General features: G+C 45.2%; 5 protein-coding genes and 1 pseudogene across 9 annotated transcripts; all 6 read left to right on the forward strand.

The window, feature by feature from the left end:
• Nucleotides 1-9,497: 9,497 nt before the first annotated feature.
• On the forward strand, nt 9,498-19,058 carry LOC119652881 (probable cytochrome P450 9f2). Of its 3 annotated transcripts, none has more exons than XM_038057245.1 (4): nt 9,498-9,845; nt 17,489-17,987; nt 18,053-18,770; nt 18,829-19,058. In XM_038057245.1, the coding sequence occupies exons 1-4, from the start codon at nt 9,616-9,618 to the stop codon at nt 18,993-18,995; spliced, it is 1,614 nt and encodes a 537-aa protein (XP_037913173.1). In that variant the 5' UTR covers nt 9,498-9,615; the 3' UTR covers nt 18,996-19,058. The 3 variants fall into 3 exon arrangements, with proteins under 3 accessions (XP_037913173.1, XP_037913174.1, XP_037913175.1); XM_038057247.1 differs by having other exon boundaries at nt 9,740-9,845; nt 17,469-17,987; XM_038057246.1 differs by lacking the exon at nt 18,829-19,058 and having other exon boundaries at nt 18,053-18,778.
• A 3,596-nt stretch (nt 19,059-22,654) lies between these two features.
• On the forward strand, nt 22,655-35,973 carry LOC119652883 (probable cytochrome P450 9f2). Of its 3 annotated transcripts, none has more exons than XM_038057248.1 (4): nt 22,661-23,176; nt 34,381-34,879; nt 34,955-35,672; nt 35,731-35,972. In XM_038057248.1, exons 1-4 carry the CDS (start codon nt 22,947-22,949, stop codon nt 35,895-35,897), a joined length of 1,614 nt encoding a protein of 537 aa, XP_037913176.1. In that variant the 5' UTR covers nt 22,661-22,946; the 3' UTR covers nt 35,898-35,972. The 3 variants fall into 3 exon arrangements, with proteins under 3 accessions (XP_037913177.1, XP_037913176.1, XP_037913178.1); XM_038057250.1 differs by having other exon boundaries at nt 23,066-23,176; nt 34,361-34,879; nt 35,731-35,973; XM_038057249.1 differs by lacking the exon at nt 35,731-35,972 and having other exon boundaries at nt 22,655-23,176; nt 34,955-35,680.
• Nucleotides 35,974-39,042: 3,069 nt separating this feature from the next.
• Nucleotides 39,043-48,699, forward strand: LOC119652880 (probable cytochrome P450 9f2). Its single transcript, XM_038057244.1, has 4 exons — nt 39,043-39,378; nt 47,122-47,620; nt 47,686-48,403; nt 48,477-48,699. The coding sequence occupies exons 1-4, from the start codon at nt 39,149-39,151 to the stop codon at nt 48,641-48,643; spliced, it is 1,614 nt and encodes a 537-aa protein (XP_037913172.1). The 5' UTR covers nt 39,043-39,148; the 3' UTR covers nt 48,644-48,699.
• Nucleotides 48,700-61,392: 12,693 nt separating this feature from the next.
• On the forward strand, nt 61,393-80,097 carry LOC119652525 (probable cytochrome P450 9f2). Its single transcript, XM_038056724.1, has 4 exons — nt 61,393-61,674; nt 78,493-78,991; nt 79,064-79,781; nt 79,851-80,097. Exons 1-4 carry the CDS (start codon nt 61,445-61,447, stop codon nt 80,018-80,020), a joined length of 1,617 nt encoding a protein of 538 aa, XP_037912652.1. The 5' UTR covers nt 61,393-61,444; the 3' UTR covers nt 80,021-80,097.
• Nucleotides 80,098-86,123: 6,026 nt separating this feature from the next.
• LOC119652662 lies at nt 86,124-105,486 on the forward strand (annotated as a pseudogene).
• Nucleotides 105,487-112,887: 7,401 nt separating this feature from the next.
• On the forward strand, nt 112,888-120,209 carry LOC119651704 (probable cytochrome P450 9f2). Its single transcript, XM_038055417.1, has 4 exons — nt 112,888-113,240; nt 118,637-119,135; nt 119,198-119,915; nt 120,012-120,209. The coding sequence occupies exons 1-4, from the start codon at nt 113,011-113,013 to the stop codon at nt 120,179-120,181; spliced, it is 1,617 nt and encodes a 538-aa protein (XP_037911345.1). The 5' UTR covers nt 112,888-113,010; the 3' UTR covers nt 120,182-120,209.
• Nucleotides 120,210-121,743: the final 1,534 nt, after the last annotated feature.

The raw sequence follows: 121,743 nt of genomic DNA on the forward strand, positions 1-121,743 counted from the left end.
GGTGACTTTAATCTTCCTATGCTCTCCTGGCCCATTACTTCCCGCCTTCCCTCCCTAATAACTCGATCCACCCTTCCTTTCCTCTATCCACTTTCATGGACACCTGTGGTGCCCTCCAGTTTAACCTTTCTAGAAACCACTTAGATCGCACTCTTGACTTTGTCCTCCCTAACCTTCCTGTACGTTATCTTTCCCAATCCCCCCATGCTCCGTCTTACGTTGCCCCTGACGCCCATCATCCTGCTCTCGAGTTCGATGTTCAGATATCCCGACTCCACTCTACTCTCGCTCGCAAGCCTACCAAGCTCAACTTTCGCAAGGCGAACTTCGAAGGTCTGAACTCAGCCCTGGCGTCAATTAACTGGGTCCCCTTCCTGTCTCCATTTACGTGTGACCAAGCACTCAACACTTTCTATACCATTTTATCTTATCTTCTTCCTTGTTACGTTCCCTCCTCTCCTAAGTGCTTACGCTCTTACCCCGTCTGGTTCACCACTGAAATTCACAAAAACCTACGTCAAAAAGAGACTGCGAGGAAGAAGTTCCTGTCTTCTAGAAACGTTGCTGACTTAGTTTTTTTCAAATCCCTTCGTTCCTCGGTCAAATCCTTGCGTCCAGAGACGAATATTTGTCCAGACTCATTAAAGCGCGGAAACCTGAAACCTTTCTGGTCCCACATTCGCAACTCCCGCGGCCCTGCCCAGTTATCCCCTCCGTGCATTAAATTCTCTGACTCCCCCAACTATCTTGTGATTTACTCTGCCGCTACTTCTCATCAGTCTTTGTTCCCCCTCCTTCCTCCGAATCCCTCCCGATAGTGAATGTAGCCTACCCCGCATCGCCTACCATTCTCCTTTGTACCCCTATCCTTGTCGAATACCTCATTGGCAACTTGATGCCAATGTCGGACCTGGCTACCATGGTCTTCCAAACCTCTTTTTACTCAAAACTGGTAAGTCCATCTCCCTTCCCCTATCTCTTATTTTCAACAAAAGCCTCGAAGAGAATCATTTTCCCAGCTTGTGGAAAGAGGCTCTCATTATCCCCATTCACAAAGGTGGCGATCGTTCGCTTGCCGAGAATTACTGTCCCATTTCCCTCCTCTCCTCCTGTTCCACAATCGTTAAACGTAGGTCCATTGCCTCCAACCTGCTTGACTTTACCAACTTTGTCGCTAAATGTTTAAATTCACGGCAAGAAGTGCATACCATTTACACTGACACGATACTTCTATCCAAACTCTCGTCTCTAAACGTTCCCATACCACTTGTTTTATGGCTTGCCTCTTACCTTTCCAACCGATCCTACCGCGTCTCTTTTGACGGCTGCACTTCCCGCTCCTTGTCCCCTTCTTCTGGTGTCCCACAAGGGTCTATTCTGGGTCCTTTGCTATTTTACTGTCCCTGTTTGCTCTATGCAGACGATCTTAAGCTGTTTTCCACTATATCGTCACCTATGGACTGTGTTTCCCTTCAGTCTAACCTGAACACTCTGGTTCGTTGGTGCTCGACTAATGGTTTAGCGCTAAACGTCAGAAAGTGTCACTCTATGTGCTACTCCCTAAAATCATCACCCAATTCTTTCTCCTACTCTCTTAACGGACATTCCTTATCCTGCTTAAATTCCACTCAAGACCTCGGAGTCACTTTCAACAATAAGCTCCGTTTTGACACCCATTGACTCGAAGTTACCAAACGAGCAGCCAAATTGTCAGGCTTTATACTTCGCTCCTCCTCTGATTTTGACTCCATCCAACCCTTCTCAGCTCGCTTCAACTCCCTCGTGAGGAATACCCTCGAGTATTGCTCCGTGATCTGGTCACCCTCCCGCAACTGTGATTGTCGTACCCTTAAAAATGTGCAACGTAAATTGACCCGTTCCCTCTTCTTTAAGAAAGACTTCCCTCGTGTGGATTACCCCTCCCGCCTCCGCTTTCTGGACCTTCCCTTCCTACAGCAGCGTAGATCCTATCTGGATCTATGCTCATTCTTTCAACTTTCCTCGGGTCTGATGGACTGCTCCGCCGCTGACGAGATCACCTGCCGTCCTGCGTCTTATAACACACGTAGCGCAGACATTTTCAACGTGCCCTTCGCAGAGCTCCAAGTCTACTTTCATTCCCCGTTTCCCAAGCTTTGCCGAAATCATAATGCGAAACAGCTTGGTCCTTTTAACTTCCCTACTTTAAGTAGTTTTAAACATAGGATAAATTTTTTGCTTTCTCCTCCTCCTGAGGACAATAATTAATTGGAATTTTCTCTGTTTGTTGTCCCTAAATTAAATAAATAAATATAGATTGACAACTGGACCTTGACGGAGAATTCGGCAAGACCATCATGAGATTGGTAGGCGAGAAAGGGTCGTGGATCCATTTGAGCAGGGTTTTCCTATTAGAGTTAGTGGCTGTGTCGCCCCAGTGAGTGTGCCTGAAGTTGAAGTCGCCTCCAAAGAAAAGGTAATTAGATTTCAACTGGAGATCGCTCAACACTTTTAAGTCGTGGCCCAGTTCCTCATTTCTAGATTGACACCTAATATAAACGGAGACAATGAGAATCCGTTTATTGCCAGCCGTTTTAATGAAAGCCGTCGCAGCGGAACAGGTTAGCAGGTTGTCTATGGCGACTTCCTCGAATTCATAATCTTTTTTGATTAATAGGGCAGAGTCGGTGTTTTTATCGTCCCGGATGGTACTATATCCGGTGAAGTTCACGTTATGCCTGCTTTTAAGATGGGTCTCCGAAACGCAATAAATGTCTGCTTTCAGAGAGTCGATCAATACCTGGGCAGTGGCATGTTTGGCGTGAGATACAAGGGACGCGGAGTTAAAAGTAAGGATACTTAACTCCAGAAATTAAGAATAAGTTTAATGGCAGCGAATTGCCATTGTTCATTCTTGCTGGCTGAGGTAAGGGCTCCAACCAATTCACGGAATGCAGCCGGCTGGTTTGGGAGAGACTTTGTTGGAGGTGGAGGTGCAGGAGCCACCCGGGGCAGTAATTGTTTCATGGCTTGGGCGTAAGATATGTCTGGTTTGGCCAAACTTTGCGACAGTTGTGCTACTGCATGCTTGGTCTGCTGTGCTTCTTTAGAACTGCGGGCTTTGGCAGCTTCGTTTCGGGTCAGCATATTTTTATATGCTGGGCAACCGCGGAAGCTGGCGGGATGTTCGACTTTGCCGCAGTTGTAGCATTGCGGCACCTCCGTTGAGGGGCGTGGGCAGTCGCCGCGCAGATGTTTTGTGGTGCACTTAAAACACCGATGTACAATTGTACAATTTTGAGCAACGTGCCCAAAATTTTGACAATTGAAACATTGAATCTGTCCCAACGGCCTTATTTTTTCTAAGGTAACCTTCTGGTGTAGAATGTATTTCACCTTGAAGGGGTCGTTGAGCTCTTGAGAGGGCTCGAAAGTCACTATAAAAAGTCCCGATTGAGACTTCATTGGGAGAGAAGGATTCCCCTTATGCAGAGCCTTGTCCTGAATTGTCAGCAAATTGGCTACAGACCGGATTTTAAGCTGCGGATGCTCAGCTTTGAGCTCCGCAGAATTTCTACAGCATCGGTTTCCCGATGTAGTCCTCGAATAATGAGGGACTGCGTCCTCAAGGATTGAGGGGTGCTCGTTGTGGCGTTTAAGCGTTGCTCTTTGATGAGAGCGAAGATTTTGCCGTGATCCTCGATGGATTCGGCGAAAATGAGGGTCTTATCCGCCCTCGTGTTCTTGAAAGTTGCCTTTATCCATTTTGCCTTAAGGGACATTTAATGAATATCCGGTAATTACCGGTATCTTTTGCTTCTTTGGTTTCTGAGCAGGGGGTTGGAGTAATATTTGCCTGGGGAGTCCTTTCACTAATTTTAACACCTTTGGCACTAGCCTTACTCCTTTTTGGCCTACGTCTTGTGACGAAGTTGAATGGGTCTTCGTCGTCCGATGTTGTCTTTTCTGAGCCCCGCGATCTCCTCCATCAGCATCTTGATTATTTCGAGCAGATTTGCTCGACTCTCATCTCTGGGGCTCGGGCCCTCCTCTTCTTCGCTGTTGCCATCTGCTTATGGATTTCTCTCTTTGGGCTTTTTTCACCTGCGATAAGGGAGAGACGGACCTGGTGTTGTAAATGTTCATCATTTCGGTTGCCAGGATGTCAATCGGCATCATTCCCGAGATGATGAACGCTGCATCGTCTGAGACGGTCCTGAAGGCGGAACACACCCTTAAGGCTGTTCTTCTGTAAACCGTACTCAGTTTATATGTATTGCCTAAAACCTGCAGCGCGTTTCCCCAAACTGGGACTGCATACAGCATGATAGAACTCACCACCCTGGCTATGAGCAGCCTGCAAGTATGCCGCGGTACTCTTACGTTCGGCATCATCCTTGCGAGAGCCATATTCGTGGTGGAAGCTTTTCTGCAAGTATGCTCTATGTGCTGCTTAAAATTGAGTTTTCCGTCTATCATCACCCCCAAGTATTTGATGGCCGGCTTGGAAGTGATGATACGATTTCCGATTCTAATGCAGGCGTAATTTCTTTTGCGGCGCTTAGTGATGAGGACCGCTTCCGTCTTTTCATCCGCGAGTACCAGTCCAGCACGCTCTAGCCAAGCCTTAACAACACTGATTGCTTCGCTTGCGTACAACTCAGCATCCTCGAGATGCTTTGCGACCACAACCAGTGTTATGTCATCGGCGTATCTCACCACCATGGCCTCCTCCGGAACCGGAAGGTTAAGCACATCATTATACATGATGTTCCACAGTAGTGGGCCCAGTACAAAGCTCTGTGGGACACCCGCGGAGACAACGTACTCCTTGGGTCCATCATCGGTATTATACCAGAGTGTTCGCTCACGCAAATAGCTATCTATAATACCGGCGAAGTAGGTGGGAACACCAATCGTCGCCAGAGACTTTTGTATAAGGTTCCAATAGGCCGAGTTGAATGCATTCCTCACATCCAGGGTCACCACCACACAATATTTGCTGGTACAACCCCTTCCGTGAATTGCATTTTCGGCCAAGCCAGTAACCATTTTGATGGCATCAATGGTTGATCTGACTTTGCGAAACCCATACTGCCTATCTGAAAGGCCGCCTTGTCTCTCGACGACTGGGAGTAGTCTATTATAAATAAGCCGCTCCAACATTTTCCCCATAGTGTCTAGAAGACATATGAGTCTATAAGAGGACGGTTCCCCTGGCGGTTTGCCAGCCTTAGGCAGCAGCACCAGCTTCTGCCGCTTCCACGGTGCTGAAAGATACCCTCGGACATGCACGTTTCGAACAGCTCCGCGAACATATCATGTCTACATTTGACGGGAAGTTTGAGGACCTTATTCGGTATGCCGTCCAGACCCGGGGTTTTGCTGTCGCCTATTCGACTACAGATTTCCAGCAGTTCGTCCCTGGTGACTGGTGGAATCGGCGTCACATTCAGGGCAGGAAATAACCCCTGCATTATTTTCAACAAGAGTGTAGGGCACGTGATCTGCGGAGATGATCGGCCTCTGAATCGTCCTGTCACGATTTTATAGGCGCTACCCCACGGATTTATGTCCGCTTCCAAACAGAGCTTCTTAAAACATTCCCTCTTACTCCGCTGGATGGCGAGCTTGAGGTTCTTGCGGGCTTCCCTATCGGCATGCTCCTTTTGCCATTGATCAATCCTACCTATTGCCCTCTGAGCCGTTCGTCTGGCTCTGTGGCAAATCGATCGAAGGCTGGCAAGTTCACTATTCCACCAATAATTGGGTCTTCTAGTGGCGAGAACATCTCCTAGGCATCGACGCGTCAAATGCCTTAGAGATGCTTTGAGTAACATGAAGAGCTCTATCCGTGGAGGTGCCTGCTTTGCTAGGCAGGTCTAGCCACACTTCCATGAATGTTTCCTCATCCATCGCTTTTGCAGACCATCCTGGTGTTCTTTTGGATTTCGGCTTCCTGCCTTGTGGCTCGGTCCTTAGTTCAAAGGTGATAGCCTGGTGGTCGCTGTACGTGAAGTCCTCGCTAACTTGCCAGGACATGTCACGTGCCAGTGCAGGACTGACAAAAGTCAGATCTACAATTGAACCAGTTCCCCCTTTCCGATGAGTGTTTAACCACCACCCCCTTGCGTTAGTCTCTTTGCGCCCCACTCGATAGCCCACGCATTAAAGTCACCGGCTATCACCTTCGGACCTCGTCCCCTTGCGTCGTGAACAAGATCGTCTAACATGTTAGATATCGCCTTCAGTTTGTAGTTAAGTCCAAAATTAATAGACCATTAGCTTAATCCCAACTACAATTTTATTTTATTATGTATATATATATTTCGGGAGCAACTTACTCCCTTCATCAGTACAAAGCTAATGAAAACAATTACGATTCTATGGTTCTATTTATACTAAAAACACTAATTACCTAAATTACTTTTACCAAGAAAGAAAATAGAAAAAAGAAAAGATAACGAAATTAAATTGTTAAACAACGGGCTTGCGTTCGCGGTACCACCAACCAAGGTTGTCGACGAAACCGTGGTAAATATTGAGGCGGGTATAAAATTCTTGGATAACGAAACCAAGGATGAAATTCGTTCGGGTCTGACAAAAATCATTCGGAATAACGCGCCGTTAAAGATTTGTAAACGCGAATTAAAAACAATACGTGAACTTCGTGAGAAGCCGCTATACTTTCTCAAGGCGGACAAGGGGAACAACGTCGTTGTCATGGAAAAAACGAAGTATGACCAGGCTGTTTTTCGAAAATTGGAGAGTGGAAATTTCTTCGAACTAAGGAACAATCCACTGCCCGAATCCATCAAAAGGGTTGATCGAGCATTGAAGGAAGCTAGTGCGGTGTTCCCGAATATTCTTCTTCAGTATCTCCGCATACGTTAGATGTCCCCTGCTGGAGATTACAATTGCCTCCGGACGAATTCGCATCTTTGGCTTCTTGTCTCTTTTCTTGTTCACGACCTTAGTTCAACCACCGCTCTTGTTTTCTTTCGGTTTCGCTTCGCTAGCCGACGTTCCTACTTTAGGCACTTTAGGCCCTTTGGAACTTTTGGTTCCATTTGTTGGACTGGTTGAGACTCCTTTTTCCTTTTTGGGGTCTGTTGATTCCCCAAAGCTTCGCCCTCTTTGTCTCGCACTCGCTTACCTGATTGAAGATCGATGATCTTGTGCTTTGGTGTCACTTGGGTCGCCTGTGACACTGTTGGGGCTTGGATGTCGGGCTTTCCTTAGGCTTTCTTACTTCTTCCGGGGATCTATTGTAAAGCAACCTGATGGCCCTCACCATGTTCTTAATGGCTTCGTGCACGTTGTGCTTATCCTTGATGAATTTGGACAGCTCAACTATTTTAGTCCCAAGCTGCATAAAAGCTAGTTTTTCTGGGTCAGGGCTCAGTTCTCGGTGAGTCTTGGCCAGATTACTCCTTTTACTGACTCCTTCGCCTTTTTTAATTACTGAGCTCCGTTGTACTTTCTCTTTTCTTTTGCCAGCTTTGGTATTGGAGGTGATCTTAAAATTGATGAGTTTCTCCTGAATGGATCTATTTGCTGCTGCTGGAGTACCTCTTGATCAAATCGGATGGGTGTCGAAATCGCCTTTTTTGACCAGCTATCTCCTTTTACGCCATCATTCTTTACCTTTGCAATTGGTGTTCTTGGCAGAGTTGTGCTTCGTTTGGACACCTCCTTCTCCAAATCCAAAACACTTGTAGTATTAGATCCAACGGTGGCCAAGTTGTCCACCACCGAGGCACTGCGGTCGAGGGATATCGACGGCCGGGAGCCCGCTTGCTCACTCCCAAAAGCCGCCGGTACTGGGGTTCCGAACCCCTGCACCGTAACTTTACTCCTTCTCAATTCGTCCTTGTTGGTTTTATTTTCTGGGTGTCCTTCCCATAGTCATTTTGGTCCATGCACCAGAGATGAGCAAACACTAGTCCATGCACAGTCAGAAAAGAAAAGTGCATGAACACATATTTACACATCAATAGGTATGCCCCAATCCGCCAGCTAGGGTCGCGTCTAATAGGAGATCTGGCCACTCCTCACAGGTCTGTCTGTCTGTCTGTCAGATATATTCGTATAATTGTCCTGCTGTTGTGAATCATGCCGCTGGCAATCTTTCGGTGAGCTGAATTTCATTTTCCGTGTATCAAAGTGCTTGATGAGGAGCGCCTTGACCTCTGACCAGGATTCTATGATGTGAGTATGCAAAACCTCTATTGCTCTTCCAACGATGCGTCCTAACAACATCTGATGAAGGATGGCTTTGAAAGGGCTGTTGTTCACTTGATGTATCACTGCATCCACTGCATCTATAAAGTGGAATAGATCCAGCTGCGTTCCATCGAAATTCGAAAGGGCTCCAATATTGCCCGACAAACTTTTGAAATCCATTGTCATGTTGAGCGTGAGTAAAGAAAAATCTTTGATGAGATTCTCCAGGTTCTTTTATTTGTGAATGATAGATAGTTTTTAAACACTCGCAGACCGACTGCGACAATTATGATCACGAGTTTCCGACCGTGATCCGCTTTTGCAAAACAAATAATTTCAAATGTAACTCTACACTTTAATGTCTTGGATAAGAGTGCACCCTTTGCTTGCAGTTACATGTCCTTTTAAAGGGTCACAATGCAAGCAATAAAATACAAATCCTTTCCTTATTCTTACTTCCTAACAATTATGTATTTACTTAGGTCTAGTGCAATAAAACTAACTTACTTGCTAGCGATTATTTGTTTAGGCATCGTTCTTTGGCGATGCCGACATGTGTAGGCGGATGGATGAGGATGACGTAACTACACTAGCTTGTGACCGACACGCAAGCTTCCCGTTCCGCCACAAGACATAGACTGTGGGAGCTCCTTTCCTTCGTGAATGCTAAGGGCTGGCTCTGAAGATCTGAGCCGGCTGGAATCTGCCTTCTTGCTCTTAAAACAGCAGTCATGGTTCTAGGAGTTTGCGGCATCAAAACGGCACCTCACAGCACTAATTCGGCTCTTCGGAGCGGTCACAGATACCTACCCTCTGAATTCTCTTGATGCTTTCACTTTGGCTTTTGACATTTTCCACTCGCGAATTAGGGTGGGAGAAATATTCAGATTTGTTCTCTAACGTGTTACATGTTCTATTCTATATAGTACATGTGGCTTCACCGACAATATTTCCAGCTGAAATTTTTCTTACAACGAGTCATGGAGATTCTGAAGATTGATGTCCTGTGGAGAATCCCGCATTAGATAATATAATAAATATTCACACTAGATCTGAGACCGTGAGATCGCTAATCTGTTGTATCTATAAACATTGCGGCCCCAAAGCTCCAAATCTAATTTCAATATGTTTGGATAGTATTGCATGAGTGAATGGTCTCCTACTCTTTGGAACTAAGATATCAAAATATGAGCTCAAAATCACTCCCTCTCTCTTCGGAGATAACAAAATCAAATTCAACCCCGATATAAAAGCTCAACCTCAATCATTATTTGGACAGATCTTAAAAATGTGTAGTGCGTCGTGGTACCTACTTGCGCCTTAGGAAATTAAGTTATCGCAATTATTAATCAAGTAGTCTATCTATATTAGGGGTCTATTTTACCTAGTGATTCACCTCAATCAGTTGCGATGATCGGGACAGTGTTATCAGTTTTGTGGACCAAGTGGACGCTGTTTTTGTGTATTTTACTATTTGTTGCCTATAAATGGCTAACATCCACCTATGACTTCTTCGAGAAGAAAAATGTGAAGCATGAAAAGCCAAAACTCTTCTTTGGGAATTACAGAGGATTAATACTACGCCAAGAGTCACTATTTGATTTGGTCAAGCGGTTTTATCTGAAATTCAAAGATTACAAGTGAGTTAAGATTCTTTGCCAAAAGATACTCAATTTGAAAATTTTAGGTTGGAATTCATCTACAAATATTCATTGAACCTTGTTTTCGTAGTGATTTTAGAGTAGATAAGATTACAAACTAATTCTAGTATAGGTATCGCTATTGAGATAGATAGGGCGGTTTGTGTTCGATGGATTTGAAAAATACTTCTCAACTTGACCGATTCTCTAGATAGTATTCACCACGAAGTTCACAGTAAGAAAGATTAGTAAATGAAGGGGTTAGTAAGCAATAGGAGGTATACGCATATGATCAGATTCTGGAATTTCGAAGAGCTAACATTTTGCTACAATCGAGTGTGGGCCTAACGCTTTTCTCCGTGCTTCTCAAGGCTTGGCCTTCAGGATGTCCTGATGGTGTGCTAACTTATAAATCCGGGCAGAAATGCGCTGTCTTCGTCAACAGAATCTGCCCAGCACTTTCAGTCTTCGTCTTTCTGCTCTCTTTTCCAATACCTCCCTTTTAGGTATCGGAGTGATCTGATTCACCATTAGTCGCCCTCTTTTTTAGCTCTTATTATTCTCCCCAGGTCTCTGCTGCCGAAGGTATTGACCAAGCTTTTGGAAGCTCGTGTTAAGGTGGATGTTTCACTTCGGTAGCATAGCGCAGGTCTTATTATCGTTTTGTGTACTCCGAGCTTTGCTTTACTATCTGTCTGTCTGTCTGTCCGTCTTGTTTTTTTTCATCGTTGGAAGGTGGAAAGGTTCAAAACCTACTGCTGGCACCTGCCATGCAGTTATGTGACACTCCTACTCACTAAAACCACCTCCTTCTTCTACTACTCTCCCCACGGGACTACTATGAGCATTGCATCGCGGGGCTGGATCAGTTCTTAACTGCGGCGCATTATTGTTCGCTCCCTTTCTTGCTTTCTTCGCAGTTCTTCATGCCTTACCTGTTGACGAATCATTTTTAGCTCAATTACCACTTGATTCCAAGCCTCCGTTGATTCCAACATAAACTCCACTATATTTCCAGGTGTTAAGCGATCGCCTCCAGCCTAGTTTGGTGTACTGTAAACCTTCATCATCTTCAACGGCGCAACAACCGGTATCCGGTCTAATCCTGCCTTAATAACGAACTCCAGACATCCCAGTTTTGCGCCGAGGTCCACCAATTCGATATCCCTAAAAGCTGTCTGGCCATGGCTCCATCTTAGGCAGGGTCTGCCTCGTCTTCTCTTTCTACCATAGATGTTGCCCTTATAAACTTTCCGGGATCATCCTCATCCATACGGATTAAGTGACACGCCCACCGTAACCTATTGAGTCGGATTTTATCCATAACCTGACGGTCACGGTATCGCTCATAGATTTTGTCGTCATGTAGTCTACGGAATCGCCCATCCTCATGTAGGGTGCCAAAAATTCTTCGGAGGATTCTTCTCTCGAACGCGGCCAGGAGTTCGCAATTCTTCTTCCTAAGGACTCAAGTCTCCGAGGAATATATGGGGACCAGCAAATCATTTTCTTGTATAGTAAGGGCTTCGACCCTATGGTGAGACGTTTCGAGCGGAACAGTCTTTGTAAGCTGAAATAGGCTCTGTTGGCTGACAACAACTCAAAGTTGTATTCTCCTATTCTTATTCTTCTCCGTGTTTGACCAGTGCGGTTTGATGTTGTTGGTTGATTCGTCTTCGGTGCTGACGTTGCCACTATATATTTTGTCTTGCCTTCATTGATGTCCAGCCCAAGATCTCGCACCAATCGCCGCTTGCTCGATCTGGATGACGGCAGTTTGTACGTCTCGGGTGGTTCTTCCCTTTGTCGTAGACCGTTGTTGATGTCGAATGGTCTTGAGGGTGATCCCGCTGCTTTTATCTGGCCCCGCACATTGTTCAGGGTCAGCCTAGTCAGTCTCATTAGTTTCGTCGGGATACCGAATTCTCTCATGGCGGTGTACAGTTTTACCCTGGCTATGCTATCATAGGCGGCTTTAAAATCGATGAATAGATGGTGCAACTGTTGTCCATATTCCAATAGTTTTTCTATCGCTTGCCGCAGAGGGAAAATCTGATCTGTTGCTGATTTGCCTGGAGTGAAGCCTCTTTGGTATGGGCCAATGATGTTCTGGACGTATGGGGCTATCCGGCCTAGCAAGATAGAGGAGAATATCTTCTAGATGGTACTCAGCAACGTAACTCCGGGTAACCTCTATAATTGCTGCACTGTGTGATATCTCCCTTTTTATAAGACAGATAATGCCTCGTTGCCAATCGTCAGGCATTGATTCGCTGTCCCATACCCTGAGCACAAGCTGATGAACCACTTGATGTAACTGGTCGCCTCCATATTTAATTAATTCGGCTGTAATTCCATCGGTTCCTGGCGACTTATGATTTTTTAGGCGATGAATTGCACGGACTGTTTCTCCTATACTTGGTGGTGGCAGTATTTGTCCGTCGTCTTCAGTTGGCGGGACCTCCAACTCGCCGATGTTCTGGTTGTTCAGTAGCTCATCAAAGTACTCAACCCATCGCTCCAATATGCCCATTCTGTCGGAAATCAGATTTCCCTCTTTGTCTCGGCAGGATGAGCATCGTGGTGTAAGGCTTCATCCTCCTGACTTGTTGGTAAAACTTCCGCGCCTGGTGCGATTGCTCCCGGTACTTTTCGAGTTCACAGACTTGTTGGTTCTTCCAGGCTTCCTTTTTCCGTCTGTGAAGTCGCTTCTCCGCTCGACAGAATTCGTGATAAGTCTCTGCGCGTGCCCGTGTTCTTTGAAAATGCAACATTACTCGGTATGCGGCATTCTTCCGTTCCGCTGCTAGCCCGCATTCCTTGTCAAACCAGCCGTTCCGACTTTTTTTGGGGCTGGGGCCAAGTATCTTTGTGGCCATATCCATGATAACGTTCTTCAGGTGGTTGTGAAGGTCATTTGTTGATGCTTCATCTCCAGGACCTCTGTTGACTGCGGTTATTGCGGCATCCATTTCCCTCTTATAGGTGTCGCAGAGGGTTGTGTTGTGGATGGCTTCAGTGTTCACTCTCACCTGATTGTCAGAGGGGATTGTAGGTGGTGTCGTAATTCGAGCTCGGAGCACCATGCCAACGAGAAAGTGGTCCGAGTCTATATTGGCCCCCCTATATATTCGGACATTCATCAAGGCTGAGAGGTGGCGGCGCTCAGTCAGCACGTGGTCAATTTGGTTGAAAGTGGTCCCGTCTGGAGAGGCCCACGTATGTTTGTGAACCGCTTTCCACGCAAACCAGGTACTTCCAACAACCATTTCGTGTGATGCTGCTAACTGGATAATGGGCAATCTGTAATTATTGGTATCCCTATATAAGCTATGGGAGCCAACGTATCGCCTGAATACTGGTTCCATCCCTACTTGACTGTTGACATTATGACAGGCTTCGAAGGTCCGCTCAACTGCCTCGTAGAAGGTTTCTCTCTCTCTCAGCCTCCTCTGTAGGGGCGTGAACGTTTATGAGGCTTATATTTCTAAACTTGCCTCGCAAACGCAGAGTGCACAGTCTTTCGCTTATATTTTCAAAGCCAATAACAACAGGTTTCATTTTTCAGCTGACTAAGAAACCTACTCCGAGCACATGGTTTACTGGATGACCGCTATAATATATGGTGTAGCGGCTCTTCTCCAGGAAACCGGTCCCTGTCCATCGCATCTCTTGTAACGCTGTTATATCAGCCCTATATTGGGACAGGGTATCGGCTAGCTGCTCAGCAGCATTCGGTCTGTACAGGGAGCGTACGTTCCATGATAAAATGCGCAAATCGTTAATCCGTTGTCCTTGCCGGGTTCGTCGTTGTAAGATCCACCTTGGGCATTCAAATATAACATGCTCCGCATTCTCAGCCACGTTACCACATCTTGGGCAGCATGGTGACTCGTCGTGTCGAAATCGGTATAGATAAGCCCAATAACCTCCATGTCCACTTAAAAACTGTGTTAGCTCGTAGCTTAGTTCCCCGTGGCCCCTTTCAATCCATCTTCGAATGTGTGGAATGATACGATAGGTCCAACGGCCAGTTTGTGCCTCGTTCCATCTCTTTTGCCATTTTGCGGCGTGCTAGTTGCCGTCGAAGTGCAATAGACTCCCCGTTTGCATACATTTTGTCGTAGAGACGCCGACCTTCATCCGCCAAAATGTCTATGAGGATTGTCCTTGCCAGTACATATGCTGTTTCTCCTCATGTCGTTCGATAAGCACTGCATACCCGGAGTGCACTTCGTCGACACGCCATTCCTAGTTTTCCGCAGTTTGATTTGTTTTCCAGAACGGTTGCCCAAACTGGAGCTGCGTAGAATAGCACGGAACTAACTACCATTGAAATAAGACGACGTCGCCTTTGTCTTGGTCCACCAATGTTCGGTAGTATCCTCGAGATCGTTACAGCGATGGAAGATGCTTTAGTTGCAGCGCACTCAATGTGGTTTTGTGTGAAACAAAACCTTATTAGAATCGAGTCGGTGTCTTTTTTTTGTGAGGAGGTGGAAATCTTCATCTTGGGCGGAGTCAGCTCACTCTAGCTTAATCCCATTTCTTCTATACGCGGCGCACGTGACCGCGCTATTCTCCTTTCCTCTGCCTTTCGCAATTTATCTTGAATAGATGCGATCATGGAGTTGACCGCATCCTAGTTTTCTTGATGTGCTAGCATTTTCGGCACCAGATTTTCTGGTACCAGCACCTCTCCTAGAGTGTCCTCTAGTTTCCTCCTTTCTTCCACAAATCTCGGACAGTGGAAGAATACATGCTCTGGGTCCTCTGGGACTCCATCGCAATTTGGACAGTCGGGTGAGGTCTCCAATTTAAACCTGTGCCGGTATTGGCGATATCCTCCATGTCCCGTGAGAAAGTGGGTGAGATTATAGTTAATCTCACCGTGTCGTCTCTGCAACCACTTCTTGATGGCAGGAATAAGCCTGTGAGCCCACCGACCCTTTCCCGAGCGTTCCCACCGCTCTTGCTATCTATTTATAGATCGATCTCTCTCAGCGTTCTTCGTCTGTAATAAGGAAGAGATTGGCTTCGCATTGTATATATTCGCCATCTCAACTGCCAAGATGTCAATCGGCATCATTCTAGAGATGACAAATGCTGCATCATCTGAGACAGTCCTGAAGGCAGAGCACACCCTCAAGGCTGTCCTCCTGTATACTGCACAAAGGTACTCATTCACAGCTGAGTCGACTGGTATCCGACGTCAAATCACGATACAAATTCCACTGTCACCAGTGAGATTTGAGCCCCAACCTTCCGTACGGCAGCCTTGCGCTCTAACCACTCAGTTATCCGGACACCGTTCACCTTGATGCCAGCTATGTCGTGACTATGTTTCTCTTTGCATATTCGGTAGACCGGGGTCTTCACTACGCTCAGCAACGAATCGCCTCCAGTCTGCTTCTTTAGACTACCTCAACAGATCTTTATAAGACGAGATACCCACTAAGTTGGTCAACATCAACATCAGGATTGACAACACTTAGACGGCGCTTTGGAATCTTTTCCTCTGGCGACGGACTTCCCTCCGCTTAATATGAATAGCATTCGTCCACCACGTGACGTGCTTCCGAGTCTTTCGTTCGGCTCAGAGAACTCAGAGAAGGGAGATCGCCCATCTAACTCCTCCATCCGAGAAATATATTCCACCTACCCGTATTCCAACGCATCGGCATAAGTGGGAGTCTGCATTGGCATTCACACCCCTATTGACCAGCACAACCTCAATAGGAATGAGGTCACTGGCATGGCATCCATACAATAATCTCCATGACTGGACAGACGCCTTTGCTGCACACGCGTAACATCAATATCACTGACGCCTCTGAAGCGCTCAAGAGTTGAAACATTGAAGCATTGACCCCAGCCATACTTGCGACATAAATCGGGGGAAGTATTGACCGTAGCATATGCCTGACCGGAAATACCCGAAGCGCACGGTTCTGGCAGTGAACCTCGTTATTGCAAGAGGAGGCCATATGGCTACTCTGCGACCAACGAGCGCAGATATGGTCCTTCGCACGGAAGTTAGCCACGCAGTGATCAAACCCAAGACACCTAAAACACGCAGGGAGCATGTCATGTGTCCTGACCCTATAACTAAACCATTTTACATACACTCTTTCGGTGGACGTCAACTTATCTATCACTGCTGGCGTGCCCTCAATCACAGCATTGCTGACTGCTTCAGGATCCCGTGTTCGTAGAACTTCGGTTTCTCCACAACCTTTCTCCACTCCTTTTCAGGAGGCACTCGAAAGGGTCCTTATCTAGAAATTTCCGTTGGTGCGTAACGCTACACATTTGACCACCAGGTCACGAAAGTCTGCCTTTTCCAAGCTATCAGCGTCATTCAAACCTATTTGAGTCCTTTTGGGGTTGATTCACTTACTATCCAAGGCACTAATGCTTCACTAATATGATAGTTTCAGAATTTGCAGGTTGCAGGACGGAAAGGCGTACTCGCTAGAGTCCTACCACCTCACTTCACTCCAGATTATCCATTTGATATGGCCGAAATGATTGATCAAGTTGGGGAAAGTGAGCATTCTAAGGGCCCTCGATACCGGTATAGAGGATCGTGTGCACATTCCAGAAACCAATCGAAAACTGTTTTCAAAAACCAAAGATATTAGTCGTGAGATCAACCAATATTCGAGGTTTTGCTCACGTTTCGATGGCAAGATAGTTTCCAAAGTTTCAAATTGGTATCTCATGAATTTCTGTCCCTTTTAGTCCTGGTGGTTTTACGTGAATGCCCGCGGTTTCGACCTAACCCCACTGTTCCCCTCGGACACAGATGAATTTGGAGACCATAATCAGAGCCCCACTGTGACTGGGACAACGATACCGGTTCATACTGAGTGCAGTCAATGCATTAACACTAGTGTATGCAAGGTCTCCTTAAAGCCTCTTCCATGATTAAGGGGTACGGTGCCCGAGTAGCATAGCTTAACTCCACGCTTGTGCTCACATGGAGCTTTGCAAATAATGTCGGCATAACTATAGCCATCATGCACCTCAACAAGAGAGAACACCTACCCCAGGGTTTATTAAAAAAGTTGACTGACGGTTTCGTCCAAAGGAAAGGCAACTCATCAGACGCTGCCCCACCTCTGCCTGGGAGCAGCATTTCGGTCACGTAGCGATATGTGGTAATCGCTACATTTATATGTAATCGCAGGCACGACATGAGTACGAATTATATTGGAGTGAAATCCGTCGTAAGTTTAGACCTAACCCAACCCAAAGTGAATTTTTTGTTGAGGAGGCTAGCGGTCCTGATATACCCCAGGAATTCTCCTGAGAAATATGAACTCAGAGGGCCATCGTGGTTTCTATGGTACCAGATCATCTCCGATGAGGCTTTGTGGCTGGAGTCACGTCAAGTGAGTCCCGTGCAGACTCCGGCCTGTTCACCCTAATTAGGCCTCGGAGCATTCGCCTACTGGAGGTTCTCCATGGCCACTTGGTAATCATGTATTCGTTGATGAATTCCCCTAAGTTAGTGTGCTTCATTCAACTAAAAATCCCAAGAAGCTGCCTCTCATTGTAGGGAATAGATATACATTCATATATCAAATAACTGGTGACAGATTCCTAATTATTTTCTAGGCCACATTTACATATTTCAGATATTATGGAACGTACGAAGTGCGCAATCCAGTTCTCGTTATATCCAGCCCCGAAATTATCAAGCAAATTGCTATCAGGGACTTCGAATGCTTTCTAAATCATCCCGTTTTCTTGGACGCTGAAGATGAGCCGCTCATCGGCAATACTCTATTTTTCTTGGAGGATCAACTGTGGAAAGACATGCGAGGCACCCTCAGTCACGCTTTCACAGGGAGTAAAATGCGTCAAATGTTTCAATTGGTGGAGGAGTGTAGTCATAATGCCAGTAAATTTTTAAAGTCCGAAGCCAAAGGGAAAGGACTGATAGAAATGGAATTGAAAGACCTTTTCACACGCTTCACCTACGACGTGACAGCAACATGCGCTTTCGGAATCCAAGTAAATTCGTTATTGGAAAAGAATAATCAGTTTTATCATATGTCGAGAAAGGCTACGAACCTCTCCGGGTTTATAGCTATCAAGTTCTTCTTGTTTGCGAATTTTCGTAAAATAATGAAGGTAAGCCTTTCCATCCTCATTTTAATGAACCCAGATTGGTCATAGGTAATCCTTCTTTATTGCAGTTTTTCAAAGTGAAGTTGTTCGATCAGAAATTCTCAAGATATTTCTACAGTCTCGTATTGGAAACGATGCAAGAAAGAGCCACGAAAGGGATCATTCGTCCAGACATGATCCACCTTCTCATGGAAGCTCGTAGAGGAGCTCTGCAAGCATATGACATTGGAAAATCCGACATTGATGAAGGTTTTGCCATAGTTCAAGAATCGGGTGTGGGTCGAAACATAGTGAACCATATTTGGACCGAGAACGAGTTGGTCGCCCAGTGCTTTGGATTCTTCATCGCAGGTTTCGAAATGTCATCCGCTTTAATGTGTTTCTGCGCTTACGAACTAATGGAGAACCCCGACATTCAGCAAAAACTGATTGAAGAAATCGATCAAGTTCGGGAAAGATTGGGCCATAGACCTTTGACATACGAAATACTTCAAGGAATGCAGTACATGGACATGGTTATATCAGAAACACTGAGAAAATGGCCACCGACACCAGCTACGGACCGGGTTTGCAACAAGCCTTATGTTATAAGTGATGAAGCAGGCGGAACTGTAAAATTGCATCCAGGAGATGTCGTTTCAATACCTATCGCTGGTCTTCACCATGATCCAGACTACTTTCCTAACCCAGATAAATTCGACCCCGAGCGATTTGGTCCGGAAAACAAAACCCAAATAGACCCATTCACATATCTACCGTTTGGAGTTGGCCCAAGGGGCTGCCTTGGTAATTAATCTGGGACCATTAATTAAAAATTTCAAATTCAAACCATCCTTCATTTCAGGTTCCAGACTTGCATTGATGGAAACCAAAGCAATTATTTTCCATCTGCTATCAGAGTTTACTTTTGAAGCCTCTCCACGATCCCGTATTCCAGTAGCGTTGAAACAAGGGAGCTTTCAACTCCATGCGAAGTGCGGATTTTGGATAAATTTTAAACCTAGAAAATAGATTTACTCATTTATTGTCACGTATTGTGCTCGTAGAAATAAAGTAATGTAATATGCCAAAAAATTAAATGTGAATAGTAATTTACATCTACCACCTTCAATTTTATCTCAATAATACCAAACTGCCTTCATCCAGATCGAACAGGCGGCACGAGACCTTGGGCTGCACATCAATGAAGGCAAGACAAAATATATGGTGGCAACGTCAGCATCGAAAACCCACCAACCAACAACATCAAACCGCACTGGTCAAACAGGAAGAATAAGGATAGGAGACTACAACTTTGAGACCGTTGACAATTTCTCCTATCTAGGGTCGAAAATCACAACCGATAACAGCTACGATTATGAAATCCGCGCACGGTTGTTATCAGCCAACAGAGCCTATTTCAGCTTACAAAAACTATTCCGCTCAAAACGTCTCACCATAGGGTCAAAGTTCTTACTGTACAAGACTATGATCTTCCCAGTCCTTATGTATTCCTCGGGGACTTCTTCTTAGCAAAAAACATTGCGAACTCGTTTGAAGGATTCCGTAGCCTACACAATGACGAAATCTATGAGCGATACCATGACCGTCCGGTTGTGGATAAAATCCGGCTCAATAGGTTACGGTGGGCGGGTCACCTAATCCGTATCGATGTGGATGATCCCACCCGGAAGGTCTGTAAGAGCATTATCCATGGTAGAAAAAGAAGACGTGGCAGACCCTGCCTAAGATGGAGCGATGGCGTAGGCCAGGACGCCAGACAGCTTTTGTGGATATCGAATTGGTGAAACTCGGGGCAAAACCGGGGTGTCAAGATTTCATTACTAAGGTGGACCTAGACCAGATACCGGTTGTTGCGCCGTTGAAGATGAAAAGAAATTTTATGGAGACGATAGGTAAATTTTCAATGACAAAATTGGTAATCTCGTCAGGTCGCTTTTGCAATTGAGAAGACGAGGAAAGTTGGAGTTCAACTACAAAGCGATCGGACATTCTCAGTGATGTTTTACAGGATTTCACTTGGAAACTTTGTTTGGTTTCGTCAGAGAGCGAGAGGTAGTCGAGAAATACTGGCTACTCGGTCTTGTCGGTGTATCTGGTAAAACCATTTGAATATTGGTCAGCGAAAAAGGGTTGTGGATCCTTTTTAGCAGGGTTCCCCTATTTATATTAACTGCCTTGTCGCCCCAGGAAGGTGTGCTTTGAGTTGAAATCGTCCCGTGGAGTGGAGATTGCTGAAGACTAGTAAGTCATGGCCAAATTACCCACAATCCGTCTACCATTATTATTATTATTCTGTTAAGGGAAAGTCGCACCGCGTCCTTGAAGAACTATTGTGCCCTTTTTACTGGTTATAGTGTACCTTTTGATCATAGTATCTGAACCATGGCCTATAACCGTTAGGAACTTTAGTACGCTCCCTACTTCCAGATCTTTTAGCTTTGCATCTGGTATTAAGTGTTCTCCCAGTTGCCTCGACCTACTTTGCACAAGTGCCGGACACTTTCCCAGGACGTGTATAGAGGTTTCGTCATCCTTCTCACAAAACCTGCAAGCAGTGTCCGTAGATATCCCTAGCTTCCCTAGGTGATAGTCCAGCCGACAATGAACAGTGAGAATTCCCACTATGATTCGGAGTTTGTTTTTGGTGAGATTTAAGTAATCCTTCCTACATATGGGTTCGTATCCCCAAATACGCACCCTGGAGTACTCCATCCCTGGTAGGTCCACCCAGTATAGTTCCCTCAACCGTTCCTCTTCATTTCTTAGATTCTTAGCCATGAAACCGTTTTCGATTCCACAGAAGGATTCTGGCCCGTGTCAAGACGTTCCTGCTCCCTTCTTGGCTAGTTCGTCCGCTGCCTCGTTGTCTTCCAACCTAGCATGGCCTGGAACCCAAAGTATCCAGACCTTTTTGGACGAGCCGAGTGTATTCAGTCTCTCAAGGCATTCCCATACCAGTTTAGAGTTCACCTGGTTGGACCTAAGTGCCTTGATCGCTGCTTGGCTATTGGTGAGAATAGCTATGTTCTGCCCCCTATAATTCCTTTGCGTCTACGATCGATAGTTTTAACTATTGCCGCCCCAGCTGAAGAAGTTTGCAGGGTCTCGATGGGGGTTTCTCAAAAAAATTTTGCTTGACTGAAGATTTTCCAGTTGCCTTCGGGGTTTTGGCAGTTGTAACACTGCACTTCCTCCACTGGTTTCACCTTTTCGAAGGATATTTTTGATGAAGGATGTACTTCACCTTGAAAACTTCACTTAGCTCTTGGGACGGTTCAGAGTTGGCTATAAATCTGGTCTATTGAGATTTTATAGGGAGCGAGGGATTATCCTTGTTTAGTCACAAAATTTGCAACCGAGCCAAGTGAGTTCGGCCTTAATTTCTTCAGGGTCAGTTCCTCTGTGGAGAGCGCGGATGATTACGGACTGGGTTCTAAGGAATAGAGGAGTTCTTGTGATGGCACTAAGCCCTTTCTCTTTAATGGGCGAAACAATTTGGCATGGTCCCCTTTGGACTCTGCAAAAGAGAGGGTTCTATTACCCCTCGTGTTTTTAGGATTCCCTTTAGGCTTTTTTCCTTAAAGGATTTCAGTAGCTGCGGGACATTAATATTATATGGCGTTTTTCGAGAAATTTTCCCCTTTTTGGGCTTTAAGGCATTAGCAGAGGAGGCACTGATACTTGGCACTTGGCGAGCACTTACACTCTTAACACTCAACTGTTAGTTTTATAGGCTTCTTTCGTCGACAGACAAAGTTGAAAGGGTCTTCTTGTTGCTCCTCTTCGATGACCTCAAGGCACATCTTTTCTCCTTCGGGTGCCACTTTTGGCTCACTTGCCGGGTTCTCCCGCGTTGGACGGAATGACGAAGTCGCTGCTTGACTTGGCTCGCGCAGTGGAGGATATTCAGCTGGTACTTCCGTTGGCTTGGTCAGGGCAGCAGCGTGCTATCCCAGGTTCATAGCGGGGAAAACTGTCGCCAGCATAGATTGCAGGGGTTTCACCCTTTCCCTAAGTTTACTGATCGTTTTCGTCAGCAGCTTGATTTGAGTACTTAGCTCGCATTTCATCAAGCGCTGGCCTATCTAAGCATTTGTTGCTGTTTTTCGAAGTCATTGTCATCGGATGGCATGGGTAACTCCGCCCCACGTCATCCTCGGAAACGTCGTTATTATGCTGCTCCTAAAAACTGACAGTTGATAGCGGCGTGAAAATTTTCCCTGGGTAGGTACGAATGCCCGTTGATGGCAGTCCACTTTCTGTGAGTTTGAAAAAGCAGCAGTTAGATGCAGAGGGACCGCGACCGACATGCAAGTTGTTCGTTCGGAACAAATCTGCAGGCTGGGGGAGCCACTTTCCTTCGTGAATTCTGCGGACTGGCTCTGGGTCAGGGTTCTAAGAGTTTGGGGCATCAAAAGCACTAATTCGGCTCCTCAGTGCGACCATAGATATATACCTACCTCGCTCCCCCCGAATTCTCTTGATGCTTTCACTTTGGCTTTCGACACTCTCCACTCGCGAATTGGGGTGGGGGAATAGTCAGATTTATCCCCTAACGTGTTACATGTTCTATTCTCTATACATATGGCTTCACACTAGATCTGATAGTGGTGATTTAGCTGCAAAAGTCGACCGTGGGTCCGCTAAACCGTTGTATCTATAACCATTGCGGCGCCAAAGATTCAAATCTAATTTCAATTTGTTTGGATAGTGTTGTATGAGTGAGTCGTCTCTTACTCTTTGGAACTAGCATATCAAAATTTCAACTCAAAATCTCTCTCTCTCTTCGGAGATAACATAATCAAATTCGACCCTGATTTAAAAGCTCAACCTTGCGCCTAGTTCTTAAAAATATGTAGTGCGTCGTGGTACCTATGTGCGCGCCTTAGGAAATTAAGTTATACCAATTATTAATCGAGTACCAGTAGTGACGGGGTCCATTCTATTCAATTGGTTGCAATGATCAGGACAGTGCTATCAGTTCTGTGGCCCAAATGGGCACTGTTTTTGTGTATTTTACTATTTGTTGCCTATAAATGGCTAACATCCACCTATGACTTCTTCGAGAAGAAAAATGTGAAGCATGAAAAGCCAAAACTCTTCTTCGGGAATTACAGAGGATTAATATTACGACAAGAGTCACTATTTGATTTGGTCAAGCGGTTTTACCTGAAATTCAAAGATTACAAGTGAGTTAAGATTCTTTGCCAAAAGATACTCAATTTGAAAATTTTAGGTTGGAATTCATCTACAAATATTCATTGAACCTTGTTTTCGTAGTGGCATTAGAGTAGATAAGATTACAAGCTAATTGTAGTATAGTTATCGCCATTGAAATAGATAGTGCGGTTTGTGTTTGATGGATTTGAAAAATACTTCCCAACTTGACCGATTCAACTTCCCCATATTCCATAGTGTAGATAGTATTCACCTTGAAAAGCTTACAGTAAGAAAGAGGTGATAAATGAAGGGGTTAGTAAATACTAGTAGGTATACACATATGAGCAGATTCTAGTATTGCTACAATCGAGTGTGGGCCTAACGCTTTTCTCACTTCTCCGTGTTCCTTAAGGCGTGGCCTTCAGGATGTCCTTCCTCCAACAATCTTGATCCATCAATGGTACGCCAACTTACAAATCCGAGCAGTGATGCGCTGTCTTCGTTAACAGAATCTGCCTAGCACTTTCAGTGTTCGTCCTTCTGCCCTCCCTTCCAATACCCTTTTAGGTATCGGAGTGTGGTCCATACATTGAACGTAGGCATCCAGTACAACTTTCGAAGTTTTATTAATTTAGACCACTTCAGGGTCGTCAAATACTTGGTACAACTCCTGGTGGCATCCGATTCACCATTGGTCGCCCTCTTACTTAACTCTTATTATTCTCTTCAGGTCTCTCCAGCCGAAGGTATTGGGCATAGCACAGGTCTTATTATCGTTTCGTATACTTGGAGCTTTGCTTTCCTAGCTAGCTAGCACAAGGCTCTGATTGCAGGCTGAATTTGGCGTTTTATTTTATCCAGTTCATTCCCATTTCGTCATATATGTCAAGATGTACTCGTCCATCGTTATATGGTATCTAGTGGGTGTCATTTTCCTCTTTTTAAGGTTTTGTGTAAAACAAAACCTTATTAAAATCGATTCAATGTCTGTCTGTCTGTCTGTCTGTCTGTCTGTCTGTCACACGCATTTTTCTCCAAAACGGCTGAACCCATCCGAACGAAATTTGGTGGACAGATGGGAACTATGAAATCCCACGCATACAGTGAGTGGCATAAATTTAGGTGGAGTATAAAGGGGGGCTCCCCATACATGCAAAGGGGGGATTCAAAAATTTTTTTCACCGGATATAGTTGTGTAGGGTATCAAATGAAAGGTCTCGATTTGTACTTTCCGAAACTGATATTAGTTTTGGCATAAATTGCAAAGTGCGTAAGTAATGAGTCAAAATGTACGCACTTGAAGTGAGACAGGACTCATTTTCGGAAACTACCCAACCTAAAATTCCGAGAAAAATCAGAGTGGTGCGTCTAGATGAAATCTAGGCCTCAAAATATGTCCCATTCCGATATCTGCTCAAATAAACTTACTAATAATATATTACTACTTTTTAGAAATTTACTGGAAAACCCCCTTAAATACATCCTAGGACTTCCGAATTTTGTGCCAGCATAGTGGACAATATTTCGAATGTATTTGTTAAATTTCATCGAAATCAGGCAATTAACGCCAAAGTTATAGCAGTTCAAACTTAGCAATTTCGCACGAGTTTACTGCTTCCAAAGCCATGCAAATCAGATGCTGACGTCATAATTACCCGGAATAATTGACATTCGCGTGGAATATTAAAGTCGCATTTATGAAGAATCTATTTATCTGCCGCCCTTTTTAAGGTTTTTTGTAAAACACTTATGTGAAATCTAATCTTCGAGAGATGTCCCATTCCGGTATCTGCTGAAAAAATTTACTAATAGTATATTATCAACTTTTAGAAATAGACTAAAAAACTCTCCTTAGGTTCATCCTAAGTGTACTAAATTTTGCACCGACATAAAGGACAGCCTTGTGCATACACATGCCAGGTTTCATGAAAATCCAACTATTAGTGGGAAAGTTATGGCAGTTCAAACTTATCAATTTCGTGCTAATTAACAGCATTCTAAGCCATATATAATAATAAGATGCTGGCGTCATAATTAACGAGAATAATTGAAATTCGAGTGAAATACTAAAATTCCATTCAAGAAGAATCTAATTCTCCCTAGCCCTTTTTAAGGTTTTGTGTAAACACAAAACCTTATTAAAATCGGTTTACTGTCTGTCTGTCTGTCTGTCTGTCTGTCTGTCTGTCCGTCTGTCTGTCTGTCTGTCTGTCTGTCTGTCTGTCTGTCTGTCTGTCTGTCTGTCCGTCACACGCATTTTTCTCGGAGACGGCTATAGCGGTTGGCACCAAATTTGGTAGAAAGGTGGGAACTGTGAACGCTCACGCATACCGTGAGTTACATCCTTTTACGTCGAATTTAAGGGGGGGTCCCCATACATGCAAAAGGGGAGTGTAAATTTTTTTTTCATCAAATATAGTCATGTAGGGTATCAAATTAAAGGTCTCGGTTAGTACTTTTCGAAGCTGGTCTTAGTTTTCACATTTGTTGGAAAGGTGGGGAGTGCGGGTGGTTGAAAGTGACCATTCCTTTACGGGGGCCATTCTCAGAAACTACTCAACCGAAAAATCTGAAAAAAATCAAGAGGCTGCCACTATATAGTGCCTGGGCTCCGAAATACCTTCTACACTGATATCTGCATAAATAAAGTTAATAATAGTATATTACTATAATTTTTAGTAATTCGCTGCAGAACCCCCCTTAAATTCATGCTAGGACCACGAAATTTCGCAACAATATAGGGTATAATATAGAGCATAATCCTACCAAGTTTGGTGGAAATCGCACTATTACTAACAAAGTTATAATACGTCAAAATTGTCGCTTCTTTGCAAATTCAACACTATGAATATCAATATCATCCGAAAGTGGATATTCCCACATAATATATGCATATATTACGTGCTACGTACTAAGAAATACACAAAACCTTTCGTACCTGAAGCGTCCAGCTTCCGGTTTCCCGACTTGTTTTTTTTTTCCCGATGGAAGGTGGAAAGCTTCAAAAGCTACCGCAGGCTCCTGCCACACGGTTATGTGGGACTCTTACCCACTAAAACCACCTCCTTCTCCTTCCACTCTCCCCGCGGGACTCCCATTTGGTATTACGTCGCGGGGCTGGATCAGAATTTATTCTGCGCTCATGTCAACATTCGTGTTCCTCTCGCGTTCATTCTTTCGGATGACTTCCTCCTGCCTAAGCTTCTTTCCGATGGCTGTAATCACTTTTTCAACTTCGGTCCATATCCCCTTGGCTTTCACCATAAGCTCCATGATATCTTCGGGTGTAAAGTGCTCCCCGGTTGTAGCTTCTAATGTAGCCCTTTGGGTTTCGAATCTGGGGCAGTGAAAAAAGACGTGTTCTGCGTCCTCTGGAATGTTTGCACACTGTGAGCAATATGGCCAATCATCGCGCCCAAATCGGTACAGATATGCTCGATAGCCTCCGTGTCCGCTCAAGAATTGAGTTAGGTCGAAACCTACTTCGCCGTGAGGTCGCTCGATCCATTTCCGGATGTCCCATATGATTTTGTGAGTCCAACGGTCTTTTTCTGACTCGTCCCACTTCTCTTGCCATTCCGCGACAGTTTCAGCTCGTGCGAACTGTCGCCGACGGGCAGGAGATTCTCCGGTGAGGTACGTTCGATCGTAAAGTCGTTGTATTTCTTTCGCCAGAATCTCAATCGGGATCATTCCTGCTGTCTGTCTGTCTGTCTGTCTGTCTGCCTGTCCGTCTGTCTGTCTGTCTGTCTGTCTGTCTGTCCGTCACACGCATTTTTCTCGGAGACGGTTATAGCGATTGACACCAAATTTGGTAGAAAGGTGGGAACTATGAACGCTCACGCATACAGTGAATAACATCCTTTTACGTCGAATTTAAGGGGGGTCCCCATACATGCAAAAGGGGGGTGTAAAATTTTTTTTCATCAAATATAGTCATGTGGGGTATCAAATTAAATGTCCCGATTAGTACTTTTCAAGGCCGATCTTAGTTTTGACATTCGTTGGAAGGGTGCGGAGCGCGGGGGGTTGAAAGTCATCACTTCTTTAAGGGGGCCATTCTCAGAAACTACCAAACCGAAAAATCTGAAAAAAAATCAGGAGGCTGCCACTATATGGTGCCTGGGCTCCGAAATACCTTCCATGCCGATATCTGCTTAAATAAAGTTAATAATAGTATATTGCTACAATTTTTTGTAATTAGTTAGAAACCCCCCTTAAGTTCATCCTAGTACCATGAAATTTTGCAGTAATATAGGCTATAGTATAGAGCATAATCCTACCAAGTTTGGTGGAAATCCCACTATTACTAACAAAGTTATAATACCTCAAATTCGTTGCTTCTTTGAAAATTGAAGACTATGAATGTCAATATCACCCGAAAGTGGATACTCTCACATAATATATGCATATATTACGTGCTACGTACTAAGAAATACACAAAACCTTTCGTACCTGAAGCGTCCAGCTTCCGGTTTCCCGACTTGTTTATATTTGATGTTGGTTAAATTGTTTTCATTCGCTAATAATATTAACCTGAGGGCGTGAAGCGTATGAGGTTGACCGTTATCAACACAGGGCTTTCCATCAAGTGATTTATTTAAATCGCTTTCTAGAAAATTGAGGGCAATGGAGTTTTTAGCTATATTACACGGAGCTGTCGTGCACTCGTCGCTCCTCACATCTTTTTCTTATTCTTCAGCCTTCAGTTCACAAACGGGGTCGGTTCGTGGTGATCGGTTTCGTCATTTTATTTTATCAAATGCCTGATCAGGATGTAATCGCGAGACCTTTAAATCCCCATCCAGCGTATCAAGCCACTATTGTTTTGGCCGGCTTTTTGGTTGCTTACCATTGCTTTCGATGTTCTGATCAATACTGGTTGTTGAATTCTCGTTAGCGTGAATTACGTGACCACACCATCGAAAACGCCTCTCTTGCAGTTTTTCCACGATCAATGCAAACCCATATCGATCGCGGATATTCTCATTTCAGGCGTAATCAAAACGTGTCACGCCACCAGTGCAATGCAACATCTTCGTCCCCATTACCGCAAGACGGCGTTCATTGTCCTTTATAGTCGGCCAACACTTAGAACTATAGAGAGTGGTAGACGGATGACATTGCAGTAAATTTTAGATTTGGGACGTGCGCTGATACGTCGATCACAAAGAACACCAGTTGGGGAATGCCACTTCATCCAGGTTGCATTAATGCGTGAAACAATTTCATTACGCAGTTCTCCATTAGCTGATAGCGTTGACTCGAGATTTTTAAATCGCTGAGTTCTGACAATAGCAGTAACCTGCCTTCGAGATACTTAAATCGCTCAATTCTGGCAATGGCAGTAACCTGCCCAGAACTGAACGATTTCAATATCTCGGGTCAATGCTATAAGCCAATGGAGAACTACGTTATGCTCCTCACATTGGGAAACACAAAACCTTTTATACCTGAAGCGTCAAGCTTCCGGTTTCCCGACTTGTTTTGTCATAATTTTCGTCTTGTTTTCTTTAATTGGTAGACCAACTTCGTTTCCAATTTTATCGAGGTCATCCGGATATGGGACAATTGTGGAAGATATACAGAACAGCGTCCCTGTTACGGCCACAGGCAACTTTCGTATAACCTACTGCAATGCCAGATTCAGCAGTAGAGATCCCAGCCAATCTCCTTGTTTTATGCCGCTGTTTGTCTGTAGTATATTTGTCAGGCTCACCTAGGGCGCTCGCAGGCCTTAGCGTATCTGAGAACATTCTCCAGAGGCAGAGAGTGTGCTGATTCTTCATTAAAAAAAACCTTACCACTTACTTACTTCGTCTGACACCTGAGGAGGCCGGGCAGCTGTATAAAAAAGTGCAGGGCCGTCTACTCTTCATCCTCACAATGGCTGCACATTGCCGAAACAACGACCCCAATATTTCACAAATGGTAGTTTAAGGAGGAGTGTCCCGTTAAAAGCCCTACTATGGTTTTCATACCCCCTTCTTAAGGGTCTACAAAAATGCCGCTAGTGTCCCCAGGTATTTTCACAAAGACTTTTGCCTGTCGGCAAGAGTTCAAACTTCACCACACAGCCGCGTGAATCCTTACAATTTCACCGTTTAGAGTAGACTTGACAGTGGATGGCCGGATTCCAAAAGCTGGTTCTGGCCCCACCATTGTGGATCCAGACCCTCGGCGAGCCAGTCTGTCAGACTCCTCACTAACAGTAATGTTTGAGTGTCCCAGCACCCACATCAAAATGTTTCGTTCAGTCGGCCGAGTTTCAGCAGCACCTGATGACAACTCCACACCAAATAGCTTGATATGTCGTTCCTGTTCAGTACTGATAATGCTGCCCGACTGTCGGAACTGATTCGAATGATGCGACCCCTCCACACGCCTGGAATATGATCGTCAAATTTCCGAGGAGACAGACCAGTTCTATAATCGGATTCTCCGAGAACACCCCTGCACCCGATTCATCTTCCATGATTGACCCGTCGGGGAAGATTCCTAAGTTTGTAATCTGAAAAGACCCGTGACCATCTATAGACCATTCTTCTCTTTTGGTCATTACGACAGTGTATATCTTTTCAAAGGCGAATCTGGAAACCATTTGATCGCCAGCGTCAGAGTTACCGGATCTTTGTCAAGGAATTTCCAGATAGACGCATGATCAATGATTGGCCGTCTTTCCACGCTTCAATGGTATCGAGTCTATATGTGTCGTTGGTTGCTTGCCACTTCACCTCTAAATGAATGGTGGGTAGATTTAGGATAACTTCAAGTGCCGCAGTCGGCGTAGTACTCATTGCTGCAGTACAACCAAGCTTCTGAACCTACGTTAGCAGGTTCCTACTACTAACAAGGTTCAGTCTCAGCCCCTAGACGATGCATGCATACATCAAAATGGGTTTTATTATGAATGTATACATCCAATGTATCCATTTTGGTGAAAGTCCCCTGGTCTTACCTATCGCATTCCTACAGCACCAGAGCAATCTGCAGGATTTCTGATACTCCTTCTGGTATAGTGCTTCTACGTTCACTTAGAGTCAAAATGTACTCCTAAATACTTGACTGTTTGCGCCAGCTGGATTTCCGCCACTGCTAAGGTTGGTAGCGTATAGTTGCCTCGTCTGACTTTCCTAGTGAACATAACTAGTCCACTATTCCCCGCGTTCACCGTGAGTCCATTGCGGAAGCACCAACTGTGGATTTCGTGCAGAGTTGCATTCAAGCGGTCACATACTGTGTCTGCAAACGGCTAGGTTATCCGCAAATGCTGCGCGAAGACTTGCCTTCAAGGAGCCATAGCAGAGTATCCATTATCAGGAGCCATAACAGAGGAGGGGTAACAGGGGAAGGGCCCTTACGGGCAGCCCTAAGACGGATTTTTCTTAAATTCTAGCATGTGAAGGATCCAACTGATCAAAAGCGGGTCGATTCCATGCTGTCTTGCCGCATCACAAATTGCCGTGAATATGGCATAATGTAAGGCACCTTCGATCGACATTACCTTTTCAGTTTTTGCCGTGAGCTCATGGAATGCTGTCTCCGTGGATTTGCCTTTCTGGTAGGCGTGTTGCCTATGGTTAAGTGGCCTCTTACGAATGTATGTATCCCTTACGAACCGATCTAACTAGTATTTCTTGTACTCTCAGTGGAAAGGACGTTCGACTAATCGTTAAACTTTTTTGCGTCCGTGTAGATGGCTTCCCCTGGTTTGAGAATAAGTATCACCTTCACATAACACCAGTTAATTGGAATATAAGCGTGTGCTAGGCATGCACGATATATATTCCAAATAGGTAGACCCAGGTTAGCTATTTCCTCTATTACTATCGCAGGAATGATGCCATTCTGGCCTGCAGACTTGTACCTATGGAACGAGTTAAATGCACATTTTACTCGCTCCAGTGATACTACTTTACATACCACATTCCAGTCTCTCGGTTGAGGGCTGTTTAGAGATATGAGCCACCGCTGTATGCATCTGTCTGCCTTGTGATGAGATTTTGGATGCTGCCTGGAAAGTGCACTTCAAGCAACGTAAATAACCCAGCTTCTGGCTACGCTCTTCAACAAGGATCCGCTTCAGCTTTGAGGTTACTTCGAGAGAGTTAATCTTTGGTTAATCCCTTGCGAGGATGCAGTGTTCGCACTGCTCAGTCTCGTTACCGGATGAATTACAGTCATCATACAAGACCCATTCGTCGGCTTCGATAACTTTGGCTGCAAATGAAGGCCTAACCGTTGCTGGCCAAGCCCTCTTTTCTGCCTTTTATGTCGAAGAGTTGGGATTGTCCGTTTCCCCTTAGCCGCAGGTGCCCCGAATGATCCTTTTCCCTCAACCTTGGCACAGCCCGTGAATTGTGATTTGCACGGAGGTGGTTTGCCAAGAGGCGGTTTGTCCGAAGACTATTTGGTGTCCGTGTACGGGTGCTTACCCATGGGCAAGGCTTTTTCCTGAGCAAGTGGCGCCGATTGGAACCCAGGGTCAGGAGCGCTGACAGAAGGGGCCTGCTTCGTCTCTTCTGTTAAGGACTGGGTGCCAGCTAGACTGGTTCACACCTGAATAAATGGACAATCTGGGTCTAGGCTCGCCCGTTTACTCAGGGTTGAATCGTCACGATCGAGATGTCATTTTGCTTTTCTAATGGGTTTTTGTTCTTTTTGTTCCTCATAATTGGCTGCCATAGCCTCAGTTTTATCGGGGAAGGTAAGTCAATCTCCGTAGAGCACCTATTTATCGAGAAGAGGCTAGCTGAAACTGGGGTCGCCTGGTACCCAGAATTCACCGTTTACGGCCACATCTTAACCCCTGTAACCAATGAGCCCCCGCGCGGTGGTTACACCTTGGCTTTGGGTTTTGATTACCGCTCAAGGACGGATACGCATTTGGACTAGCTTACTTACACCCTGCCACCGCCCATGCATTAAAAACACTTGCCCATTTCTCGACAGGGCCGGGGACCTTCCTGCCATGCCGGGATCTGTTACCAAAAGAGATCAGGTAGGATTTACGATAGTGGAATCACTCCAACTATAGTTTATTTATCTCTTTCCCTGATTTGAGCATTTTATTTTTGTTTTGTTAAGGATAGTACAAAATACGTTGCCTCAAACCCTCCTCCTCTACCTGGGCTTGGGACGATCATACTATGTTAATAGGGGGATTATCATAAATCGACATTTATTTGCGGCATTGGAGCAACTTCCACTTCCCTTACCAACCCAATCTTGGAATTTCTTTCGTCACAGTGTACACTATGCTGTGCCTCCCACACTCTGTTACGGTAAAGAATCTCTAGTGCGTTGCGCTCTCTATCGCTCGCAGCAAATCAACTGAGTATTCATCCCCTTACGTTCACCAATCCGCGTTCACATTTTTGTAGCCAGCCAGGCGCAAACTCCTTTTGGGTTATGGTAAATAACTTTATCCGTGCCAGAAATACAGATATTTTCTTATGGAGGCTTAGCTGTCATCATTGCTGGACGAAAGCCGATTGGTGAAAGCAACTGTATTGAAATTGGGGACCGACGCATTGCTCTGTTTCTCTGTAAACAGACACAGTAGGGATAGGCAAATGAAGGTAAGCGACCATCAGCTGGTCCTTTTCGAGGCCCATGCCGGTACCCCTTTTGTTACGCATATTTGCATTTCTGAATCTACTGTAAATCGCTATGATTGGTTGAAACTTCACTGACAAGGGAAGGAAGGCTATGTGCTCGAATAATGTGCCGCTAGTGACGGCGGAATGAAAATTACGTTATTTACAGATTTTGCACCATTGTTTTTATGGCCACTAAGACCATAGCTTACCATGTCACCTTTGGTAGGACTCTTCTGGACTGCGTACAACCACTTATAGAAAGCGACTTTATCTAGACATTTACGTTGGTGCGTGACGCTGCACACTTGACCATTAGGTCACGAAGGTCTGCCTTTTCCGAGCTATCAGCGTCATTCGAACCTATTTGAGTCCTCTTTGGGTTGAGTCACTTACTATCCAAGGCATAATTGACGCTTCACTAGTACGATAGTTTCAAAGTTTGCAGGTTGTTCGCGCCCAGGCGGAAAGGCGTACTCTCTAGAGCCCTACCACCTCACTTCAGTTAAGTCCTGATTATCCATTTGATATAGCCAAAGTGATTGCTCAAGTTGAGGAAAGGGAGTATTCTAAGACCCCCCGATACCATCGTAGGGGAACGTCTGCACATTCCAGAAACCGATCGAAAACCGTTTTCAAAAACCAAAGATCTTAGTCGTGAGGTCAACCAATATTCGAGGTGTTGATGACGTTTCAATGGCAAGATAGTTTCCAAAGTTTCAAATTGGTATCTCATGAATTTCTGTCCCTTTTAGTCCTGGTGGTTTTACGTGAATTCCCGCGGTGTCGACCTAACCCCACTGTCCTCTTCGGACACAAATTGATTTGGAGACCACAATCAGAGCCCTACTGTGACTGGTACAGCGGTACTGGTTTATTCTAAGTGCAGGCACAGCATTCATACTGGTGTATGCAAGGTCTCTCTTGCATTGCCTATGACGTGGGCACAACCATAGCCACTATACACCTCAACAAGAGAGAACACATACACCAGGATTTATTAAAAAAGTTGACTGACGGTTTCGTCTAAGGCAGAGGCAACTCATCTGAGAGCAGCGTGACAGAAAGTAGGGACAAGGGGTAATCGCTCCACCTATATATAACCGCAAACACGACATGAGTGCGAATTATATTGAAGTGAAATCCGTCGTAAGTTTAACCCTAAACCAGGCCGAGGTGAATTTTTTGTTGAAGATGTGGGGGTCCTGACATACCCCAGGAATTCTCCTGAGAAATATGAACTCAGAAGACCATCGTGGTTTCTATGGTACCAGATCATCTCCGATGAGGCTTCGTGGCAAGTGAGTCCCGTGCAGACTCCGGTCTGTTTACCATAATTAGGCCTCGGGGTATTCGCCTACTGCATCACGACCAAGAAGTCAATGGGAATACAGCGTTTGCCGGTGTTACACTTGGAGGTTCTTCGTGACCACTTGGTGATCATGATAAATTAGGAAAGCCTTCCTCCTCCACAAATATATATTTGTTGATGAATTCCCCTAAGTTAGTGTACTTCATTCAAGCAAGAATCCCTAGAATATGCCTTTCATTATAGGGAATAGATATGCATTCATATACCAAATATCTGGTGACATATTCCTAATTATTTTCTAGGTCACATTTACATCTTTCAGATATTATGGAACGTACGAAGTGCGCAATCCAGTTCTCGTTATATCCAGCCCCGAAATTATCAAGCAAATTGGTATCAGGGACTTCGAATACTTTCTAAATCATCGCGTTATCTTAGACGCTGAAGATGAGCCGCTCATCGGCAACTCTCTAATTTCTTTGAAGGATCAACTGTGGAAAGACATGCGAGGCACCCTCAGTCACGCTTTCACAGGGAGTAAAATGCGCCAAATGTTTCAATTGGTGGACGAATGCAGTCATAATGCCAGTAAATTTTTAAAATCTGAAGCCAAAGGGAAAGGACTGATAGAAATGGAATTGAAAGACCTTTTTACACGCTTCACCTACGACGCCATAGCAACATGCGCTTTCGGAATCCAAGTGAATTCGTTATTGGAAAAGAATAATCAATTTTATCATATGTCGAGAAAGGCTACGAACCTCTCCGGGTTTACAGCTATCAAGTTCTTCTTGTTTACGAATTTTCGTAAAATAATGAAGGTAAGCCTTTCCATCCTCATTTTACCTCATTTTAATGAACCCAGATTGGTCATAGGTAATCCTTCTTTATTGCAGTTTTTCAAAGTCAAGTTGTTCGATAAAAAATTCTCAAAATACTTCTATAGTCTCGTGTTGGATACGATGCAAGAAAGAGCCGCGAAAGGGATCATTCGTCCAGACATGATCCACCTTCTCATGGAAGCTCGTAGAGGAGCTCTGCAAGCATATGACATCGGCAAATCCGACATTGATGAAGGTTTTGCCATACTTCAAGAATCAGGTGTGGGTCAAAACATAGTGAAGCATATTTGGACCGAGGGCGAGTTGGTCGCCCAGTGCTTCGGATTCTTCATCGGAGGTTTCGAAATGTCCTCCGTTTTAATGTGTTTCTGTGCTCACGAGCTAATGGAGAACCCCGACATTCAACAAAAACTAATTGAGGAAATCGATCAAGTCCGCGAAGGATTGGGGCACAGATCTTTGACATACGAAATACTTCAACGAATGCAGTACATGGACATGGTTATATCAGAAACGCTGAGAAAATGGCCCCCAGCTGCAGCTACGGACCGGGTTTGCAACAAGCCTTATGTTATAAGTGATGAAGCAGGCAAAACTGTAAAATTGTATCCAGGAGATGTCATTTCAATACCTATCGCTGGTCTTCACCATGATCCAGACTACTTTCCTAACCCAGATATATTCGACCCCGAACGATTTAGTCCGGAAAACAAAAACCAAATAAATCCATTCACATATCTACCGTTTGGAGTTGGCCCAAGGGGCTGCCTTGGTAATTAATCTAGAACCGTTAATTAAAAATTTCAAATTCAAACCATCCTTCATTTCAGGTTCCAGACTTGCATTGATGGAAACCAAAGCAATTATTTTCCATCTGCTATCAGAGTTTACTTTTGAAGCCTCTCCACGATCCCGTATTCCAGTAGCGTTGAAACGAGGGAGCTTCCAACTCAGGGCGAAGTGCGGATTTTGGATAAATTTTAAACCTAGAAAATAGATTTACTCATTTACTGTCACTTATTGTACTCATAGAAATAAATTAATATGATAAGCCAAAAAATTAAATATAAGTAGTGATTTGCATCTAACACCTTAAATTTTATCTTCAACACGCTCGACGTTGTCTCTGTCAATAATACAAAACAGTTTGTTTGCTAGTATTCCAACTAAGATGACCCTTGCTCATATTCTACCTTCACCCAGAGTCTTCTTTTATCTCCGCTAAATGTAACCCTTGGCGGTCAAAAGTTAGTATAGGTCCCAGGGCGCCTGCTGAACCAACACCAACATCTCTACTACCTAACCAACCACCACCACGGAGTGATTGCTAGGAGTTCTTTCTTCATAAAAAGCTGCAAACGGAGAAGGATGAACAGCAGCAGCCCGGCGACAATCCTTCTGCACTGGAAAACGTGCTAAGTGTCGCAAAACAACGTGTTCTGGTCACCGACATCCACTGGTTCCACTTTCAGCGATGTTGAATTGTCAGCACTTATCTGTTGGAGCTATTGGTCCTTTTCCTGTCCCGTTATCAACTCTTATTTTTCTTCAACCTTTGTCGCGTTCACAAGCGGGGTCGGCTCGTCGTATCGAACGTTCGCTTCTCCCTTGACGTGAACGATGTTGGTTAAAAATTCAGCTATGTACCTGACGAGGTGAAGCTTTATCCACCTTTTGCCTGAACACGTAGATCAACGACTTATAATCAATCTTAATAACAAACTGCACGCCCTCCCAAAATGGCGAAAGTGCCGAACGGTACAGTAGATGGCCAACAGCTGAGGTTGAAAGCTTCCTGTGGAAGAATGCTATTGGAAGCCAGCTGTCACAGTGTTGTTGTTTCAAGACGGCACTTACGGACACGTCCGATGCTTCGGTTACCCATGCAATTGGTGCGTTCGGTTAGAAGTGCACCAGCAATGTTGTGTTCGCTAGGCTCTTTGTACAAGCACTGAAGGCCTGGTCTGCCTGTGTTGTCCACGTAATCCCCTTTTTCCCGTTCCTCACTAGGTCATTCAATGGTGCTCGAAGCGTAGCGGCGTTAGGAACAAAACGTCTGTAAAAATTAAGGACTCCTCGAAATCGTCTGGTTTCTTTGGCAGTGGTTGGACATTTGTACTTCTAGATTGTCTCAACACGGGACCATAGTGGTAAAATTCCACGTTCGTCAATCGTGTGGCCCAAAACTCGATTTCGTTGGTTCCGAATACACACTTCGACATGTTCACCACGAGACCGTAGTCAGTAGACGCTGAACTCGTAAAGGCCAAATGTCGTTGTCACGGCGGTTTTGGGGATATCCGCCTCGTCGATTGGTATTTGGTGGAATGCTCTGTAAAAGTCAATCTTGGAGAAAACGCGGTTTTTCTTTTAGTTCAGCGACGATATCCTGAATGTGCCGCATTGGATATCGATCCGGGGCTGTTACCGCGTTTAATCTCCGGAAATCCCTACATGGTCTCCAAATTCCGTCCTTTTCGAGGTCGAATGCAAGGGACTGGACTGTTCAACGGGCGGCAATAACCCATGTTGACCATGTACTCAAATTCCTTTCTCGATATCTCCAGCCGATCGGACTTCAGACATCGAGGCCTCTCTGCAACGGGCGGTTCTCTGGTAACAATGTAGTGTTGGACTCCATGTTGGCAATTGGTTTCAATCGAGGGGTTCGTTATGTGGGGAAACTTTTTAAGTAGCTGATGGTACGTTGAGTTGCCTGACACTGTAAAAACGGATCGATACTCCATTGCAAGCGCTGTAACTAGTTTTCTGATGACTCGCCCTGGGAATCCAAGAATAAGGTTTTTGGCACTCCCGTGCGTATTCTCGGAACTTTCGGTGGAAATAGCACAAGGAGCTGGAATATGATGTCTGACGTTTTTGAAACCCGCGCGTTTATATCGACTGATATCGCGACGGCTTAGAAATCGGTTTGCATGGATTCGATCGAGGCCATTTCCGACAACCCTGACACGTCCGTAGCTTCAGAAATGCTGAAGATGGCCTGGACGCTAGCTCGTAAGTGTTGTAGCCATAATGATTTGAGGACGACATCGGTAATTTGTTGCCGTGACGGCTTCAGATTTTCAAGTTTCAGATCCGTAAGCAACTCATGCAGTTCAACCACCTGCGGCACTGAATAAGCAGTAATAATCCTGTTTTTGATTGTTCGATATCTGTCAGTGAGTGGCGGTGACTGAATGATGTCGGCCACTTATCCAAGAACGGATCCAATTCGCTCATTAGTTTGTCGAACTTGGACTCGTCCTTTGTCACCCGGTGTGTATGGAATTGTGCTGGCCGTGCCTTCCAAAACGGAGGCAATAGAAAGGCAGTCACTCTCCTGCTGGTCACTTGGAGAGCTGCGGGCGTCATCGAATTTCTCCTCCGTCATGTTGAATTGCGCCGTGGGCATGCAGAGCCGTACACGGAGAATCCGCATCGAATACAATAAAGTATGCAATAACGACGCCAACCAGTTGGCTGCTCCAATTCGACTGCCATTTTGCTAAACGAATAAGCGCCCCTGGTGGTGAGAGTTTTTTAGCACCTGAAGTGAGGTGCGCTTGAATCGCTACGTATACATATACACTATGGGCTACGTACAAATGGGATAGTCCTGCACTCAAATATACCTACATAAGAAACAAACAAAACCCTTCATACCTAAAGCGCCAAACTTCCGATTTCTGGCTGGTTGGATTTTAGAGTTCCGGGAAATTTAAAAGATAAAAGGATTTTGTCACTAAAATTTTGATAGAAAATTAAAATGACCATTTATTCATTAGTATCTAAAATACTTTAATGCTTATGGTGTAATAGGATGTGCAAATGGGAAGTAGGAATTTGGAAGAAGGATAGGTGCTGGATATACTGAATTAAATTTTGATTAACAATAGGCAATATTCACATTGACATTGGAAATAATTAATGTTCAGCCACAAGTATAGCATCCGCAAGCTTCAAATTTCATCTTTTTTGGGATATGATCGATTTCTCCAGCACTAACACTGTGGGAGTATTAGCAACTCAAAGTTTATAAACAAAATTCTCTCTGTTTGGAGCTAATAAATTAAATTCAACCCCACTCCGGTATAAAAGCTTGAGCTCGTGCCTATAATTTGCTCAGTTCTTTAAAATAGTTCTTGGTGGTACCTGTGGCCTGTGGCGAATTAGCAAACGCGAAAAGATATCAACGGAGTTATTTTTGATAAATTCGTTATTAGCGTTTCAGTTCAATCAGTCGTGATGATTGGGGCCGTGTTATCAGTTCTGTGGTCCCAATGGACTTTGTTTTTGGCTATTTTACTTTTCGTTGCCTATAAATGGCTAACGTCCACCTACGATTTTTTCGAGAAAAAAAATGTGCAATATGAAAAACCGACAATCTTTTTCGGGAATTTTAGAGGACTGCTACTCAGACAAGAGTCGGTTTTTGATATGTTCAAACGGATTTACATGAAATTTAAAGATTACAAGTAAGTTGAGATATTTCACGGGATTATTATCTGGTTGAATTGTTTTTCTATCTAAATTCAATTCGTATCTAAATAATCGGCTTGAGTATCTCACCTATAGACGAAGAGGGAGTACCAATTTGTAACTCAGCTCTAGACTAGAGTATGTGTTACTTACATGATTGAGGTCATATATGCAATGCTCACTATTCAACGTAATTAAGTATTCTGATATTTATAATTTGGATATATCTTGGTGATTCACTCGAGAAATCAATGAAGGAAGATGAACCGTATTCATGGCGTTAAATAGTCATTATTACGTAATTTCCATCATACTTTAAACCCGCAATCATTAATTCTCTGGGAAAAAAAGATGCTCTTCTATGAGGCTGGACTATTTTTGTATCCAAATGTAAAACGCAACTAAATAATTGCTAAAATTGAAGCGAATGGTCAAACCCTAGGAAACAATACAAAAGATACAAATTTTGAGGCAAAATCTAAACTCTGTTGGGTAACATTTACATACGTGGTGGGTGCCTTCCGTGCAATACTCATAATCCAATGAAATTGATCATGTTTTAGTTTAGATTTCGCTTTCATATTCTCACGGGTAGCGATCCATCCAAAAAAGATACTCAATCAAATGAATGCTGATGAACAATTCACTTACCACGATCATTGCTTTGAATCGTTGTTATTTCCTTCTTATCACCTACCATACAAACCATATGTTCTTAAAAAAAATGCCACCAATATAATAATAATCTCCTCTGAAAAAAAATAATAGCGATAATGATTAGATACGATATTTAGTGCTATTAGAAAAGATAAACCGGTTTCCGTTTGATTAATTCATTCAATTTAACTAATACCAGAAAAAAATTCGCCGATTAGTTTGTCTTCTCAATAATTTATAGTGTAGTCGGGTGAGAAAAAGTAGAGGTCATATTTTCCCAGTTTTCCAAGCACTTACCTGGTTATCTACATGTCACTTGCCTGTCGCACAACCTGTCATAGTCATATAGTTGCCATAGACTTCTATGTAAGGTATAGCGCGCCAATCACACCTACATGCCATTGATATCGATTCCTGGCAATGCGCTTTAGTTCTCCGCATGATTTTCCCAGAAGCTTGCACTGTTCCTCAAATGCTTGGTGCAACGCAGTTCTAGGGTCATTCACTCACCAACCCTCTTAAAGCAGTAAGCTCCAACCATGACCGCAATGGAAATATCGAACTTATAAAAAATAAATAATAAATTACGTATCTCAAAGTTGGCTCAACCTATTTTGCACAAGTGCGGGACTTTGTCCCCCCTACTCTCCACACCGGAACCTGCAAACAGTATCTGTGGATATTCTTGCTTCCCGAGGTGATAGTTTCAACCTCAGTGACCTGTAAGTGTTCCCACTATAATCCGAAGTTCCTTGTGAGATTTAACCAATCCATTGAGTGCTTGTGTTCGCATCCCCTCCTGAACATCCGTTTCTTATTCTACTGAAAGGTCCTGGTCCGTGTAGAAGTGTCGCTGCTCCCTTCCTGGCCAGTTCGTCCGCTGTCGGTTAAAAGAGCATTGTTATGCCCAGCCCCTCTGCTATGAGGTATTCGTCAGTTTACCTGGTAATCACCTGCTGATTTAAGTCATATGTCACAGCCACGCTCTCCCAGTTTGCCCTGTCATTCCAACGTGCTTCAAACTTCCTATCGAAACAATTGGGTTGGGTTGGGTTGGGGTTGGGGGTTGGGGGTTTGTCTAAACTACCATACTCCACATGAGCGGTGCCAGTACCCCAGCCTGCGGAGACTATTTCTATTTGCCTACTCTCTAAGATTCTGCTCATTCAGAAAACGATAGTCTTTCCCACACTCTTGCGGATTAGGTCATTTCGTAACTCAGTGTACCATGTGTTATCGAACGCTGCTTCGATGTCTAAAAACGCACAAAGTGCTATTTCTCCTATTTCACTGCTGCGACAGGTTATAGCAGTATGTTGGATTCTCACCTAGTAAAACCACCCCCACTTTTCCGCCCATATCCCGGCGGGACCACCATGAAGTATTACTTCGCGAGGAGGGCTCTGGTTTATACCAGCAAAACTTAGTTCCATAAGGAACTATGTTAGGTGGTAATTCAGTTCCATTAATACACAGGATCAGATCCAAGGGAATCATCCCCGCGATGCACACACTCAGATCTTGTCCTATATGCACTGCACACCCCCAGCGCGATTGGCCGTTATGCCGAACTTACTCTTCCCTAGTTCACCGCATTATCCAGTGGGCACGCCCAGACAGGAGCCGCGTATAGCAGGATTTATTTCACCAAACCCGCGAAAAGCGACCGAGAGTAGATTTTGGCTCTCCAATGTTAGCCACCATCCTTACAAGAGATGAGCTAGCCTTTGCTGCCTTTTCGTGCGCATAGTCCAGATGCCCCTTGAAGCTCAACTTGGTCCAATTTCACTATTTGAAGCCATGCTTTGATGGCATGAATGATTTCATGTGCATACAGTTCCACGTCCTGGTGGTGTTTCGCAACTACTACCACTGCCAGGTCGTCTGCAAAACAGAATAACGATGCCTCCTTTAGCACACGAAGGCCGAGCACTCGGTCATATATCATGTCCCACAGCAAACCCCGTACGGAGCCTTTGAGAACACCTTCAGTCATAACATATTCCTTCGGCCCGTTGTCCATCTCGTACCAAAGAAGTCCCTCCGAGAGGTAACTCTCGATTATCTAAACTAAGTAACGAGAGACGCCAAGTTTAGCCAGGGTGCCCTTAATACAACACTGGTTGACTGAGTTAAAGGCATTCCTGACATCCAGCATCACCGCCGCTCAGCATTTACCAGCACCCGATACCTACCGGGCCAGGTCTACAACCGTTGCAATGGTATCTACCGTAGACGGCGCTCTGCGAAAAACATACTGCCTTACCGATAGACCACCCGCTAGCTCGACGAACAGAAGAATCCTGTTGCATATCAATCTTCCCTGCAATGTATAAAGGGAAGATAGCGCGATATGAAGACGATCCGCCAGATGGTTTTAGAGGCTTCGCTAGCAGAACTAGCCCCAGCCTTTTTCACTGGGCGGGAAACTCTCCCTCGACCATGCACGATTTAAATGTACTTATGAACCATCCGGCCTGATTTTATCAGCCAACTTGAGGGCTTTGTTTGGAATCCTGTCCAATTCTGGAGCCTTATTGCCCACAATCCATCCACTTATCTCCCGTAGTTTCTCTTCGGTCACCCCAGGGATTGAGGAAACGTCTCGTTGAACCATTATATTAGGTCCACTTTCTTCCTATTGTGGGAAAAGGATTGCGATTAATTTGAACAATAGTCGCGGGCACGTCACTAGAAGTGATTTTCGTCCACGATTCTTGTTCATTACATCATTACAATTCCGCTTACTTTCCCGTATAGCCCGTATAGCCTTCTAATGTGTCTAGCATATCTGTCCATCTTACGGAATTGAAGGCATTTCTGAACGCGATATACTGGTCCCGTCCACCGATGGTGGCAGAGATTTTGACGCAAAAGTGATGTCAGGCATGTTTCCTTCGCAGCTTGGGCGCCGAAACGTAGCTGTGGATCAGGTGTTTAAAACTAAGAGCCCGGTTTTCGCCACCATTTCCAGAATCCGTTCTCTCTGGAGTCTGAGTGACGCATGCCCCATTAAAATCACTGGCTACCAGGATTCGTCCGTCCGTGCTCGAAATGGCGTTCTCCAGGCCACCCTAGCCCTTTGCAGTTCCGCCCTGAAGACTGGACAACGTCTCGAGCCCGCAGTGTGTGCGACACTCTCACCAGATGCGCCACGATCCCTGCAGAGAACGTAACTTTCGCTTTCATTGCAGATCTTCGCTTGATGACCTACTTGGCCGCATCTTCGGCATACCGTCCTCCTGTCCGGTTTCTTACAAGCTGCTGACGTGTGTCCATAGTCCTGACACCTGCTGAGGCATGCCCCATTCAAAGGCCCTAGTATTAAAACCACCGCTTATCAAGATTTGCCCCTACGTTCCCGAAACTTTGTCCTCCGGAGCATTCAGCCGGCGCCGAAAGTCCGGCATCGTCTCATTCGGTGTCAGGTGAACGCTAGAAAACGTTATCCCTCACATAAAGCCATTCCCTCGGCCTTAGGCAAGAACACGAAGTCGAACGTCGTCCCAAACTCAGATGGCAAGGTTATCCGATAAGTCAAGATGCCGGGTCCCTGTTTCGGTATTGCTCGCTAATTAGCACTAAATCAGCCTTTATCTCCGCAGTGGACTGCACTAGCAAATGGTGAGCGCTTGCACTGTGGGTCATAGTTCAGAGACCTGTAGCACTTGATGGGGATTATCCGCATTCATACCTTGCATACTACCCATACAATTGTGATTTTACTGCTGCTAAGTAGTTTCCTCCCATGTTGCTCGGGGACTTCCACCACGACGAGCTTTTGGCCTAAAGCATTTACAGAGGTGATACCTATCCGGGCTTGGTTATCTCTAGACATTTACGCTTTATGGGTTCCTCCACTTTCACCTTTTCTGTGAAGCAGTCAAGATCTCCGATTTCTAGAGTCACCGAGGCGACCAAGGCGCTTCGCAGAACGGACTCGGGCTTAGTTCGACTTGGACTCCGCCACCCTTCATTTTCCGTATGGAAGAAACTTCTACTCCGTTGTCCTTGAGTTTCATCCTGTAGCGGATTTCACTAAGGACCTCCACAAATGTCTTGTTTTCCGTCGCCTTAATGAGCAGAGCCGACGGTTTACTCGGCGTAGCCAGTTATTTAGTTTCATCATTTTTCGCCTTCTTTTTTTTGGGCCCTGGAAACTACTTTTATTCAGTCTCCTTCAGGCACGTCCTCCTCTTTCTGCCTTTTCCCCGTTCGCTTTGCAGTGGGGTATCTGCGTTCCGTTTGGCGCTAGCAGTGTTCTCAGCGGGAAATGCGGCTGTTTCTACTTTCCAATGGTCTTCCGCTGCTCTCCACGTTTGCCTGAAGGAGCAGATGCGGTTCAGCAGTTCCTCTAGTTTCATCAGCCCGTTTTGATGTTCCTCTGGAGGAACTTTGCTGACCGCATACGCTTCCCCACTGCCGCGCGTTTCCTGATGAGCCTTTCCTTTTCGGCTCTAGCTAGCCCCGTCGACTGCTCTTCTACTGGGTTCGTGTCCGAATCCACCTGCTCAGAACTAGCGATTCTGACTGGGCTTTTTCCCGGAACAGAGATACTACAGGGTATTGGAGTTGCCGCCCCCGCACCTTCAGTCTGGCTGCCACTTTCGCTGCTCGGTGCGATGAGCGACGCATTTTCCAATTCCCTGAGACCTGACCTACGCTTAGCTGATTCCGGAACTCGTGAACAGATCAGCGCTCGTTCGGGGCAACGCGGTCTGCTAACACCGGTTCAATGCACATAACTCGACCAGGATCCAAAAGGGGTTGGCTCCTGATTAACATCATAACTATCACTTTGGCAGAGCTAGGCTCACACCACCCCATTGACGTCGACGGAGAGCTGTCAACGGCTCCGGGGAGTGTCAGTGTGTCCCGACGTGTACCGATCATTCGTGGTTCACTCTTCACCAAGATTCTTTCTCAAGGCTACTACCTAGGACGCAAGTATTTTACCAGCTTGGGGCCGGAACTACTTACTCGAACACCTTGGGGACGTCGCTGCCCGTATCATAAGCGACCTGTTAAAAGTCGCTGGAGATGGTCCTTGAGAAACGACCGTATCCATAGTCGTCTATAAAGCGCACACAGAGAGTTTGACAAAACCTTGGGTATGTTACGGTTGTAGCTCTATTGGTCTGGAATAGTTGTATTTGTGCAAAGTATGGCCTCTCATGGAAGTACTTACGTCCTTTTGTGACAGCAGAATGCCTTGGGCCAGAAGTTTGTGAAATCAAAAGTCACCGGAAAACTGAGAGCTAGCAAATATGAATTTCCAATAAGTCTGAAAATCATCTCGTCCTTGGCAGTTTCAGGTGAGTGACGAAAAACAGCTTCCCTGTAGTTCCCGCGGTCTCTAACTTACAGGTTTTCTGGTTCCTTGAGCATATATTTGTTCCACCAGCACTCGATATGTCTCCCTTTTCACACGAAATTATCTGCCTTTGCACGCCCTATTATCCCCCACCATTAAAGCTTATCAACGGGGTAAGATTCCGGAAAAGGGCAATTTTCAATAGAAGGCTCCTTTCTTCGTCTATGCATTGAAAAAAATAGCTAAAATAATTTTATAATAAGCAAAAAAACACCTCGAGAGCTTGCTCGACAGGAAGCAGGCTTGCTTCCGTCCTAGATTCTCCTGCGCCAACAACATTAACTCCCTTCAAAGCATTTTGGGGCAATGTGGCGGACTTAGATCCCCGGACTATCTGGTTTGCATTCATTCCAGAAAGGGTTTCGACAACACCAACCAGGAATACATCGGTAGTGGTCCACGAAGGAACTACCTTCTGGAAGAACGAACGCTTACTACCATTAGAGCCAGCTACGGCGAAGCAGCATATCAGGTGCTGCATCAAGGTAAAATCTTGGAGGAAACTTTAAAGCGGTGTCGTCCAAGGATAGATTCTGTCACCAATCTTTTTTCTCCTCGTTTTCGGTGAGGTCCATCTTGCTGCCCCAACAGGAGGATATGATGGGATTGAGGAGAACATAACCGCGATAAATTTACCTTCAGTTCTCTGCCCAAAATTAGGAAATACAACTATTTCAACATCAACATCAAATTGAGACAATCCACATCAATCACCCTCTGAACTACTATTTGAGCACATGAAAAGCAACCGAAACTGTTGTACTGTTGTTCAAAGGTTCCAAGCTTGCATCAAGTGTTGTCTGCATCTTGTCATCGAAGTATTCCAGTTTGGAACAACAATAAAAGATAAACTTCCCCCCGGTGAGGCTAGATCGGAAGACGGTCATACTTCATAGGTCATACATTGAGAAAGACCGTCAATTCCATTGGTAGTTATGCATGCAATGGAGAGACTATATCAAATGAGGAACCCGTGAACATTCGGACCAGATACCTCCAGAAGTCTGGACTAGAAAGGGAAAGTGACAGCGGGTAAGACGCACTTAAAGAAAGAGCGACCACTCCCTTGTGAATTATATCATGCAATGGAATACACTATCCCAAGATGGCCAACTTGTGGGTCGTCCTAGAAATACGTGGCGCAAAACAGTGGAGAAAAAGTGCAGACTTCTCGGAAAGTCGTAGAGGCAGCTGCAGCAAATATCATGCAATATTGTCAGGCTTGTTGCCAGCAGTGGCTTTGGTATACATATGCTATGGTCAGTGGGTCACCAGGTTTCACTCACATTCTATCGTCAAGGTGTCGGTCGTCTCTTCATCGACTTTTCTGAGCATTGGCAGGCATTCTCATGTTTTCAATTTAGTGTCTTCTGAATCGAGGTCTCCGGCCAATATAAATCTGATTACACATCGAACCAGTTGCAATCATGCTCCTAGCTTCCCTTTCTCGCGCCTGTTCTATTGAAGTTGTTGTAGAAGGTTCTACCAGGTAGGAGTCAGCTCCCTTAGCAGGTTGTTGACTCAGGTTTCCCGCGCGAGGGTTGATATGGTCGGGTCTGATTGATGTACTCAAGGTGCACAACATCATTCTCTTCTTCGAGTATGCTTGTTCAAAGTTAGCAGACTTCACTCAAACGAGGATTGCAAGAAACTGCTCCACCTTTAGTATATGCTTAGCAATTTTTTAATGTGTATTTACGTATTACAGATATTATGGCATGTTTGAACTGCGCAAACCAAACCTTATGATTGCCAGCCCTGAAATTATTAAACAAATCACCATCAAGGACTTCGATTACTTCCTAAATCATAGAGCTGTTTTCGACTCTGAAAATGAGCCGCTCTTCGGTAACTCTCTGTTCGCTTTAAAGGATCAAAAGTGGAAGGACATGCGAGCCACCCTCAGTCCAGCTTTCACCGGGAGCAAAATGCGTTCAATGTTTCAATTTGTGGAGGACTGTAGTCATAACGCCAGCAAATTTTTGAAGTCGGAAGCAAAAGACAAAGAACAGATAGAAATCGAATTGAAGGACTTTTTTACCCGCTTCACCAACGACGTGATAGCAACATGCGCATTCGGGGTTCAAGTAAATTCGTTACTAGACAAGGATAATCAATTTTATCTTATGTCGAAGAAAGCTACGAACTTCTCAGGAATTGCGGTTATTAAGTTCTTCCTGTTTTCGAGTTTTAATGAGATAATGAAGGTGAGGTTTCCTTTTTATTCTAATGAGCACCGAGTGGATGTCTAACTGATGAGTCTTTGTCGCAGCTCCTCAAAGTAAGGTTTTTTGATAAGAAGTTCTCGAAATACTTCTACAGTCTCGTGTTGGATACGATGCAAGAAAGGGCCAAAAAAGGAATCATACGCCCGGACATGATTAACCTTCTCATGGAAGCTCGTAAGGGAGTTCTGCAGTCATCCGATGTCGGGAAACCCGAAGTGGAAGACGGTTTTGCCGCTGTTCAAGAATCGAGTGTAAGCCAAAAAGCAGTGGACCATATTTGGACCGATGACGTCTTGGTCGCCCAATGCTTCGTATTCTTCGTCGCCGGTTTCGAGACATCATCCGTTTTAATGTGTTTCTGTGCCCACGAGCTAATGGAGAACCCCGACATCCAGCAAAAACTAATCAAGGAAATCGATCAAGTTCGTGAGGAACTGGGAGATAAACCTTTAACATATGAAGTTCTTCAACGAATGCAGTACATGGATATGGTTATATCAGAAACACTGAGAAAATGGCCACCAGCATTAGTCACAGATCGTGTCTGCACCAAACCCTATGTAATTCGTGATAATGAAGGCGAAGGCGTCAAATTGGTCCCAGGAGATTCCATTTCAATACCCATCGTTGGCTTGCACCGTGACCCAGACTATTTCCCCAACCCAGATAAATTCGACCCCGAACGGTTTAGCCCGGAAAATAAAGACCAAATAAAACCATTTACTTATATACCATTTGGGGTTGGTCCGAGGAACTGCATCGGTAAGTAATTAATGATTATGTTGCAGTCTAGGATAATGGAGTAAATATGTCTTCAAATTTGATCCCTTTTCAGGTTCCAGATTTGCATTAATGGAAGCTAAGGCAATTATCTTCCATTTGTTATCGGAATTTACTTTTGAGGCTTCCCCACGGACACGCATCCCGATATCTTTGGACAAAAGTGGTTTCCAAATCAAACCGGAGGGCGGGTTCTGGATCAGGTTCAAACCTAGAGTGTGAAGTTACTCATTACTATGACCAAGTGTACTAATCGAAATAAAGTAATAGGATAGCGAGATTTGTATCCATATGTCCTTATAAACTATAGTTTTACATAAGAGTCTCAATTCGAGTCTTTCTTTCGGCAGAAAACAGGAACAGACCTTAGAAGCACCTCAGCTATTCCCACTTGAGTGCTGGTCGCTAGTTGTAGACAGAATGATTCCTGTCTGCTTCGTCCTTTTACGATGGGCTGTATGGATTGCAAGACCAGTAGGGATGACACTCAGAAATCCCCTGTTGCGGTAGTGGATTCGCTGCTGGAGGTTGACTTCGAGAAGTCTGTGTGTGATTGGAGGTGTGCTAGTGTTAGATTCCGTTTTTTCGTATTGAATTGACCCGCTTGAGGATGTAAAAACAATCCCACAACTCCAAACGGCTTCTGTGTCGCGATACGTCTGGATGCTCATGTAGGTTTCATAGCCTGCGCGAGGTGAAGTAAGCCACGAAAACTGTTCGGAAGCCGAGAGGACTATCGATAACAGCTCGGAGCAAGGGACGTTTCGACTGTGCGGCGAAAACGCTTAACCATACCTCTTTGATTGCTGTTGATGCGAATTGCGCCCATTGGTCCGAAGTAAGCGTGAGACCCATTGTAATTACACGGCATTGGTGACATTTGCAGCACGTTGATCTGGAAGAGCGATGGGGACCGGTCACCAGAAGGACCAATCGGGGAAACACCGCATAATTACACTCAGACTGACCTAGTCCTTCAAGAAACTCGTTGGTAGAGCTAATATGCCAGCTACTCTCGACTAACATGCAGTGACGGTAGAAATTAAGCATCTCAAAAATTGACGGCTGTCTCTGACCTCAATGACTTGGATGTTGCACGGCGAAAGCCTGACACTCTGTTAAACGGTGTATCCGAGGTATTCCAATTTGTTTTTGCCCAGAACACATTTGAAAAGGAGTTGCTGTAGCTTTCGCAGGTGCTGACCGTGGTCGTCCAAACCACGAATATGCCGCCCGTCGTGCAAACGGAAAGTCCCACAGAGGATTGTCCATGGTGCGTTGGAACCACTGAGCTGCGCGCTCAAAGAGGCCGAATGGAGATATGACCGCTGCTTTCGGAATGTCACCGTCTTTTTTTTGTCTTTTGTCCTTTTCTTCGATCGCATCTGACAGGAAGTCTTCCAGAAACCGGCCACAAAAAAGATGTTGGTATGCAAGTCTTGCAGCAAATTTTCAATGATGGGCAACGAGTAATAATCCGGAGGCGTGGAAGCGTTTAGACGCCTACAGTCGCCGGTGTGCCGTATACTTTTGAGACATGGTGGAGTGGCTGGAAGATGATGAAATAACGATCATATAAATCGTGAAATTGCTTCTTGGTCGCTTCAAGGCAGGGTCTCACGAGCTTACGTGGGTGAACCCATTATGTGAATTTCATGTTGCACCAGACGGTCCAAAGATGGTTTTGTTCTGTAGAGACTAGACTTCCTGAATTCTTCTAGAAGGGCTGCGTAAAAACATCAAAGTTCTCCCAAGGATGTAAAGACCTCCGAAATAGTAGAGTACGCTGTGAATAGAAGTAGTTTCCACGTTGCCTTACGAGGTAAGCCCAATTAATAAATCGTATAATTTTTTACCCTAAATATCAATGAGGAGATGGAGTGTTGACTGCATTGAGAATGAGAGGCTGTCGTTAGATTTAGTGTTTCCTGTGTGTGCTACAGTTTCATGATCATCACACGCTGTGCAAGTGATAAGCTCACAGCAGCAACAGAAACACAAGACGAACACAGCCACCCCTGACAACTGGGATTTGATCCCAGAGCAGCGAGATTGGGAGGCTTACGCTCTACCCAATCAACCATCGCGCTAGATTTGCTTGCTCTGAATCTGAATCGATCAGGAACTTAATTCAGCAGTTGCGGTAGAATACGTGCAGACGGTTTTGTGCAGGTATAGAAGCACCAGTGTAGGTTGGCATCCGGAGAGTTAGGGCAGTTTCTATTATTCTCGAAAGTCTTACTTGTGTTCGATAGCGGAGGATGTAACCTGGGATTCGATCGACTGCCTGTTCAGAGAGATCATTTCAAATGAACGCTACCTATCTCCTTCCAAATGAATCTAGTGAACGTTGAACGACACCTCCATCTTCAGAAACAATATCCTTGGGTTAGTTTTCCAGAACGGCAGAAGATTGCCATTTCGATACTCACTTGGTGCTACTCCATCTTATCTGGTCACAACTGTCGACTCCTTGGAGCTCGAAGTCTTGGAAAAAACATGGATCCTTGGCTAGGCGAAAATAGAAAAGGAGTGCGACCACGATGCTTAGTACTTCGTTTTATTCTATTGCTATTAACACCAAGTGATAGGTCAGAGATGCTTAACCACTGAAAACTTGAAAATTGGAAACAAGATATGCTCGAAAGACAAAGTAAGTATCAATAGAGTGCTATCTTCTAAAACACTGGAGTAACACCCGGAGTAGATGGCATTCTCCCAGCACTACTCCAAAGGTACTAAAAATTACACTTTGCTCCCTACCGAGGTGCTAAGGGACAATACATTGCAGAGATCAATATCCAACAGCCGGTCGCGAAATTATTCCCAAGCTAGCTAGTTTCCGGATTGGACCGCCGAAACTGCCAATACCAGTCCACCGCTTCTCTCGTAAAAAATATATATGCATGTTCCAGTAGGAGAGATCCGACTCATCAAAACCTAATTGAGAGTCAGAAAAAGGGTATCTTCCACAAGTTCAATTCACAAAGGATTGGGGTTGGCCAAAAAACCATCTTGAGTGGCCGGAGTCGACCAAGTGAAGGTCCACCTGCAAATTTGAAGTAGGTGACCCTTTTCGAACACTCGCATTCTTCCTCTTTGCAACCAATGTCAAAACTAATATTGGCTTCCAAAAGTACAATTGATACATTTGATATACCACATGCCTATATTCGAAAAAAATATTTGTGCCCTCCTGGGAAGCCCTCTTTAAGTTCAATATGGGAATATTCACCACGTGTGTGGGGGTTTGCAGTTCCAAACTTATCTCAAAATTTCGCGATAACAGGTGCAAAATTTTCTGAGATTAGACAGTCAGACAAACACATAAATAGATACCAACCCAATCAATACCAAAAGTAAGTCTCTCCGTGAATAACGTGGCCCTCAAATCGGGAAATCTACATCATCATCATCATCAACGGCGCAACAAACGGTATCCGATCTACCTTAATAAGGAACTCCAGACACCGCGGTTTTGCCCCGAGGTCCGTCAATTCGATATCCCTAAAGCTGTCTGGCATCCTGACTGACACTATCGCCCCTTTTCAGGCAGGGTCTGCCTCGTCTTCTGTTTCTACCATAGATATTTCCCTGATATTGAGCCAGCCAAGGGGGCCTTTCAGATAGGCAGTATGGGTTCCGTAAAGCCAGATCAGCCATTGATTCCATCAAAATGGTTACTGGCTTGGCCGAAAATGCAATTAACGGAAGGGGTTGTACCAGCAAGTATTGTATGGTGATAACCATGGATGTGAGGAATGCATTCAAATCGGCCAATTGGAACCTTATACGAAAGTCTCTGGCGACGATTAGTGTTCCCAGCTACCTCGCCGCTATTATCGATAGCTACTTGAAAGAGCGAACACTTTGGTATAATACTGATAATGGACCCAAGGGGTACGTTGTCTTCGCGAATGTCCCACAGGGCTCTGTACTGGGCTCACTACTGTCGAACATCATGTATAATGCTGTTCTTAACCTTCCGGTTCCAGAGGAGGCCACGGTGGTGGTCGCAAAGCATCTCGAGGATGCTGAGTTGTAATCAAGCGAAGCAATCAATGTTGTTAAGGCTTGGTTAAAGAGTGCTGGACTGGCACTCGCGGAGGAACAAACGGAAGCGGTGCTCATCATTAAGTGCCGCAAAAGAAGTTACGCCTGCATTAGAATCGGGAATCGTATCATCACTTCCAAGCCGGCCATCAAATACTTGGGGGTGATGATAGACGGAGAACTCAATTTTAAGCAGCACATCCACCGCGATTATGGCTCTCGCAAGGATGACGCCGAACGTAGGAGAACCGCGGCATATTTGCAGGCTGCTTATAGCCAGGATAGTGAGTTCAATCATGCTGTTTGCAGTCCTAGTTTGGAGAAAAGCGCTGCAGATTTTAGGCAATGCACATAAACTAAGTACGGTTTACAGAAGAACAGCCTTAAGGGTGCGTTCTGAATTCAGGACCGTCTCAGACGATGCAGCGTTCGTCATCTCGGTAATGATGCCGATTGACATCCTGGCAACCAAAATAATGAACATCTATAACACCAAGTCCGTCTCTCCTTTATCGCAGGTGAAAAAAGCCGAAAGTGATAGATTCATAAACAGATGGCAACAGCAATGGGGCCAGAAAAGAAAAGAGTCCTTGGACTTACAGGGTGATCGCTTCCACCGGGGAGTGGCTGGAGAGAAAGCATGGGGCGATCAATTATAATCTCACTCAGTTTCTCACCGGCCATGGAGAATACCGTCAATGCTTGTACAGGTTTAAATTGGACACTTCATCTAACCGTCCAAACTGCGACGGGATCTCAGAGGACCCAGCGCACGTATTCTTCCAATGTCCTAGGTTCGTGGAAGAAAGGAGGAACCTAGAGGAAACTCTAGGTGAAGTGCTATCACCGGAAAATTTTGTGCGGAGAATAGTAGCTGTAGGGGGTGGTTTTAGTGGATAAAAACCCCACACTCCGGCGTGCCCAAGACAGAGTCTTTTGAAGATTTCCAACTCCTTAAAAAAACAAGTCCGGAAACCGGAAGCTGGACGCTTCAGTTACGAAAGGTTTTGTGTATTTCTTAGTACATAGCACGTAATATATCTATACATTATGTGAGAGTATCCACTTTCGGGTGATATGGACATTCATAGTCTTAAATTTTCAAAGAAGCAACAAATTTGAGGTATTATAACTTTGTTAGTAATAGTGCGATTTCCACCAAACTTGGTAAGATGCTCTATATTATTATAATTACAAAAAATTGTAGTAATATACTATTATTAATTTTATTTAAACAGATATCGGCATGGAAGGTATTTCGGAGCCCAGGCACCATATAGTGGCAACCTCCTGATTTTTTTCAGATTTTTCGGTTTGGTAGTTTCTGAGAATGGCCCCCTTAAAGAAGTGATCACTTTCAAACCCCCGCGCTCCCCACCCTTCCAACGAATGTCAAAACTAAGATCGGCTTTGAAAAGTACTAATCGAGACCTTTAATTTGATACCCCACATGACTATATTTGATGAAAAAAAATTTTACACCCCCCTTTTGCATGTATGGGGACCCCCCTTAAATTCGACGTAAAAGGATGTAATTCACTGTATGCGTGAGCGTCCACAGTTCCCACCTTTCTACCAAATTTGGTGTCAATCGCTATAACCGTCTGCGAGAAAAATTCGTGTGACGGACCGACAGACAGACAGACAGACAGATAGACAGACAGACAGACAGACAGTAAACCCTGTGACGAGTTGCCAGATCTCCAATCAGGCGCGACCCCAGGTGGCGGATAGGGGCATACCTATTGATGTGTAAATATGTGTTCATGCACTTTTCTTTTCTGACTGTACATGGGCTAGTGTTTACTCATCTCTGGTGCGCGGACCAAAATGGCTATGGGAAGGATACCCAGGACATAAAACCACCATAGGAGACGAGAGAAGGAGGAAACTTACGGTGCAGGGGCTCGGAACCCCAGTACCGGCGGCTTTTGGGAGTGAGCAAGCGGGCTCCCGGTCGTCGATATCCCTCGACCGCAGTGCCTCGGTGGTGGACAACTTGGCCACCTTGGCATATAATGCTACAAGTGATTTGGATCTGGAGAAGGAGGTATTCAAGCGAAGTACAACTTTACCGAGAACACCAATAACAAGACCAAACAAAGATGAACTAAAAGCAGCTTTTTGGACAACAAAAACCGTGACAACACCCACCGCACATGTTCAAGATGCTCGACAGCAGGAGATGCTCCAGGAACAAGGAAGAGATCCATTCAAAAGAAGCTCATCAACTTTGAGATTTCCACCAATGCCAAAGACGATGAAGGATAAAGTACAGGCCAAAAGTGAAGGACCATGTAAAAGGAGTAACCCAGCCGGGACTTATAGGGAGCAGAGTCCCGATCCGGAGGAATTACCCTTCACCCAGCTTGGGGCAAAAATAGTTGAGCTGTCCGAGTTTATCAAGGACAAGCACAACGTGCACCAAGCCATAAAGAATATGGTGAGGGCTATTAGAGTCCTCTATAATAGGTCACAGATGGAGGAAAAGAATAATAATGCCACGCCGAACCCCGCTGTACCAACAGTATCACAAGCGACCCAAGTGACGCCTAACCGTACTACCATCGAATCCCAGCGAAATAAGCGAGTACGTGAAAAAGAGGGGGATCCTTTAAATAATCAGCAGGCGCCTAAAAGAAAAAAGGGCGGACAGGACATCCTGAAAATCAACACCAACAGCTCAGAAGGAGGAAAGCATACAGCGAATCTAGGAAACTCGACCAGCGTTGCGAAGCCCAAAACGAGCGGAAACGATGGATGGACTAAAGTTACCAACAAAAAAGTGAAACGAAAAGCAAAAGTGCGAACTCGTCCAGATGCGATTGTTATCTCCAGTAAGGGTAATCTGTCCTACGCGGAGATACTCAAAAAGGTCAAAGCTGATCCCGACCTAAAAGATCTGAGCGGAAATGTGAACAGAATCCGAAGAACCCAGAAAGGGGATCTCATGTTCGAGCTGAAAAGATCCAGCGTGGGCAAGGCTGATGACTTTCGCACTCGGGTGAAGGACTCACTTGGGGAGAATGCCGCAGTGCGTGCCCAAAAACATGAGATCTATATACAATGTAAGGATCTCGATGAAGTTACATCGAAAGGAGAAATTTGCACTGCTCTGAAGGAGCAATTCAATTGCACTGCTCTGAAGGAGCAATTCAAGTTGAAAGAACTTACAGAGGAGTCTGTTGTCGGTCTACGGAAAGCCTATGGTGGCACTCAAACGACCACCATACGAGTGCCAGCGGAGGCAGCGCAGATGTTGTTATCTGCCGGAAGGGTTCGGATTGGATGGGTAGTCTGCCGATTAAGAGAGCAAACTTCACTAAAGAGGTGCTTTAAATGCCTCATGTTTGGGCACTTCGCGAAGACATGCACCAGCAGCATTGATCGGTCCGATCGATGCAGAAGGTGTGGGGAGAAAGGTCATATTGCCAGAGAGTGCAATAGGGACCCCAAATACCTATTGTGTGAAGCAAAAGAGGGACAGGATAACCGGCACATTGCCGGAAGTGGCAAATGTCGGGAATTTAGGAAGGCGCTCACTGCAATGAGAAAATGAGGTTTATTCAAATAAACCTGAATCATTGCAGGGTCGCCCAGGATTTACTTGAGCAGACCACGTTCGAATCTAAGATGGAAGTTGCCATCATAAGTGAACCGTACAGAAACCGTCACGGTGGCATATGGGTCAGAGATTCGACTGGTGAAGCGGCGATATGGGCTTGTAGTCGACAGGCCATACAAGTACTGCAAGTCAGGCAGCCAGTGGCTTTGTGTGGGCGAAAATAAGTGGTGTATATGTATATAGCTGCTACGCCCCACCAAGTTTGACACTGTCTGAGTTCGAGCAAATGCTTGATAATCTTGTTTTCGACGCAAGGGGACGAAGTCCAAAGGTGATTGCTGGTGATTTCAATGCTTGGGCCCTAAAGTGGGGCAGCAGAGAATCAAATGCTAGGGGGCGCAGTTTAATAGAAGCTTTCGCGCAGATGGACATAGTTTTGGCTAACGAAGGTGCTGTAAACACCTTCCAGAAAGGGGAGTCAGGCTCAGTTGTAGACCTGACCTTTGTCAGCCCTTCCCTGGCGCGTGGTATGTCCTGGTGCGTCAGCGAACGCTACACCCACAGCGATCACCAGGCAATCTTCTTTGAGACATGTGTCGAGCCACAGGGCAAAGAGCTATCATGCCCGAAACCGAAAAAGATTTCAGGCTGGTCTGCAAAATCTTTGAATGAGCAGACCTTCATACAGGTGTGGTTAGATCAACCTGATAAAGCAGGCGCCTCTACGGAAAGAGCCGTCCATCTGGCTCAATGCATCGCCAAAGCATGTGACCCGTCTATGCCTAGGAGGTCCTCATTCCCCAGTAGAAGACCAAACTACTGGTGGAATGATGAACTGACCGGTCTTCGATCAGCCTGCCACCGAGCCAGAAGAGCGGCTCAGAGGGCGGTAGGTAGAGTCGATCAGGGGCAGAAAGAGTGCGCCTATAAGGCAGCCCGCAAAACCCTCAAGCTCGCCATCCAGCGAAGGAAGGCGAAATGCTTTGAGGAGCTCTGCTCAGAAGCGGACATAAACCCGTGGGGGAGTGCTTATAGAATAGTGATGGGACGATTCAGAAGCCGCTCATCTCCGCAGATCACGTGTCCCACCCTCTCGCTAAAAATCATCCAGGGGTTATTCCCCCAGCAAGAGGACAGCACCGACATATTCCAACCACCTCTGAATGTGACGGCAATTCCTCCAGTCACCAGAGACGAACTGCTGGAGATCTGCGGTAGAATAGGAGACAATAAAGCGCCGGGCCTGGACGGAGTACCGAATAAGGCCCTTAAGCTTGCCGTGAAATCCAGGCCGGACATGTTCGCTGAGTTGTTCGAAGCGTGCATGTCCGAAGGAATATTTCCGGCGGTTTGGAAGCGACAGAAGTTGGTACTTCTGCCTAAGCCTGGTAAACCTCCAGGTGAACCATCGTCATACCGACCCATATGTCTTTTGGACATGGTGGGGAAAATGTTGGAGCGGATAATCTATAATAGATTACTCCCGGTTGTTGAGAGCCAAGGCGGCCTTTCAGATCGGCAGTATGGGTTCCGTAAAGCCAGATCAACCATTGATGCCATCAAATTGGTTACTGGCTTGGCCGAAGATGCAATTCACGGAAAGGTTAGTACCAGCAAATATTGCGCGGTAGTAACCCTGGACGTGAAAAATGCATTCAATTCGGCCAATTGGAATCTAATACGTAAATCCCTAGCGAAAGTTGGTATTCCCGCCTATCTCGCTGCTATCGTCGATAGCTACTTAACTGAAAGGAGGCTCTGGTATGACACTGATGATGAACGCCAGGAGTATGTTGTTTCCGCGGGTGTCCCACAGGGCTCCGTATTGGGCCCACTACTGTGGAACATCATGTACAACGATGTACTTAATCTTCCCCTTCCGGAGGAAGCCACAGTGGTGGGTTACGCTGACGACATAGTCATCACGAAGCGGCGGAAAAGAAATTACGCCTGTGTTAAAATCGGGAATCATATCATCACTTCCAAGCCGACCATCAAATACTTGGGGGTGGTGATAGACAGAAAGCTCAGCTATAAGCAACACGTACAGTACGAGGATGATGCCGAACGTGGGAGGGCCACGGCATACCTCTAGGTTGCTTATAGTCAGGGTGGTGACCTCAATCATGCTCTATGCGACCCCAGTTTGGAGCGAGGCGTTGCGGATGTCAGTTAACACTAGCAAACTGAATGCAGTCTACAGAAGGACAGCTCTGAGGGTGTGCTCTGCCTTCAGGACTGTCTCAGATGATGCAGCATTCGTCATCTCTAGAATGATGCCGATTGACATCTTGGCAGATGAGATGGCGAATATATACCATGCGAAGCCAAACTCTCCCTTATTGCAGACGAAGAACGCTGAGAGGGAGAGATCCATAAATAGATGGCAAGAGCGGTGGGAACGCTCGGGAAAGGGTCGGCGGACTCACAGGCTCATTCCTGCCATCAAGGAGTGGTTGGAGAGACGACACGGTGAGATTAATTATAATCTCACCCAGTTTCTCACGGGACATGGAGGATATCTCCAATACCTTCACAGGTTTAAATTGGAGACCTCACCCGACTGTCCAAATTGTGATGGAATCCCAGAGGACCCAGAGCATGTATTCTTCCACTGTCCGAGATTTGTGAAAGAAAGGAGGAATCTACAGGAGACTCTAGGAGAGGTGCTGGTACCAGAAAATCTGGTGCCGAAAATGCTAGCATATCAAGAGAATTGGGATGCGGTCAACTCCATGATCGCATCTATTCAAGATAAATTACGAAAGGCAGAGGAAAGGAGAAAAGCGCGGTCACGTGAACCGCGTATAGAAGAAATGAGATTAAGCTAGAGTGAGCTGACTCCGCCTCGTGATGTAATACCTTATGGGGGTTCTGCGGGGCAGGGAGGTAGTCGGGGGTGGTTTTAGTGGGTAAAAATCCCCACGCACAGTGTCTTTTGAAAATTTTCACCTCCTCAAAAAAAAAAAAAGACAGACAGTATCCAAAGGAGAAATTTTCACTGCCTTGATAGAACAGTTCAAGTTCGAGGAACTTGTCGAAGAGTCCATTGTGAGTTTGCGGAAATCCTATGGCAATACTCAAACGGCCACACTATGATTGCCATTGGACGCCGCGCAGAAGTTACTGGCGGCCGGGAAGGTTCGAATCAGATTGGCTGTTTGTCGTCTGAGAGAGCAGATTTCTCTAAAGAGTTGCTAAATAGATGGCAAGAGGGTTGGGAATGCTCGGGAAAGGGTCGGTGGACACACAGGCTCACCCCTGCCATCAAGGAATGGTTGGAGAGACGGCACGGTGAGATTAATTATAATCTTACTCAGTTTCTCACAGAGCATGGAGGATATCGCCAGTACTTGTTCAGATTTAAACTAGATACCTCATCCGATTGTCCAAACTGCGATGGAATCCCAGAGGACCCAGAGCATGTATTCTTCCACTGCCCAAGGTTTGTGGAGGAAAGGAAGAACCTAGAGGAGACGCTAGGAGAGGTGCTCGTACCAGAGAATATGGTGCGAAGAATGCTAGCATATCAGGAAGACTGGGATGCGAACAACTCCATGGTCGTATCTATCCATAGCAAACTGCGAAAGGCAGAGGAGACCAGAAAAGCGAGGTTACGTATGCCGCGTAGAGACGAAAGGGGACCAAGCTAAAATGAGCTGACTCCGCCCCATGATGTAATACCGTACGGTGGTTCCACGGGGCTTGGGGGAGTCGGGGTTGGTTTTAGTGGGTAAGAATCCCACACGCTGGCATGTCCAGGCCAGTGTCTTTTGAAGATTTCCAGCTCCTCAAAAAAAAAAAACAAAGACAGACAGTAAACCGATTTTAATAAGGTTTTATGCTTTTCAGTAAATTTCTAAAAGTTGGTAATATACTATTAGTAAGTTTATTTGAGCAGATATCGGAATGGGACATATTTTGAGGCCTAGATTTCATCTAAGCGCACCATTCTGATTTTTTTGAATTTTTGGGTTGGGTAGCTTCAGAAAATGAGTCCTGCTTCACTTTAAGTGGGTGCATTTTGACTCCTTACTCGTCCACTTTGCAATTCACGCAAAATTTTTTTTTAAATCCCCCCTTTCCATGTATGGGGACCCACCTTTAAACTCCACCTAAATTTATATCACTGGTTATATACGTGGGATTTCATAGTTCCCATTTATACACCAAATTTCGTTCGGATCGGCTTAGAGGTTTTGGTGAAAAGTGCGTGTGACAAAGAGACAGACAAACAGACAGTGAATCGATTTTAATAAGGTTTTCTTTTACACAAAACCATAAAAATTGAAATTATTGTTAAGAATATCTTAAACTAGTATTGTTTTGTTTGGGCTTGAATATTTTATTCTATAGCCATTCAGGCGTGAACAATAATATTTCAATTGTAAGCTTATGTTTGCTAAATAAGGCTCAATGATTCCAGACACAATATTTTCGTTTTGAAAAATCTTAAATCTGAATAATAGGACATGATTGAATTTCTTGTTAAGTGTAATTAGAATATCATACACCCAATTTTTTTCCGTTAGAAAATCACAAAACCTTCCATACCTAAAACACTAAGCTTCGATTTTCTCCTCAATTTTGTGACCAATACGGAAGACTTACTAGTTTAAATCTAGTATAAGTGTATCGTATATAATTAAGCAGTTATGCACTATCAAGCATTTATTATGTAATAGATACTTTATCTTTATTTACAGAGAATTAGATGGAGAACATTCACTATCTTAGGAGCGTACTATTCCTAAAAAAATGCTCAGCTGGAAAAGCTCATGAGAGAACTAGCCATTGCGTGCAGCTTTTATGAATATAAACAATTAACAATTCAGTGGTACAATCTATTCTAAGGCATGTGTAGAGTATCTAAATTGACTGAAACTCAAACCAACTTGTTTACCGAGTGTCCAGCGCTATTAACTGACCCAAGCAAGCGTAAAAAGCTGAGATAAACATATATAATTTAGTATCTCTATTAAAGCCTTTTTAGATACGCCAAACATCTGATCTCGATGTATATGTATGGTCGGTTTTCGGTGTTTGGTTTATTTTACTTATGTTTATATAAATTTTATTATACGTAAGTATCTTCTTTACCCAACATCTATAAAATAGATTGTTTTTCATCGACACTCATTTGTACCCAAGAGTACATGTGAAGATCGATACAAAATAAATTTTTTATGCGTTTTGTCTCTCCACAATTCCCCCATGATTGAGAATAATATTGAAGGAGTAGCTCAGATACGCTCCAAGTTTCACCCCCATAGTGGCCATGTATTCCGTAGTAAACATTCCCACGCAAAGCTTTCTGCTTCAAATAGTGGCCCTGACCGTGGTTACTCTGTAGAACATTATAACCATAGTGTGGAATTCAGTGAGAGTATCTAAAACGTAGTAACATGTCGTGTTGTTTCTCGCTATCATGTTTACAGTCAGTTCTTCTTTTAGTGTCCTTATCTTTGTTTGCCTTCTACAAGTGGGCGACGTCTACATTTGATTTCTTCGCAAAAAGGAACATCCCTTTCGATGAACCAATACCTTTACTTGGTAATCTTGGCGAGATAGTATTCCGGAAGGGGACACTATTCCACATTATAAGGAAGTTATACACAAAGTACAAGAAACAGAGGTGAGTGTTTAAATGCTACTCTTATCAACTTGTTGAGCTTTTACTGATTGTCCGAATTTAGAATTTCGACGGAGTTTTAACTTTGAAAGCGTTGGTCTCAGCAATCCTCTAAAGTAAATGTACTCACCAATTGTCTGAAGCTCTCAATGAATCCAGTTTAAACGGATCTATTACTTAACTTTTTGCAAACAAAACCTTATTAAAATCGGTTCAATGTTTATCTGTCAAGCGGCTATACCAATTGGTATGAAGTTTGGTGAGAAGGTGGGAACTGTGAACGCCCAGACATACAGTGAGTGACATCTTTCTACATTGATATTAAGAGGGGTGTAAAAGTTTTCTTCACTGAATATAGTCCTGTTGGGGGTTTTGACATTTGACATTTGTTGGAAAGGCGGGGAGTGGGAAGGGTGGTAAGTGATGATTTCATAATGCTCAGATCCTACCCAACCGAAAAATCTGAAAAAAATCATGAAGCTGCCTCTATATGGTGGGGAAATTGAGTAAATTATTATTCTGTTAAAGGAAAGTCGCACCGCGTCCTTGAAGAACTATTGTGCCCTTTTTACTGGTTAAAGTGTACCTGTTGATCATAGTATCTCAAGCAGGCCTGTAACCGTTAGGAACTTTAGTATGTTCCCCACTTCCAGAAGTTTCAGCTTTGCATCTGGTATTAAGTGTTCTCCCAGATGTATCGACCTACTTTGCACAAGTGCCGGACACTGTCCCAGGACGTGTATAGAGGTTTCATCCTCCTCCTCACAGAACCTGCAGGCAGTGTCCGTAGATATCCCTAGCTTCCCTAGGTGATAGTTCAGCCGACAATGAACAGTGAGAATTCCCACTATGATTCGGAGGTTCTTTTTGGTGAGGTTTAAGCAATCCTTTATGCGCATGGGTTCGTATCCCCCAATAAGCACCCTGGACTGCTCCATCCCTGGTAGGCCCGCCCAATATAGTTCCCTCAACCGTTTCTCTTCGTTTCTTAGATTCATAGCCATGAAACCGTTTCCGATTCCACAGAAGGGTTCTGGCCCGTGTAAAGGCATCCCTGCTCCCTTCTTGGCTAGTTCATCCGCTGCCTCATTGCCTTCCAACCCAGCATGGCCTGGAACCCAAAGTATCCAGACCTTGTTGGACGAGCCGAGTGTATTCAGTTTCTCAAAGCATTCCCATACCAGTTTAAAGTTCACCTGGCAGGATTGCCTACCATTGCCTTGATCGCCGCTGGGCTGTCCGTGAGAATAGCAATATTCTGCTCCCTGTAGTTCCTTTGCAGATTAAAGGGGGCACATCTGTCTATGGCATATATTTCCGCCTGGAATATGCTAGTGTACCTGCCCATTGGCTCAAAGTACATTTTCCTTGGACCAATGACACCGGCACCCGCTCCCTCTGCTGTGAGGGATCCGTCAGTGTACCAAGTCAGCTGGTTTAAGCCGTATGTCGCAGCCACGCTCTCCCAATTTGCCTTGTTACTCCAACGTGTTTCAAACTTCTTATCGAAGTGAAACCTCGTTGTCATGTTGTCCCTCGGTATCAGTAATTCGGGATACCGCCTAGAAAGGATATCAATCTTCCTTCGATTTAGGCAGCTCCCCACCTCACTCATACTACCGGCCATCCTGAATATTGATCTCCTTGCCTGCATCTGTATGTGCAGATGGAGAGGGGTTAATCCCAGAAGGACCTCCAGAGATGCCGATGGACATGTCCTCATTGCCCCACTGATACACACGCAAGCCAGCCTTTGGAGCTTATGTAATTCCCTGGCTTGTGTGCTGAGTTGGGTTCTTTCTGCCCAGATTACCGCTCCATAGGTAATCATTGGTCTTACTATTGCAGTATATATCCAAAGTAGTATCTTCGGGCTGCAACCCCATTTTTTTCCTGCTATGGATCTGCAAGTCATCAGAGCCCTCGTGGCTTTTCGACAAGTGTTTCCGACATGTGTCTTCCAGAGTAATTTTTGGTCTAGCGTGATTCCCAAATATTTGACCTCTGTTTCTCGTTTCACCTCCATATCATGTAATGTTATGGCTTTCAGGTGATCCAGCTTACGCCTCCTAGTGAATGGTACTATGGTGGTTTTGGTTGGGTTGATCCGCAGTCCCACCTTCCTGCACCAGGCACTAGTAACCCTTAATCCAGTTTAGATTCTATCACATAGGGTATCTTCATATTTGCCCCTACAGATTAGAACAATGTCGTCCGCGTAGCCCTGGACTTGTATTCCAGTATTAGTTAACACGTCCAGGAGTTCATCCACTACCATACTCTACATCAGCGGCGATAGTACTCCACCCTGTGGACAGCCTTGAGTGGTGTTCATGATAATAGAATTTATACCTGTTTGTACCTCTATTTGTCTGCTTTCTAGCATTTTGCCCATCCAGAGTGCCAGGGTGTTTCCCACTCCTTTGCGGCTCAGGGCATCCTGTATCTCTGTGTGCGATGTGTTGTCGAATGCTCCTTCGATATCCAAAAACACGCACAGTGCAATTTCTTTTGTTTCTATGGCGTCCCGTAGTACCTCTGTCAGCTGATACAGAGCATTTTCGGTTGACCTTCCTGCCCGGTAAGCGTGTTGACAGTGATGTAGGGGATTACGCTTTAGAACGTTAGCTCTAATATAGTTGTCTATAACCTTCTCCACCGTTTTGAGTACGAACGATGTTAGGCAGATTGGTCTGAAAGATTTAGGGTGAAAAGGATCCTTTTTACCCGCCTTCGGAATAAAGACCACTTTTGCCCGTCTCCATGCCCTTGGTATGTAACCCAGTGCTATGCTCCTCCTTACCACCCTCAGAAGAGACTCTAAGATAATTAATTGGTCTCTCTGGATAAGTGCTGGGAAAATGCCATCTGCTCCGGGAGATTTCATTGGTTGAAAAGTTCCCAATGCCCATCTTAGCCTAGCTTCTGAGCATACCTCTTTTGCTAGTTTCCAGCTCTCTTTCCTTCCCCTTTTATTCGTTGTTGGGGTGTCAGGCAGATTAGGTAGGACCCCGGGAAATGAGTTCTGAGAAACAGGTGTACCCTGTCCTCCTCATTCTCGGTGAATGTCCCATCTTCCTTTTTCAAGCAGACAGAGGATATTCCCCCGTCTTTGGCTACAACCTTGTACAGCCTGGTTGCTTCTGTGATCTGTTCAATCCCTTCACAGAATTCCCTAAAGCTGTTCCGTTTCGCTTCCCTGATGGCGTTGCTATACGCAGTCAGTGCATTTTTATACCTCCGCCAGTCCCCGGTTTGTTTTGCCCGGTTAAAGAGTTTTCGTACCTCCGTTCTCATTCTGGCTAAGTTCCTGTTCCACCATGGTACATCCCTTGATGACTTGACTGTCTTGGCCGGACAGCTGGCCTCATATGCGTCAATGACGATTGTGTTGAGGTCTTCCACCACCGTTTCTAATTCCAATTCGCTCCTGATGTCACCGCCCCCTTGAAGGTGGGCAATGTTGTTGCTCAGGTGCATTGTGTAGGATTCCCAATCCGTTCTCTTGGGATTCCTTATTATTCTTTTTATTTCGGAGTTACCCTCAATGTCGAATCTGATTATCCTGTGATCAGACATTGAGGGTTCATCCGACACCCTCCAATTCCTCACCATCTTGTTCATTAGGGTATTTCCTAGAGTTATATCTAGTACCTCTTGTCTGGTGCTGGTCACAAATGTTGGAGTGTTTATATATTATTGTTAAGGATAAATTCGAGAAGGTACTCACCTCTACGATTAGTGTCACTGCTTCCCCACACTTCGTGGTGGGCGTTGGCATCGCAGCCGAGAAGAAGTGGTAACGCCCTCTCCTCGCAATACTCCGTCAGCTTTGCGACTTGTTCCGGTGGAGCCCGGCTCTCGTCTCCTGGAAAGTATCCCGATGCTACAACTACCTCTCGAGTGCTCCTCCCGGCTTCCAATGAGACTTGGATAGCCACAAGGTCCCCGGTTAAGAACTCTGAAAGACATATGTATTTTAAATTACGTTTGAGAGTTATGCAAGCTCTTGGTTTTTCACAAGAGGAGTCCAAAATTACCTGCATGTCTCCTCCTTGCAGACCGCGAATCTGCCTCCGGTACACCCAGGGCTCCTGAGCCAGCACTATTCCTATGTTCTCCTTGGAATTTGCCCTTGCAATCACTGCAGATGCAGCTCTCGCATGGTGGAGGTTTATCTGGGCTATCCTAGTGCTGGCCATTGGCTCCGTTATTGTTTGGAGCTCTTCTCCATTGTCGGAGTGTCACCCTCCTCCTCCGACATGGCGCTTTCCTGTGCGTCGCTGTCCACCCCGAGCCCTAGGAGTCCTAGGTCTAGGTCGTCCAGCTTCTGCTCTTCACTGGGCAGCAGGTCTATTTCCCTGATTGATCCCGTTCTTTCCGCCTCTATGGCTTCCGCGACTTCTTCAGGGACCTCGGTAAGTTTTCCACCCGATGCCTCCTCCGAAGTCTCTTTCCTTGGCTTTTCCTTGTGCACATGCACGGGTATGTTGCCAAATCGGTAGTTGATATGAAAACTCCGACGTTTAATTGCCTCTAGGGATCGGTCATCTACCCCGATCGTGAGGAGTTTACCCTTTCCCTCCACCTTGCTTCTGAAGACTCTCCATAGTCGAGTATGGAGATCTTCGTTCTGAGCAATTAGGAGTCTCATAAGGTCTTATTGCCGCGGCCTTTGGGAGAAAAACTGTCACCATGTGGGCTCCTGATATATCATCTCCAGCACATGTTGACAGTTCCACCCCTTCCCAGCCTGGCAATCTAGGAATTATGGCTCTAACCCATTCTGCGGTACCTTCCGTCGCGCAGTCCACCAGTATAAGGCCTGGTCGAAAGCGTATCCCGGTGAACACCAGTTTCGACGTCCAACCCTTGATCATCTGCTTGACGACAAGTTCCTCAATGATTTCCTGTTCCTCCCGAGTGAGTATTTGCTCGGGAAACCTTTTTGGCAATATGGCCAGTCGAATGCCCTTGACCGCACTAGCATAGCTTATGCCGGGCTTCCTGGGTCCTGCCTTCACTCCTGACCTACCCGGGTTTTCTCCTCCTGTGGGTTCAGGTCTGGGTTTTTTGGGAGCATTCCCTTCATGCGGGCTGATCTCTGCTGAAATTGAGCAAAAACACCCCCTTAAGTTTTTTCCAGAGTTATAAATTTGTAGTAATATAGATTCCAGTATGAAGCATGTTATCCGCAAGTTTGATCAAAATTATACTATTACCAGCAAAGTTACAAATGGGGTAGTTCTGCACTCAAATATGCTCACAGAAGAAACAAACAAAATCTTTCATACTTGGAGCGCCGAGCTTCCGGTTTCCCGACTTGTTGTCTTTTTATTGATGCTCTGGACACACTTTCTTTTATTGTATCTAACACTAGTCGTAGTATGACATCGCGGTTTGAGTGGAGCTTCTACCACCATTTCTAGGTGTAAACAAATCCCTCAAATACTTAGGCCATAATGGATTTGGGATCATCGGGAGACCGCGAACATACCGCAAAAATAATTTCTTCATGTTGTACTTATAGATATCTAGTTGAAACCCGATGTATATTCAATCCAGTTTTGGATTTTCCGAAAGTCATCTATGCCATTTTCCATCTAATCGAAAATGTCTTGGGAAGAAACCGTGATACTAACTCAACTAAATTTCCAACGAAGAGAAATTATTTTTGTTTGAGGATTGAGGTGTCCTAAGTCCACATCCAGTTATTGTCGGACCGAACCAATTGGGAAGAGACTTTCTACCATATTTGTGGTCCATGAACCCCTCGGTTTTGAGATCAACACCCAAAAATTTCAAAAAGGTGACTGTCAGTTTCGTCCAGATATATAAGGCAAATTTTACTTGGATATATTTTGCACTGATATCGCAATTATACATACATAAAGTAGCGATTGCCACTTGTAGCCACTTGCGGTCACGCTGCTCCCAGGGCAGAGGTGAGGCAGCATCTGATGAGTTGCCTATGCCCTGGATGAGATATACAGATTTGACGAAAGCGTGGAGGAAAAGGGTGATTTCTAGGAGACTAGAGACAGAGACTTTAACAAAATTAGAAACTTAAAAAATTGGAAAATAGAAAAAAAAGGGCTCGACCGCGCGCGTGGAGCCGTAAGTCTCCGGACCTTTCTGCCGCGATCAAGGAGGGGAAGATCCACGACGGATCACAACCCCGATTATTGCCTCTTCCGCCTCAGATCTTATATGAGGCGCGGCCCTTGAGGCTCCCACCCTTCCTCGACATCCTCAGGTCAGTTTGCCATGTTTGAGGATGTCCCTTTCGATAGAGGTTCTGCGGGAGCAAGGAGGAAAAGAGAGGGAGGAAGTCCTCAAATTACTCTAGAAATTATTCAGGATTCATCGTATATTAACGGAAAAATAAAAATATTTAATATAGCAAAAAAAATAAAAAAAATGAACTTAAAGTAAGAAAATGCCATAAAAAGTAAAAAAAAAAACTAAAAGAAAAATAAGAAAAACAAAGAAAATTTTTAAAAAACCTCACTTTGGCCGTCACTTCGAGCTCGAAAGATGCTGCTGTAACAATATGAAATTCCTTAAAGAAGGATAGGTTAGAAACTGAACTTCCTAGAAATAACAATTTTAATTAAATCATTTTTTTTATTATTTATTTATTGTGTCCTTTCCCCTTGTTTCAACACTCCTTCTTTTTCTTCGCAAAAAATCTTTCGACTTTTTCTTCACAAAACTCAGCTGATGGGAGCCTCAAGGGCCGCGCCTCATACAAGATCTGAGGCGGAAGAGGGTATAATTGGGACTGTGATCCGTCGTGGAACTTCCCCTCCTTGATCGCGGCACTGGGGTCCGGAGACTAACGGCTCCACGCGCGCGCTCGAGCCGTTTTTTTTTTATTTTCCAATTTTAGTTCGCGTTCTGGTTGCTATTCGATAGGCCGTCGCGAATTCCCTAGTCTTGTCTATTTTGGAATCCGGTAGGTCCGCATCGGAATAGCCACGTTGATTTTTGGTAGTAATGAAGCGTGAGGAATCAAAGCGCTCAAAGGACCCCCCCCCACATTCCCGAGCCTGGCTAGCACAGAGGGGTGCAAGAACGTGTCGAGCGAGCACTTTGATGGAGCTTCAAACTTTGCGGGCGGGCCTTCACGGTCAACTTAGCCAATTTGTTTATGTTTCTGGGATAGCTCTGCCATCTAGGTCGTTATCGGCCACTTAGGATGATCGATCTGATCATTCTATCCCCCATAAACCATTACATATTTTGGTAATGTAGTGTGAATCCTCTTCAGCCTCATCACGAGGCAAGTTGCTGCCCTTATATCAACACTTTGTGTAAACATCCAAAAGGGTATGAATCAGTCCTTTTAATGCAAAAGTTGTGCTGATACAAGGTATATTGCCAAAAAAAAATATCCAGTTTCAAATTCATGCTGCGCGAAGGAGAGGAGGGTTTACCTAAAAGCCACAGGGGAGTTTTGTGTTAGTTATGATAGATGGTCTATATGTGCATAGATACTAAGTTCCTCCAAGTCTTATTTTGTCGAAACTTGAGTAGCCTGATCTCCAGCGACCTCCGACACAAACGTAGGTGTTGTTGGGCAAGGAAAGTTACATAAAGACTGAGTAAAAGGAACGAGTTCAATTTTGGACCTCACCTGTGTCAAACCTCCTACTTCAAAGAGGAGGAGACTGTCAAACCGGAAAGTGATAACCGTTTAAATTTTTGTAGAAGTGTGATTAAATTATCACATATAGGACTAAATTTTTTATTTGTGATATGAGGTAAGGTCCGATATCCACGACGACCCGCTGGTCTGTCATCTTAGGAGAGTGGATTCCACTGCATGGTATAGCCCACAATCCAAATGTCGCCCCTCCTTAATGTGTGAGCTATCCACTGCCACTTTCATCTTCAAAACGTATCGCATACGAGTGCCAAGCCTGTCCATCGACCAAGTTCTTCGCTCTTCGCACTGTTAATGCGTCGGGCAGCGTCCAATTCGGTGACGTCGTCGGCAGAAACCACACTTCCTGGATATATAAATAGATCGATGCGTTCCATGTTCTGTCCATTACTGCAAACGACCCATCAGATTATCTTCAGTCCAACTCCAGTTGCCTCTGCTTCCAAATTCAGAGCCATTTGACCAAGGTACATGACCCGATGAGAGAGCAAGGAGAGATGAGATGAGCGTAGTTGAGGTGTTTGAGGAAAGGCGTCATAATCCATTGAATTCCTCCATATCCTCCGGACAAGTCAGCATGAAGAAAGTCACCGTTAACAAGATCATTTCGCTGAGAAAATGGAGCTGCGGCGGATTCCGTTTTGGACCTCAGCATCCTCCGAGATTTTACCTCGGTCAAGTACGTGACACTTTGTGTCATCATATGTCGCTCTGATAATAACTATTAGTTTCTTTCTCTCTCTGCAGCGAAGATTTAAATTCCGCACACTGTTCCAAAATGATGCGTGATGTTTTTATGTGATCAATGCAGGAGGATTCGGAGCGGAAACCAGCCTGCTCTCTGTCAATCAAGCCTTCGTGAAGTTTCTCGATGCGTTGTAGCCTTATTTTAGCCAATATCTTTCCAACGGCAGGTAGCACGCTGATACCCCTCCGAATCGTTACACTCAAAACGTATGCCCTTCCTTTGGAATTTTATTCAACCCCTTCTTTCGCTCTTTTGGAAAAGTCTCGGATTTCCAAGATTTCCGTACGACAGGAAGCAGCAGATCTGCAGTAATTGCATGTGCAACGATAAATAGCTGTGCGGGGAGACGAACAAACCCTCAGTTTTACTCCCTTTGAGTACATTGATGACCGAAATGATTTCACTTCTGCTTGGAGGAACAGTCGGTGTCCGTATGTTACGTTGACTAGATATTTCATCCACAAGAGGAGGTACTTCACCGGATGTGGTACGGTTAAGAACCGTGGCTAAGTTTTCTTGCCACTTCTTCAATTGTTCATCATCGTGGATGTGAAGTCGATCGTTGGCATCCTTCACAGGACCATCGTAATGCGGTATACAGTTCTGAAATCATTGCAATATGCCACATTTCCCGGTTCCCTGACCTGCGCAATAGAAAATTCTCTCTTGTCACGGCGTACACTACGCTGAACTCCTCGCAATTTCGCTCGGTATCGGAAATCGAGCGCGTCGCGTCTGCGATCACTAGCAACGCTCAGTAGAACCTTGAGCCCCTTCCGTTCATTGATCCGCTTCCACGACTTCACAGTCAGACAGATCTTATGATGCTCCTTCGGAATGTACCGGTGTGGCCGACGGCTTGTTCAGCACCCGAGGAAAGAGCATTTTTGATGGCGACCCAATGCTCATTAATATACTCAGGCGCATCACTCAGTAGATCTGCCGCTCGATCAGCACGGTATCTGCCGCACTGCCTAGCGACATCTGGGTCGTACAAGCGGTGGATGTTGAACTTCGGAGGTCACAGCTCTGCAACCCTGCGAGACCTGGCGTACACAACACACAAGTTAGCATAAGCGACCACCAGATAGGGAGCACCACCAAGGCCGATTTCAGCACTTCTCTTGTTACGCATATCCGCATATAGTCGCCTCTTACGACACTCAAGGAGGCTTTGAGTGTATTATTAAGTCCCAACTCACAGGGCATGTTTATGATTTGGGCATTCACTCGTGTTTAGCTCAAGTAGTCAAAAGAGTTGCTGTCAAGCGTCCGAGCGGATCGGACGTGTTTCAAAAGTGATTCGAGTAAAACGATAGTGAAAGAAGTGATAGTTACGTCATCCTCATCCATCCGCCTACACATGTCGGCATCATCAAAGAACGATGCCTAAATAAATACTCGCTAGCAAGTAAGTTAGTTTTATTGCACTAGACCTAAGTAAATACATAATTGTAAGGAAGTAAGAATAAGGAGAAGATGTGTATTTTATTGCTTGCATTGTGACCCTTTAAAAGGACATGTAACTGCAAGCAAAGGGTGCACTCTTATCCAAGATATTAAAGTGAAGAGTCTCAGTTGAAATAGTTTGTTTTGTAAAAGCAGATCACGGTCGGAAACACGCGATCATAATTGGCGCAGTCGGTCTGCGAGTGTTTAAAAACTGTTTATCACTCACAAATAAAATAACCTGGAGAATCTCATCAAAGATTTCTCTTTACTCACGCTCAACATGACAATGGACTTCAAAAGTTTGTCGGGCTATATTGGAGCCCTTTCGAATTTCGACGGAACGCAGGTGGATCTATTCCCCTTTATAGATGCAGTGGATGCAGTGATACATCAAGTGAACAACAGCCCCTTCAAAGCCATCCTTCATCAGATGTTATTAGGACGCATCGTTGGAAGAGCAAGAGAGGTTTTGCATACTCACATCACAGAATCCTGGTCAGAGGTCAAGGCGCTCCTCATCAATCACTTTGATACACCGAAAAATGAAATTCAGCTCACCGAAAGATTGCTAGCGGCACGATTCACAACAGCAGGACAATTATACGAATATATCTGTAAGTGTCTATTTAAAATTAACCATAAGATTAAGTATAATGTAACATTTTCCGCTGCACAGAAGTCGGAAATGATTAAGCTAAAAAATCAGATCGCTAAAAATACTTTTGTTAACAAATGTCCCGAACCTATTAGAGGTATCTTACATGCCTACAAACCAGATTCACTTGAAAGTGCTTATAAAGTGTTAGTAGAAACAGGGTACGTTAATTACAGTGGTGCAAGAAATTTGAATAACAGTGCTGATCAATATGGTGAAAATAGAAGTGATACGAAAGTGCGAAATTTAGCTCCAACAGGAAACACTAGGTTTCAAAGCAGAACAAATTTATCTCCACCTTCAAATGTCTTCGTTCCATTAGGAAACACTAAATTCCAAAACGGAGCAGATCTATCTCTAACCTCGGATGTCTCCATGAATACGGCAACATCCCGTTCAAGTTCGCTCCATGTCAACACGGATTTTTCGGCTACATGCCTCGGAGGAGAACCCCAATTACCCATTATTCGACTAACTATCGAAGGCAAAGAACTTCGATGCTTAATCGATACCGGTTGTTCTACCTCAATATTAAACTCGAAGGCAGTAGCAGAGCATAGACAACATAGGTTATCTAAACCATTGCAAATATGTTCGGTAAATGCAGTTTCATCCACCTTTCATGGATTTTATTCAGAATTCCCACAAGAATTTCAATTTGAAGGTAGAATTGAATGGAAATTACTGCCTTTCCAAAGTGAAACTTTCGACTGTATTATAGGACAAAACATTTTAAAACCAACTAAAGCGATAATTAACTTTGAAGATAATACGTTATCAATTAACAGCATCGCGTTGCCTATAACTGTCCAACAAGAAGTGGTATACATGGCCCAAGCCGCAAACTTTGAGCCAGAAAATGAAAAAACGTTAGGGGTATAAAACTATAAGTTAGTTTTATTGCACTAGACCTAAGTAAATACATAATTGTAAGGAAGTAAGAATAAGGAGAAGATGTGTATTTTATTGCTTGCATTGTGACCCTTTAAAAGGACATGTAACTGCAAGCAAAGGGTGCACTCTTATCCAAGATATTAAAGTGAAGAGTCTCAGTTGAAATAGTTTGTTTTGTAAAAGCGGATCACGGTCGGAAACACGTGATCATAATTTGATACCAAACAAATCAATTGTGTGTGGCGCAATGTCAAAGCGCCAAGTTGACGATAGGTCACTGTCGCCAGAGGGGATGGATCCTGAGCCCAAAAGGATCCACTCCTATGGGGACAGCGAAGGCGAGGCCCCATCCAGCCCCGAAGGCAGTCGGGAATTTGCCCCCGACGACAGTCGGCAATCTGCCCCCGAAGACAGCGAGTCAGTTATGGCTCTCGAATCAACCGATGACGATGAAGTCGCCGTGCTAAGGAGACAAGTCCAAGAACTCAAGACCTCCTTGAAGGAGATGACGAGTCGGTACGACCGGCTCAGTGCCCTCTCCAGTTCTTCATTGACACAATCGACAATAGCCCTCACCAACACAACACCACAGTACAACACACCAGGTACATCAGCCAATGAGAACCGAGAAGAACGGTCTCGGGAAGAAATTACAATTCCGAAACCCAGTTTGCTACATAAAACAGTTCCAACAACAACAGATACAACCTCACCGCAACTAACCGTACCACCAATGAAAGCCGCTCATCATCCTACTCAGCAGCTACAACAGCCATCCACCCACACCCCAACAACAACCACCACAACTACACCACAAGCCGCTCAATCAACTAAACCAAACAAACAAGAGGTAAGTCAGGAAAAATTTCCACCATTAATTATCCGCGCAGACCCCATAACCACAAAAGAGATTACGACCCAAATCCTGTCCACGATCCCTACGAACATAGCACTTAAAAAAACCTCAATTCACTCCACCCACGTTCTCGCCACTTCCCAGGCAGATTATGAATCGGCCAAAAATATTCTAAAAGAAGGTAACCATCCCTTCTTCACGTATACCCCAACGCATCTGAAACCCGTCAATCTAATCCTTCGGGGACTAGATTTTACATACTCCCCTGAGGAAATACTCAAGGAACTACACCGCCTCGGCATCTCCGAAGCCATCAGCGTCCGTCAGTACGAGACCAGCTCGTCCCGACGAAACACAAAACCACTCCACCTCTTCCTTGTAACGTTCTCCCCCAAATTCCAACAATCAACCCTTACGAAAGCCAGGGCGATGTTCCACTGCATCGTCAAGTTTGAGGCAGTACAACTCCACGAAATAGCTCAATGCCGGAACTGCCAGCGCATTGGGCATGCTGCGTCAAACTGCAACCTGCCATACCGATGCGTTAAATGCAACACCCCCCACGGTCCACGCCAGTGCCCTAAGAAACAGGATGAGAACCCATCCTGCATTAACTGCGGAGCCAACACACATCCGGCGAGTTATCGCAACTGTCCGATGTTCGTCCAAGCCCGCACCCGCCAGTCACAACAATCCCTCCCCATAAAACCAAACCCCAGCCCACCAACCAAACCCGGTCCCCAACTGAAGCTCGCCCAGATTACTCCTTCACATAACCCGACAACCCCACCATTCTCATACGCCGCAATGGCTAGGAACGCCTCGCGCCAGACACCCAGTTTCGACCTCGACTCCGAGATCCTCTCACTATTCAACACCTCCACAGTCCAACTAGCCTCCCAACTCACCACATTCCTCCCCACATACAACTCTCTGTCCTCACCAATGGAGAAGAGACTCGCGCTCCTCTCCTTCCTCTGCCAAGTGTCCCCCAGTAATGTCCACTAAATTGGTATTACTGAACGTCAATTCTATCGTCAGCCGACAAAAACGCCACGAATTGACCAATTTTCTTTCCGCCCACAAACCCAACCTACTCCTTCTCACCGAATCCAAACTCAACCCTAGGCATAAGCTGCACTTCCCCAACTGTACCACTATACCACCTTCCGCTCCGATCGCATTGACCGCCAAGGCGGGGGCACAGCCATATTAGTAGCAAATCCCATAGACGCCCAACGGGTTTACATCCCATCCACCATTGCCTCATCCATTGAGTTAACCGTCGTCTCCATAGCTACACCGTCCTCCATCATATTCATAGGCAGCCTCTACTGCCCCGACCAAACCCTTAATCCCGCCGACATCTCCAACCTAGCACAGCACCTCAAAACCCTACCAGTTAGTCAACACAAACGTTTCTCCCTCGTACTAGGGGGCGACCTAAACGCCAAACATAATACATGGTATAACACCACCATAAACGCCAATGGCAATAGGTTAGCCAACTGGTACACGCAGCACTCCCAACCTCTACAGCTAACCCTCCTCCCCACCAACCAACCCACCTACCACCGGCGAAATACCCACTCCTTCATCGACCTCTTCCTGGTAAGTAACCACCTCCTCATCCACTCTAGCCACCCCACCTCCCCCCAAGACCTTCCCACCATTCCAGGCATGACTGACCACGACGGAGTAGTTTTCCACTTCAACACCGCGAATCGCCTACCCAAATCCCAGCCTAAATTCCTTCCCAACTACGCTGCCACCAACTGGCAACGACTCAACCATAACCTATCCGACAAACTCTCGACTATCTGCCTCCCGCCCAATCCGTCTCCTTCCGAAATCGACTCCGCCGTGGAAAAGTTCACGGAGTTAACTCAACAAGCCTGCAATGAAACCATCCCCCTCAGACCCCTAAACTACCAGGGCCTAATCACCCTCCCACCCCATGTCCTCGACCTCATCAAGCAGAAAGCCACCCTAAGACGCCAACTCCACCGCCATAGATACGCTCCCCAGTTTAACTTCCTTAAATCACGTATCTACTCCCTGTCACACCTCATCCAATCCCACATTCAGACGCTATACGCTGACCACTACGCTGTGATGCACGCGAATATCTCGCTCAATAGGCAAATGTGCAGCAAACTACGTGGTACTTGCCCTCGCCTTGCGAAACCGCGCGCAGCCAGCATCCTCTCCCATAACACCTCCCCCAAAGCCCACGCCGACCTGATTGCCAACAGCTTCCTGGCAGCCCATAGCACCACTCTACATCTGTCCGACCCACCCACGGAAACGGCGGTGCGCCAATACATCCCCAACCTAACTACCACACCATCCGTATACACCCATTTCCCAATCCCCCCACCCCAACGGACAGCACCCAACTGCCTACCAATACATGCCGTCACACCCCAGACAGTAGAATCCATCATCCTTTCCCGAAACAACAAAAAGTCATCTGGCCCTGACCATATCCCTATCATCATCCTAAAAAAATGAACAAAATCGCTATGCCCATTCCTCGCCCAACTCTTCAACCAATGCTTGCTATCTGCATACTTTCCCTCTCCATGGAAAGAATCCCATATCGTTCCAATCCTAAAAAAGGATCAGCCCTCAGCCTCCCCAAGCAGCTACCGCCCCATCTCCCTCCTCAACGTGACATCGAAAATTTTCGAGCACGTCATCATGCTCCAACACATCACCGACCACGACATTATCCCCCCCATCCAGTTTGCCAATAGGCGTGGCCACGGCACCTCACACGCCCTCCTAGTTCTCAAAACCGACATCCTAACCCAGATAAACAACAACATCCCCACCATCGCTTGCCTCCTTGATATCCAAAAAGCCTTCGACACAGTCTGGCACGAAGGCCTCACCTACAAACTCTCCCACACTTTCAAATTCCATCCGCAATTATGCAAACTGATTATCAACTACCTGTCCGACCGTCAAGCCCGAGTACGTATTCACGATACCCTATCCGACCCATACAATCCACCAGCAGGCATCCCCCAAGGCTCAGTACTGTCAACAACTCTATTTTCCCTTTATACCGCCGATATACCACTCCAACACCCCACCAACTCTCCACTAACGGTCAAAACCGTCCAATACGCTGACGACTTGATTCTTTACACCTCGTCCCGAAACATACAATCCGCCCAAAACCGCATCAGTACCACAATCCTAACGCTTAACAAATTCCTCCAATCCTGGAAACTCCTCCTCAACCCCAGCAAATGTGAAGCCATCATCTTCCGTGGTAGAGCCACCTTTACCCGCAAGATGCGAGCCGACACCCGCAACCTCAAGATCAAAATCGGAACATCCACCATTCCCTCCGTCCAATCCACTAAATACCTGGGAATAACCCTCAATACCCGCCTATCACCCGTGCCCCAAGTAAATTCCATCATCGCAAAAACTCTAACAGGACTAAAAACCTTATGGCCCATCCTTAAGAAAGACTCCGCTATCTCCCCCAAACCGTCCCCTAATCACATACGAATTCGTCGCATGGTGCGACGTCTCTTCATCCCAAATGGAACGTCTACGAGTACGTGAAAGGAGGTTCTTCCGACTATCCCTCTCCCAATCATATCTCCACCCCAACCAAGCCGTCTATGACGAGATAAAATGCTCCCGCATAGACCAGATCCTCCTCACCTCACTGACCAAATTCCTCACCAAATGCCAAACCCGCGAAAATAACCTCATCCAGTTCTACTCCCACATCCGCAACCATAACACGAACCCCCCATACCGTCACCATTCCCTCCCTGCAGACCTCCTAACCCTGTCCTCTCAGAACAGCAGCTATCACAACGGCAAACTGATATTATTTAACCGCCCATACGATCGACATCGGCCTGGCCTCGTCTACTCCACCGCCCAATAACAACACCATCCCCTATATGTATCCTTCCTCCACCCATTCACGCAAAACAATAATCTCACCGCATAAACTACAAAATAAGAGGGGTTTTTCCTGACTTTCCCCTCTATAGCATAAGTCTTAGGATAAGTTAGTATTACCTTAATTTAAGTCCAGTAATATACGAAATGTTAGTCTCTAGGAAAAGTTTTATACTGTTAGAGATAAGTTTAGTATTAAGTTTAGCCATAAACTATGTACAAACCAAATATGATCAATAAACTGACAGTGTCTGATGAGTTGCTTCGGCCTTGGACGAAACTATTAGCCGTAATCATCACTCAAATTAGTTAGCCAGAAGTAAGGGGGCTCTTAAAAGGACTTTGCCCAGGGGCGAATAAAATTTTTGTAGAACGTTAGAGGGCTTTAATATGTTCGATCCAAAATTATAGGAGGGATCACATGAACTCATTTTATCATCACTCAGGAACCCCCATAAGTTTCACCCTCACCCAGACTGCTTAGCGATATTGAGGTCAACGACAGGATAGCATTTGTTTGTGATTCATTACACAATTCAATTACCCAATGCTCTCTACTGACTACTGACGCCCCAATCTTTTCTCATTTTTCCATTGAACTCTTGTTTCAGGTATTTCGGAAGATTCAATCTTCGAAGTCCATTTTTCACTATAACCGACTTAGAACTCATCAAACGAATTGGCGTCAAAGACTTTCTCAACTTTCCGAACCATTCAATAATCATCGATCCTGAGGATGAGCCCCTTTTCGGAAGGTCATTATTCATGCTCAAGGACCAAGAATGGAAGGATATGCGAGCAACCCTCAGTCCAGCCTTCACTGGAAACAAACTGCGACAGATGCTCCCATTAATTTCAAAATGTTGTCATAATGGATGTGACTACCTGAAGGAAGGAGCGGCCAGAGATGGCCAAGTTGACATGGACATTAACGAGTTTTTCATCAAATTCACAATCGATATGATAGCAACCACTGCTTTCGGTGTGGAGGTCAACTCTCTGAAGGACAAAGATAACGAATTCTATAAGATCTCGAAAGGAGTAGTACAGAATTCTTTTCTTACCACAATGAGGATGCTCTTGGCTGTGGTTTGCCCGAAGCTAATGAGGGTAAGTATCAGGGAACTTCTTACTCAATCATCTTTTAATGGCCTTTTAATTTTGAAAGTCTCTCCTTTACAGTTCCTTGGAATTTCCGTAATTGACAAAAAGCTTACAACCTACTTTCGAAGTTTGGTCCTCGACACCATCAAGTACCGCGCAGAAAAAGGAATTATTCGTCCTGACATGATAAATTTACTAATGCAGGCACAACAAGGAAATGTGAACCCAGAAGAACCAGAGCACGACTCTAACCATGGTTTTGCCGCCGTTGAAGAGTCCCATTTTGGCTTGAGGTCAGTCAACTGTAAATGGTCAGATGAGGACATTGTCGCACAATGCTTCCTTTTCTTTGCTGCAGGATTCGGAACCACGTCTTTAGTTCTGAGCTTCTGTGCATATGAAATCATGGCGAATCCTGACGTTCAACGAAAACTGAATGCCGAAATCGATACGACTCGGAAAAACCTCAATGGCAAACCAATAATATATGAAGAATTGCAGAAGATGAAATATTTGGATATGGTTATTTCCGAGGTATTACGAAAATGGGCACCGCTTGGCGCAACTGAACGTATTTGTACCAAAAGTTATCAAATTGAGAATGAAGATACTGGCGAAACCGTGAAGATAGAAGCGGGAGACACAATTGAGTTTCCAATTGCTGGATTGCATTATGATCCAGAATATTGGTCTGATCCTGAAAAGTTTGACCCGGAGCGATTTAATGATGAAAACAGACAGAAAATAAAGTCATTCACATACTTGCCTTTTGGAATCGGTCCCAGGAATTGCATAGGTACAGTTTATACATCTCACATCTCCTTGTAAACAATCTAAACCTATTTATTAAATTTCATAATTGCAGGTTCCCGTTTTGCACTTATGGTTATGAAGACTATTGTATACCACCTCCTGTCGGAATTCACACTGGAAAAATCAACAAAAACTGAAATTCCATTAGTTCTCGCTCCAGCAGGATTTCAACATTCATCGAAGGGAGGTTTCTGGATGACAGTGAAACCTCGAGAGATTTAGAGATAAACATTGCTTTCCATGTCGACAAAATATTTGAAATGAATAAATTTTTGGAAAAAGTATTTTTTAACAACATATAACATGATTTAAAAAATTCCTTGTCTCACACCTAGATGGCGTATGCTTTTTAGGAAGTACCAACCTTCAAACGATACATGTCAAAAGTGATGACGATTATGTCATTTAGTACACAAATCATGGAAAAAAAATAATTTCGTGTGTTAATTAAACATTACTTTGGGGGGAACACCAACTAAGCAAAGAAGTGGCTTAATAAATATTAGGAGGACTATGCCGCATGGATACCAACAGTTACCCAATGGATTGCTGAATATCATACGGTGATATTCAACTTTCTCGACTGTAGGTTTTCCACCCACACAGCGTTAAATGATAATGAAACTGAAGGTCAATCCCATTAGAATCTAAGACCGTGTGAATGCCGTATATTCCACAAAGGAGTGAACAGTAGATATACAACACAAATCCATCTATGTTGAAGAATAAATCGAAATTTGAGCAAAACAAAAACTCTTCTTTCTTTCGCTTGTTGAGAGTTGAACTTTTGCAACAGTACGCCGTCGAATCCCTTTCACCAACGGGAGGGAGTTGTTAGTTCAGGGAACCCGTTGCCAGCACAACACGACTGCAACTGCCAGCGCTCCTCAGCATCTCTCTGACAATGTTGTCTGAAAAGAGCTCTCCTATGTCTGCATAATGCTCTTAACGAAAGCGTCCCACCTTTCCAAAAGAAAAAGGTGTATTCTGCCTCGTCCGCCACTCCAACACACAATCAGGAGATCGCGTCTTCCCAATCCTGTGCAGGTAAAACTGAAAACTTCCATGCCCGCTTAGAACTTGAGTAAGGAAATAATCAATCTCACCAGTTCAGCCACAAATATAAATTGTCGATGAGCCGCGCAGTCCATCTGCCTCTTGGCTCATTTTGCCAAGAAAGTTGCCACTCGGTAAAAGTGCGTTGACGTTCTTCACGGGCAACCACCTCTCTTAAGTTGTCGCCCTTACGACTGTAGATAGCTTTACGCTCTTTGGTAAGAGGGCAACGGAGATCACCACCGGTTCTGAGATAATGTGATAAGCGCAAAGCTCCCCGTCTTTGCATTTGAGCACCTCCTTGTCAAGGACATCAGCCCATACCTCCGCATAATAGAGCAGAACCGACTGCTTTGCTCCCACAAAAAGATGTCTCCAAGTAGATATAGGGCCCCCAACATTCGCCATTACAACTCTTGGCCGAGGCTTCAGCTGCAGCCCTGTCCGCTACTGCTTTGGTATGCTCCAAGAAGTTCATCTTCAGGTCGAGTATTATAAACCAAGGTATTTAACCGCTGGTTTTGACTCCACAGTCAATTCGTTGATCGATATGGGATGCAAGGTCTGGAATTCTAGATAACTCCTTCGATTTTTTCCAGCGCAAGGCTGAAACCATCGTTGCATTAATATGCCAAGTCTGCTTTGTGTCTGGTCAAAAGTGCGTTTGGCAACAAGTACCGTAACTTCGTCTGCATAACCGACCAGGCGAGACTCCTCGGGCATCTCGAATCTCAGCAGCCTATCGTAGGAAACAATCCAGAGGTCCGGTGCTAGCATGGATCCCTGTGCTATTCCCGACGTGATTTCCATCCTCAACTGGCCCTCTAGCGCCTCATAGAGCAAGGAGCGATCTTTCAGATAATTTTTGAATATTCGCAAGAGATAGCTTGGTACGTGCAACGAGTTTTCTAATGTGCTTAGCATATCTAGCCATCATACGGAATTGAAGGGATTTCTGACACCAAGCGTTACGAGTAGGACTATCCGTACAGATCGGCGGCTCTGTGCCTCCGCTCGATGAACCGCATCCACGACCTCCATAATAGGAGCCACCGTGGATCCCCAGCTTTGAACCCGAACTGTCTTGGGGATAAGTCATCGGTACTGCGGATCGCTTCTGCGAGTCTACTCCTGATGAGCTTTTCGAGCACTTTCCCGGCAGTGTCAAGCGTGCACAATGGTCGGTATGCAGACGGGAGCTCCGGGTCTCCATTTCCCTTGGTGATTACCGCGAGTCACGCTCTCTTCCACTAGCAAAAAAAAATGCCCTCCTTCAAGGAAGCGCTGAATGCCCCGAGCAGCAAGTCTGGCCGTTGGCAGAACACCAGTTTGTAAACTTCCACCGGGATACTATCAGGACCTGGCGCCTTCTTGTTTTTCATGGTGACAATCGCTTCTTCAAGCTCTCTCATTGTAAAAAGGCAGCAATCTTCGATGGCTTCCGCGATATTGACATCAACTCATACGGAATGTCTCGGTAATAATACCCACATAATGCGGTCCATCTGGCCGCAAAGTCTCGATTTTCCGGGTGACAAGCTTCTAGCCAAGTCCCCAAGGGTCTTCATTCACCTCGTTGAACAGGTCTTGCCAGCCGCAAGCATTTTATTTAATGTGCTGCGGAGTCTACTTTGAGCTCATCTATACTGTGCTCCTTGGTGTGTAAACATTGTGCCAAACTGCAGAACTTATGACACTTCCTTCGTAGGTTGACAATTTGTGCCGCACACTAGTACATAAAAGGCTTGTCACGGCTGGGGCTCCTCCGCTAACGCCTCCGCTGTCGTTACCAAGTTCGTCACTGCGTTTACGACAGTATCAGTTGCGACTCTACCACCCCCGATTGCAATTAGCGTCAACCACGTCGAGTGTGATGTATTGAGGGTTACTTGCCAGTCCACCGATGGTACCAGAGACTCCGACACGAAAGTGCTTCCTTCGCAGACTGGGCGCCGATGTTTTCCAGAGCATTAAGCAGGTGCCGAAAGTCCCCTGTCGTCCCATTTGACGTCGGTTTCCAGAATTGCTTTGTACTTGATAACGTTTAGGATATCATGAGGGAGGGTAGTGGGGTTGCGGTAATTTAAGGAACGGGATGGGATCAGGTCGTTGTAAACTTGTTGAACTGCTTCAGAGTATTTGCTCTTTGGTCGTTGGTGTCGAGAAACTCTACTGCTGGATAGGAGTAAGAGGGGTTGAAATTTAGATTGCGTTCCCAGTTTGCGCGCTGAAAGTCGGAGACTGCTGGTGGGGTGGAACGAATGACTCTGTCCGGGAGCTTGACGTGTAGGATTATTTCATCATGGTCACTGATACCAAGGACTGTTTCGAGGAAGGGAAAGGTGTTTGGGTTGGGAATAACAGTTAGATTATTACCGATCAGGAAGTGGCTAAGGTAGGAATGGTAGTAGCCTTTTTTGAAGGTTGGAAGGGCTGGGCTAAAATGGACTAGGTTGACGGTGTAGTTGCTCCCCGATCTGGTTCGACTGTGGATCGGACCAGGACGAGTGTCTGGCGTTGAAGTCTCCACCGATAGTTAAGAACCACTGTTTTCCAAGAGGGCGGGGTTGAGAGGCGCAGAGAGACTTAACACGGATGAAGTCGTGTGTGTCGAGAGATTGGTTAAGACAGAAAACAGAGGCGACGAAGACCTATGTTGATTGAGATTCGAAGGAGATGAGGGTGGATTCAATTGATTTGTAGGTGTTCGGAGGTGGGTATATTTATGTTGATCGGATTTTTTTCGGAGATAAGGATGCCCATTCAACTGCAGGGTGCTGTAGCCCTGAGGGTGAGCGTATGGCGGTCAGTCCGGAAGAGGTTGAAATTGAGGAAAAATAGGACAGGAGAACTGTGTTTGGTTTGTGCTCGCCAAGAAATAACTCGAACTAGTGTCTGTGGACTCGCCCAATAATGGAGTTGATCAACGTCCATTAACAAATGTCAATATACCGACGATTGAGTTGAATATCTGCAGGAATTTTTGAGACTTCCTGGAGAACTCAAAAAAGTCAGGTTTGGGGATGCTTGTAGGGTGGGCTATACGGGTAGGTTCCGCTTCGTCTTCAAAGGGCACGGATGGACGAGTAAAGGCTCGATTGGTTATTGGACGACCAGAGGGACGGGATGCAGTTCTAGGGACGCTGTCAGAATAGCTTGTCTTCCTAATGGTAAGCGACTTAACAGGACTGGTTTTTTTCTGAGCTAAGCTTTCTAGAGGCTCGAAAGCATCGATCTGGAACTTGCCCAACACAAACATATCAGTTTAGCAAATTTGATCAATGGACAGTAGATACATAGCTTATCCTAAGTAAAGCGTATAGACTGTCCCAACGTACATCAACGATTACGACTTGAAACGGTTATAAAACCATGGTTGTCACAAAAAACTGACAGGGATTGATCGAAATTGATCTAGCGGAACGAAAAATGGAATCACCAATCATAGGAACTAGAGAACGGTTAATATCCGGATTGAAGACGATATTTATTTATTTAATGAGGACAATACACAAAAAACAGATTCCTTATTACATATTGTCCTCAGAGGGAGGAGCAAGTAAATGGCTTACTTTACGCTTAAAACTGAAGAAGGAAACATAGTCAAAGGACCCAAGCTGTAGGGGGTTATAGGACCGGCATAGCCTCGGGATCGGAGAGTGGAAGTAAATCTCAAGTTCCGCGAAGGGTACATCAAAAATGTCCACACTACGTGTTTTATGAAAGGCGATTTGGAAAGTAATATCCAAGTTGGCAAAGCAGTCCATCAGGCAATTGCACAGTTTGAAAAGAGTACACATATCAAGGAAGATACGGCGTTGTTGCAGGGAGGAAAGATTGATGGTGCGGAGTCGTGCCGGATAGTCAACCCGTGGAAGGTTCTTTTTATAAAAGAGGGTCCGACATTTTGGAAGCTCTATTGATGATATCAACAAAATGGGAATTGAAACGAACTTTGTTTTCGAATATTACACCCAAGTTTTTGAAGGAGGTCAGTAGTGAAAGGGGGTGTCCACTGAGAAAATAGGAAAATGATGTTGGGGAGGGTTTAAGCGAATAGCACATCCAGTGTCATTTGATGACATTCAGTGTTAGTTTGTTGACTGAACACCAACGGACCAAATTATCAAGGTCCAGCGGAGGCGAAACAGAGGCAAATAATTTAAGGTCGTCTGCGTAAAGCAAATACCGGTAGGTGAAGATGGAGACGAGGTCATTGATAAAAAACAGGAAGAGTAGCGGGCCGAGTATAGAGCCTTGGGGAACACCAGAGGAAGGAGGGAAGGAACGAGATGAGTAACCATGAAAAGAAACTTTGCAGAAAACGGTATCAGAAATAGGAGGAAAGCCAGGAGATGACTGAGGGAAGGAAGTCGAGTAATGAGAGTTTAGTGAGGGGAATGTTATGGTTAATGGTATCAAAGGCTTTGGAGAAATCAGTATAAATAGTATAAATGGCCGAAGGGCAGCAAGAGAAAAGACAGTGAAAAAGGGACTACCAAATGAAATGATTCGCACTAGGGCCGATGACCCAAAGTCGTCTTTTAATTGACCAAAAAGTTTTGAAAATAACCTTGAACTTGAAATACTGGTTAGTTTCGCAGCGAAGCAACTTAAGTGATTTTAATTGAATAATGAAACCTTCAATAAAAGTTGAGAAAGTGTCTCATGTCCCAGTTTAGAACTAGCGTAAGTTAGACTATCATCAATGCCAATTAATATGAAGTTCAGGGCTATTAAAACGCATATTGTAATTAAAGACATCGATGGTGGGTAGCATAGAAATTTAAGTTTTGAAACTAATCTAAATGGGTTGAATTCTACATAGTTAAGCTCTCTCTGAAGTGTGCACCCAAAACATCTTGTTCTCCAAATACTAGCTCTGATCTGAGCTGTTTAGTGAGAGAAGCTTAGTTTATTTCTAAACTACTAATTCCTTGTTGGCTTGAACTTAATGAAGCTAATGCCACTATCTTCCTACAATACTACATACCCCAAACTAAACTTTCTAGCATTCATATGTCGATGTTGGGCCAAGCGAAGCTCCCGCAGTTAATTCCTACAAAATTTCTCTGACATTTTCCCCTATTTCGATCATGAATTTTATATAAGATGGATCATATGCTCTCCAAATTTCAGCCCCATAGAGGCCACGCGCTTGCTCGTAGATAGATTCCCCCAAAGCTTTTACTCCTCCCACTACTTCTGAGTCTAACATTAGCCATGACCGTGGCCACTCCATGAAATATTATTAACCTTCCCAGTCAGTTAGAAAATATCTAATATTGAGCAATATGTCGTGTTGCCTTTCATTGTCATGTTTACAATCATTTCTTATTTTAGTGTCGATATCTTTATTAATTTTCTATAAATGGGCGACGTCTACATTTGACTTCTTCGCGAAGAGGAATATTGCGTTCGATAAACCAATTCCCTTATTCGGTAATCTTGGTGAAGTGGTGTTCCAGAAAGGGACACTTTTCCATGTTGTCAGGAGGTTGTACTCAAAATACAAGAAACGAAAGTGAGTATGAATTATTGAACATATACGCAGTTCGCTGATAAGTTGATTTGAGTATCACGCTCGGAAATTCTTCGAGTCATTAAACCAGTTTAATTTTTAATGGTTGATCTTAGTTCGTCGTTCCTGAGTTCTACTGCTCTGAAGCCCATTGCAATTCCATAGACTGGGCCTCGTCTAAGGAAAGACGTTTCCGCTCTTTTCTTCGTAAGTGTGTCTGACCCAACACGGCATCGTATTTCAGCTCCATCCAAGTCTTCCCGAGTAGCACGTACACCTCCTCAACATTTCTCTACCACGAGAAAAATCGACGACAGTAGAGTATGATATGCTCCTGGTCCTCTGGTGTGCAACCACATTCAGGGCAAAACGAAGAATCATCTAACCTCAATCGGTATAGACACTTCCTTCAACAACCGTGATCTAGCAGTAATAGGTTTAGATGACAGTTAATCTCGCCGTGTCGTCCCTAAATCTACTCCTCAATACAAGAGGTCAGAGCTTGAGTCCAGCCAAACATCTACGAGTCCTTCCACAGTCCCTGCCAATTCTCTAACGACCCCCACTTTCCCCGTTTCAGTATTCTGTATCCTTTTCACACTACCTCGTCTAAGATAGTACTGAAAACGCTACACACCCTTAACGCCACTAAGCAGTAAATTATGTTCACCCGCCTGCATCGTATAGCATTCCTTTTCGTACGATTGGTAATCAAGACTACCTTCAACTTTTTCTCGCTCAAGGCCAAGCTGAATCATCTCCACTGATGCTTTCTCCAGCGTTTACTTCAGCATCGTTAGGTTGTTTCACGACGACAACCACGGCTAGATCATCTGCGAAACCGATTATCGTAACTTACTTTGGCAAAGGAAGGATCAGGATCCCACTGCACATCACGGTTTACAGGAGACGGTCCAACACCGAAAGCAGTGGTACTCCTGCCGTGATGGTAAACTGCTCATTCTTATCGAAGCAAAATATATTTTCCGAGAGGTAACTGAATTGGACGCAGTTTTGACCCTCAATGTTACCATGGAACACATACATTGAAAGACATCGATCATTGAGTCAGCTTATCGAAAACCAAACTGTCGATCCGATAGGCCCTCCGTATATTCTATGATAGGGACAAACGTATTCTCGTCCTCATTTCTCGTCGCAGTCAGGTCTTCCTCTACATTGTTGACAGATCCTTCTTGCTCGAAAAATCCTCCCCAAATTTCCGCGATTTCTTCATTCCACAAATAGTTTGACTGCCTATTTCCAAGGACTCGCCAACTCGGCGTGGCAACATCGCATGCTCTCATAATTCCTTCTATCTTTTGCGCTTCTTTTTCTGAAGCCGCACCGGGATGATAGCCTCCCAATAGCATCTCTATGAATGCATCCTCTTCAAACTTTTCACGACCACTCATGGTCCATATTCGATATGAAGGTAAATTGCCTGATGGTCGATATGAGTGCAATGCTCACTGACAAACCAGACTTTAGAGCCGGTTCGTCAAAGGCCTTCAGCCTTGACAAGGACACCCACTTGAGCCCTCCTCGTACGTCGAGTTTGAACGAGTGCTCGCTTCGTTCCAGCACTTTAAAAGGGCCACGTATGCTTGTTACAGTGGCTTCCGATGGGCGTCCACCCTGATGAGGAGCTGATCACATGTCTCGAGACCCCTGGGGGTGTTGAACTCCAATATCGTGTGTTTAGATGGTGGAGTCGGCCGCATCTTCGAAATGCGTCCCTAAGTAGACGCAGCATTCCCGAGTCGTTTAACCCTGCTCTGATGTCCAGAACTGGATCGGCGAGGAGGCGTAGATTCTCCCCGTAAACCATCTCCGCTGGGCCGGCCGCGAACTCCTCTCGCTGGGACGAGAGGGATGAAAGGCAAGGACTGCGAGCACGACGGAGCCATTAGGGTGGCCTTCAGCACCCGGTGCCAACGTCCCAGCATACCATCGGACTGTGAATGGTATGCAGTATTCCTATGCCATTTTAAGTCAAGTAGCTTTCCTAACTCCGCGAAAAGAGTAGATTCGAATTGAATTCCCTGGTCCGTGATGATGACGGCTGGAACACCAAAGCGCGGAATCCATTCTTGACAGAGGGCCTCGACACATGATTGCCCACTAATGTCAGGCCACCGCGTAGACCTACCGATGATTGTGAGGCAATACTTGAATCCGTGTGAATCTCGGAAAGGGCCAATGATCTAGAGATAGATGGTGTGAAAGCGCTTGGTTTACCGAGGGAACACACCTACTTCTTTTGGAACGTGCTTGTTGATCTTGCACTTCTGGCACGCGATGCACTGTCTGGCCCAAAAATGTACGTCCTTGGTCATGGACGACTAGAAATATTCTTCAGTGCCTAACCGGTTCGTCATCCTGATTCCTGGGTGCGCAAGACCGTGAATCGCGTGGAATACTTCCCTGCAAAAATCGGCCGGAATGAATGGCATCGGTACCTTATTTGAGGTCTCACAAAGTAAGAGTTTGAGCAGAAAATAGGAAATTCCTTGAATTTATATTTAGAATTTGCCTTCAGGCTCTGAAGCTCCGCGTCGTCCTTTTGTGCCTCGGCGATTGCCGTATAATCGAGGCGGGGACTCCGACTCCGAAATTCGAGACAAAGCATCTGCAACTCTTCACTACTTTCCTTATGATGTTGCGAAACTTTCGGAGGAGTGCGCGAATGCGATGGTCGACGACGTCCTTGAAAATTATCGAAAGAGTGTCATCTCGACAGGTAGAAATCTTTCCTGACGACTGTAACGAGGTTACGGGGTCTATTAATGTCTTGTTCTCCAAGTCAACCAGCAGCCCATAGTGATATAGAAAGTCTACCCCTAATATGGGGATGTTGCTGACCGCTCAAATGAAACGCAACGTAAACGTTCAGCAGTACTGCTCCTCCCTCAACTATGTGTAGTAGGGTGCGCAACTAACCTTGAAAAGGGTCTCTGAGCTACCATCGTTAAATAGGTGCTTCCTGTGACTCCCAGAAGAAGAGCGGAATGCAGCTGGGGTTCTGGAACAACTTGGTGTGCAGAATAACCTCAACACTTCCACCTGGATGCTGATAGGCAGCAAAACAGGAGAGAAAGCCGATAGACCGGGAAATTTTCTCACTATCGGTGTTCCCGAACCCGATGTTAAGAAGGTTCGGGAAAAAGCCGGTTGCCGGCTTTACTACGAACTAGGAAACGTCACGTTACAAGTGTTGGCTCGTAAGACCATTGAAGGGGACGTGCAGCCCTCGACATCTTCATCTGAAACGTAGATGAGGTGCTACATTTCCCAAATAAATTTGCAGCATTGTAAAGCGGCGACTGCACTTATCAGCCGTCGGATCAACAGCTGCAGGACATTTATTTACCTCATACAAGAACCGTGGGTTGTTGGCGGGGTAGTCAACATGCTGACCTGTTCTATGCCAATCGAAGTGATCGACCCCCCTCCTGCATGGTAGCCTCCAAAAACTTCCAGGTTAATTTGGTTAACGACCTATGTGACATCACATCAGCTAAACTAACCATAAAAAGTCAACAGGGAAATAAAGGGATACTATGGTGCTCTGCATATTTCCCCTATGCCGCAAAAGAAGTTCCCAGTCGAACATTCATCAGAGCTATCCAAAAGTAAAGGCATGGGGGTAATAGCAGGATGTGATGTCAACGCACTTCACATATGCCGGGGAAATTCCAACATCAATGCAAGAGGCTCGAGACTACTGGAGTATTTATTAAGAACCGATTTGCAGATCCTTGTTTTGGGTAATGAACCCATTTTCTTCAACGTTGCCAGGCGAGAGATCATCGACATCACGGTGGCATCCCCTGATATCGTGGCTCTGGTCGGAGAGTGGAGAGTATCAAACGATATGACACTCTCGGGTCACAGACGCATTTTTCTTTTTCTTCAGCCTTTGTCCCGTTCACAAGCGGGGTCGGCTCGTCGTGATTAGTTTCGCCATTTGTCTCTATCGAATGCCTGATCTGGGTGCAATCTCCGAGGCTTTTAAATCCCCATCCAGCGTATCAAGCCACCGTTGTTTCGGCCGGCTTTTTGGTCATTTATCATCGACTTCGATGTTGACACAAGTGACAAGTGAATTCTCGTTAGTACGAATTGGGTGACCATACCATCCAAGACGCCTCTCTTGCAATTTTTCCACGATGCAACCCCATAACGATCGCAGATATCCTCATTTCGTATGTGATCAAAACGTGTCACGCCACTAGTCCAACACAACATCTTCGTCTCCATTACCGCAAGACGCATAGTGTCATCATCATCCACAATGGTGGGGCCAGAACCAGCTTTTGGAATCCGGCCATCCACTGTCAAGTCTACTCTGAAGGATGAAATTGCAAGGATTCACGCACCCGAGTCGAGAAATTTGAACTCTTGCCAGCAGGCGAAAACCCTTGGGAAAGAACCTGGAGTCGCCAGAATGGCATTTTTGTTGTCCCTTAAGAAGTGGGACATAAAAACCCTAGTAGGGCTTCAACGGGAAACTGCTCCTTAAACTACTATATGGAAAAGATTAGGGTGGCGGTTTCGGCTATGTGCAACCAATGCGAGGAGACGGTCCTGCACTTTTTTGTGCAGCTGCCCGACCTCCTCAGATCTCAGACGAAGACATCTTGGTAAGGTTTTCTTCAATGAAGAATCTGCATCTCTCTCTGCCTCAAGAATCGCTGTTGCTAGGCGCTTGATTCGGGCGTCGGGACTCAGGGACAATCTAGGTAGAGAGAACAATTATGCGGATTGAAGCCGAGGATCGTATGACGGACGTAATTGAATGCAAAATAACGATACTAAGATTGAGATCTCCCGGAAAGACAATGTTTCTTTATTTGGAATTGGATTTTGAACTCATTTCAGGGTCAATGAATGAGAGTAGAAACTGAAATGAATCGAAGGAGGAATAGCTGAGAATTCTTGCTGGTGAAGTGTCATCATCATCATGATCAGGGGCACAACCGCCGGTGACTGATCTAGGACTTATAAGAAACACCAAACAACTCGGTTTCACTCCTAGATCCATAAATTCCATATCTAAGGCAGGGCCTGCCACGTCTTCTATTTCTACCAGATATCCCTTTTCTCCGCTGAATCCTTCTTACCCATACGGTTTAGGTGACCGCATACCGGAATCTATTGAATAAAATTTTATCCACAACCAAACGGTCGCTATGGAATCGTCGTCGTTCCTGTATAGAAACGATGAAGTATGACACCTCAAGCCCATGGCGGAGTGGGAGGGGCAGCGCCTTCTGCAGCCCTCTTGCAAACCGCGGAGATAATTGCCTTACCAAGATGCCTCTTTCGGAGGATTGGGTTACCAACTCAAACTTTACTTTTTAAGGGAAGGGCCTAGCCCTCGCATTTTTGTAACGGCTCTCAAAAGAAGACAACTCCTAACTCTCTTCCCATACCCTTCTTAACTCCTTCCTGAGGTGAGGTTAAAAATATAAAACTGCCGTTTTTACCGTAAATAGCTTCATGACCAGTACGAATGCTCGCCTCTCGTTCGCTGCTAGTCCGAAATCATCAAGCTACCCGCGGAGGACGAAGCGTCAGTCTATGCGCTAATCTTAACTGCCACCTGTAAATATGAAAATCGATTGTTTTGAAGTCGTGCAAGGAAAACTGATAATCTAAAAGACCCCCGCCCACGAGATACTCACAAACTAGGGTTCTTAGCTATTAAAAATGTCATGGGTTATACTATACTATTATTATTCTGTTAAGGGAAAGTCGCACCGCGTCCTTAAAGAACTATTGTGCCCCTTTTACTGGTTATAGTGTACCTATTGATCATAGCATCTCAAGCAAGCCTATAACCGTCAGGAATTTTAGTATATTCCCTACTTCCACATCTTTCAACTTTGTATCTGGTATTAAGTGTTCTCCCAGATGCCTCGACCTACTTTGCACAAGTGCCGGACACTGTCCCAGGAGGTGTATATAGGTTTCATCACACTCCGCACAAAACCTGCAGGCAGCGTCTGTAGATATCCCTAGCTTCTTTAAATGATAGTTTAGCCGACAGTGACCAGTGAGAATTTCCACTATGATTCGGAGATTCTTTTTGATGAGGTTTAAGCAATGCTTTGTGTGCGTGCCACCGTGGGATAGGACCCCGGGAAATCAATTCTGAGAAGCAGGTGTACCCTGTCCTCCTTATTCTCGGTAAATTTCCCATCTTCTTTTTTCAAACAGACAGACGCTATTGCCCCGTCTTTGGCTCGAGCCTTGTAAAGCCTGGTTGCTTTTGTGATCTGTTCGATCCCTTCATGGAATTCCCTGAAGCGGTTCCGTTTTGCTTCCCTGTTCGTGCTGCTATACGCAGTCAGTGCATTTTTGTACCGTTGTCAGTCCCCGGTTTGCTTTGTCCGGTTGAAGTGTTTTCGTCCCTCTGTTCTCATTCTGGCCAGGTTCCTGTTCCACCATGCTACATCCCTTGATGACTTAACTGTGTTAGCCGGACAGTTGGCGTCATAAGCGTCAATGTCGAGTGTGTTGAGGTTTTCCACCACTGTTTCTAGTTCCAGTTCGCTTCCCAATCCGTTCTCCTGGGATTCCTAATTGTTCTTTTTATTTCGGAGTGACCTCAATGTCGAATCTGATTATTCTATGATCAGACGTAGAGGGCTCATCCGATACCGTCCAATTCTTGACCATTCCGTTCATTAGAGTATTTCCTAGAGTTATGTCTAGTACCTCCTGTCTGGTACTAGTCACAAATGTTGGAGTTTTCCCTATGTTATATATTTCTAACTTATTGTTAAGAATAAATTCAAGAAGGCCCCAAATTACCTACATGCTCCTCCTTGCAGACCCCGAATCTGCCCTCGGTACACCCAGGGCCCGTAAGCCAACACTATTCCAATGTTCTCCTTGGAGCTTTCCCTTGTAATTACTGCAGACGCAACTTTCGCATGGTGGAGGTTTATTTGAACTATCTTAGTGGTAGCCATTGACCCCGTTATTGTTTGGAGCGCTTCTCCACTGTCGGAGTATCGCTCTCCTCCTCCGACATGGTGCTTTCCTGCGCGTCGCTGTCCACCCTGAGCCCTAGAAGTCTTAGGTCTAGGTCGTCCAGTTTCTGCTCTTCAGCGGGCAGCAGGCCTACTTCCCTGGTTGATCCTTTCCACCTCTATGGCTTTCAAGACTTCTTCGGGGACCTCGGTATGCTTTTCATCTGGCGTCTCCTCCGAGGTGTCTTTCCTCGGCTTTTCCCTCTGCACATACATAGGTATGTTGCCAAATCGATAGTTGATATGGCAACTCCGACATTTGATTGCCCTCAGAGATCGATCATCTACCCCGATCGTGAGGAGTTTACACTTTCCCTCCACCTTACTTCTGAAGCTTCTGAGCGATTAGGAGGCCATGATATCTTCGTTCTCTATTGTCGCGGCTTTTGGGAGAAAACTGTCACCAAGTGTGCTTCTGGTATTAGGGGTACCCATAAGTCATCAATTATTTGAGGATGAGTAATTTGTCATCAGTCGTGTACTAACATCGAAAGTGATAACATCTAATTTACAGTGAACTTAAGTAGAGCAAGTAGTGAGTAACGTGTAACCAAGTGCATAGCAAGATTAAACTTGTTTTGACAAAATGGCGGCATTTGTACCATCAGAGGACCATATACGGCATTGCATGTTGTTTCATTTTCACGCTGGTTTGAACGCAGCTGCTGCGACTAGAAAAATTTGCGATACGTATGGCGAAGTGTTGGAAGTTAACAAGTGTCAAAGTTGGTATAGAAAATTTGCCGCAGGTGATTATGACCTTAATGATATGCCGCGAAATGGCCGACCCGTACAGTTCGACGAAGACGCGCTGAAGTCGCTAGTGGAAGCAGATCCGAGATTGACCATACAGGAATTATCGAGAAGCCTACAATCAACCTGGTCAACCGTACAAAGACACTTACATCAAATCGGCAAAAAGTGTAGACAAGGTGTTTGGACTCCACATGAATTAAGCGAAAGCAATAAGGACCAGCGACGAACAATTTGCACATCTTTATTGACGAGACTGAACTCAGATCCATTTTTAAACAGGATCGTAACTGGTGACGAAAAGTGGATCCTGTACGATAATGTAAAACGCTCTAGACAGTGGCTTTCAGCAAATCAGGCGCCAAGACCGACATCAAGACCAACATTGACAATGAGGAAGGTTTTACTCTCAATTTGGTGAGATTGCAGTGGAATCATACACTTCGAGCTATTGAGAGCAGGCGAAACGATAACAGCAGACTCATATTGTTCACAATTGGAACGACTTCAATCAAAGCTAATTGAAAAACGGCCAGCTCTAATCAATAGAAGAGGAGTCATTTTGCAACATGACAATGCCCGGCCTCACACAGCAAGAATCACGCAAGAAAAAATAAAGGAGTTAGGATGGGAAGTTCTACTTCATCCACCTTATTCACCAGATATTGCCCCATCGGATTATTATTTGTTTCGGTCGCTGGAACATTCCTTACGAAATAAAACTTTCAACTCTGTCACCGACGTCGAAAGGCACCTTCAGTCATATTTTGCTTCACGGCCGGCAGATTTCTACAGGAATGGAATTGAAAATTTTCGCAGCAGATGGCGAACTGTTATTGATAATGATGGAGATTATATAATTGATTAAGAAATAAAAATATTAAAGTTTTAATAAATTTTTAATATCTTACTTAAAAATAATGGATTACTTATGGGTACCCCTAATATATCATTCCCAGCACATGTTGACAGTTCTGCTTTTTCCCAGCCTGACAATTTTGGAACTATGGTCCTAATCCTCTCTGCGATGTCTTCCGTCGCACAGTCCACCAGTATAAGACCTGGTAGAAAGCGTATCCCGGTGAACACAAGTTTCGAAGTCCATCCCTTGCACATCTGCCTCATGACAAGGTCTTCAATGGTTTCCTGCTCCTCACGAGTAAGTGTTTGCTCGGGAAACATTTTTGGCAGTATGGCCAGTCGAGTGCCCTTGACCGCACTAGCATAGCTAATGGCGGGCTTCCTGAGTCCTACCTTCGCTCCTCACCTGCCCGGGTTTTCTCCCCCCTTTCTTCAGTGCAGGCACTATTTAGCACCTGATTTTCTGAAACCTGTCTCCTTCCTGACGTCTGATATATTTATCTCAGTCGTGCTTTTGCTAGTCCCTGCTTTTTTAACAGTGGCGTTTGTTGGTTTTTGTCCACGAAGTATACCAATGTTGCCCTTGGATCCACTGCTTGACGTCCCAACTTCTCCCTTTTCGGATGTCATCATCTGGCTCTCAGTATTTCGGAGATATAAGGCTTGGCCCCTAAAAAGCCATACATCGCCCAAGAGGAGAGACAACTCACCCTCAGAGAGAGATAAGTTGGCGTCAGGGAGCTATATTCCGCGTCAGTCTATCCTGCAATGCACTGCAGAACCCCTAATATACCATCATTAGCATTCAAATCCTTCACTGGTCCTTGCATTTTCGATGTTTTCTTTTGCAGATATTTTGGAAGATTTAATCTTCGAATGCCGTTTTTAACCATAACCGATTTGGAGTTGATCAAACAAATTGGTGTTAAGGACTTTCTCCACTTTTCCAACCATACACCGTTTATCGATGCAGACGATGAACCTCTCTTCGGAAGGTCATTATTGATGCTGAAAGACCAGGAATGGAAGGATATGAGAGCGACCCTCAGTCCAGCATTTACTGGCAATAAACTACGACAGATGCTCCCATTAATTTCAAAATGTTGCCAGAATGGATGTGATTATTTAAAGGAACAATCGGCAAGGGAGGGTCACGTAGAAATGGACATTCACCAACTTTTCATCAAATTCATAATCGACATGATAGCAACAACGGCTTTCGGGGTGGAGATAAATTCTCTGAAGGAGGAGGATAACAAATTCTATAAAACTGCTGAGCGAGTGATACACCCTTCACTTTGGACAACGATAAGGATGTTCCTCTATGTGATTTGCCGGAAGCTTATGAAGGTAAGTAGGAGATAACTTCTAACTGACACGCCTAATTTAAATTTAAATTTTGAACGTCATTTTTTTGCAGTTGCTTGGGCTTTCCCTGATTGATGAGAATCTCAAAACCTACCTCCGAAGTTTGGTCATCGACACCATCAAGCATCGCGCAGAAAACGGAATTATTCGTCCTGACATGATACACTTGCTAATGCAAGCACAACAAGGAAAAATCAGCCCCCAAGAACCCCAAGACGAGTCTGACCATGGGTTTGCTGCCGTTGAAGAGTCCCCTTTTGGTTTGAGATCAGTTAACTGTAAATGGTCGGATGAGGATATCGCTGCACAATGCTTCCTTTTCTTCACTGCCGGATTCGCAACGACATCTTTGACATTGGGCTTTTGTGCTTATGAAATTATGGCCAATCCGGACGTGCAAAAAAAATTGATCACTGAAATCGATGAGACCCGTAAAATGCTCAATGGCAGACCCATCGCATACGAGGATTTGCAGAAAATGAAATACTTGGATATGGTTATCTCGGAAGTATTACGGAAGTGGCCTCCGCAGCCTTTCAATGATCGTGTTTGAACCAAACCTTATCGAATTGAAAATCAAGATACTGGTGAATCGGTTGAAGTGGAATTGGGACAAACCATTGAATTTCCAGTCGCTGGGTTACATTATGATCCGGAATATTGGCCTGATCCTGACAAGTTTGATCCGGAGCGATTTAATGATGAAAATAGACAAAAAATAAAACCGTTCTCATATCTACCTTTTGGAATTGGCCCAAGGAATTGCATTGGTGAGGACTTTATATATATTTTATTTTTAATTTACACTTCAGCTCTTGTTTGGATTTTGGGTAAATTGCAACGCCTGGTTCCCTTATCCGAATGTCTGCCAAAGAAATCTCCTGCTGTCAGGTCAAACCCAGACAGGCTATCTGCTTGAACAATGTGCCATAGACCTCTCGCCCTTAATCTTACGACCCCCAAGGTCCTGCTTTTTCAAAAAAAGAGCTTACTTCGGCATGCAGATCAATTATCACGATCATAATGGCCCCTTTAGGAAGCCTCCGCTGAACCGCATTGAGTTGCTTATAGAAAACCTTCTTCTATTCTGCATGCAGGGAAGTCCCTGTTTGTATGGAGCACTTTGCTATCGACATGCTGCTTATTATGAACTGGAATCTCGCTGTCAATATTTTGTCTATAATCGCATGACACTAGGGACATGACCTACGAGTGTCAACCGTCCTAGATAGACAGTTAGGTTCAATTGACGATCTGACTTACCTCAGTACCTCATTGCCGGGTAAAAGAACACTACACCCACAATGGCCACCAGGCCATCTTTCTCGACATTGGAAACGAAGAAGTTCAAAAGAAACTAGGAAAACTGTGCAGATCCACTTAAGCTTTCGAAGAAGAGGCACTCGGAACAACCCTAGAGAGAAGTCACGACCAAAAAAGAACGCACTGGATAAAGAATGTCAATTATCTCAGCAGGTAACTCGCTGTTGAGATCATCATACCAACGAGTGAGGAGACTTTGCCAAAGGACAAAAGGGAGACCAGAAGAGATCATACAGCAAAGTAAATGGAATTGCTACATGCAGCTGAACCTTGAGGCAAATGCGAACTCGTTACGTGCTGCTTACAATATTGAACAATATATGTTGGTAAAAATCACCCCAGGTAACATCCCCCCAACTCTTTTCACTTAACACAAAAAAAGTGGACCCTTCAGCAGGACGTCTTCTTGATCCCCAAGGTTACTGAGGAGGATCTACATGAGATCAATGGCCGAATTGGGGAAGTCCTCAAGTTGGCTCCTAAAATCAGATCCACAAGGTTCATAAGCACAATTGCATCGTGCATGTTGGAAAGAGTTTAGTTCTCCTATCAAAGCCTCAAAAACCATCCAGCAAACCCCTTGATATCGGCCTATCTCTTTTTAAATTACAATGCGAAAGAAGTTAGGATATGGTAAAATACAACCGGCTATTCTCGTTCATCGAGCGGCAGTATGTGTTTCGACGGGACCGAGGAGCCCAATTAGCGCTGTGGTGCGCCATTCATGTGGAATGCTCAGATTTCCTGAGATACTTCGTCTGGAACGCTACTATGGCCATAGGGCTTCGCTTTTCAGCATCCGGACTCACGTAGCCTGGCGTCACTGCATGCTACATCGTATTAAATGTAGAGGTGTAGGGGGAGGAGATACAGAATTACATTGAGAACATCTGCCAGGCAAGACTGCAGGCCCCCGTAGCACTTGCTCACGCGGTTCTTTGAACCCTTTCCAGCTTCGTTCTATTGTATTTTTTGCCGCACCATACAATAGAGCCCTACGTTGCACACAGCGGTGTGAGCACCACCCTCGACGGGAGACTCCATTTCATTGCAAATGTTCTTTTGCAGGCACAGAAGACTATACAGATCTTCTTAACCCTCAGTTCTATGTCCAATCTCCAATTTAGTTTTGGATCGAGGATTACACCTAGATGCTTTACATTGGAGGAAAGAGCCAATCTTTGTTCATTCAGCCGAGGTAGGTGGAATTCAGGTATCTTTGGTGGTGAATAACATCAGTTCCGTTTTGGTTGGGTTTATGCCGAGTCCACATTTTGCGACCCACAGGTACATCTTTTGTAACGCTCCTTCCTTGATGTCATTCATAATGGACGGGAATATCCCTAACACCAATATCGCCAAGTCGTCGGCATACCCACTACCTTCACCCCGCTGCTGTCCAATTTTCGTAAAATTTCGTCCATCACTGTCAACCGGAGCACCAAAGAGATGGCGAGACCCTGGGGCGTGACTCTGTTCAAGTGGTTGACTGCACTGGCACTTAGGATGAATATAATCCAATGCATAAGATACCCTTCCAATCCAATACTGGTCAAGGCTTCCTTGATGGCGATGGTACTAACGTTGCTCCCTCTATATCCAAGATGGCAGCTAGAAAATGCTGCAGAGACCGCTCAATTATGCCAATTACCTTGTGGTGAGCGATTTCTGTGGATTTGCCTATGAGGTAGCCATGCTGGGACTTAGACAAAGACGTTCTCTCCCTAATCGCACTTGAGTGGATGTCCAAGACGCGCTCAAAGGTCTTCAACACAAAAGAATGAAACTGATTGGTCGAAAGTCCTTCGCGGACTCATGGCCGCGCCTGTCTACTTCCGGTGGAAATCCACTCGTGCGCCTCCCCAGGACTATGGTACGCATCCTAAAGAGATACAGCTCCGGTAAATCCCAACAACACGGTACAACCCTTTCCTGCTGCATCTGGACCTGGAGATTTATCTGTAGAGAAGTGGTTTGTAGCCCAGCCGATCTTATCCTCGCTTATTGCCGATATGATAGTCTCGCCCAGCTGGGGTGGACGCAAACCCTGTAAGCAAGGCTCAGACTCACAGTCTTCCTCACTGGCGGGAAAGTACGTCTGAACCAGCAGCTCCAAGGTATTTAGCAAGGCACGCAACTTTAAAGGCGGTATCGAATGCTTTTTCCAGAGCCCCAACCTTTGACACCACTTCGTTTGTCGTGCCAATCTTACCAATTTCCAAGCCGGAGAGTTTGTTCTTAATTACTTGACCAAAGTTTCTCCAGTCGATCCTCCTGGTGTCTCTGAAGGGTTTAGGGACCTCTGCGGCGAAATCTAAACTGAAAAGTATCCAACCGTAATCCGGGAAGGATCTCTGCTCAAACACTCTCCAGTTCTCCTCCCTAAGAATTCCATTGTCGGAAGGTTGGTGTACTGCCCCTGTTACACACCGATAGGTTTTTAGTAATAATAAAACCAAAGAACGACTCAACTCTCTCCTTGATTTCCGAGCTGCCCCAAAGCGTATGCCTTGCATTGGCGTAGCAGCTTATCAATAGGTTGGCCTTCTTTGTTACCACGATGCTCGTCAAATGATGTAGTTCTTCTGGCGGAGCTGATCGGTGGTGACCCATTTAAGCCGAGGAAATATACACGTTCTCTACCCCTGCCTGATCGAGTTTGACCACGACTAGGTCACTGGAACTCAGGTCCAGGGCAGGTCCGCAGAAAGTGTTCAGACTCCTCCTCGAATAAATTAAAATATTTGCTTTGAAGTTCTTTGATAGTTCGGTCGCCTCCGACTCAAGGCTCCTGTATTAGCGCGCTGTCAATGTTTTCCTCTGGGAGGAAGACAAGCAGATTAGCCGATGCACACTTCGAATGCTGCAGATTTATCTGCGTTACCCTCAGCATGATCTACTTGCGTTGGGGGTTCGTCAGTCTCCGTCGCACCGTCAATCCTCATCTCCTCCAACAACCCGTTGGCGGCGTCGACTGGATTCGTTTACACGGAGCAAGAAAGGTGGCTATTGGGGTCCCTCGTCCCTGATAACTACCCAGTCGTCCATGGGAATCCTAGGATTTTGCGGGCGCAGGTTTTGGGCGAGCTTGTCCATACCCGTGCGGATTTTCGGCAACCAGATGCGAGCGACCGGTCTCCTAGGAATCTCGTCGTAAGAGATGACATTGAGCTTTATCCCCTTCCAGGCGCCGCTGATCTTAACGATGCACGAACCGAGAAAGTCCCCGGAGAATCGGTCCTTGCAAGCTATAACGTGAAACGTGCGGACCACCTGACAGGATTCAAAGCAGGGGATGGTTCCCGCTTGTTCACCTTTGCGGTCCAGGAGATGCTCAATGACCATCTCCCAGAGCCTATCCTCAACACTGGTCCACATCTCCGGCGCTAGTTTGCTGTTTCCGGTAACCGACGTTCATGTCGGTCTTTATTTTTAAGGGATCCCCCGACATCGAGGATTTCGGGTTAGGAGTACTATGTCTGGTACTCGCTACACCCAGTTTGACGGCAGTGGATTTCAGGCTGGAAACCACTCGTCCATCTGCCGCCTCGCTCTGGGAGGTCCCTGCATTCGGTTTCAGTACAGCGGTGCTACGGCTGGGAACAAGTGTGTTGCTCTCGACGTCTACTGTCTTTTGGCTGGATGCCATCAACTCGTCCTCCGATGATGCGCCTGGCATCCACATTCTTCTTCTATCGTCAGTTTGCTTACTTCTTTTTTATAACTGATTCCATGTCTTGGTCCCACCATTAGTCCGGGAGGAATGTCTACCCCGGCTAGCCCGCCACCAGAGTAAGGATCTTATTTTAAGGTGGCTAAGGTATTCAGAGTTCGCCTACTAAGTTCCCCATTGGCCACGCAGCTCTCAGCGTATGCTGTTCCACCTTGGCTTGGGCTCCTATTTGCACCTTCTCCAGTGCAGGGAGGACGAGCCCCAGGCCTTTGCTTCGGCTTATCCCCCCCAGAACCTTGGTTAAACTGGGTGTCCTGGTTAGTTAGCTCGGATAATCGGGAACTGCCTATCGGTGAGATAGATGACGGACCGCAAGATGTTGTGGCAATTGTTCCCAAAGGCTCCGTATTGAGCCATTGCTGTGGAACATAATGTATGACGGAGTGCTTGATCCTCGCGTGCCAGAGCAGGCAACGTTGATTAGTTTTGCACGTCATCGGGAAGTGGTTGTGGTTCCGAAGCACCAGAAAACATGGAACATTATGGAAGTAAAACTATTCATGGCATCAAAGTATGGTAACGAATGGTTAAACTGGACCTGGTAGACGATCATCGCAGGAAAACTAATGTTGTCAAAATCCGAATTGACAATCACGAGGTCGTTTCAAAATCGATCATTGGATACCCGGGGGTAACGATCGATACTAAGTTGAGCTTCAAGGGGCACTTGGACGACAAACACAAAGGTCAATTCATCTCTAGCAAGGATAATGCCTAAGATCCTTTTATACGCAGTTTTTGTCTGAATAAAGCAGTGAACAACACGCTGAACCGAAGAAGAATGAGTTCGGCATAGCATCATGCTAAGGGTGGTCAACACGTATGGGACACTGTCAGATGAAGCAGTATGTGTCGTCGCGGGAACGATTCCCTTAGCGCATTACCTCTACAAGAGAAGGAGGACGGATCCGCGACGTGACAATAACCGTGATACGAAAAAAGCTCCAGGAACTAGATCAAGCCCGGAGAGTACCACGGACGCGTGATCCGATCGTGTTGATATGAACTGGGGCCCTCCCCACGAAGTTATACTTCACGGTGATCCTGTGGGGACATGGGCGGAGAAGTGCTGGTGGCTTTACTGAATGGAAACCCCACACATTACTTCAACCTAGCCCAACAGTGTCTTTTTAAGATCTCTACTTCCACCCATAGGAAAGAGGACTATTATCACGTTTTTCTCTCAGTCTCTAAAATGGATTTAGCGGGGTTGTATATGCAAGTTAAAGTCAATTTTTTGACTCAAAAGGGAAAATCCGTATTGTTGTACGGAGCCGACAAGTAAAAAGATTGGATAAGCTCGGATTTCACACTTTTGGCTTCCAATGTGACAGATGCAAACCTATCAAAGCTGGGAATTTCGTCTCCTGAGTGATCTACAAAGAAACTGTTTTTAAATGATATTTTCCGAAGGGTTTTTTATATTCGCAGTCCTGACGAGGGAAAAGAGGTGACTCACTTGTGGCCGCAGATTTAATATTTCGAAAATTTCAAACAAATGTACGACAGTGAGACCTTCTTCCTCCTGGAACGTGGCACCTTATCATTGGCCAACAATTTGTTGAAGTATACCTCGTTCTAGAACTCATTTCTTCAAATATCTTCTAACAAGGACCTGTACTACTGCTGCTGAGCCCGAAACCTCTCTCTCTCTCTTGTAGAGGAGGACAGTCGCGGTTTATTATCTCAAGATTATGAGAGAAGTCGCAGCTCTCTCAGGAGCTTGAATTGGCAGTTTTTGTGCAGTAAAAGAATAATAGGTAGGCTCTGTATATAATATTTCGGTACTTGTCTCTTCTCAGTAGAGGTTAGCTCTTAGGGTCTAATAATAAAGTTGCCTCGTATAATAAAACAATCGAAGAGGCAGTTACCTTGTTATAGTTGGGAAGGGCTCGACTGAAACAGGACACATTGCTACAGCATCCGACGTTAGTGCCATCTCCTTGAGGTTTAGATTGTGAGCAATCAGTTTTAAAGAGATTAAAGCCAGAAAAATTACGCTTATTTTTACAGTGTAGCCCAGCTTCTTATAAGACCAGTATATGTGGATTAAGTTCCCTGAGAAACACCTTGAATTTAGGATTGATCTTATCATCTATTGCTCGTTGTTAGGATACCAACCAGCGGTTTGAATATCTGCAGCAATTCTTTCGATGTCCTGACAAATTCGAGGAAATCAAGTTTGGAGATTTAGGATTATGATAATTGAATGGGATGGAGCGGTTGGTTGGCCAGGCAATGGTTAATTGGCACTCCCTGGGTACTTTGTAGAATTTGTTTGAGGGAATCCCTTTCAGAAACGGGAAGGGAGAAGAGGAAGAGAATTGTTAGTTCAAAAACCCCTACCATTCCTACTGGTCGAGTTCTATCTTCTCTGCAACAGCAACCCAAACGTAATGTGCAAATGTTTCCATCCGTTAGCACTCCTCAGTATCTATTTGACAGTATTACGTGGAGAGGGCCCTGCGTATCTGTATTAAGTTATTGACATTCCCATTCCCCTTTCCACAAGAAAAAAAGTGCGGTCGTTGTCGTCCACAACCCTACTGCAGAATACGTAGTCAGGGGTCGTACCTTTGCAATCTTGTGCAGGTAAGATTGAAAACCTCCGCGTCCGGTCAAAAGCTGGCTGGAAAAACAGTCAACCTATCCATGCTTTTAATTGAGCCACGAAGTTACCAATGAACAGTGCAGCCCATCAGACTCTAGACTCATCGTATCAAAAGAGCTGCCACTCATTTAGTGTGTGTGGCCATCCTCGGCGAGCAATGACCTCCTTGAAGCCTTTTACATGGCTTTACGTTCTTTAACAAGAAGTGGAACGGGAGTCACTGGCCGGTTTAAAGACAGTATAAAAGTAGACGCCGACGAAGACGTCGCCTGCCAGATGTAAGACCTGCAATGTTTGTCATTAGCAAATTTAGGCTACTTGATTAGTTCATGAGTTCAGTACATACCGTCTGATCTTCTTTTTACCTGAACTAGCACTATGGCATAACAGTCATATCGTTTCTCCATTAATGTGGTCCCTTATGCGGCTAAGTAAGTAATATAGTGCAAGGTTTGATACGCGAGAACTAGGACAACCCTCAGGAAGCGAACTTTTCCGGGCATTCTTGTAAAAGGTTTGCTGGCTGCAGTTGATACAAAAATTGCTCGGTGTGTGGTTGTGGTTTCTTCTAACTGACAGCTAATATCCAAAGGCAATAGAGGTGTTAGATACTCTCGTATCTGCTGGTTCGAATGTCAAGCATGACCCTGAAATAACCCGATAGTTCCACCTTATAGTACCAAGTCGCTGGTAGATACCCTACTTTCCCAATTTTTAGTCCTTACTTCGGGCCTTTAGAAATTTCCTAAATCCCTTTCCCTCTCTTCTACGATACTACTCTGCTTTTTGAAGCGTATGCGGTTGCCAATGGCCCCTAAATGAGACTTATCGCATCAACCACACCTTCGTGTTATCGTTGCCTTTTCGTTGAAATATGCTTCAGCCCTTTCCAAGACTTTCTAAGAAGTCTATACTCTTTAGGTATCCCCAAGGCAACTCGTCGGCCATCCTACGGCAGTGAATTCCACTCCATGGAATAGTCACCAATAGGGTTGTCATCCTTTCTTAACACGTCCACCATCCACTGCCACCTCCTTCTTCTGATCAACCAAAATGTTACTCGACTGTTAGTCATTTGAGTCCTAGCTGTGGCATTCCTTTTCGTTTGTTTGTTCCTGGTAAACCAGCAGATTTTTTACGTGGGAAAACTACAAAAGTTTTCATATCAATTTGACCAAATTTTTTCGTTACAGGTTCCCGTTTTGCCCTTATGGTAATGAAGCTAATGGTATACAGCCTGCTGTCGGAATTTACATTAGAAAAGTCTTCAAAAACTCAAGTTCCACTAGTCCTCGTAGCTATTGGATTCCAGCATTCGGCAAAAGGAGGATTTTGGATGAAAATAAAGCCTCGAAACATTTGAAATGATTCACTACCTTTAGAAGTGGAGGTTTTTGACTGTGGATATCCATATTGCATTTGTTATTATTTCGCTAAATAAAATGACCATTTCAAAATAATCGATTTCATTTATTCGATCATAACAATTATTGGATAAATGTACCGCAGTTTTTAAAATTACTGAAAGAAAAAGGATTGAAAGCAACCCTGAAAACCACGAGGGCTGATAGGACCCTAATCTTCGCCGAGACGGTTGAAGATCACGGCGCTCCCGATAAAGTCGCAATCGGGACTATTTATAGCAACTTTCGAGCCGTGCCAAGAGCTTAAATTTCGCTTGAGAAAGTCAAGCCAATTCAAGCAGTGCAGTGTTACAACTGTCAGAATTTCGGGTATATCGCCCTCAATTGTTCCATTGTGCACAGGTGCGTGAAGTGCATAAAAACACATGTTCGCGGGGAATGTCCTACACCCGCGGCGGAGACGCCACATTGCTGCAGTTGCGGCCAGGCCGGACATCCTGCAAACTACCGCGGATGCCCGGCATACAAAGATATGGTTGGCAGAAGGGAAGCTGGCAGGGCAAAAAAACGCGGAAACGGTAAGGAACAAGCAAACGGTGACACAGATGTCACAAAGCTTATCTCGACCGTATCGCACGCCCAAGCAGCTAGGAATACTCTTCCTAGAGCTGCAGCACCTCAAGCTCCACAAGGCAACAAACTGGCCTTCAGGAACTTGGTCGAAAGTCGCGCTTCCACCCAGACGAATGAACAGCGGCAGATTGCCGCAATCCAACTGTTAATGAACCTATGGAGTTAAGCATAGTCACCTTTAACTCCGCGTCCCTGGACTCACACGCACAACGTGCCACTGCCCAAGAGTTGATTGACACTCTGAAAGCAGACATTTTTTGCGTTTCGGAGACTCATCTAAACCATAGACATAATGTCAATTTCACCGAATACAGCACTACTCGGCATGGGCGCTGCCCTCCTAGTCAAAAAACACTACCATTTTGAGGAAGTCGTCATCGAGGAATTAGTAGTTCCGCCGCAGCGGCAATAGTAAAAACTAACGATAATAGGCGTATTTTAGTAGTTTCCGTTTATATCAAATGCAACTCCCGAAGTTAACTACTGGGCCATGACTTAAAGGTCTTGGGCGATCTCCAGTTAAAATCCAAATATCTTATCTTCGGTGGCGACTTTAACTCACGGCACAACTCCTGGGGCGATAAGGCAGAAAATTCAAATGGGAAAACCCTGTACAACTGGATCCACGACCTTTTCACGCCGGATTCCCCGACAAGACCCGCTAGTCAATCCATCATTGACTTTTTCCTGCAGTCTGACGAAGCCAAGCAAAGTTTTTAGGTAACTTCATGTAAAACTTTGGCAGGCATGTCGGCGCAATTCCGCAATAAAGAATTAACCCGTAATCTCGCAGATATTAAGCCCGGGCCAGAAATGTTTCAACATATAAGTAGGCTAGCGGAGAAAAATAAGCCCCATAATTTCGTTTTTACCAGGAGCAGGGAACCAATTTGCGGAGACGCCAGAAAGGCGCAAGTCCTTGCGGAATCATTTGAGTCTCAGCTAAATACCCCTCCGCCTCAAAATAATCCGGCAATAGTGTCGATGGTTGAAACAACTATCGCCGACTTTGTCTCTAGGCACTCAAACAAGCTAGTGACATTCTCCCAAACGAAATCCTCGGTAAAACCATTCGCAACATTTCCTGAGTTTATCACAGCTCACCGCCTTGACCTCAAACCTAAACGGTAAAAAGTCAGCCGGACCTGACGAAATTCCTAATTACGTCATTAGGAAACTTCTCCGAGTCGCCATAAAATGTTTGCTAGCAGTATTTAATAACTGCATAAATAATGGCTACTTTCCCACCACCTGGAAAGTAGCTAAAATAATTGCGATCCGAAAAAAAGGTAGCTCTAGTGGGCCTAACAACTTTAGACCGGTATCATTATTGTCCAATCTAGGCAAACTCTTTGAGAGAGCATGGACAATCGGGCTAGTCCAATATTGCAATCTCAAACAGAGTATGCCCAACCACCGGTTCGGGTTCCGTAGCAAACACGGAACACAACGTACACTTAGCTAAATTCACGACACTGTCGTAGCAAGACTTAAAGTCAATAATAAGCCGACCGATCGGTAAGGCACGCGGTGCACTCAGTAGGATCTACTTTCTGCTTCGAAAGAAGGTAGGACTCAGCACCAAGGCCAAACTGACTCTGTACAAGACCCTGATCAGAACCATTATCTGTTATGTAGCGCCCACGTGGATCACTTGCTCCATCCGAACCATGTCCAAATGTAAGGCACTCGAACGCCGGATTTTAAGGCACTGAACTGGTCTTTCCTATAATTGGAAGACCAAGACGGCTGGAAGAAACGCCGAAGTTTATCGGTGCGCCAAAGTACAACCTCTTCGAGAATTCGTTCTCAACTTGGTGGAACGGTTCTTCGAAAGAACGGAGAATCACCCAAATCCACTAATCCGGCAACTCTACCAACAGGGTAACACCTTCCCATTGGCCAACTTCCTAAGGCCCTGCCAAAAATTCTTGGGAGGATTCTTCTCTCGAACGCGGCCAAGAGTTCGCAATTTTTCTTCCTAAGGACCCAAGTCTCCGAGGAATACATAAGAACTGGCAAGATGGTAGTCTTGTACAGTAAGAGCTTTGACTCTATGGTGAGACGTTTCGAGCGGAACAGTTTTTAAAAGCTGAAATAGGTTCTGCTGGCTGACAACAGCTGTGCGCTGATTTCATCATCGTAGCTGTTATCGGGTGTGATTTTCGACCCTAGATGGGAGAAATTATCAACGGTCTCAAAGTTATAGTCTCCTATCTCGATCCTTCCCGTTTGACCAGTGCGGTTTCATGTTGTTGGTTAGTTAGTTTCTGGTGCTGACGTTGCCACCATATACTTTGTCTTGCCTTCATTGATGTGCAGCCCAAGATCTCGCACCGCCTGCTCCATCTTGATGAAAGCAGTTTGCACGTCTCGGGTCGTTCTTCCCATGATGTCGATATCTTCAGCATAGGCCAGTAGTTGGGTGGACTTGAAGAGGATCGTACCTCTTCCATTTACCTCAGCATCACGGATCACTTTTTCAAAGCCCAGGTTAAAGAGGACGCATAATAGGACATCCGTTTGTCGTAGACCGTTGTTGATGTCGAATGGTCTTGAGAGTGATCCTGCTGCTTTTATCTGGCCTCGCACATTGGTCAGGGTCAGCTTAGTCAGGTTCAGTAACAGGAGTCATGAATATGGAAGCTATGGATTTATTCTCTCCAAGTAGTAGATACCAAGGTGGTCAAAAGGTAGTAACGTGGATTGGTACCCACGATGGAGCATAAAACCTGGGAAATGCCTGCTGAACCAACACCAACAGCTCTACTACCAAACCCTATCTCCACCTCCACGTGGTGACCGCTGGGAGCTCTTTCTTAACGAAAAGCTGTAGACGGAGAAGGATGAAGGCGAGTCTCCGCGCCTAAAAACGGGACAAACTGTACCAACTGGTCCTCCAGGTTGGAGATTGGGTAGGGCTGACAACCCTACACGGAAAACAACTTGTTACGAAGCCACAACAGGAGCCTCGGACAGGACGGATTTTAAAACGACGGACCCGGCAACGAACACGGAATAACGATTTGCGCATTTTCTCATGGAACGTGCGCTCCCTGTACAGAGATGAAGCTGACGAACAGCTAGCCGATACCCTGTCCCAATATAGGACTGATATAACAGCGTTGCAACAGATGCGATGGACAGGGACCGGTTTCCTGGAGAAGAACCACTACACCATATATTATAGCGGTCATCCAGTAAACCATGTGCTCGGAGTAGGTTTCTTAGTCAGCCAAAAAATGAAACCTACTGTTATCGGCTTTGAAAACATAAGCGAACGGCTATGCACTCTGCGCTTGCGAGGCAAGTTTAGAAATATAAGCCTCATTAACGTTCACGCCCCTACAGAGGAGACTGCAGAGTCGGAGAAGGATACCTTCTACGAGGCAGTAGAACGAACCCTCGAAGCCTGCCCCAGATATGATATCAAAATCATACTTGGGGATTTTAACAGCCAAGTAGGGAAGGAGTCCGTATTCAGGCGATACGTTGGCTCCCATAGCTTACACGAAAAAACAAATGATAACGGACTGCGGATTATTCAATTAGCAGGGTCACACGAAATGGCTGTTGGAAGTACCTGGTTTGCGCGGAAACCGGTCCACAAACATACGTGGGCCCCTCCAGACGGGACCACTTTCAACCAAATTGACCACGTGTTGATCGAACGCCGCCACCTCTCAGCCTTGATGAATGTCAGAACATATAGGGGGGCCAATATAGACTCGGATCACTGTCTCGTTGGCATGGTGCTCCGAGCCCGAATAACAATACCACCTAGAATCCCCTCTGACAATCAGGTGAGAGTGAACACTAAAGCCATCCACAACACAACCCTCCGCGACACCTATAAGAGGGAAATGGATGCTGCAATAACCGCAGTCAACAGAGGACCTGGAGATGAAGCATCAACAAATGATCTTCACAATCACCTGAAGAACGTTATCATGGATACGGCCACAAAGATACTTGGCTCCAGCCGCAAAAGGAGTCGGAACGGCTGGTTTGACGATGAATGTAAGCTAGCAACGGAACGGAAGAATGCTGCATACCAAGTAATGTTGCATTCTCAAAGAACGCGGGCACGCGCAGAGACTTATCATGAACTCCGTCCAGCGGAGAAGCGACTTCACAGACGGAAAAAGGAAGCCTGGGAGAACCAACAAGTCTGTGAACTAGAAAAGTACAGGGAGCAATCGCACCAGGCGCGCAAGTTTTACCAACAAGTCAGCAGGATGACACCTTATACACCTCGATGCTCATCCTGCCGAGACAAAGAGGGAAATCTGATTTCCGACAGAATGGGCATATTAGAGCGATGGGTTGAGTACTTTGATGAGCTACTGAACAACCAGAACATCGGCGAGTTGGAGGTCCCGCCAACTGAAGACGACGGACAAATACTGCCACCACCAAGTTTAGGAGAAACAGTCCGTGCAATTCATCGGCTAAAAAATCATAAGTCGCCAGGAGCCGATGGAATTACAACCGAATTGGTTAAATATGGAGGCGACCAATTACACCAAGTGGTTCACCAACTTGTGCTCAAGGTATGGGACAGCGAATCAATGCCTGACGATTGGCAACGAGGCATTATCTGTCTCATACATAAAAAGGGAGATATCACACAGTGCAGCAATTATAGAGGTATCACGTTGCTGAGTACCATCTGTAAGATATTCTCCACTATCTTGCTAGGCCGGATAGCCCCATACGCTCAGAACATCATTGGCCCATACCAAAGAGGTTTCACTCCAGGCAAATCAGCAACAGATCAGATTTTCTCTCTGCGGCAAGCGATGAAAGAACTGTTGGAATATGGACAACAGTTGCACCATCTGTTCATCGACTTTAAAGCCGCCTATGATAGCATAGCCAGGATAAAACTATACACGGCCATGAGAGAATTCGGTATCCCGACGAAATTAATAAGACTGACTAGGCTGACCCTGACCAATGTGAGAGGCCAGATAAAAGCAGCAGGATCACTCTCAAGACCATTCGACATCAACAACGGTCTACGACAAGGGGATGCCCTATCATGCGTCCTCTTTAACCTGGCCCTCGAGAAAGTGATCCGTGATGCCGAGGTAAATGCAAGAGGTACGATCCTCTTCAAGTCCACCCAACTACTGGCCTATGCTGACGATATCGACATCATGGGAAGAACGACCCGAGATGTACAAACTGCCTTCATCCAGATCGAGCAGGCGGTGCGAGATCTTGGGCTGCACATCAATGAAGGCAAGACAAAATATATGGTGGCAACGTCAGCACCGAAGACGAATCAACCAACAACATCAAACCGCACTGGTCAAACACAAACGCGAAGAAGAATAAGTATAGGGGAATACAACTTTGAGACCGTTGACAATTTCTCCTATCTAGGGTCGAAAATCACAACCGATAACAACTACGATGATGAAATCAGCGCACGGTTGTTGTCAGCCAACAGAGCCTATTTCAGCTTACAAAGACTGTTCCGCTCGGAACGTCTCACCATAGGGTCAAAGCTCTTACTGTACAAGACAATGATCTTGCCAGTCCTCATGTATTCCTCGGAAACTTGGGTTCTTAGCAAGAAAAATTGCGAACTCTTGGCCGCGTTCGAGAGAAGAATCTTCCGATGAATTTTTGGCCCCCTACATGAGGATGGACGATTCCGTAGCCTACACAATGACGAAATCTATGAGTGATACCATGACCGTCCGGTTGTGGATAAAATCCGGCTCAATAGGTTACGGTGGGCGGGTCACTTAATCCGTATGGATGAGGATGATCCCACCCGGAAAGTCTATAAGGGCAATATCTATGGTAGAAAAAGAAGACGAGGCAGACCCTGCCTAAGATGGAGCGATGGCGTGGATCAGGACGCCAGACAGCTTTTAGGGATATCGAATTGGTGGACCTCGGCGCAAAACCGGGATGTCTGGAGTTCCTTATTAAGGCAGGCCTAGACCGGATACCGGTTGTTGCGCCGTTGATGATGATGATGATGAAGTAGTAGATAGTCTCAGACGGTTCCCAGGATATGGGGCCTAGTGGACGCGGTAAGCATTATCCAACACCGCAGTCACGCTTACATCCAGACTTTTTATAAAACAATATCACAATAGCACAAAAAGGACAAAAGAGCACACCAGGTTACCACCATATTAACCCACATACCCGAGAATATTCTTCCTGCGTCGTTTAAATTCTCGCTTCTAGGGCATCTCGATAATATCGTCGAGAATCGTTCGCATGTTCCAGAACCTCTGGAATAGCTCATAAATCTATATCCCTTTTAGTCGCCGTTTTTTCAAAGCCTCTTGAACCAAAATTCGATTTGCATCCTTCTAAGTAGAAAAACCTCCAAAAAAGCGACTCTTATATAAGGGAGCAAATGGCACCTTGTAACCACTTCGGTCACGCTGCTCCCAGGGCAGAGGTGAGGTAGCGTCTGATGAGTTGCCTCTGCCCTGGACGAAACCGCAACTTGGGAGCTTGCCCAAGAATGAGGGATCCGTGGACCACAACCGTAAAAGTATATGGTTTCCAACTCATGTGGATGGCGAACTTAGGAATCCCTCCATCCTCAAACAAAAGTCTAGAGCTCTTCTCCAGAATAATTTTCAAACCCACACTCCTGACTACCAGAAAGAACTACTCTCCCATCGAATCAATAGATCAAATGGACGACACACGAATAAGCTTTTACTAGCAATTAACCATTTCTCTTTGAATGCCTCTCATCGAAGCACAAATGAATCCAGCAGTTCCAATTCAAATTTCAGCCCACACATCTTAATTAAACGCTCTCGCAGACAAAATGGAAATATATTTAAAAATATATACGCATGCAAAATTAGCTTAATCTAAAGTTAACCAAGGCCACATTGAGTACTCCAAGACTAGCTAATATTCGCAGTTAGTGAGACAACGTAAGATAAGATAAATCGCCATGACGAGCTTTGGTTGCTGCCCGCTGTCAATGCAGCTGTTTGCTTTCGGAGTGATAGCCCTATTCCTAGTTTACAAGTGGGTAACAGGCACTTTCGATTTCTTCGCAAAAAGGAATATCTCTTTCGAGAGGCCTATCCCCCTTTTCGGCAATTTGGGCGGAATTGTTTTCGGGAAACAAACTGTGCTAGATGTTGCAAGGAGACTCTATACGAAATACAAAAGTCAAAAGTAAGTACATAGAATAATCGGCCCTTCTTTAGTTTATTTGTTACTGAATCATCTATGCTGTATGCATCTATCTTCAGCATCTCATTATTTCATGTCCAGTTTCCCGTATTTCATTCCGACTCCGCATCCACAGAAATCAACTTCATTTAAATTTCAATTCTAAATGATAAATTTCATTCCATTTGAAAATGTCTATAAAAAGCTCCAATACCTTAACATCCCGACAACCCTAAAATTCCATTTAATAATTATCTACTTACATAAATTGCAGACTAAGATGATCATTGACCTTATATTTTTCTCCCAAACTGCATGTCATTGGATGCATTTTACTTGACGGCTCTATGTAGGCAATAGAGAAATTTTTACCTATGCGTGGTTGTTTCTACCTGAATATTTCGTTGTTGCGTGTGGTAGTAAGCATAAACGACCAAATGTAGTCTGTCCTACCTCAGTGGATAATGAGTTTCTGGTGTATTATCTGACACCTAGGTAAATGACCTTTGGCAGTTTTGCAAATCAGTTTTGGCAAATCACCTTATCAGGAGAGAAGATTTGTGAGAACTGGTTAAAGAAGAGTTCGGCGGGAAATTTCATTTACAAAGGGCGAGGTTACTGAAGACAGTTTTGAGAAAAGTGGTCTAGTTTGCAGCGGTATGGCCTACGAAGTTTTGCAATCTGAACAGCGCTTGTGGTGACCTTGAGGCTGCAACTTTTGAAGAACGAGCGCGGGTTCGTTCCGTTATTATTCTGTTAAGGGAAAGTCGCACCGCGCCTTAAAGAACTATTGCACCCCTTTTTGCTGGTTGTAGTGTACCTTTTAAGCATAATATCTCAAGCAAGCCTATAACCGTCAAGAACTTTTGTATATTCCCTATTTCCAGATATTTTAACTTTGCATCTGGTATGACCGGACACTGTCCCAGGAAATGTACAGAGGTTTCATCACACTCCGCACAAAACCTGGGTTGCCTTCTAACCCAACATGACCTGGAACCCAGAGTATCCAGATCTTGTTGGATGACCCGAGCGTATTCAGTCCAGTTTAGAGTTCACCTGGTTGGACCTAAGTGCCTTGATCGCTGCTTGGCTGTCGATGAGAATAGTAATGTTCTGCTCCCGTAGTTCCTTTGGAGATTAAAGAAGCCACATCTGTCTATGGCGTATATTCCCGCCTAGAATATGCTAGTGTACCTGCCCATTGGCTCCAAGGACATTTTTCTTGGACCAATGACACCGGCACCCGCTCCCTCTGCTGTGAGAGATCCGTCAGTGTACCAAGTAATCAGTTGCTGGTTTAAGCCCTCCCAGTTTGCCTTGTTACTCCAACGTGTTATCCCTTGGTATCGGTAATTCGAGATACCGCCTAGAAAGAATATCAATCTACTCTCTCTTTGATTTAGGGAGCTCCCCACCTCACTGATACTCCCAGCCATCCTGAATATTGCCCCCTTTGCCTGCATCTGTATGTGCAGATGGAGACGGGTTAATCCAAGAAAGACCTCCAGGAATGCCGTTGGGCATGTCCTCATTGTCCCACTGATACAGACGCAAGCCAGTCTTTGGCTTGTGCGCTAAGTTCCGTTCTTTCTGCCCAGATTACCGCTCCATAGGTAATCATTGGCTTTACTATTGCAGTATATATCCAAAGTTGTATCTTCGGGGCAACTCCATTTTTTTCCTGCTATGGACCTACAAGTCATCAGAGCCCTTGTGGTTTTCCGACAAATGTTTCTGACATGTGTCTTCCAGAGTAATTTTTGGTCCGGCGTAATTCCCAAAGATTTGACCTCTCTTTCTCGCTTCATCTCCATGTCATGTAACCTTATGGCTCTCATTTGATCAAGCTTACGTCTCCTAGTGAATGGTACCATGTTGGTTTTGGCTAGGTTGATCCGCAGTCCCACTTTCCTACACCAGGCACTAGTAACCCCTAGTCCAGTTTGGATTCTACCACACATGGTATCTTCATATTTGCCCCTGCAGATTAAAACAATATCGTCCACGTAACCCTGGACTTGTTTCCAGTATTTGTTAGCACGTCCAGGAGTTCGTTCACTACCATACTCCACATAAGCGGCGATAGTACCCCGCCCTGTGGACGACCTTGAGTAGTATTCATGAAAATAGAATTTGTACCTGTCGGTACTTCTATTTGCCTGCTTTCTAGCATTTTGCCCATTCAGAATGCCAGGGTGTTTTCCACTCCCTTGCGGCTCATCTTGTATCTGTGTGCGGTGTGTTGTCGAATGCCCTTCGATATCCAAAAACGCATACAGTGATATTTCTTTTGTTTCTATGGCATCCAGTAATATATCCTTCAGCTGATACAGAGCAGTTTCAGTTGACCATCCTGTCCTGTAAGCGTATTGACAGAGATAAAGGGATTACGCTTTAGAACGTTAGTTCTAATATAGTTGTCTATGACCTTCTCCATCGTTTTGAGTACGAACGATGTTAGGCAAATTGGTCTGAAATATTTAGGGAGAAAAGGATCCTTTTTACCCCCTTTTATTCATTGTCGGGGTGTCAGGCAGAATGTCTGCCGCCGTGGAGTGGGACCCCGGGAAATGAGTTCTGAGAAGCAAGGGTACCCTGTCCTTCTCATTCTTGGTAAAAGTCCCATCTTCCTTCTATAACCCCGGTCTTTGGCGATAGCCTTGTAAAGCGTGGTTGCTTCTGTGATCTGTTCGATCACTTCACAGAATTCCCAGAAATTGTTCCATTTTGCTTCCCTGATCACATTGCTATACGCAGACAGTGCATTTTTGTATCTCTGCCAATCCCCGGTTTTTTCGCCCAGTTGAAGATTTTTCGCACCTCTGCTCTCATTCTGGCCAGGTTCCTGTTGCACCTTGGTACATCCCTTGATGACTTAACTGTCTTAGCCGGAGGATTGACCTCATAAGCGTCAATGACGACTGTGTTGAGCTTTTCAACCACTGTTTCTAGTTCAAATTCAAATTGATGTCACCGCCCCCTTGAAGGTGGGCATGTTGTTGCTCAAGTACTTTGCATAGGATTCCCAATCCGTTTTCCTGGGATTCCTAATTATTCATTTTATTTCGGAGTTACCCTCAATGTCGAATCTGATTATTCTGTGACCAGATATAGAGGGCTCATCCAAACCCTCCAATTCATGACTATCCCGTTCATTAGAGTATTTCCTAGAGTTATGTCTTGTACTTCCTGTCTAGTGCTAGTCACAAATGTTGGAGTGTTCTCTAAGTTATATATTTCTAACTTATTGATAAGAATAAAGTCAAAAAGGTACTCACCTCTTCGATTGGTGTTGCTGCTTCCCCAGACTTCGTGATAGGCGTTGGCATCGCAGCCAAGGAGAAACGGTAACGCCCTTTTCTCACAATTCTTCCCCAGTTTTCACGACTTGATTCGGTGAAGCCCGGATTTCGTCTCCTGGGAAGTATCCCGATGCCACGACTGCCTCTCGAGTGCTATTCCCAGCTTCCAATGAGACTTGGATAGCCACAACATCCCCGGTCAGGAACTCTAAAAGACATATATATATTTTAAATTCCGTTTAAGAATTATGGAAGCTCTTGGTTTTTCGCAATAGAAGTCCTAAATTACATGGATGCTTCCTCCTTGCAGACCGCAAATCTGCCTCCGGTACATCCAGGGCTCCTGAGCCATCACTGATCCAATGTTCTCCTTGGAACTTGCCTTTGCAATTACCGCAGATGCAGCTTCCGCATGATGGAGGTTTATCTGGGCTATCTTAGTGCTGGCCATTGGGTCCGTTATTATTTGAAGCTCTTCTCCACTGTCGAATATGGCGTCACTCACTCCGATATGGCGCTTTCCTGAGCTCTAGAAATCCTAGGTCTAGGTCGTCCAGTTTCTGCTTTTCACTGGGCAGCAGGTCTCCTTACTTGGTTGATCCAGTCCTTTCCGCCTCTATGGCTTTTGAGACTTCTCCGAGGACCTCGGTATGCTTCCCACCCGGTGTCTCCTCCGAGATGTCTTTCCTCGGCTTTTCCCTGTGTACATGCATGGGTATATTGGCAAATCGATAGCTGATATGGTTGGCCTCCAGAGATTGGTCATCTACCCCGATCGTGAGGAGTTTACCCTTTCCCTCCACCTTGCTTTTGAAGACTCTCCATAATCGCGTATGGAGATTCTCATTCTGAGCGATGAGGAGACCCATAAGATCTTCCGTTTCTATTGTCGTGGCTTTTGGGAGAAAAACTATCACCATGTGTGCTGCTGGTATATCATCCCCAGCACATGTTGACAGTTCTGCCCCTTCTCAGCCTGGCAATTTAGGAACTATGGTCCTAATCCACTCTCCAGTATCTTCCATTGCGCAGTCCACCAGCATAAGACCTGGTCGAAAGCGTATGCCGGGAACACAAGTTTCGAAGTCCATCCCTTGTACATCTGCCTCACGACAAGGTCTTCGATGGTTTCCTGCTCCTCACGAGGGAGTATTTGCTCGTGAAACATTTTTGGCAGTACGGCCAGTCGAATGCTCTTGACCGCACTAGCATAGCTAATAGCGGACTTCCTGAGTCCTGCCTTTATCCCTGACCTACCCTAGGTTTTCTCTCCCCTTGGGTTCAGTTTTGGATTTTTTGGGAGCATTCCCTACATGCGGGCTAATCTTTGCTGCTCCCCGCTTTCTCCGCTGCGGTTAAGATGGCTTAGGTCTATCCTGAACCTTCTTAAGGGCTTCATCTGGTTTCAGGCCTTCCTTCAGATAGCGCAGGTACCATTTAGCACCTGCGCCACTTAAGCCTGTTTCCTTCCTGACGTCTGATATATTTATCACAGACGTTCTTCTGATAGTGCCTGCTTTTTGAGCAGTGGTTGTTGGTTGTTGTCCACGCAGTATACAAATGTTGACCAGTGTTCGGTTTATGCCCGCCTTAGTGTAGAAATGTCCGGGTAGCTAAGGGGTTAGAGAACAAGTACCCTGCAGAACCGCACTCCTACTTGCCAAATGGAACGCAAATAGTCCGTGGCAGAGCGAACTGGGTTAAGTCTCTCCTGCGTTAAATCGCTCATCACCTAACATCGGAGGGCCAAAAAAATCGCCGGCTGCATATCGCAGGGGTGGTGAAAGCAATACTGATATAGGCAGTTCCTCTCAGAGCGGGAAAATTGCACGATATTTTGCATCGAAGGAAGGGTAGCTCGGCATAGGGGCCACTCGTACTCAGGGTGTGTAGTGTGTGTAGGACAGGATCTGGGTTGCATCAATATTTGTGGTCGAGCCTTCACGGTCAATAAGCCAAATTTTTAGGTTTTTGGAATAGCTTACCTCTCTAGGTCGACTCCGACCAACCAACTTAACTTATTTAAGTTATTGCAAAATTTAAACCTAAATTTCCTTCTTTGTTCTCCATTTCTTCTTTCCACTTTCATTTCAGATACTATGGAACATTTAACCTTCGGACTCCAATTTTAACAATAGCTGACCTCGGCCTAATCAAACAAATCGGGGTTAAAGACTTTGCTAGCTTTCCTAATCACAGATCGTTCATTGAACCAGAGGATCATGTCCTGCTCGCAACTTCATTGTTTTTCCTGAAAGATCAAAGATGGAAAGATATGCGTACAACCCTCAGTCCGGCATTCACCGGGAACAAACTACGACAAATGCTCCCATTAATATCGAAATGTTGTCTAAATGGTTCGGACTATTTATGGGAGAAAACCTCCAGGGACGACGGAATGGAACTAGATATTAACGATTTTTTCATCAGATATACTGTGGATGTAATGGCATCCACAGCATTCGGTGTTGAGATTAACTCTTTGAAGAATGTAGATAACGATTTCTACAGGATTGCTCGACAGATTATGCCAGTTTCTCTTTGGGCTACGATAAGAATCTTTTTGTGTTTAAGCTGCCGAAAGCTTATGAGGGTAAGGGAGAAACTGCACTGATTGACATCTCAATTCTAATTGAAAATGATTTTTCCCTCCAGTTCCTTAAAGTTTCAATAATCGACGAGAGCTTCTTGAACTATTTCAAGAAGTTGGTCCTTAATACAATCAGCATTCGTTCACAAGAAGGGATTGTGCGTCATGATATGATCAACTTGCTAATGCAAGCACAGGAAGAATATACGGAGCCAAAAATATCCGGGTTTGATTCTAATCTTGAACACCCAGCGGTTGACGAATCCAAATCCGATCTAAACCCAGTTAATAGTAAATGGTCCGATGACGAGATTGTCGCTCAGTGCTTCATGTTTTTGGCAGGCGGGTTTGGACCCACATCATCGACCATGAGCTTCTGCGCTCATGAAATTATGGCTCATCCTGACGTTCAGCAGAAACTACTCGCCGAAATCGACAAAACTCGTGAAAGCCTTAATGGTAACCCAATAACATATGGAGATTTGGAAAAGATGAAATATTTGGATATGGTAATATCAGAGACATTACGAAAATGGCCTACCAATGTCACCACAGAACGGGTCTGTAGTCGAAATTACCAAATTGAAAATGTGGACACCGGTGACAGGGTTGATCTGGAACCAGGACAAAATGTTGAGATTCCAATCGCTGGATTGCATTATGATCCTGAATATTGGACTGATCCTGAAAACTTTGACCCGGAACGATTTAATGATGAAAACAAAAAAGATATAAAACCTTTTACGTACCTACCTTTTGGAGTTGGTCCCAGGAATTGTATAGGTAAGATGGTATATCCTAAGATCCTAGACTGTATCACATTAAATTCAACTTATCTAAAAAATCCTTAAACGGAACCAATTTTGGTTTTCCCAACAGGGTCTCGTTTTGCACTAATAATGATGAAGGCATCCCTATACCACCTTCTGTCGGAATTCACATTGCAGGAATCATCGAAAACACAAATTCCATTAACTCTGGTGCCCCTAGGAATTCAATACACATCAAAAGGAGGTTTTTGGATGAAAATAAAGCCGCGGAATATTTGAGAAAAAGTGGAAATATGACATCAATAAATATCCTGGAAATGTATTTTAATTTTTAATTAAAAATTTATCCTAATTCAACCGGGAATTAATAGACGGCTTTCAGGTCAGACAAGAGAGGAGGGAGAGGAAGGGATTCTCCTCAGGCCCCGAGCTTTTTTGCGTCCGTCAGGAGTAGGTGCTTCCTACTCGAGTCCGGCAAAAAGAGACTAGTGTGGCTCCTTTTATCGATGGCACAATTGCTACCAAAAAGTCAACAACGCCTGGGATAGGGACTGACCTCACGGCAACAACCTTTAGCTATCGGAAACGAACGATATAAACTGGACGGGCGAAGTACTCTTGAGACTCTGGAGAGTACTCCTCTCCCTCTTGCCACACTAACGGCAATGTACTTTGATACTTTGGAAAGTCTGAACGCTACCGCTCTCTTGGCTTGGGAACCGGTTTCTGGCAGACTTTTAACTAGAGAATTTTGGTCCCGGTTAAGGAGCATCACAATTGTACAATGCTACGCACCAACTTACGATGTAGTGGAGAAAGATGTTTTCAACGAGCAACTAAACACGGTATAGGGGAAGCTTCCTCAAGGTGACATTTTGATCGTGATAGGTGATCTAACAACACCTTGCTCGCGAATGTGATAGGGAAACGCGGTCTTCGTGGCCGTAAGGGTAATGGTGGAAGGCCCGTGGATTTCAGCAACTTCCACCAGCTCGTCATTGGTAGCACATTATCCGGGCACAGAGCCTGCCATAAAGTCAGTTAGGTTTCAATTGAAGGACGCCTTATGAGCAATCAGATCGACCACTTCGCGTCCAGCAGTAGATTTAGCAGTTGTCTTCTGAATGTGCGTAACAAGAGACATCGGCCTCGAAAGGGATCACCATGTGATGGTCGATTACGTTCCCTTGCTTATTGCGTCAGCCACTTCTCGCAGGGTTGGGATACTGCGACCTCCTAAATTCAGCATCTACCGCTTGTACGACCCAACTGTCGCTCACCAGTGAGAGAGCGATCTTGCTCATCGAGCGGCAGATCGACTCAGTAACGCGCCTGAGAATATCGATGAGCACTGAGCCACCATCAAAAATGCTCTTCTCTCGGGTGCTACACAGGTCGTCGGCCACGTTGCAAAGAGGCGTCATAAGATCTAGCTGACTGCGGAGTCGTGGAAGCGGATCGATAAATAGAAGGGGATGAAAGTTCTACTGACCGCTGCGAGTGCTGCTACAAATACCAGTATTATGGGCATGTAGCTCGGAATTGCACCGAGAAGGAAGTTTGCTCACATTGTGGACAAGAGGGCCATTCGTACAAAGACTGTAGGAATAAACATAAAGCTGCTAATTGTGCAAATTGCACGAAGGCAAGAAGGGAGAACACGGCGCATGCTGCCAACAGCGCTAGCTGCCCGCATCACAAGGCTTCGTTGGAATGGAGGGTTATGCGAACTAATTACGCATGTTAAGAATCCACCAACTTACAATGCAGGGTTCATGGACAGTGTCAAATGAGGGGCAAACCTCATTAGAAAAAAAAATAGACATAGTGTTGGCACAGGA

This window comes from Hermetia illucens, chromosome 3 (assembly GCF_905115235.1).
Source record: "Hermetia illucens chromosome 3, iHerIll2.2.curated.20191125, whole genome shotgun sequence".
Lineage (NCBI taxonomy): Eukaryota > Metazoa > Arthropoda > Insecta > Diptera > Stratiomyidae > Hermetia > Hermetia illucens.

Bases quoted from the DNA above. Each gene is read 5' to 3' on its own strand.
- LOC119652881 (XM_038057245.1), top strand. From the start codon at position 9,616: ATGATCGGGACAGTGTTATCAGTTTTGTGGACCAAGTGGACGCTGTTT. The intron at 9,846-17,488 runs GTGAGTTAAGAT...TACATATTTCAG, and splicing joins CTGAAATTCAAAGATTACAA to ATATTATGGAACGTACGAAG. The intron at 18,771-18,828 runs GTAATTAATCTG...CCTTCATTTCAG, and splicing joins TGGCCCAAGGGGCTGCCTTG to GTTCCAGACTTGCATTGATG.
- LOC119652883 (XM_038057248.1), top strand. From the start codon at position 22,947: ATGATCAGGACAGTGCTATCAGTTCTGTGGCCCAAATGGGCACTGTTT. The intron at 34,880-34,954 runs GTAAGCCTTTCC...TCTTTATTGCAG, and splicing joins ATTTTCGTAAAATAATGAAG to TTTTTCAAAGTCAAGTTGTT. The intron at 35,673-35,730 runs GTAATTAATCTA...CCTTCATTTCAG, and splicing joins TGGCCCAAGGGGCTGCCTTG to GTTCCAGACTTGCATTGATG.
- LOC119652880 (XM_038057244.1), top strand. From the start codon at position 39,149: ATGATTGGGGCCGTGTTATCAGTTCTGTGGTCCCAATGGACTTTGTTT. The intron at 39,379-47,121 runs GTAAGTTGAGAT...TACGTATTACAG, and splicing joins ATGAAATTTAAAGATTACAA to ATATTATGGCATGTTTGAAC. The intron at 47,621-47,685 runs GTGAGGTTTCCT...TCTTTGTCGCAG, and splicing joins GTTTTAATGAGATAATGAAG to CTCCTCAAAGTAAGGTTTTT.
- LOC119652525 (XM_038056724.1), top strand. From the start codon at position 61,445: ATGTCGTGTTGTTTCTCGCTATCATGTTTACAGTCAGTTCTTCTTTTA. The intron at 61,675-78,492 runs GTGAGTGTTTAA...CTCTTGTTTCAG, and splicing joins ACAAAGTACAAGAAACAGAG to GTATTTCGGAAGATTCAATC. The intron at 78,992-79,063 runs GTAAGTATCAGG...TCTCCTTTACAG, and splicing joins TTTGCCCGAAGCTAATGAGG to TTCCTTGGAATTTCCGTAAT.
- LOC119651704 (XM_038055417.1), top strand. From the start codon at position 113,011: ATGACGAGCTTTGGTTGCTGCCCGCTGTCAATGCAGCTGTTTGCTTTC. The intron at 119,136-119,197 runs GTAAGGGAGAAA...TTTTCCCTCCAG, and splicing joins GCTGCCGAAAGCTTATGAGG to TTCCTTAAAGTTTCAATAAT. The intron at 119,916-120,011 runs GTAAGATGGTAT...TTTTCCCAACAG, and splicing joins TGGTCCCAGGAATTGTATAG to GGTCTCGTTTTGCACTAATA.